At 40.8% G+C, this 144,179-nt stretch overlaps 1 protein-coding gene across 1 annotated transcript; it reads right to left on the bottom strand.

Moving 5' to 3' along the window:
* Nucleotides 1-44,306: 44,306 nt before the first annotated feature.
* On the bottom strand, nt 44,307-133,854 carry CHD7 (chromodomain helicase DNA binding protein 7). Its single transcript, XM_053943334.1, has 37 exons — nt 131,970-133,854; nt 101,756-102,177; nt 92,489-92,627; nt 89,074-89,211; nt 87,929-87,994; nt 83,019-83,074; nt 81,536-81,650; nt 80,095-80,178; nt 79,037-79,174; nt 78,819-78,940; nt 78,139-78,382; nt 73,215-73,391; nt 71,732-71,875; nt 69,233-69,488; nt 64,501-64,711; nt 63,836-64,031; nt 63,439-63,606; nt 62,621-62,800; nt 62,304-62,414; nt 62,003-62,208; nt 60,897-61,096; nt 60,145-60,304; nt 56,980-57,069; nt 56,297-56,400; nt 54,791-54,920; nt 54,440-54,512; nt 54,167-54,221; nt 53,218-53,446; nt 52,841-53,049; nt 52,023-52,700; nt 51,465-51,625; nt 49,579-49,806; nt 48,909-49,352; nt 48,120-48,341; nt 47,591-47,731; nt 47,008-47,112; nt 44,307-46,217 (listed from the first exon to the last, which is right to left on the bottom strand). Exons 1-37 carry the CDS (start codon nt 133,653-133,655, stop codon nt 45,270-45,272), a joined length of 9,036 nt encoding a protein of 3,011 aa, XP_053799309.1. The 5' UTR covers nt 133,656-133,854; the 3' UTR covers nt 44,307-45,269.
* Nucleotides 133,855-144,179: the final 10,325 nt, after the last annotated feature.

The raw sequence follows: 144,179 nt of genomic DNA, 5'->3' as shown, positions 1-144,179 counted from the left end.
ATAGAGTAAATATCTGCATGGGTAGCCTGAAGGGTTAACCTTACCAATGCACAAATACTGACTGGCTCTCCTCCTGTTACAGTGTAAATGCTGATTGGAAGGAAGAGATCATTCTAGGTCGGTATGTCCTTTACATTGTAAATAGCTTGACAGGGGCTAATAAACTCCTCCGCCTATGGCACCAATAATTTATTATATATTCCTGGGCATCACATGCAATTTTTTAATTTATACATGTATAATTGGTTGGTTTGATTTTAAAGAGGTGAAGCAGGACAATCTGGGTCAAGAAACATACTTAAGCCAGAGGATGCCAAAGGCTCCAGTCTCCCAGTCTTAACCTGTGGTGGAGAATAACATCCTGGTTGCTGCTCCCTGCACTGCTACCAGGACTTTACATGGCAGCTGGGCATCAGCTGGGTCAGTACAGCTGACTTCTTACAGGGATCCAAAGGGTGCATGTGTGGCTACCCACTCATGCTGCAAAGCAATCCCAGCTGATTTGAGCAATTCTTCGTGAATTGATATGATTGTGAAACTAACAGATTTCAAGTTTCTTTCCAGACTGGTCACTGCTCTGCAGCCTGCTGCCGAGGGAGCCATGCCCCAGAGCAGCCTGCTTGCTCCTGCCTCCACTGCACTGCATTTCACACCGATGAGGTAATTGCACTGTAGATGAGGTAACCCTGCGAGTTGCCCAGCAGCTAGGAGAGGTTACCATATGATTCCTCATGTAAACACGCAGCACGGTCCCCCCGGACGAGAGCTGACAGCTGCGCTCTACCGATGCCGAGCTGGTGGCCAGCAGCGGCCCCGGGGAGCCCCCAGCCTGCGGGGCCTTCGCGCCTCAGCGAAAGCTGCCAGGCGCCGGCCACGCGTGTGCCACACACTCATCACAAACACGCCGGGCAACACTCGGCTTCCAACCATCTGACAGGGGACCCTGCTCCTCTGGCACTCCTGCAGCCAGGTTCACCATTCAGATGACGGCTCTTTGTCTTCCCACACCAGGGTTTCAGAACGCGTGTGCCTTCTCACACCCAGGTGAGGAGGTGCATCTCTTCGGAACAACTTCCTGCTGCGGCTGCAGGCGTTAGATCTGGGGGAAATCCCTCAGGCAAGGGCAAGGATACTGCAGGGCACCAGCATGGGGACCTGCCCTGGCAATCCCCAATGGTTTGGTGTGCAAGCACTGCCATTTTGTGCGAGTTCACTTTGCACAGGTGATGTTCCTAGAAAGTCCCCTAATTTGCAAACAGCATGAAAAATTACTTTTGTGGTTAGGCAGTGTCAATGGCTGCAACCCTCTTCCACCTACAAGTGTACTATCAGAGGATCTGTAGGCCTCTGCTCACCCTGCTGGCAAAAAGCTAAAGCCGAAGCCCCCAAACCTAACATCTTGTCATGAGAGTCTGCAATCATTGCCATTTACAGTTCTTTACTAGCCAAGGAACCCTACTAGCTCTTCTGTGTTATGTATTCCCAGTGCTTTTTCCTACCTGGGTGGTAGGCAAAGCAGACCTGTGTGATGAATGTGTGAGGAGAAGGAGAAATTCACAAGGAAAAGAGACCAGGACACAAGCTTGTCAACTCCCTAAGCTCAGAGTTCATCTGCACCATGCTCAGTGCCAGGAGTTTCCAAAGCCTCCTTGTGACTGACAGGGCAGCTGGGATCCAATCATACCACACCTCCCAGTAACTACCTGTGTCTCCATGGTCTCTACTTAACCACAAAAACTGTGTTTGAGAAGTTTGTTTTAACAAACTTCCTCTCAGCAGTGGCAGTCACTGATCTGGAAATCTGTTCTGGGCAGATCTCAATCCAAACTGCATGTGACAACTGACCCAGAAAAACCCTGAGGACTAACATGTCATTAGATGCAAGAAAGCAGCTAGGATGAACATCTCCTGTTCCATTCCCTGGTTACAAACCTCAGGTCCCCTGGTCTGTCCAGTCTGGAGGAGGTCTAACCAAGCACTCCTGGTAAGTAAAACATGTCTGTACCAAGCACCCAAAGGAAGATGTTTCCTTCCACCCTGGGGGTATGAAGATCAAGGAGCTCCTGACAAGAGTGAAGGGCTTTCCATCACCCTCTGGTGAGTTTACTTTGCCAGAAATGGGAACTACTATGTGCAAACCCTGGAGGAAGTTATGTCTCTCTTTCCCCTACCTCCCAGAGCAGATGCTTACACAAGGAACAGGTCAAAATGAATTACTGTTATAACTGGAATATATGAAGGGACATAAATCCATTACTTCTGGAGCTGAGCTCACCTCACTTTGCAAGGGCTGAGGTCAGGAATCTTCCCTCTACTCTGAGCTCACAAGATGCCAGAGGGACAGACAGATCTCCTAAAGACCACCTGAAAGGGATTCAAAGTGGGGCCATCATATTCCCATCCCCCCCCAGCCTGGAGAGCCAGCAGGCACTGCACCAGCAGAAGTGCATCACAGCCCCAAGGAACTGTGCAGTGGGACATGTGTTGGACTCCAGACACCACAGCTAGATTTTTAAAAGATGTGGCTAACTTTATAAGCTCTAGCAGTTGCTGTCATGCATAATGAGATACAGTTAATAATTTCTTTGCCTCATGCTGTAGCTGGATCATCTGCTACGGATGACTTTCCCCTTCTATAGGGAAAAGCAAAATGCATCAGGTTTGATATGTCCCTCTCTCAGACTGAGTGCCAGTCACTGTTCAGTGACAGAACACCAAGCCTGGCAGAGTCAGAACTTCCCTCTGCTTCAAAGGCACCCGTGAACAGCAGATGGCAGGGACCTAGGGCATGCCTGCCATGGCAGACCCCAGCTCCTTCTCTGCATGCCACCCACACCTTTCAGATGTGCATTGGTTTAAAAGGCAACACATAGCCACCTCAAGGTAGCCTGAGGGGCTTGAGCTCTCCCAGAGCAGTGTGTGAGCAGCTCAGGTGGGATTCACTTCTCTGACCCCTGCTTGCAGTGTGAATTTTACCTTCCAAGCTTGTCATTCCCCCTCACAGTTTGGGAGACAAGCAGACATCCTGTGGGCACAGCCATCTCAGAAATGGTTACAGCCCAGGATGAACCACCCTTCAAAGGTGCCATAAAGGGACTCTATGGTCATTAGCTTATCCCTAGAGAAGCCATGTGTTTGGTCAGACCAGATCTACCCTTTGAACCTGCTTGGCAGCCAGGCTGGCACCGCCAGCACTGCCCATGTGGAACAGATCCTCAGCCCCAGGGCACAGATCCCAAACCTTTGCTGCTCTGCTCTGGGACACAACTTCCCCTCTGAAGGCCTGAATACAGGTGCTGTAAGGCAGGCAGGGCATTAATTATGGCAGAAACTGATGGAGAACCAGCAGGAAGAGAGTTAAGAGAGCCAGGGCTTGTTGCTATCCAGGAACCCAGGCTACCTCACCTCCCAGGATAACCATCAGCCAGACCTTTCTCAAGCCTTTTTTGGCAGGCTTCGTTGTCAGAAAACCACCTGTTACTTGGGAGAGATTCAAATGCATAATGAATTAAAAAAGCATATTGTGTGTTACTATCTAGCCCCCAGACAGATGTGTTATTTAAGTGTGGGTATGATCTGTGCTGTTAATTTTAAACAACATATGATCAAAGATCATGTCTGGCTTTGTGCTTTGCTTCCTTTCAGGTTCTGGCTTGTGTGTCCATGCCAGACAGTTGTGGTTTCTGTCATATGGCAGGAAGAGCTTATTTTACATGCTGCCTAAATTTATATTTTATTGCACATTAAAGCAGCCCATTGGAATTAAGTTATTGCACTGTTTATAATGGTAAGCGAATCATGGCTTCGGAAAAGAGAGTACCACACAAAGGGATTTTTTAGACACACCTATTCTCTACACTCAGGACTTTCGGCCATTTTAAAGACAACAGCAGAGTGAAGAGCAAGACCAAAATATATAAACCACATCACCACTCCTATGGGAAGGCTGGAAACTGTTGGAAATGGCAGTACTGCCAACCAATCAGTCCAGAAGCACCAGTCAGGCCCTTGGCAGACAGGGAGACATGCTTAACAGATCATGAGATTTTTTAAAAAAATAATACAGTTGAGGTTCTTTTATTTCCTTCTCAGCCTGAGCCTTCAGGCTTTGCTGCCCAGCTAGAATAGCTCGACATCTGCCCTGGTTGAGTAGCTAAGTAAATAAACTGACCAAAATAAGGAAGAGCCCTGTGTGATTGTTCAGCTCCACCTCAGAGGCAATGCATGTTTGAAGATGTCAAGTAAAGCAACAGGAGCTCTGGCACACTCAGAGTGGTAGAGGGGTAAATTTCTTGGTGGTTGCCTAACTACACTGCTTTCCAAAAAAACCGACACAATTTAGGGTAGATGTAAAGCACAGCAAAAAAAGTCATTCTTGCTGATCAAGAATCACTGTGCAGGATAGGGGTTTCATCACCAGCATTTGAGGATACAGAGATAATATCAGTTCAGACTTTCTGGATAAATATATGAAGCGAGATTCATCATAAGAGAACTGAAAGTGAGAGTACTGGTTTAACATCAGTAAACAGTGAGCCAGACCCAGCCCTCATCTGCACCAAGGTAAATGCAATGCTGCTGCCACTGCAAGCACAGGGGCAGTGAGCAGACGCTGCCAGTTGCCCACCTCAGAAATGTGTTTGGGTTCCAGCCCTTCTTTCACTTACAGAAGGCAAACAAAGCTTCTGCCAGGCTGCAGACAGCTGCTAGGCTTTGACCACCCTGCTGGGGAAGCAATAATCCTCTGACACACAAGTTACTCAGGTTCATTACAGGAATCAGTCATCTCATCTGCCCAGGTGTGCTGGGAGTACTGCTCTGACTAAAGGCTAGGGGCATTCTACCCCTGCTCCACCTGGGCCAGGGATTTTGGCCCAGATTTCCTTCCCAGCCTTTTCATCGGCTAAGAAACTGTGCTTTCTTTGTTGCAGGGTTTCAGCTCTGCCCATTTCAGGTGCAGAGGAGGCCTCACAGTCCCCAAACACCAATGTGCTCCCAATCCCACACAGATGCATGAATAGGGCTAGCCACTGGCTGCCACTATCCCTGTGAGAGGCAGGCCAGCCCTCAATCTCAGCTGTCACAGCAATAAATAAAAGACAGGAACTCTCCCCTTACAAGGCTGTATTAAGGGTGGCTCCAGCCAGTCAGCCTTCAGCTGAAGTGCTACTGCTCTCCAGCCACTTTCCACCCATCCTCCTTGCTGGGGAAAAAACATCGCCCTAAAACCTCTCCATGGAGGAGACCCAGAGAGGAGCTATCTGTGATACATCTCATCTGTAAAAGCTGACCCCACCTCTGGGAGCCAGGCTGAAATGCTGTGTGAAGGCACAGAGGTGAAGCAGTGAGCATGGGTTAAAGGGATTGCACTGTGCTGCTTTAACATAGAATAATCCTGCTCTGGGGCTGCTACTGTTTGAAGACCTGAAAACACCCTCATCCACAGCACTGAATAGGAGAGTATAAGGGGTAACAAGGGATTGTTTGAACAGGAGGGTGTAAGGGGTAAGAAGGGATTGTTTGAGAGATGATACCAGAGCTGAGGAGAGGATTTTAAAGAGCACAAACTCATTTCATATGGCTGAGTGCTGGCGACACTAGGAGAAATTCAATGGATTATGTTGCACCAGAGGTCAGAATATAATTGTCCCTTCTGGCCTTTAAAACCTGTGAATGTATAGAGGAACCTTGAAATGACCAGATTCCCCAGGAATTTGATTCCTGGGGTTTATTTATTTATTTTCTTACCAGCTGCCAGACACAGCATGCTCCTAGACAAATAAGGAGGTGGTACCTATGGGGTGAGCATATCAGTAGTGCTAATCTCTTGTGGGGTTTCCTTGTTGAATAACTATCTGCCTCAGATGAGACAAGGTTAAGGGATATAAGACAGTTTCATCTTAAAATACTAAGAACCACACTGCTATTTCAGAAGTAACTAGATGTTAGGGAGATCTAAATAACTTGGAGCACAAATATTCTCCTAGATTTTCTTTAAACAGAACTTTCCCAGCCCCCATATTAAATAGCTCTCTGTTGTCCTTGCAAAGGGCCAAAGATCTAAAGACAGCTCCACTAATTGCTGCTTCCCTTTGTCCCTAAGCTCTAGAGATTCCCAACTTCTATATTATTACTTCATTTTAATTGTGCAAGAAGCTTTTCACTGAATTAATTAGAATAAAATAATACTAATACAAGAATAAACAGTTATTAGTATCTAGGTAGCACCATTTTTAGAGCATGTACTTTGTGAAAGACTATTAGTCAACCCTTCTGTGTGCACATGCTCATGCTGGGCAGCCTCATTCTGCAAATCAGGGACACACCCTGTGACCTACACTCACACCAAGGAGCTGTACTTCTCCTGAGACATGCACTAAAGAAAGGACAGAAAAGTAAGTAAATGGGGGTTGTTCCAGCTCTGAAACAGGAAGAGAAAACCAAGAAAGTTTAAGGTGATTTACAGCCACTGTTGCCTTCTCCACAACCCTGGAGGTACAGGACCCAATCTACTCTATAACTGATATCCACATGGGGAAGCAACTTGGAAACAGCTGACCCTCTGATATTACACAAAGACATTCAGCAGACCAATTTACCAGTGTCATTCATTTGCACCTTTCAACTTAATGATACCTTACAGGGAAGAAAAATTCAAATTAAAAATTGAAGCTATTAATATATCTTTGAAAATGGTAACGGAACAAGATTAAGACCAATAGGAGGCCACTAATCTTGGCATACTTCTGATTTTGTACCCTTTAAATAACTGTAATACCTTGTTCAAATTCCAACATAAATAGGATTTTTCTATGAGGGTATTAGTGCTCCTGCTGCATCAGAAGCCATATTATATTTTACAAGTCCTAGAGCTGAGAATCCTCACTCCCAAAATAGACCTCCTCACCAGATGATATTAACACAACTGACAAAATAACGTTACATTGAAAAATACATCTGTAGAAAGTGAAATAGAAAAGCAGAAGTTTTCTCCTACAACTTTTTGAAGGGTTCAAGAGGCTTGCAAGGTAAGTAGAATGCATTTTACAACCTTCTAGCACAGATACTGTATATTGCAAGGTAACCATATCCTCTTCCTTCTGTACTTCTGCCTTCCTGGTGATTACCGACAGGCAGACTCACATATACATAGCAAGCATCAGTCAAGAACAGGCAGCAGGAGGGAACTGCTCCCAACCACCTAACTGCATCTTTAAATTTGTCTTCTCCCTGCCCTCCATTATATCTGTCTGCCTGTCTTTGTGAATGCCTGTTTCCCTGGAAGGGAGGAGGGGACCCAAACAAACCCTGAAGAAATCCTAGATTTCCTTGGTAGGGGGAAAAAAATCTATTCTCTGGAGATCAAACCTTCAGTGAATCATTTTTCCACTGCTCTGACATGTCAAATACTCCAGTGATTCACCAGTCATGGAACTCTGATTCACCTGTAATAAACAGGGCTGATTGCTTCCCAGAAGCACTGGGGTTTGCATCATTCTCTAAAGGCTCCACTTCCTCCACGCAGCTTCTCACCTCCCTGCCACACACCAAAGCCACAGCAGCAGCCAGGGCAGTGACAGGGAGCAAGAAATCCAGACTACTGGTTTTAGATCAAGGGGACAGGAGGGAAGACAGTCTTGAATAAATGAATGGCACGAGGAAAAATTAGGAGGGCCCATGGATCTTCCCTTGTTCCTGTTTAAGCGTGAAAATGGGAAGGATAGAAAAGAAGGGACAGGAGGAATTTGGTATTTATTTGTGCCTCTCATTGGGTTCATCTCCCTGCCAGCACAGGACAGAGTTTCTCCAAGAGGGAGTGCCAGAAATAGAACTGACATTACATGTAATGAGCTTTTTGGTGGCATATTCATTAAGCTTGTAGAAAGGGTAAAGAAATGCAGGAAGCTAAGTCTTGGAAAGGCTCCAACTGGACCCTTTTGACTCATTAAAGGAGGGAGTAAAATGAACCATGCCCCAGGGCAATCGTAAAAGGATAAGTAGGAAAGCAGGAAAGGGTCAATTCATTAAGGACTGTGGGACCCCAGCGGTCCCTGGCTGGGCAGTGTGGGGATAGGGCCATGGGATGGCTGGGGCATGATGGAGCCCAGCACCAGGGATGTCCACTTGCCCTTGGCATACTGGAGGAGCCACTGGAGTGCTTTGTTCTGACTGAGTCCCAAAAGACAGCAGTGTGGGGATCTCAGACAGCCCTTGCTCCCCACAATTGCCATGAGTTCCCCATCCACCACCATCAACAGCTTTCCTGCCTCCATCTCTGGCTTGGACTGGCCTTCCTGCCTGCCAAAGGGAGGGGGAAGGGGGGAAAAGTCATGCAGACCCTCCCGAGCCTTGCAGGGGCAGGGGGAGGGAGGAGGAGGCAAACTCAATTGAGCAGCTTCACGGGGGGCCCCAGATTTTCTCAAACCAGTCACGCCAGCTGCAGCCCAGCCATGATGAGAAAGGAGAGGAGACAGTGCGGCAACGACTCCTACGACCCCGAGGGAGGAGGAGGAGGAGGAGGAGGAGGCGGCCCAGGCTGCTAAACTGACACCAGGCAAAAGTTGGCCACATTTTCCCCCAGCCACGGAGGAATAGCGCAGGCAAGTCAGATGTGACCGTGCTACAGGAGCCAGGAGAAAATAAAAACAAGTGACAGCTGACTCTTGAGGACTTTTGTAGGGGGTGAAGGGGGGAGAGAGGGCGAGGAGGGAGGGAGAGACCTACAAATACTGGGGGAAGGGCAGAGCGCAGCCCAGGAGCCTTCTGCAGCAGCAGATGGAGAGGGAAGCTACCGCTGATTCCTGCAGAGTCAGGGAAGGAGAGAGACAGCATTGCACCGAGGTGATCACATGAATAGGGAATGAAGGCGCAGAACAAAGAAGGGGTTTTGGGGAGAAGGAGCAGGAATTCTTCGTAGGACCCCCAGAGCTGGGGCGTCCCAGTGCGGTGCCCTGGGGTGCTGCGGTGGGGGCAGACCTGCAGGGGAGCTTGGGCACGGCCAGCTGAGGCGGCTGGAGGACAGTCAGTGCGAGCGGAGGAGCGATAGAGGAGACATTTGTGCAGTTACTGCGGGCTGAAGCTCACTAATACCCGACAGAAGAGCTAATTCCCAGATCAGGACGCAAGCACATGGTGGAAAGTCTAAATTCCCTTGCTCTGGGCTCCTCTAACCTGCTGTGGGATGAAGCCGGGAAGGCTGTGAATAAGTGCTGCCTGTCTTTCTGCTGGTCCTGAGGTCCCCGATGTGCCGGCAATGATTGTTATGACAGTCATTCTGGATGTGATTGGCACCTCCTGGTTAGATCAAGGTCACTGTTAGAACACATCTTTTCATTAAAATGGCTGAGAGCCTATCAATGACCACAGGCCATGGCTAATTAAGGGAGGACCCAACGCCCCCACAGGAGTTAGTAATCAGGGCTGATGCTGAGCCACCCACCCGAAGGGAGCCGGCAGAACGATCCTGCCCCCAGCACCCTTGCGTGCAGAGAGGACATACCCACTCCCGGCATGCCGGGCCACCCACCATCCTCACTGCTGCCACACCTGAGCAACAGCATCACCTCCTGTCACACAGCTCACATGAGCATCCTGGGCATCTGCAGATGGCCCTTGTGTCCAGCTAGGTTACGGATCCTTGAAAGGGGAAGGATGGGCAACAACAGACTCCTTACAGTGCAATCAAGTGCACATTCAGGGGACAAAGACCCAAAAGCAAGCTTTAGATTTGAAGAAAATCCTTTTACAAACAATGTCTAATTATCACCACAGTGTAAAAAAAAAAAAAAATCTACTTCTTGAAATTTGAGGGAAAACATTTTATTCCAAAGGCAAAGGTTGCTGCGTCTTTCAGTTCTGTGTCACAGCACTTCCGTCCAGATTCTTTCCTAGGGCTCTCTTATTTATTTTCCCACTACTGAACGATAGTGGAACAGTTCCTCATCATGGGAAAATGGGCCTCTGGGCTGCCTCCAGACTGCCACGAATAACATCTATTTACTTTTACTATCAAGACAAGCCATACTGCCTTGTGTTCTCTTGCTGCCAAATTCCTCCCAGTTCAACACCATTTGTACCTTACAGACAGGTTGTGCTAATCTCAAGAGAGCTGTGTGAGCCTCTTGCAATGCAGTTCCACACAAGTCTGTTTGATGATGAGCTTTCCCCTATTTTGGCAAAATATTTCCCCTTTGTGAACAGCTCAGAATGAAAAGACATTTTGGAATTATTGCCATGTCCAGGTGTGCCTTCCTTGTTTTGTGTCTGTGGAGGCCCTGCCCAACTTCCATCTAGAGATGAAAGAGAATTAATTGTTGGAATTTGGCAATAGGACAAGGGGGAATGGCATTAAAGTGACAGAGGGCAGGTTTAGATTAGATAATTAGGAAAAAAATTCTTCACTGTAAAGGTGGTGAAACACTGGACCAGGGTGTCCAGAGAAGTTGTGGATGCCCCATCCCTGGAAGCGTTCAAGGTCAGGTTGGATGGGGACTTGAGAAACCTGGTCTAGTGGAAGGCTCTTGTCAGGGGCATTGAAACTGGGTGATCTTTAAAGTCCTTTCCAACCCAAACTATTCTATGATTCTGTATGAAGCCTATTCTCTGTGATTCTGTGGCGTCACACATTTCTGGCCCACTGAATATGGGAAAGAATTTTTACTTCCTAAACATCATCTGATATACCTTCAACAGGTTGCTGGTGGAGAAGGAGAGGGAAGCTCAATCCCCTTCCCCTGCCCCAAATAAACAAATGCTTTTTCAGCCTTCCCTTCAGTTTCTCCCAGCCACTGTGGTTTACAGCTTCCATATCAGGCCCTGCGCCTGAAGATAGTTTTGTAGAATATCCAGTCCAGTTGGGGTCTGGCCTCATTGCTTCACACACGGTTAATAACGATAATAGTGATGTTTAATTTTGACTGTGATTGTGGGTGAATGGCAAAAGACACAGCAGGGACTTACTCCCTTGCTTGGGAGATATGCTTTCCAATACAGCTTATTAAAAGTGTGTTTTAAAGAATCTTTTTTTAATTGCTTTGAAAAGAAGGTAAGCCATGTGTAATTCATTTGGAATCTCACTCTGATCTGTAACCGCCTAATCCAGGCCAGGACTTCAAGAAACCCATTACAGTGACACTAGGCACCTACTGTGAGAGCCAGTCTGGGAGCTAGACAGCTAGGAAAAACTAGAGCTTTGGTCTGTGTCTAGCAGCCTAAATAAAAAGTTTCCTTTCCATGCTTTGCACTCATCACAAAAGAGCACTAGCTATCTCTTTTATACAGTAAATATGCGCTGCCACAGAAATATATCACTTTAAAGTCACGCTGGTAAAAGCTCATGCATAGGATGTTAAAAATGAGGTATTGTAATTATGTTATCTCAGATGAATTTCTCCTTTTTAATAACACATGGTATTCATGCAGAAATGTCAATCCCAAGCATACAAAGAGTATTTGTTGCTTTCTCCTGTCCCTTGTTAAAGCATCATAGAGTTGGCTTTAGAAAAATAGAGTTGGTTTTAGAAAAAATTATTTTGGTATAAATGTATATGTTCATGTATATAAGTGTGTGTATAGAATTGTGATTGTTTATTTACTTTTCATTGTCCATTTGTACTTTGATGATGTTTTATGTTCTTTTCAGAAAGGCATCAATGCTAAAACTGAGATTTTTTCTGTTATTCACGAGACTCCAGAGGCTTGGGCTTAAGTAAAGTACCAAATGTTGTGAGTTCATGATGAGGTACAACCTTAGTAATATTTTACAAGATAAATTATATATACTAAGCCAGCAAAGCAAGAAATACTTTGAAAACACAACTCACCTGAAATGCCTCTGTGTTACCATTACTAGGAATCGAACAGCTGCATCTTCTGACTTCAGTATTAACAGTGCTTTTCTAATAGTTTACTATGCACTTGATCTTTGTGATGCTGTTTAAAAAAGAAAGAAAGAGAGAAAATTGAGCACTGAAGTTCAGCAGTCTCAGAGGGGAATACAGTGGGGAGTAGCAAATTTTGAGCAGTGCTAATTCCCATGCTGCTAATTGGACAGAGGCCATTTCCTGCACGCTAAAGTCAAACAGGACAGGAGCATATGGGCTTTCAGAGAGAGAGCTGGGTCTTTGCAATGGAAAAGAAAACACACACTAAAAAACCACCCTAGAAGCCCCACAGAATATTGGTGATTGCAGAGAAATTACAGACAAATTACAAAGTTAAAAGCTGTATGCACAGATGCTGCTCCTATTGCTTCTGGGAGAACTGTGCCTTTGAAGAGATGGTACTTGTTCCTTGGGGATATGCCATTTTCAGTGCCCAGTATTCTCTCTTGGCCCTACTGTTAAAGGGAATAGGGTTTGATTTGTTTTCTTTATTAATTTTTAATTATTTTTCACTTTATCTGCATTTCTTATAGGTTTCAATGGCAAGATGAGATCTTCATTGGTAAGCTTTCCTGAGAGAAGCCAGTGTAGTTCTCATGGACTGGAGGGTTGCAAGCTCTGTAATGTTGGAGAGGGGACAGACCTGCCCTACAAGGCTGAAAGTCTTAGACTTCATGTCAGTCAGCCACAGTTTTTTATTCAGCTGGGTCATATTCAGCTAAGCAAAACATTTCTTATCAATCAAAACCGTATCGGGACAAGTATCAAACATTACCTGCTCTTCTTTAAACATGTTAAATCCAAGCACAAAATACTTGAAAAAATATTTTAGGACAGGCATAAGGAGATAACACTTCAGGGATGTGACAGAGCTGGGTTCCTAGGAGTGAGAGGTATGCTCTAGCAGAAAATGCTGACTGGCTCACTTCCCTGCATCATCCTGCAAAGAAACTGGTGTAGGGCAGGGTGAGAAACAGGGCACTAACTAAACATTGTTCCAATCCATTGTGGCAAGGATGGTGATGGTCCAAAAGAGTTGATTTTCTTCTATTAGCTGCTAATCAAAGATGCCCCTTTTACTTCGTTTGACAGTTTATTCTGCCTACAGCAGTCTCTCCTACACAACACCCTGCCAAATACAGATGCACAGAAGGTGCTGTGCAGGGACTGAGCATGGAAAATATCAGCTGCCAGAGTGGGGGGTTTAAAAAGTCAACGGCCACGGAACAGAGGGACACAATGGCTCTCATGATGGAGCCAGTCACAACGGGCAGCAGAAGCAGCAGCATCCCTATTAGAGGAGTGAACCTGCTGCATCTCCATCCAGCTTCTGCCTGCAGCCGCAGCTGCCGGCTGACCGCCTGGTTTAGCTGCTGCTGGGACTCCCTCAGTGGCTGTCACACCTGCTCTGCCCTCCCTTGGAAAGCTGCCAGAGGAGAGAGCAGACAAAGGACGAGCAGCACAGCTGGAGCTGCTGGAAGCTGCACGCTACCCGGGTTGGTTTAGCGCTCGCTCAACACCCCTCTTCCGTAGGAAGCCTCTTTCCTGCCGCTGAGTTCGGCTCTTCAAGCTCCCTCGTGCTTATCCCTTGCCGTCGTTTTTAAGGCATTACTGCAGAATTCCTTTGTGTTTTTCAGTATTATTATCGCTGTTTCTCACTGGTTTAGCCGCTGCAGACGATACATCTTCATTGCTGGCTGTGTCCACGAGGCACATTTAGGTGGCCTGTCTTGGTGCCCGCACTTGTTTCAATGGCCCAGGACAGCAGGGCCCTGCTGGAGCACATGGGCACCAGAGCAGCAGAGAAGGGGTTAATAAAGGGTTTAATACCAAGAGGCCACACAGCAAAGCCCAAGTTAGGGCCAGCTGCACCCCTCCCCCCGGCCTCCATGCTGCTGCAGGAGCCCTGGCAGGGATGCAGCACTCAAGTGCTTCTTTCCCCACTTCCCTCCTGCCCCACTTGTGTGATGTAAAGCAATCCTTTTGTTTCCTCTTTAAGACATTAGCCTCAGGGGCCATTACAGGGAAAAAAAGGTATCTGGAGCTCTTTTATCTGAAGGAATCCATTAGGAGCGGGGGTCTTTTCCTTCCTGCATGCCCAGGGAGCAACTCCTGCCTTTGCACTGTTCCAGGGACATCTCGTTACTTCATGGTCACCTCCTCCCTGCCCCATGGCCATCTCCTCCCTGTTCCAGGGACATCACATCACTGCTCCAAGGACATCTCCTCACTGCACCATGGCCTCCTCCTTGCAGTTTATGGCCAGCTGTTCATCCCAATCCAAAAATGGGTCAAACAGTGTCACTGTGCAGAAAGGATGAGTCTGCTGTTCAGAGCCCCCTGAAAGGAGAGGCTGAAAGGAGGAGGAGGACGTGTTTTTAAATACACCCCAGTGTAACAGATTGGCTTTCTCTTTGCTGACATTTTGGGTGACTGAGGGGTATTTAGTGCTCTGGCACATCTTTGTGGCTATAGAAAGCAGAAACTCATTCTTGCTCTGTTTATTCTTGCACTGAAAGCAGCAGCCCTGTGCACTTGCAAGATTCCAGGACCTGAGGCTTTAAATAAAACCCCTGCTATTATGATACTCTTAATAAACTTGAAACCACTGAAATAATAATAAAGAAATGGGGGGAAAAAAAAGAAAAAAAAAGACAGGGAAACTAATTAGGTAGTGGTGGGAGGAGTTCTTTTTGAGCATACCCTTTGCACTTCCCCAAATCAGGAATCACAGAACAAACATTTGTGCTGTGCATGCCACCAGGACCCACAAGGACCTACCTTAGGCTAATATAAATTGCCTGAGTTCTGGGAAGGCATTAGCAACAGATAGGAGCCTGCTCCAACCTCACCGGAGACTAAGCAGCCGTGGTCAGCCCAGAGCCAAAGCAAGCCTGCCAGCCCAACTGGGTGTATTTACCCAGGCTTGGTGCTAACTGCTAACACCATTATGTGGCTTTACTGCAGATAGGAGTTGGCTTGCACGGCAGTGATTCAGAAGACAAGCAGGGCGAGGACACCAAAATAATCCTAGCTAAATACAGTGTTCAGCACAAAAGATGCAGATTAGGGTAGAAAAGGTGCCAGCGTGCTTTGCTCCTGTTTAAGTTGTGAGATATTGGATGCATTTGAAAGGCCTTACTCAGCACCTGCCTGTATCCATGGAAGGGGAAGCACCTCTGGAAGCCTTCCCCATAGGCACAATCATGATGGGCACCACCAAATAGTTAAAAATAGAGGGAACGAATGAGAGCAGCTGCCAAACCCATGGTGGGAGCATGCGTGTGAGCAGAAATACATGAGAGCCCTCAGCCAGAGCTGGTGGGAGCAGGAGCGTTACCATGTCTCCTTGTCAAAGTCATCAGGGAGAGAAATGCCAGTGGGCTGACAGCAGGAGATCACCTCCCTGGGCTCTGCCCTGTCCTGCCCTGCCTTATGGTGGCTTTAGGAGGGAGGTGGAGGGTGAGGGAAGGAAGGAAGTACAGCAATTTTATTGCTTTAGAAAATGTGGGGTCGTGGGGAAAGCCATAGGGGGGGATTCACACTTTGCTCTTCAAAAATCAATGGTTGTACATTCCTTGAACCAAAATATTTCAAGTTCACCCAACAGGCCCAGAGAATAAAAAATAAATGTAGGAGGACTCCTGCCAGCGAGCACCCATGGGAAGGCCAGTGTCTCTGCTGCTGCCCATTCTGACAGGTCTCCCTCTGCTGTATCGTAAACGTCCTCCCCACTCGCCATATGTCACACATACCCTCCCTGGACTCACCAACACAATTATGCTGAGCCTCAGCACAGCCAGGGGACAACATCACTTTCCCATCAGTTCAGTGCTGTTGTTGGTGGCTGGGGAGATGAATGACCCTCAGTGAGTTCTGTCACAGCCAGCAGAGAGTGGGAACAGGGTTGAGTCCAGTTACTCGAGGCAAGACAAGTGGAAACACAAAGGTAGCAGGAACAGCACTGGTATGAAAAATATTTCAACATGTATGATATTGTAGAAGTGACCTCTTTTGCTATGATGATCCTACTTCAGCACAGGCTAGTGCCACAAAACAAGTGAAGATGTGTGTTGTCTGCTCGTAGGGACAGCACATGAGCACTGACCTAAGCAGGCATGACCACTGAGGCACCAGAATCCACAGCTCAGGTCTGGTGTCCCGTTGTGCAAATTCATCAGCAAAGTGTCTACACCAATCTAAGCAAGTGTACACTGGGAGAGGGTCCTACAGCAGGTGTGTATTTTGTATTAGGGTTTTGTGCCAAGGAATAAGATGCAGGAAGAGGGAGGTGGGTGCCTCACACACACCCCAGCTGTAACAGCAGCCGCACTTCCTGGTGGGAAGCGAGCACCAGCGAGCATGCAGGCCTCAGGACAGGCCCTGAGCACATCCAGTGATACCTGCGAAGATTTGTTAAAATCAGCCTGATTTCCAAGCCTGGGCATACCCCTGCAGATTTCTTTCAAGGAAGGAAAGTGACTAGCAAGCCCATAGCTGCCCATTAACGTGATATCCTGGTTGCACATTTCTCAGGGCTGGGCTGTCAGCCCCTCAGCACTTCAGGGTGCCATGGCTAAGCATGACTCCACCAGGCCATGAAGTGGGTGTCTTCTGTCTGCTGGCATGGCAGAACCTCACTGATCAGCCACAGAGCTACATCAGGTGCTGGAGGTAGTGTAGGTGTCTTGCTCATCCCAGGCTGATGTTCTCAGCAAGGCTGGTGAGCAGAGGTTTATTGCCTCCAGTCAGGGAGGATGGCTGCTCAGGCCTGCCCGGTATTGTGCTCAGCCATGTAAGTATGTGCTCCTCGAACCATGCAAGTCAGGCTGATAAGAGCCAGGGAGAACTGCAAGGGATTTTGAAGAGAGTTAATACAAATAAAACAGGTAATCTTTAGGAGAATTGCAAAAAAGGCTTGTCTTTCTCTACCTGGAGAGTTATTGCTGACACCAAGAAACTATCCTAGCAAAGAGCTCCTATAAGACATTAGAGGAATGTGATGGAAACACCACTATTTGAGATGTGATTGACTGGACAAAACATTGAAAATATGACGGCTTCAAAGCTGCCAGAAAAATACATCAGAGCTGATCTCATCTATGACAAGTGTATTATGTACTTATGGATGGATCTATACAATACCCCACATCTGACCCGGGGTCACAGGCATAAAACAGTGGGAGTCATTATAAACACACTTATAATTATTTGAGAAATTCTTCTCTTCCTTCCATTCATTAAAGAATACTATTTTGTTTCTCTTTCCACTACTTTACTCACAAAGAATTTGAACCTCAACAGATTAGAGTTTGCAGAACTTTGTGGGATTTGGAAAAGACTTTAAAATTCAAGCCACTTACTGGAGGAATCTGCTATGCCAAGATGTGGAGAAAATGTACTCCTTATCTTTGGGAATCGCTTCTATATCTCATTGGTGTGCAAACAATAAACAACACTAAGGACGATGTTTCTGACAGTCCTTGCAGCCTCATGAGCAGGATTTATGCTGGGTGCCTGTTACACATTGCTGTCACAGTCCTGTTGCTTCATGTGCAATTATACTCAATCTTGGGAAGGTGCACCTGGCATTTTTGCCAAACACTGCTCTGTGCAGAGGCCATATGAAGATGATGGTATGTGAAGGGATAGAGAACTTTTTTCAGCTGCTTCCTGCCCCAGTTACAAGCATTTCCTTGGGGCAGAGACCAGACATACTGGGAAAAAGGGTTCAGGCAGTCCAGTTAGCCTAGCTGATGGGCTTGCACATCTTGGCAAGTAGAAAATAACTAATACACAGAATTTGTTTAACCCAGCATGTTTTAACCTGTTTGGGTGTCAGCTCTGGAGTCTGGCCTTGGGTGCTCCCAACCCTCACAAGAACATCGTGCTCTTTCTGCAGTGGTGCCCTCAGCTGCAAGTGCCCAGGGCTGTGCAGTGACCTGCGAGAGACAGGTGGGCTTTCCTCAGCCCTTCCTCAGCCACTTCACCCTTGCACTCACAGAGGCAGGAAAGTTGCTGCCAGTCAAATCTCCAGGCACTGCAGCAGCTGGGGCTGGACTGCCTTGACCTAGAGTTTGTGTCATTCATTTCTCCTGCACTGGGGAATGGATCTCTGGGGCCTTCGACATCTGCTGCCTCTTGCCCAGGCTGCAATACTGATTATTGGAGCTGGCACGGGTTCAAGAAGGGGCTACAATATTTTATTGTGCCAGTGCTGGTTTTCTGAAACCTACCCCAGAGGCTAGGAGGATGGAGGGATAGGGAAGAGATAGGTAGACATGGTTTTCTGTAACTCTGTAGCATGGGGGGGGGCTCCCATTCCCAAGGGTGTTGCAGCCAAAGTGCCAGTCTCCAATGGGAAGGGCATTTTGCTTGCACTTGGAAAGTGGCTGTGTGAGGGGAACACACCACTATGAAAGGGGGAGAAGATATTTTTCTTGGCTTGGCTGGGGAGGGCTGGAGGCAGGATTGGGAAGAAATCCTCCTGACAGGCAGAAAAATAGACAAGGGAGGGAGATAGGAAAACCAGGAAAGTTCTAACAGGAAGGCAACATCAACAGGCAAGCAGCATAACAGAGGTCACCTGTTGGAAAAGCTCCAGGAAAATTCCCACTTATTCAGGGAGTCAAGAATGTGTTGAGTCAAAGTCTATTAGGAAATTAATCTAGTGGGCTGAGTGGGAGGTGCTTGCCTCCATCTTACCCTCAAAAATACTTTGGATAGCGTCTCACAGCTACTGCCCTGAAAGGCCAAGAAACCCATTGCAAATTGCTGTATGATCCCCAGGACAGCACTGCCCTCAGCCAGGAGTGATTTGTCAGCAGGCAGACAGGGAACGGTGGTGACAGGAACCACGGACTCCTCCCTAATTCAAGAGGGAAGATTTTTCCCAGCAGGAGGTTGACAAACCCAGCAAACAACCCAACAGCACACCACTGAGGCTGTGTCAGTCCACAGTCTCCCATCCCACACTCACACATCTTGGGGACAGAGCCCTCATCTTTTGTGGGTGTTGTCTCAGTCCTGACCAGGTAAAACCTGAGGGACACATGAGATGGACCCATAAAGTCCATTGCTGGGATGAAAGTGGCTTCATCCATGAGACAGAGAACGAGGGCTGGGGCTATAACAGCTCATCCCATGAACACCACTGCAAACACCACACCAGAGGATTAAAGTCTCCATTAGATGGTTTCCCAGGGCTTTACAGATCAGCTATAAAACTGTGTACTGGGACAAAAGTTGGCAGCATGGGAACAAAGCTGTGGCATCATTTTTCCTCTGCAGATTTGCCTCAGCTATTTCTTAGCCTGCACCCTGCTCAAGAACTGAGCTGGAGTGATGACATTTGAGCATTGTATGGCCAAAAAAACCTACATGTGCAAGGAGAAGTAGGGAAGCATCCAGTGCAGGATCGGCATTACTGAGCTGTCTTGTGCCTCTGGGATTGCTCCATGCAGAAAGAAGGCAATAAATAACAGTGACTGATGGCAGTAGCAGCATGCCCTGTGCAGAGGGCTCTGTGGAGGATACCAGCGGGATCTGCAGGCACAGGGTCCTGAAGGCAGGAGGGTGGCTTGAGGTGCCCAGGTGGTGCCCAGCCCCACACTTTGTGGGCAGGCACTACTGCCTCTCACAGAAGCAAATTAATGCTTCCTCTCCCTCCCTCCCTCCCTCCCTCCCTCCTTCTCTGCTTCCCACCCGCTCCTCACACCACCCCAGTGGCCACCGGGGAGGGAGCCCGGGGGGCGCCCGGTGGCTCAGGGACACAGGTGCCTGTCACCTGCTCCCGGCGCCAGCTGCGGTAGAGGAGGATGGGGCCAGCAGCCTGGTCTCCCTCATGCCCTTTTCCTGCCTGACAGGGGGAGAGTCTGAAGCCTGCAAGAGGGGAAGTCAGTTTCTAAAAATCACAACCATTTGCAAGGCGTATCAGGTGGAGTATTTGAAATTGCTTGAAATGTTTTTTTGTTTTTTTTTTTTTTTTAATGGGGAGGGGAGGGGTGGGGAGGGGAGGGGAGGGGAGGGGAGGGGAGGGGAAGCAGAGCTGCTGTGTTCCAGCTAGGAAGCAACAGCACAGCAGCCCCAGGTTCAGCAAACTGCACTGGCAGGAGATGAACCAACCTGCAAAGGCCACATGGTGACATCACCACAGCAGTTTGCACCCCCTGACATCCCCTGGGCTGCAGGGTCCCCACCGCCCCCAAAGCTGTGTCATGTCCGATAGTGCCCCGGCACAGGGGCAAGCGGTAATCCATGGTGGGCTTGGAAACAAACACCTCACTGGCACTTCCTCAGCCTCCTGCTTCTCCTTGTCAAACTTCAGCTTCTTTCCCTTGAAATTGAGTTAAGGGAGGCCTGGGCTTTTCCTTTTGCACAGATGAGGTGGGGGGGTGCTGCGGGGGAGGGGTTGCTATAATTGGATCACTCACTGTGTGACTAATCACAGTGCCGGTAACCACAGTGACTGTGGTTTTAACCTTACTTGGTCATTCCCAAGCCACCGGATGACCCAGCCATCTGCAGCAGGGCAGGCAGCCGTGGCGTGGGGCTGGGGCACGCACCCCACACCCTCACTGCCAGCCTGTGCGTGGGTGGGGTGGGTGTGGTGGGACATCGGCACCAGGCCTTTCTCCATCTCTGTGCTGGTGGCCCTCTGGACAGGTGTGGGTAGGTTGGGAGTGTGGCCACAGAGCAGACAGGACTGGGAGCTTGTGGTGGGTATGGGCTTCAGCCAAAAAATCCAGCTCCAGATGTGAAATTGGAGTGTTCCCCAGAGGAGGGGCTCAGGCTTGGCACAGGGACAAACCCATAGCTCTGCACCTCTGTGTCTGGATGTGACTGGTGACATCAGTCCTTGCTGCAGAGGTGGCATCTGACTGTCCTCAACTTGCCCTGGTGCATCTATTTCTGGCAAGGGAGAAACAGCTAGATTATGGATGGTAGATCAGATTAAGTTTGATTCTTATTCATTTGAGTAAGAACAATCCTTAAAAGCCATTATTAATCTCTTTACCTTTAATTACCCAGCCAATTGCTAGGCATCCTGGCAGTCTTGCTTTTACCAGGCGACCTGGTGAACCTGAATACGGATAGGGGCAGCACTGCGTGGGCTGCCACTGTTTGTTGGGAAGCAGAGCTACAGCGAGGTGTGTCAGGGCACTCACCTTTCTCTGTAACAAATACAGGGCAGTGAGGTGAGGCCAGAGCACACCCCCCTGCCCCGTGCAAACACAGCCGCATGGGAGAGCCGGGTGGCTGCTGCCACCGCCGCTCCTTTTGAGCCCCGTGTTCAGTTTCTCCAAAGGAGGACGGAAGGAAGCAACAAATGGGAAGGAAACGGGCCTGCTTGTGAAATCCAAAACCGGATCGGTAAGAAAAACATCATAAATTATGGATCCTCTGGAGCCGCCGGCAGCCTGTCACTGTGCATGATCTGTCTCCATTGTACTTTTCTGTGTGGGTGAAACTGTTGTAAACTAACACAGGGCGAGCTTTTTCTGCCGAGGATCGCTGCCCACTGCTGGAAGAGCCCTCTGCCTTCCAGCACAAACAGGCCATTGCAAACCAAATGTTTCGTGTAACCGATAGCGGCCCCAGCGGATAGGCAAGCCCTTGAAGAGGGTGAAGGGGAATGAGGCTTTCAGCTGATCCTGCTCACTGGAGCTTAGCACCGGTGGATGCGCCAGCTGCAAGGACGGGGATGAACAGCCTGGGCCAGCACAAGGCTGCCCATTGTTCCCCAATAGCTGCTGGAAAAGACAACCGGATAAGGGGAGACGAGTGGCAGCACTGCAGTGCAGGACACCCATGCTGGGGAGCCAAGGGACTCTGTCCCGACCCCCAGCCCCGGCTCCCAGGGGCAGTGTGGGGGGCACATGGGGAGCATCCAGGTCCTCCCAGAGCAGCAGGGGTTATGGGTTGTGGGGAGGGGGATTTTCAGCCCCCCAGCTGCATCAGCCTGTCTCAGATACCAGATGCAAGCGGGCAGGGGGAGGAGGGGAACGGGAGCAGAGAACGAACTCAAGGTCAAATAGCGAGGGGAGGGGAAGGAAGAGGAGGTGGCGGGGAGGGGAGGAAGGGTGTCCCCCACACGGGTGGAGAATCGCTCTTTATCCACCCTCCTTCCCCCTTTCCACACACCAACCACAGAGGCAGCCTCTCATCAGGATATTTATGAACACACGCACAAATGGGAGGCTGAGGAGAGGCAAAAAAAAAAAAAAAAAAAAAAAACACCAACAACCACCCAACCCTATTTTGCTCATTCTCTTTCTTCAAAGAGCAGATGTGCTGTGGCCTGCAAACTGAGAAGGACACTCCCTTGCTGTTAGCTAATTTAGGCTGACATGTTAGGGTTTTGTGGTTCGAAACAAGAAGTTTAGTAATCAGCCACTAACATTAACCAACACCTCTCACACAACCACCCGCACTGGGCTCAAGCATCCTTATATGTAATGGGGAGAAAAAAAAAAAAAAAAATTTCCCATTGCATAAGACAGTGCCGTGGTACTGCCGGCAAGTCCCTGGCCACAGGAGCTGATCCAGCAGCCCGCTCTCACAGAAGCCCAAAGATTAGCAGTGGCAAGGAAAAGGCTCTCATATTGCCCTGGTGCTCGCCAAATGTGTGCCACCCCCATGGATTCAAAGAAATAAGTCTTTCTAGCAGGTTTATATAATTTTAAGGAGTCTTCTCTCTCCTTTTAAGCCACTTTCCTGCTTGTTTTCTCTATTTCTGGCCATGGTTCAGCAGCTCATCAGAAGGTGGGCTAGTCCCTCATTGAAGATTCAAATGCACTTCTCTGCCAAATTGACCTGCTGTTATTCCTCCTTTCAGCTACTGTAACCAACACCACACAAACAATGAATTATGAGATTAGAGTTACAGAAAAATGGCCTCATTCTGCAGATGTTGTGTCTGGAACCGGCTGCTGCGACTCATGTTTGTTGTGTCATCTTCTTCACTTCCCTCCCCTCCTCCTCCTCCTCACAGTCCCACCTTCACCAGGTGATGGTGGGAGCCAGGGTCCCTGTTATGCAAAGGGTTAATTAACATCTTCCAACTCTGATACACCCCCCCTAAAAAAGAAGGAAAAAGTGGAAATGAGTGAGAGAGAAAAATATCATCAATAAGAGAATAGCTGTTGTACAGGCAGACAAGCAGATAATTGAACTGGAATTTAAAAAGCCATAGCAGAATTATTTTAAGACATATTGGAGTTTCACATTGAAGTTGCATGGAGGGGACAGCACAATGCAGGGAGGATGGAGAGGGCACACAGGGTTCCTTTGTTGTGTGGGTGTGTTTTGGGAAAGGTGGGGGTGTGCATGTGTATGTGTGTGAGTGCACACATGTATGTATGGGGGTGTCACACACGTGTGGGGGGGTGTCACACATGTGTGGTGGAGCTGGCACGCTGCCGTCGGTGGCTCGGCATCGCAGCACCTGTGGACTGAAAGCCCCACGCCACGGCAGCATCAGAATACAGCCCTGCAGCCTCCAAGTACATTTGCTACCTGAGGAGCTTCAGGGTGCTCTGGTTGGTTTTTTGGGATTTTTTTTTTCCCCACAGCAGATCCAAATTTTCAGGTTAAAAAGTGGTGCTTTTAAAGGACATTTGGGGAAAAGAAAATATAACAAAATAAAACAAACACCTTAAACTCCCAATGCTGCTGAGAGTTTTGCTGTTGACTACAGCTGGGAAAGGAATTTGCCCAGGAAGCCAGTGACTGATGTGGATTGAGCCTGGCAGATACACTTCATCATTCTTCTTTTTCCCACTATGCAAGGATTACACAGCTCAATAATTATATCTTATGTGCAATTTTTAATGCACATTAGGGAGTGATGAATGGAATAAAAGCTTCCTGCATGCCGAAGGACCCAAGTTATGCTCTTGGTTAGTGGTGGGACGGCTTTGTTTCAAAGTCAGTTGGAGCTATTTGCCAGTTTCATCATATTTTAGGGGAATACCTTTGACAAATAAAACAAAAATTCACCAGCATTTAATTTGGAGTTTTCAAATGAAAGTATCTACAATTTTCAAAATGAAAAAAATTCAATTCTGTGTTTTAAAATTCTGTTTCACTTTGGAAATTATTTATGTTTAAGGACTTTACAAGGCAAAACAAAATGAAATTATCTTCTTTGGAGTAAAATTAATCTTTACCTATTTCCTGTGTTGCTGAGCATTTTTTCCCAGTTCAATGAAACCTTTTTGTGTTGTTGTTTTTGTTAAATTTATGTAAGACAGAGCGATGGGTGCCCCAGCCCACCTGGCTGGCTCCCTCAAAGGAGAAGGAGAAGGAGGTATCACTGCAAGGGAAAGTAATTGTCCACATGGTGACAATAACTGTGAGTTCATCAGGATGCAGCCTGGTATCCCTATGAAATCACAGATCAGGCACCACGGAAGTGGGATGAGTGCAGTGAGGCCAGGAGAGGGAGGAGGGCCACCAAACTTCTCCCTTCTTCGCTGATCACTACCCAGTCTGGGTATCCCAGCCTGCATGGAACATCCCCTCTGCCTCTCCAGAAAGAGCCTGGAGGTCATCTTGCAACAGGAAGCTGGGAGTTTCTGCATTAAAGAGCAGATGGCTCCTTGCCCCAAAGTGGGGCAGTCCCCATGTCCTCCAGAGAAGACACAAGTGTGTCTCTGAATTGCCTCGGGTTGCATCCATCCTTCCACTGCCCCCCACGGGCACCGTCTCTGGCACGCTGTGGTGCTGCCGTGTGCCTTTTTAGTAACTGGGACTGCTGTGACACTCCAGAGGATGAGAAAGCACAAGACAGGGACAGGAAAGCGGCTGCAAGAAGAAGCCCCATGGAGATGCTGCATCTGCTCCATCTCTTTCTTTTCCGCTGGTATTTTAATCTCTCAGCTAAAACAAACAGCAAGTTGCAGGGTTTGGCTTGATCTTTTGTGTTTTCTGCAGATTTCTCAGCCTATCATCACATCCTGTTGTGCTCCAGGCAATGTGTACTTCTGGGCTTTGTTTGACACCAGGCTGCACAGGCTGGAGCTATAGGTAGGCTCTGGTATATTAAAAATAGGTAGTGTTCCTTGAGGAGAAACACTGTTTTCTGAGAAGCTGCAGTGCTGTTAGGCAGCAGGTTCAAGATCCTCTTCTGCCTGTGTCTCTGATTTCAACTTCTCAACAGCATCAGTTCTCTTTGCACTCAATGCTTTTGCCCATTGTTTTTATTTCCATTTTTTTAAGGCAAACTCATATTGACGTTCTCATCCCAGTCCTGTGCTGGTAAGACAGGTTATAAGCATCAGCCTCCCTATTAGCAAATTCAACTAATAATATGACAAAGCAACATTTGATAAACACCAGTTATTAAGACCCAACAATGACAGAAAAGGACATTAGATTCCAGCAGCCTGAGGTCCTTATCCCCTCTTTAGTTCCTTTGTCTGTATTCACAGCAAGTGTTTTCTCCTGTGCCATTGAGAGGTTTTGTATCCTCCAGTCCATTTGCCCTGGACATTTCAGTAGAGCTTAAGCTTATGTGTTTCAGTGGGGTTTGAAATGATGCTGAGAGGCAGCCCAGGAGAAAAAGATGGGGAGGAAAAAAAGTAGAAAGGTGCTCAGAAGCTGAATATGTTCACAGTTGTATGGTAGCTGCTCACCAGCCCATTAATCTGGTATTGCCATGTCTATACAGAAAGAATTACTTCCGTTTTCTTGGAATTTGGATTGTTCCACAGAGATTTATGAGGTTGTGCTATGGCTGAACAAAATCTATTTGGTTTCATTTGAAATATTCAGGTCAAATGGTTACATTTGGTTAAACCCCTCTGTAAGAATGAAAAAGGAGGCTGGATTTCTGGTTGCATTCCTGCTTTTTTCCCCTCCTCCACCCCTTCAAACAACAAGTCGCTCATGAGGAAAGCTCAAGCAAGAAAACCTAGAATTAATTTGAGAAAGTTACAGGGAACGATAAAAAGGTCTAGTAATGGAAATTGCATTAACTTGAGTGCTCAAATCCACTGTTAATCGCAATCCCCATGCTAAGAAGCCGCCATTTGGTGCTACGATCCTCTCAGCAATACCCACTAATAGGTCAAAGGGGTCATTCCCAGCAAGGGGGCTGCTGTGGTCACAAGTGTTTTGGCTGGATGGTGCCAGGATTGCATTGCCATCACCTTGACTCCATCTGCTTTGTGCTGTAGACATTTTCCTTCATTCAGGTAATAGATGAGCATTCAGGCACCTGGCATCATCCATTGCTTGATTTTAAGCTTTTTTTTTTTTTTTTAATCTGCATTTGAGTTACAGCTCTAACCTTTGCAGCAGCATCTTTTTTAACCCCTTTCAAAATCACCCCATGGCTCACACATGGCATCTCTGCTATTTGGTATTCTGTCTCTTGGTTGCTACCCATATGCATTTTAATCTCTCACTGCTCATATTGTCCTTATATAGATGCCATACCAAACTCCTCCCCATCAACTACAGCAGTGAACACCTGTTCTCACATCATTAACTTTATGTGCTTAAATTCTTCAAGAATATCACTCCTGTCCTGTAGCACTACTGCATGTTGAACCCTGATGGATAATCTGTAAAATCTGCAAAATAGCTTCAAGGATGTAATACAGAGGATTCTCCATCCAGATTCACCTGCTGGTTCCCAAACATGCCATTTTAATTTGTAATATATATGCTTGTCTGTTTGGGAATAAGTTTATAAAGCATCTAGGGTAAAAAAAAAATTAAAAAAAAATCCCAGTTTATCCATCCATTATTCTTCCAGCTCAACTGGTGGTAAATCAACAGCCTTAATAAAGTGCTGAATTTTCCAAATGAACAAAAACTACTTCAGGACTCCTGGAGGACAGCACAAAAGTCTTTCCAAATCTCCATACAGCCAGCATCAACTTCATCACCTTCAAGGCTCCCAATTTTTTTTTTTTTTTACTTGGGTGGCAATTTGCACAGGAGCACCTTGATGTGCAGCCTGGTGCTTGCTTGTCCCTCATCTGACATATCTGCTTCCTGTCAGCAGCAGTATCACAGATCCTGGGGCCAGTCCCTTCCCTCCCTCCCTCCCTCCTCTTTCCTGAGCCTTCCCCAGGAGGTGCCGAGTGGGCTCTCTCCACGTGACGGGAGCAGCTGCACTCCTGCTCAGCCCCCCTCGCTCCCCCTGTGTTGCAGCTGCAGCCCATCCTGCCTACAAAGGACGAGGAGCTAACTTTTTGTGGCATATGCTGTTACAGTCGGCTTTGCTGCATCTTTTGTCTGGATTTGTTGTCTTCAAAATAGCTGAAGCCTCTTTGCTTTCTCAGCATTCACTGAGCCTGAGCATTCAGCCAGCACACATATTAGAATTTTGTCTTTGTAAGCACTCATGGCTGCTGTGAATGTGGCCAGGAGTTGTTAGATCTGGGACATCCTGGCACCCTCTTCCCTTCTCTCACATCATAAACTGGTGCTTCCTTCTCACAGAACTGACCTCAGTCAGCCACCTGCTTGACTATCAGGCCATCCCATCCCATCCCATCCCATCCCATCCCATCCCATCCCATCCCATCCCATCCCATCCCATCCCATCATCACCAGGGGCTTACACCTTCACTTTTGTTGTGCTGGGGTCCCCGTTGAGCCCTCCAGACCTATGTGATGATTAGTGAACTGAGACGCTTCCCTTCCCAGCATCTCCCTGAGCTTTGCCTTTGCAGTGCTGCAAAGACTCCACGGTCAGCAAGAGCAAACCTTTTTCCTCTCCTTCTGTCTGCAGTGTTCCCTGAAAGGTTTAGGAAGACTTGCTCAAGAATTATTTAGGAATGACAGATGTGCCTTCTTCACAGCCTGATGTGCAGGGAGGTTTGCCCATGATGTAAAGGTCACTTTTACAAAGAGGAGTGGTGCTGGCAGCCCTCTGGCATGTTCAACAACGTGTGTGCCTCCCAGGGTTTTGGACATGTGGGTGTCGGGGCGCTCACCAGGAGCCCTGAAAGCAGCACGCCACCAGCACACAGGGGGTTTTGGAAAGCTTCCACAACCACAAAACTCACTGTGACTTCTGGTGAGGGTATCCGCAAATGTGATCCCAAATTCTCTATGATCTCAAGTATTTTTTAGAGTACATAAAAAAATATTGTCCTTTTCTAAACTTCCACAGTATTCCAAAATGCAACTCTTGCTTTTCTCAGATCTGTCTTTAAAGCCAGAGGGAGTGGGAAGGCTTCCTTACACCCACAGACAAATGTGGCTCATGTGTAGGAAAAGAGAGACTTTACAAAATAACACCAAAACACCTCATGTGGTGTTGTCACATATGAGAATACAAACACAGCTTTGGTGCAAAACTGTTTTATGCCAGGGAGTCTGGAAGTAGCTGGTGTAGATAAATGAGTTTCAGAGGCGGTTAAGTATGTGCATATTAGGTGAGAAGTCTTATGCTCAGGAGAACCTTACAGTGCTGCATTACACACATTGGCAGCTGCAAAAATCACGAATGTGCATTTAAAAACAGGAATTGGAGGAAGCAATGTTTTTTTTCCTTCATGCATGGAGAAAATGAAACATTTTTCACTCAAACTTTTTCTGATGCCTCGTTTATTCTGCATACTCTGTGCATAATACCAGTCTTATTAACCTCTGCCTCCTGCACTCACCCATCAAGTACAATAAAATGGCTCCTCTGATGTCCTTGGTCTGCAGGGAGTTTCCAGAAATGGCATCTGTGCTGACATTGAAATAATCTGCAGTCTGAGGCAAATATGCAAGTTATTGACGAGGCTGCCTGGCAGTGGCGGTCAGCTCTGTGAACTGTTCTGTTCTTGTTTACTTAAAATCCTTTTCCTTCCTCTCTTTATTTGAGAACACAGTATAGCATGCCACAATGCTATCTCATAGCAGTCCCCCACACAGAAGGGCTGGCCAGGGACCGTGGCCCGATATTCACAGTGTCACAGAGGATTCATTGCTCTCTGCTCCTCCACCAGAAGCTGTGGGCTTTCAGTGCCTCTGAAAATCCGGTTTCTGCTCTTGGTCTCCTGGCATCAGTCCCACAGCAGGGTCACAGTGAGAGCAGATTATACCCACCACATGACAGGAGTCAATTCCTACTGACTCCAGGTAGCCGGCGCTGCCACCGTTTCAATCAGTGTGCTGGTAATTAAAAATTGGTCAAGATCCAGCCATTTCCACCTGATCCATTGGGCAAAAGCGTCTGGATGAGATGGACGAAGGGATCCCGAGGCACAGATGGCTTTTCACAGGTCCCGCACAGCCTCCGCAGGGAGCTGGAGCCCTGTGGAGGCTGTGCACAGCTCAGCCCATCTCTTCCAGCAGCCTGCAGGGCAGGAATGAACCCAAAAAAATGCACACTGGGGACTGCACCACATTGAGGGACTGCATGGACTAGAGCAGAGCAGGACACAAGGAGGAATGTAGGCAGCAGCAAAAAGTCATGGGGCTGAATTTGGCCATCCTTCAGTTGATACAGACCACAGGAAGAACAGCTGTATCTCATAGTAACTCCTTGCACTTTTCAGTACAACAATAAACATGTATTTATACAAAGACATCAGCATGAGACTTTTCTCTGATAGCACTTATAGTCTGCTATGGCTGAGAAATACAGAGCATAAAGTTAAACCCCCATAAATAGCAAGCCATAGTATCTGGCCTCTCAGCACACCCCTGACTGCTCCCCAGTTATCCCTTACAGAAAGAGGTACAAAGCCAAAACAGGGAGCCACTGTTGCCCAGACCCTCTACAGCCACTTCCAGCCTGTCAAAAACTACAGCTCAGTCACAGCATCTTGAGATAAACCTGGTGCTCCAGCTTTGAGCCTTTGATCTTCAGCTGGTTTGCAAAGGGAGAAAGAAGAAAAAGGTTAATCACAAACAGCTGATGGAGAAGTTGCTGGTCAGAGAGAAAAATGGCAGATTCCCCTATAACCACACACCTCCCAGAACAGAAGCTTTCACCAGAAAGCAGTTGCCTCCCCATTGCAGGAAATGGCTGCATTACAGGTATTTCCAGAAAGACAAGCAGATTAAACTAGTTTTCCATTTAACTTGAGCATTGGCTCTTTAGGGATACCAAGGAAGGATATTCCTTGGTAGGAGATCACAGCTGTAGTGGGTGTTTATAACACGTGCTGTGTGATTTTTCCAGCTAAACTGCAATTTCAGTTTCAACCCTGAGGGTTACACCCAGAGAAGTTAAAGGGGATGCTGAAAGGTCTCTAAGTACCAAATGTCTGTGTGTTTCCCCTGGATCTCATCCCTTTTTTGCATAGGCTCATACACCTCTGGGTAGACGCAGCAGCCTGGCCCTCACTGCTCCTTCCATTAGCTCTTGGCTCAGCCAGCCTGGCCAAACCTGTGCTGGGTGGCATGCCAGTGCTGTCTTCTTTACCATGAAACCTTTCACCAGTGCCTGTGCCAGGGCTTCTTCTCCATTATATCCTTTTGGGGAAATGGTGACAATTGGAGTTTAGTGGCCTTACAAGAAAAGTGAGGGTCACCCTTGTTCCCAACATTGGTTCCCAACAGCTGCCAGCATCAGCTGGTCCACTCATGGAAGGAGAGGGGGGAAAAGCTCTGCTCACTCCGGTGCTCACTAAAAATCCTGTAATGAGGAGAAAACCTGGACTTTGCTCCAGGCTCAGGCCTCTCCCGGTTCCATCTCAGTTTGCCGCTGAGATAGGCAGCACTGGGCGAAACAAAGAGGGAGCAAGAGCAGCTGCGGGAAGATTTCCAGAGAATAAATATTTCTATTATTTCCCAGCCTGACTGGAAGCATTCATGGGCTGTGAGGAGATGGTTACTCCCTCCACTGCCTCACTTATCTCAGCCGCTCTAGGTGGTGGTTGCAGCAAATGGCACGCTTGCGAGATAACAGCGGCTTTAAAGGGCTGCTGCCTCGCAGGGAAAGGGAGATGCTGACTCAGCTGCTGGAAAAATCAAGCAAAACATGGAAAAGGCACAAAAGTTTGTTCACAGCCAGAAGAGGAGAAAATAAGGGAGGGATTCTGAGAATAGGAAGACGCTGAATTCAGGGTGCATCCGCTGGCGAGGGGAGGGGGGAGTGCGGGCCAGCCAACAATGGAGCAAAACAAAACAACACAAAGGCAGGAAATGCAGAAGTTCAGGTTCACACCAAAGTTCAGGTTCACACAGTGTAGCTGGGGCAGCTGCCCCACACACGGCAGAAGTACAGCAGCTCCTGTGGCCACTGCACCCCACAACTGAGCTGTGCCCACCTGGGGTTTTGGGGGGTCTGTCCCCACACACTTTGGTGATGTTGGTTTTGTTTTTGTTTTAATGTAACACCTAGTAAGAGGGCTGTGGAGCTAAGCTGGTGCTGTGAATAGCACAGCATACAAAGTACCTACACAAAAATGGTTTTATAGTACACTGGAGAAGCAGACTATTTTATTCAAAGACAAAAATGATTAAAACATCAAAACAGTGGATGTCCCCTGTGACTTCTGCTTTCTGAAGATTTGTTAACTCACTAGACAAGATTTGCAGTCCAGCTACTTTAGCTCTGATGAAATAACCAGACTAGTGTATAAGGTGAAATCTACAATATTGTGCATATTCAATGCTCATATTTCTATAAGCATTTAGGGAGGTAACATTAAGTTCCAAAGCAGGGCCATATTGGCAGTTAATTTTCACTCACTCCTAATTCTGTGTGGGGCTTTTCTATAATGTTCATAGTAAATAATATTTACTGAGGCCTCTTAACCAGAAAGTCTTCACGGTTTTATTTCCATTGCAGAAACCAGCATCTCTGGACACTGAGCAAGGCAGCAGAGAAATGGCTGCTGGCGTAAGGGACAAAAACACATGAAGCTCAACTTGGTTAGCAGGTGTAGTTAGAACCAAAGATAAAATTGTTGATGTAGGCTTCCAAACAAAACATATATGGGAACTAAACTCATCTGCATGGCTAGGGGCTGAGCTTCGAACAACTACTCTTGGCCCTTGAACACAGTGACAGTGGTTCCCAGGGCCACGCTTTGTGAAAGCTCTCCAGCCAGCAGAGAGGAAAGGACGCTGGATGCCCTCAGCCCACCGGGAACCACTCTTGTAGAGTGGCATCACCCTTGCTGCCAGAGAAGTGGGTTACAGCTCCCAGAGACTGAGCAGGGGAGGGCTGGTTTCCATCCCAGGGCTTCTCGCTGTCCTTTTGGAGATGCCGTTGCCAGTTTTTGGGGCCGCATGCAGCTTGCAGCTGAGCCCCCCCCACCCAGCTCTGCTGCTGCCAGAGCAGCTGAGCTCATTAGCATGCAAAGGAAACGAATCTGCAGCTCCCGCTCTGCTTTGGGCTCAAACCAGGGAACCAAAGAGCCACGCAGGAGACACACAGGTCCCTGTGCAACTCAGACCGCCGTAGAAAAGCAGGAAGCTGTAACCATTTCTCATGGGGAGGCACCATTTGCCGAAGAGACCCTGCAAGAGAGAGAGATGCTTTGCTCCCATTTGGCGTCAGCACTGCCACTGGAAGGGGGGGCGGGGGGGGGTAGAGCCCTGTGGAGGGGACCCTCTCACTGGAGCCAAGCAGCCAAAGTCCTCTGGGCAGCCGGGGGTCTTATCCAGTGTCTGTAAATCTCCACATAAATTTATGGCACTTTATAGAAAAGTTTAAAAAAAAGGAAGAGGCTTCTGTTCTGTAAGAAAAGGAAGTGGTGGGGAAAGGAGTAGAGACAGGCTTAATTTGTGCAGTAGCCTGGAAAGAGTCCATAGGGAGTTTAAAAAGCAATTGTATTTTGGATCCTGAAATTAAGCAGCAAGCCACTCGCTGTTTGGCTGAGGGTGAAGTGGTCAAATGTCATGACATGTGAGGGAAAACAGCAGCTTTCCACCCCCTGTGGGAGTGCTGGAGTGAGGGGTTTGGATCGGAGGGAGGGTTACTGCACCAGAGGAATAATATAAAAAAAAAAAAAAAAAACAACAACAACAACAACAACAAAAAAGAGGACAGGAAGGCACGGACGGAAATTTCAGCAGAAGGCCCAAGCCTACCACAGCAGCAACACACTCAGAGGCTGTAATGTGGCTGGAGAAAGGAAGAGGATGCATGGGGCAGAGGGGGAAGGGTGAAGGGGAAGGAGGGCTGGGGATTATAAACCACTGTCAGCTTAATTTCATTCCCCAGGAAAATAAACTATTTGTAGGCACATAGATGAGAAGATGAGATTCAGCCAAGACAGGTTTGTTAAGAACATATTGCATCAAATCAAATTAATTTCCTTGTGTGGTAAAGTAATAGGCTTTGTGGATATACTTGAGGTTAGCAAGGCTTTTGACAGAGTCTTCCAAACATCCTCCTAAGCAAATTGGGGAAGCACGCTCTAACTCAAACTCCTGCAACATAAAGGAAAGTCAAATTGGAAACTGTATGAAAGGATTTAGTTTATAGTTAAAAGCAGATCGAGGTCTCTCCCAGGACCTGGTAAAAACAGCGTTCAGCAAGGAACAGAGATCACGCCTTCATGGGAATGCTTAAAATATTTTGAACAGCAATGTTCATTTCATGTTTGAAAAAGGTTTTCATTCAAAATGTAGTGGAGAGGCATCCATGCAATCTGATGAGAAGCAGAACAACACTGGAATCAGGCAGAAATAAGACATGGAGGGTGACCAGCCAGGGGACCACTGAGAGGACATTCTGGGAAACAGGATCACAAGGTGATCAAACAAGGATCACAAGATGATCCCAAAATGACAGGACATCATGGCAAAAGAGGAGAGCTGGTTAACAGGAGGTGTGAATGGGAAGAGCTGAAGCCCCAGATGAAGCAACCTGGCTACATGAACAGTCCTCGCCCAAACAGGGGGCAGTGCCAGGACAGGCCAGAAGACTGACTAAGGGAGAAGTCTGGAAGGGACAACCTGTAGAGAGAGATTGGGCCAACCATGGATCATTCTGAAGACAAAAGACTGAGGGGAAACACAGCTGATTTCCAAACTAGAAAATGCTGTTGCCAAGGAAAAGCAATTGTTTGGTTCTCCATGTTCACAGAGAGCAAGAGCAACACAAATAGCAAAAACTACAGCAAGGAAAATAAGGTAAAATGCAAGGGAAGCACAGCATGGTTTGTGGGATCTCTGTCTCTCAAGATCTTTAAGAATAGGTTAAGTGAATATGAACAGAAGAGCATGAAGGGTGGTTGGCCCTTTTTTAGGACATTGGGTTGGTTAAACCTCCAAAGGCCCCTGCCAGGCCAATGAGAGGCCAACACACTTTGACATAGTAGTGAAACAAAAGGGTTGAGCACAAGCCCTTCAATAAGAACTCCAGGTATGCAGTCTAATAGCTCAATAGGATGGTTTAGGTTATTTTGTTTAAGACCTGGATGCGGTAAGACAAGAATCCATAGTCAGGATTAATTTTACTTCTACCTTCAATATGGCTGAATTTTCACCCTGGGTTTCCAGCTCCCTCTGCCATCTTCTGCAACTTTCAGTGAAATGTTTATATCACCCATTTTTATTGGCTTTTTCTCTACTTCCTGGTCAGTTGCTCTGTGAAATGCCTAAGAGAGCCTGGCCCTTTTAAAGTCACACACAAACACATAAGGGCTCAAACAGCTTTTCCTGCACCCATAGGCACCACTGCCAACACTCAGGTCAGCATATCCTATTATCTTCATGTTTTGCTTTGCTGACATATATAAATGCCATTGCTTAGTTAAAGAAAATTTTATTGGGCTAAGAAAGCATGATATGGTGATGTTCATTACTGATATAACTTCTCCTTTCATTCATCATAGCCATAATTAATTTTCTAGTATGGATATAGGCTGAGATTTAAAGCCATCCTTGTGAAATGAATTAGCCCCTTTTCTCATCTTATTTGGAGTTCCCTATTGTGAATATACTCCAAGTGTAATAGAGAAGCAATTTATGAGAATGAAATCTCATCTGTGTCCTATTCCTTGCCCTCTCTCTGGTGATTTTATTATGCCGGGGTGCCTCTTGCCATTTGTTTAGAGGCCAGGCTGCATTTGTTATTATAAGTTCAACAGGTTGTTTCGCATAGATTAATGCACAGCAGGCAGCAGAGACAGACCTTGGATGTGTGACTTCAAACAGTCAAAGCATGCAGTTGGGGTCTGTGGGTGAGGGGTGTTGCTGCATGTAACATTCAGCACCAAGAAAATCCTTAGTGAAGGCCCACAGTGGTCCAAGACTCAAATCCCATTAAGCCACAAGTCAGTCCTGGAGGAAGAGGTGGACATGGCAACTTGTGGGCATGAAGCTTGACCTGACCCTGGCACCATCACACCTCCTGTCATGCCCAGTCAGGTGCGTTCACACAGCTGAAAATGCAAAGATGGGATGGATCAACTGTTTTCATCCAAAGTCTGCTATTAGTGCATCTGGTAAGATTTAAAGACATCTCTCTGAAATGAATTAGTCCCATTCCTCATCTTATTTGGAGATCCCTGTTGTGAATATAATCACAGCAGTGTGTGGAGAAAGCTGCCGACTTCCCAGGGATGAGCAGTCAGCTTCAGGGGAGCTCAGGAAAGCTGAATGGAAGCAAAGGTTTTTGCAAAGCAGTGCACTGCAGTGGCAATTCTCCGAGGCCCTGCTCAGGGACTCTGGTGTCTGCAAGCAGCTGCAGCTCCCCAGGCCTCAGCAGAAGAGCTCGTACCTTTGGCTTGTGTCAGAAAGTTCCAGATCCCTTGGTAAACCACGGGGTAGCTATTCAGCAACTTTTAAAAGGCCTGTGGCATCAAATGGTGACTTCAAGCCTTTAAACAACAAAAACCATCTTGCATAGAAGAGCAGATCCTGGCAATCACAGTTAAAAGGGCTCTCTTGCAGGACATGTGGATGTAGCTGGATCCAGGGAGGAAACAACCATGGCCACCAGCAATGCCCCTGCCAGTGGCTGGAATTGCTGCACAGGGTCATGTTTTGTGACTGCCATGCTGAATTGAAAATAAAAATTAGCCTTGGTAACTTTTCACACATTTTTTACCTTTGGGAAGTGGCTGCATTTGATTTTCCAGAAAACTGGCATACAGCTAATTAAAACTGCACATATCATCCTAACATCACATCCTCACTACTAAACTTCTAACCTGACATAAATACATTGCATACTATAACCTGTTTCTCCTGATTATTAACCTTGAACATGGCAACCTATAAATCATCAGTGAAACAGCTGGTGCTCAGCATTGCCCCAAAGGTGTATGATTACGATCATTTTATATATATCTTGCTATGCAGACATGAAAAATTCATTGAAGAGCTTGGTATTGTAAGACTTATTGTAATGAATTTTCTTTAAAACATAGATCATACTTAAAATAGGTGTCTGCTCATTATAATGTAGCCATTTATATCTTCTTGAATTACTTGTATGGACCTTGGCTGATTTCTAAAATTTAAATGTAATTCCTAAACAAATTCAGAGTGGTCAGTTTGCCTGTACTTCAGGATGACATTTTCATTTTTAGTTTTATGCCTTTATTTCTATGAGGGTAAGGACTCACACCCGCAAAAATATTGAGAGGATTACAGATTTTTTTTCCCTGCAATACTTGGTGTTACATCCATCACTGCTGGGATTTCAGCAGCTGCCATTGGCATTTTAGCTGTGGGGATGGTAGCGGTAGATTCACCTGAGGTTTGGTGCCAGCAAGCACACGAATCATACAATTGTAAATCAGTAATAGAACCAAAGGGAATAAACATAACATAAAACAGGATATAAAGCCAGAACCTGAAAATAAATTTTTAAAAGCCACAAAGTCTGATGACCAGGAACTCGAGGAACATGGGGAGGTAGTCCAGAGGTAGCAGGTCATCTGGTGACATTTTGGGTTTTGGGATGGCATCCTCAACTTTTCCATCCTCCCAACAGCCTTGTGCATAAACACAGCCTGTGTCAGCTAAAAATGCGCTCAGTGATTTAAAGCTACCCCGCACCCATCTAGTGAGCACTGAGAAAGAAGCCTGTGCCACATGTTCCCATCCTACACACATTTTACAGAGAGGCTCTAACTGTTTGTGTCGAAACTTGAGTGGTTGTTGGCAGGTGACAGGAATCATGAGAGAGGCCCTGCATTTTGCTACTGATTCATACCATCAGTTTATCATCTTGCTGAAGAAACCATTCTTTTCCATGAGGTTATGAGAGGATTTTATCCCTATGGCTCCCCTTCTTCCTGCAGCTGCTAAGCCAGAAACTCTGCATAGGATAGGATGGTGCAAGAGCCGCTTTGTGCAAGCCCTTCCCAGGTATTTTGCTCAAGATAACAGTGTCAGTTGAGGGAGGCTCTCCCTGCCCTTGCTGTAGCCTCCATTAACAAAGTTCACCAATACTTGCAGAGCTCCAACAAGGACCCCTGTACTACATCAGCCACAGACCCCTTCAGTTTTCACCTTGCACCCCAGGGACATCACTGCTGCCTTAAACCTGGAAGAGAAACTACAGTATTCTCACAGAAATCTCTATATTTCTCCTTCAACTCCTGCTTCTGATTTTGCCTGTGACAGTTGTTGTTCGCTGCAAGCGGCAGACACAAAGACATTTGCGTGCAACTTTATTGCACATTGGTCATCAAAGAGATCTGTGCAGATTTAATTTGCTTTTGCCTGCTCACAACATATTCTCCCTCCCTTACCTCTCAGAAAGAGTGAAGACAAGCATAAAAACCAGCTCCACAATTGCCTGCAGATTACTTTTGTAGCGCAAACAGTAACAGCTCAACAAGAAAACCTGATACTAGTGCATGTGAATGTTACTTGGGTCACCAGAGGCATAAGGCCTAAGAAGATACCTAAAAAGCCACCTCTCCATGAGGAATAAGTGAAGCACATGGCAGAGAAGCATAATTTGTTCCAATTTTGTTAAGATTCTCTTGGCATTAGAACTCAAAACTGCTTTAGGAAGACTTCATTAAATGGTGTGCAAGGAAGCCCACTCATCCTTTAACTTGTATTTAATGAAATCCACTGATAGAAACAGTTTTGCAAATCCCAGTCCAAATCCAGGTTAAAAGCAGCCACCTCTGAAATGGTTGTGGTGAAATGCTGCACACATTGGAGTGCTGTTACTGAACGGCATGATCCCTACTAGCCATCAACAGCAGAGAAGCTGATCCAAAATCATTAGAGACTGTTACATAGGAAGGGTGCCAAGAAGAGCTGACAACATGAGGTATTTAGCAGCACGTACTGAAAACAGGCTGCAAGATATTTTGGAGCTTGCCTCTCATGGTTTCTAGAAAATTGCTGTTTTCCTTTGGATTAAATATAAGTATACAGTACGCAAGAAATTATGGCAGTTTTTCACACGGCAAGGGAAACTAATAGAGCAATGAAAAGCTTGCTCAATTCAAACAACTGAGTGTTAAAGCCAGCAGATACCTTTTTCTTTTCCTGAATGAATCCTTTTCAGTGCAGTTGTATAGAGCCAGTGACAGCTGCTCCTTGGTAGAAACTGGTACTTGGAAAGCTAGACTTTAGGACTTTTTAAAACTACCAGTTTCTGCTAGAAGACCAGTGGACACTGGTCTAAACATCATCTAACCACTTCTTGCTATCTGATAGAAAGGGGACAAGGATGGAAAATCCAGGAATATTATCTTCTCTCTGTCCCCGATGTATCCACAAGCTCCCTTACTGAGGCAGCTGTAAGCAAAGACAAGGAAGCACTAAGGGAGGGCTTTGCAGCACACCTGGATGACCAGGGAGAAAGAGAAGCTATTACCTTAGAGTATACTAAAGCTTTAGCAATCTACCATCTTAATTTCAGATCTACCCTACCAGCAGAGTAATGTGTGCAGCAGAAGCCTTTTAAGGTGAAGCTGTAATCATGCAAATCTTGCCTCTTAAAACCAGTGCCCGAACTTGAAACTTCACTAACTGTATTAGTCAGATGAAGCAGCTGCACCGTCATATCCAGGGATGACCAAAGGAATATTAAAGAAACATGAACTACCACCATCCTGAAGAAGTCAGTGTACTGATTTATGTTCCCATTTCTGTGATGTACTATGCAGTCAGAACAAAAAGCGGCCCCAAGGTCAAGTGTTAGCAAGTTGTGCAGCGAAAGCAATAGCCATGGCCCTGCCTCGACAGTGGGAACTCAACGGGACAATGAGAAGCAAGACCCACAGCTTGGCACAGAGTTTTCCATGGAAGTGGGAGACAGAGGAGAGAAGGTGGCAGATTTGGCACCTCACAGCAGGGTAGTAGGTTTGCCATCGTACCGTGGCAGCCATTGATTGAGGGGGGCCATACTAGGATAGCCCAAGATGTAATGAAGATTGTCATGTTCAAGGATGAGCTGGAGTTCTACCCAGGCAGTCCTAATCAGGGTGGTTTGAGTGCTGCATGGTTGTTGCTAACATTAGCCTCACAACATCTCTGTGAAGAAGGCAAGTGTCATTCTCCATTCGAAAGATTGGAAACCGCAATTAAAGCAACCGCCTCAGGGAAGCAGACAGAATTAGAAATTGAATCTGGAGTCCTGGTCTGCTGATTCGCCCACGGGTTCACCTTTCAAACTTGGGAGCGGGCAAGGTAAAACAGTCAGAAGGCACCTTTTACCTTCAGCCCGAGAGACCCTCCCTCAGACGCCAGCGATAACTCCAGCCTAATCAAACAGGCACAAAAGAGCAAACGCTGCTTGCAAAACAAAGCGCATACCCCACTGGTCACTAGAGTGCTACAAGCTGGAATCAATGCGATGATTGTGACAGCTGAGAACAAATTCAGCTATGTTTGACAACTTCCAGAAAATATTGGCAGAGGACAGGGAGTCTGCACTGCCCAGCAGCACCTTTGTGAATTGATTAGCCATATAGCAGATGGCAAGCCTGCTGCAGACTGAGACAGCAGAAGATGGCCAGTCTGGTTGAGAAGAACTTGAAGACGACTGGGAAGAAAAAGCATGTCCTTACAGTGACAGCCCAAAATGATATTTCAGAAATGTCACATGCATGGCAGATGAGGAACAGGACTGATTTTTAACATTTTCTTCAGCTACTTATTACCAGCACCTGTCTGGCTCATAAAGCAAAATTATATAGCTTAGTTTAAACCCTTCAGTTTCACATCTTTCCTTCACAAAAAAATCCTTATTACTAAAAAAATATTTTTTTTTCTTATAAAATATTCTTCTAAACAGGACTCAAGTAAGTCCTCCCAGAATCAACTGATATGTTTGAGAAATTGTCTATGCTTTCTCTGAAAGCAGGCATGCCTTGAAAATTTCATTTTAGGAAAATATATTCTGGACAAAGAGCAAAGACTTTGCTGTCCTCCTCCTGCCACATATTTTTGGGAGGGGTTTGGCACATGTTTTGGGAAAATTCATATTTTTTAACGGTTTTAGGAAATGCCTTAGGCTATTCAGAGTCTGCACAGCTGCTCATCAGTAGCCAGCCATGGCTGAAAGAGCAGAAACTATGGTTCAGAAAAATATGCTATCTTTGTCTGGTGCAGAACAATGCTGCTGCAGTGAAATACAATGGCCGTCTCTTATTTTCTACTAGCCCTTAGAAGGGTGGGGGGGGGGGAAGAGATGAGAAAAAAAAAAGGGAATGATCACGGAGTTTCCTTGCAGGGCCTCTGAGAGGAGGGAGGGAACATCAGCTCTGCACTCACAGATATGCAAATCTTTCCCCAGGCCCAACAATAGCAGAAACCCTGTGGGAGGAGGAGACCATGGCACTGCTGCTCCCAACTCCTTTGCCTGCAAAGCCCACAGGTTCCCGGCACTTCCCGAGAACTGGAAGGCCAATGCATCATCCAAGAAGAGGAGAGCTGTAAAAGCTGTGCTATCAGAGTTGAGTGCTCTTTGCCCATGGAGTCGTGCACCATCACTGGACACTTTAAGGCTTACAGTTTGCCTGTCATTCAGTTCATGGGTGCAACAGCCCAGCAGATTGATGAATCCATGGTTAATGTCTCCATATTGCCCCTTAGGTTAATAAGGAACACATATAAAAAGCTGGAACTAAAAGAAGAAAAGACTTTCTGCAGCAAGATCCCACTTAACAGTATTTGCATCAGCATACTCCAAGCAAACTTTCTAAATGGAGGGATGGGGTTTTTGTTTCTAATGTAACTACAATTACCAGGATTTAATGAAGTCTCTGACTTCCAGCTATAAGAAATATCTAAATTTCTTAAGCAAAGACTAAGGGAAGACAAGTAACAGATTGGAAACTACCTGCACTAAGCTAGTGCAACAGAAATAGCTCAAATGATTAAATTTTGATGGTTTTACCGGTGCTGATAGCAATCCATAGGACCTGGAAAAACAAAAACATCCAGTGACATGGATTTATCCCTTTCTAGAAAATACGTATTTTCCACTATAGTTCCTTATACTAGAAAGTGTTTGCTCTTTTGCATCAAATCTGTTATCTAAAACTGCATGCAGACTGAGCTGGGACATTTACCCTGCATTCCATGAGAGGTCTTCGTAAGTCCCATTGAAGCTTGATCCTAACAACTGTCAATCATATAATTGAATTTCCTTCACACATTCTCCTCAGAACAGCTGACTCAAACTACTGATTAGACTAGATGCCTAAAATATCACCTGTCTATGCAAGAAGCCATCTCCAAGTCTCTCCAAGGCATCACTTGAAGCCAAAGGGGTACAACAGGTTGTTTGCACAGCACGGAAGCAAAAGCTGTAGCCAGCACTCTTTCCCACAGAGGAGACAGAAACGTTCATGGGTTAGCACCTTTCAGGTGCCCAGAAAACAGCAGGTCTGAGGGCCCTCACATATCCAGACGCTTCCTGACCCCAGCCCTGATGTTAAGGATTCAGAGGTAGCAGAAACGTGAGGTGCAGTAGCAACAGACGTCTTAAATGTCCCAAGCAGTTTTGTTCACAAAAGTCAATGGGAAGCTTAATACAGAAAATACAATTGAATACCCCTCCCTCCCCTCAATCTTAAGCCCTTCTCAAATGAGGAAGTGCTCAATGGCAAAGGTCCTCAATAGAAGTGTGCAATTCCAAAAAGCAATACACTTTGATATTTGACATCAATACAAAACAAGACTGAAAAAAACTGGGACTAGTTTAGGAATTTGTCCACTATTTCATCAGCAACAGTTTTCAAGAGTCACACTTGAACTGGTTCTCCTTTACAGTTCCCTAATTAAAAATTGCCTCTGTAGTAGCCTGAGCAGATTTGTTGCTGTTCGGTTCTTTCCCTTGGCAGGGTTGCACACCACGCACAGAGAACAGGCTGTCTTAGCATGCAGACTACTGCTGTACTTTGACACAGGTACTTTCTTTTTGAAAGCAACACAGAAAGTAATTTATATTCCTTGATAACCCCATTAACATTTCCATGGCCATTAGGAGGTCCAGCAAAAAATGGTTGGTTGCAAACGAAAGGCTTCTCATTGTGAGAGACAGAAAGGGTGCTCCAAATGTGAATCAAGTGCAGAATAGTTTCTGATCTATGCATCTTACTCACGTAAGCTTTTATTCATTTAGACACACTTTTAAAACTCCGTAAGAATCTTTGCAATAATTAACATGTAAAAACTCTGTCAAATCAAAGAAAAACCTTCATATTTTCATGTAATACATTTCTCGGACATTAGATGGCAATCCCCCCACTTCATTTTTCATACCAGTGGCCCATATCCCTTCCAAAAATCAAATGTCACCACCTTTCCAACAAGTGAAGGGTCTGTTTGGCTTATAGAAAGCAAGGCTGTGTGGGAAACACAGAGCATGGAGGCTCTCCCATTCCCATGGCATTTGTTTTGTTGCAACAGTTCTCCGGTTTTTGTTTTTGGTTTTTTTTGTTTTGTTTTTTTTTTTTTGGGGGTAGGAAAGGCAGATGAGCAATGCCATCATCGAAGATGCTTATACTAGGAGTAAGACTCACTCATTTGTCACTTGGACACCCTACATCATGAGTTGGATGTTTCCATGTCAAAAACCTATAGGCAAAAATAGAAGTTACCACAACTTCCCCACTTTGATAGAGAAGAAAGGGACTAAGTATGGCATTTAACAATATAATTTCTAGTCTTGCCAATTAAAAAGCGTTCTCCCAAGGGATATCATTAGTCTCTGTAAACCTCTTCTGGAAATTATAAAATTGAGCTGAAAAAAACCCCACTATGTGGTACCATGTGTGGAATACACACACAATTGGAAGCACCTACAAACTCTTACAGTGAGAATTTTATAGGTAAAAGAAAATAAGACAAGGCATTTAATAACAACTTAAAAAACAGCTCAAATGAATTCAACAGAGTATGTAACACACCTGCCCAAGTCAATGTGCCTTTGCTTTCAGCCTCTCACTTTTTGCCGTGGTCTACATGTGATGTTTTAGAAAGAGGCAGGAATAACACACCTCATCAACCATTCAGTGATGTCCATGTGGGGGGAATCCTTCCTGACCTTCATTAACTCCCTATGATCTATTTAAATGGCAATACAAGACATCCTGACATCTATTCATTTCAACAGTGTGTGCCTGTGATTCATTCACACAAAAATCACTTCCTAAGCCTTCATTTCTCATCTACTTTCATCGTCCATGAAATATTCTTTTCAAGCCAAGTTCACCCTTTTTATACATCCCCCTCGGGACCAAATTTCAGCCTTACAATACTTGCCTGTTTGAGCTCTCGTGCAAATTCACAGTGTACATGAGAGTGAGGTTTGCAGCTCTCCAGCATTCCAAAAGCACAGTTAATATTAGTCCTAAAGACAGGGGTCCACCCACAGCTGGCTACTGAAATAGCTAATTTTTCATGTACTCCACTGAAAATCTAACCTTTTATCCTCACTCTGGAGCTTGTTGTGTATCTGTGTGTCAAGGTGACAACACCATGAAAACAGAAGTTCTCAAATGGTACATTATCTCAAATATCAAAAGGTCACAAAAGGGTACAAATCGGTAGCTCTCCAGAAGAGACACTGGTTTTTATAAAAAGTGGGTCAGTTTTAGTTTCATGTAGCTTGTTTGACACAGTGGTTTCTGGCATCACAAGCTCTGGTCTACAGGATACCACAGAGCCTTTGTATCCCTTGCTGTCACTACAGCATTGTGTTTTTCTACCCATTAACCAAGGATAAATGACCTAGATATTGTGCCTATTAAAGCCTCATTTTTCTTTTGCCCTTTTGTTCTTTAGTGTACCACATTATCACATGCTGAACACATTTAAAGTATTCTCAGTCTCTCATGCCCCTTTGAAGGAGTAAGTAGGGATTTTAGCGTGCATTTCTGTAGAGTTAGAGTAGAAAATATGAAGGCAATTCAAGGTTTCTCTTCCTGCCTAGTCCCCTGAAGACGATCAGTTCAGCATTTACAGCCACTAATCTATAAAGAATATAGCAGGAAAATGCTATAAAAAAGCCACAAATACAAATACAGAAAGTGAACACCAGTTTGGTTGTCCCTAAACACTACATTCTATAATTACATCTCTGCATATCATGGGTCACTTTTATTAAAAGCATCATTACTACAGTTGGCAGCAATTTACATCTTATCTTACATGATAGCAGTTTCCAAAGAAAAAAAAATAAAAAGACATCACAACAAAGAAAAACAATACATTTACAAAGTCATGTCTGTAAACTTCAAGGCTAGTTTAGAGTTGAGGTAATGCTGTTTAGCTTTGTGGCTAAAGTAACAAAGTCCTTTAATTTAAAAAAGGTACCTGATTTTTTTCTTTTTGTTTATACCAGTGCATTACAAGATCACGAGACGATTAAACTGTAGCTTTATCCTGTAAGAACCTTCTCCGCGGGTTAATTTCCAAAAGGTACTCTTCACATTCAACAGCTGCCTTATTATTGCTGCGTCTCAAGACAGAGACATTCACACTATCATGAAGATTGTCAGAGAGAGAGTGTGTGTGTGGGTGTGTGCGCGCATGTGAGCGGGTGAACTCCCATACAGTCAAAATGAAGCGCGAGTACGATATGTATGGTAAATTTCATCTTGACCTTCACAGCAAAAAAAATTTAAAAAAAAGGAAAAAAAAGAAAAAAGAAAAAAAATTAAATATATAACTTCATCCTTCCTTTAAGCAGCACTTCCTTCTATTAGTGCCACTTGATTACAAATTGCTGCTTAATTCATAATACCAATGGTACCAAAAGAAAAAAAAAGCAGAGCATTATGTCAATTTCCTTAAAAAGACATGATCACCTCTCAAATTTCATCTCTCCTAGGGATAATAAATAATGCACTGCACAATACTTAATGACCAAGATACCTTTTGACACATCTGTATAACATGACTTGAACTTTTTTTTTTTTTTTGCTACACTATGTTACAGAACAGCTTATAAAAACTAAGTATGGACATTAACTGTGAGTGTAAACAGTAGGACTACCACTTGTCAAAAGTTTAAAACACTTTAACTGTAACTGGTACTGGTTATTCATCATTTTCATTGTTTTCTATTTCTTCCCCCCCATCAAGTGAGTCTAATTCTTCACCCTGTGCTATTTCATCTTCTAAAACGGAGGAATCTGCAGTTTTATCAAGGCTCTCCTCTGCATCACTGCCTTCGAGATTTTCTTCATCTTTAAAGGCAGCTCCTTCAGTTTTGTCAGTAGCCTTCTCTTCATTGGAGCCCACTGCATTCTGAAGTCCTGCTAGTGCTGGGAAACCGGGCAGAGTCAATCCTCCCAGTCCTGGAGGTAGAAACATAGATGGATAGAAGAGGCCAGGAGCCATGGTAGACAGCAGGAAAGGATTGAAGGCCAGAGGGTTTGTGGGCAATCCAGTGTTGGTGGTGGTGGTAGTGGTGGCGGTAGTCGCCGCAGTAGCAGCACTGACAGATCCATTTGCAGAGTCAGTAGCAGAAACAGTGTCTGTGCTTTTCTCAGAGTCTTTGTTCTCCTCTTCATTCTCATTTTTCTTCTCTTCAGCTTTTGAAGCGCCATCCTCAGTCTCTCCTTGCCCAGAAGCAGTAGTGGCATTTCCAGTAGTAGCCGTGATCGGGTTATTCAACAATCCGCTTAGTCCAAACATATTGGGCAGTCCTGCCATCCCTGGCAACATCAGAGGCAACATGGCAGCTGGATTTTTAGCGTCCCCCCCAGCAGCAGCAGCTGTTGCTAGCCCTGGTGGAAAGCCCATGAGGCCTGCGAGCTGGAGAGACTGCAGGTTTTGTAGGTTCTGGAGGCTTGTGAGGTCCATTCCAGCAAACAGACTGTTCATTAGTAGTGGGTTGATTCCCGAAGTTGATGCTACAGCAGCAGCTGCTGCAGCTGCTTTGGCAATTTCACTTTTTGGCCTTCTTCCTCTTCTGCTTGCTCCTTCCTCCCTCACAACAGGTCCAGTGAGAAGACGGTCAAACATGGACTCTGGAACAAAACCCTAAAAAGGGAAGGTGAAAAAACAAGCTTTATCCTCAATTGACTTTTTTAGCTTTCTGCAGTTAACTGATGAGGATAGAAGAAACAGAAAGGATTTCAGCATACTCCAAAAGTGGTTTGTTTTTTCACCTGGCAAATGGTGACTAGCTTAGGACCATAGCAAATGGCAGTAGAACAAGTAAAGAAAGCTGAAGAAATCAAGATCACAGTTTTTTTTTTTTATATTTAAACACAACAGTCAAATAATACATGCTGAAAACTCTCTAACTTCATTAAAAAACCCACCCTGATATGTTGCAGTTACAAGTTTCTATCATCATAATTTGCACTGTATTTCAGAATAGTAATATTCTATTAAATTGAGTTCTTGCAGAATTTTACCCATTATTTTCAAACAAGTGTAAAATAAAAGGCAGAAAACCTATTCCTTTGATGCTGCCTGTTACTGAGACAATAAAGTGTATTTCTATTATGAATATGACAAATATTTTCTTAGTAGTTCCTAATGTACAAACACCTGTGCTTTTTAAGGATTGTTACTTACAAGAAAAAAAAAAAGCAAAACAAATGCTAAGGCTGCCTTAACTGTAGCTGATTTTTCGAGTGTATTTCAATCCCATTCTGCAGCAGCCCTCTATCACCACTCCCCCCTGAGCTGGGTAGCTCCTACACAGACACCACGATTTTCTCAAACCCAGCTATGAGATAAAGACTTAATAATCAATTTACACAGCCTTCAACTTTTCTGTGCAATAACCTGCAGTGACGCATGGAAAAAGAGTTTCACTTACAGACTGTTTAACAATATCAGTCCAATCTGGAGCAACAGCAAACTCAGGATTTTCTTCCAGCCATCTTGGCAAGTCCTTCATTGGAGGGGCCATAGCTCCACCCATCTAATGCAAAAGACAAGGTTATGACTTTAACAAAAACCCACCAACAAAACCAAACAACCGATTATATGGACATTTTCTATCTTTCTTTCTATTTCATCTGTAAAGGATGGCAGCAAAGACTTTCAGTTTACTGTGGAAAACTACACAGAAACCAGCTAGTGATAACTCAATTAACAAAATAATGTTTAAAAAAAACAGTAAAGTGCTGCAGCCTAGGCAGGTCTGGTAATAAATTTTGAATCTAAGAACAAAATGTGCTACATAGGTTCAAAAAGTGAGGGTTATTCACTCAGGTGATTAATATGAACATATGAGAAGAGCAAAGAAGGAATTAAAGGAACCAAGGGGCACAGTCCAGTAAGAAAAACTGCTGGTGCTAAATTATTAAACTTTTAAAGAGAAAGCTTGGAGTAGAAAACATGCTTTCCACATGCAAAGACATTATTAAAGACCTTGACTGAAGTAACTTAATTTTTACCTTCTTTCCATTTCGTTTATTTACAACAGGTACCCTTTCTTCTCCTGTCAAGGTGTTTATATCCAGTTTATTAGGGTTTCGACATCTGTGTCGTTTTTGTTTCGGCTTCTGAAATGGGGAAAACAGCACATCTGCACTCTTCTAGAAAGAAGAGAAATTTATTGCTTTTGATTTCACTTCTTCACAAAAATCACCAAGCACAGTACCCCTTCTCACAACAATTTTAAGAAGGGATCCATTACTTTACTCTCAGATTACATGCAATGAATTTTTTTTTGTATCTGATGAACTTGATAAACATGGTTCTAACACGTTGTTACTTACAAGTGTTAAGAAAGGAAAAGCAAATCAAACACCCCAGTGCCACTTGGGTGTGGATAAAATAGGAATGGTGGATAAAGAGTAAACTTCTGTTGAAAAGCAAGGTACAAAATCATATGACTATGACTATGTGAGGGAATTCAGTCTGACGTCTGTAAAACTAACTTTTGTATTAATACAATAGAACACTTTTAGAATCAACACTTACTGGTACATAACTTGGCATATCTACAGTGTAAGTAGGATGCAACTTAAGCCATTCAACTAGATCCTTGTTTTTTGGGGCATCCTCTCCCACCAGCCTGGTCCCATCCTCTAGATTGATTACAGGGATGCGAGTGTCTGGGTCTAATTGACCAGGAGACGGAATATTCCTTGCTGGTAGGGCTTCCATATCTTCTTCAAAAGCTTTGGTCACTTCTGCATCCTCCTGAAAATAATCACATCTGTATTAGTCTTCCCTTCACAGGAACACCTGGAGAGATTATTTCAGGGACTGGCAGAAGTGAAACGTTCAAGATTTTGCACACACAAGAGCTAATGGGATTAAATACTCAATACTACATAAAGTAGTATCATTGCATCAGGGAATTTTGAAAATTTCACATCCTTGAACAATAAAGAGCACAAAGGCAAAGCAGGTTTTTTTTGCATTTCCAGTACATGACCTCCAAGATTCTTCAAGACCCTCCCTTTTCAACACATGAAGAAAGACATACTTAAGCCTCAAAATGTATATTGTTAGAAATAAATTTTGTAAAAAAAAAAAAAAAAGTAATTTTGAAAGTAAAGGCTACCTAAAACTCAGAGTAAAATCTTGATGTGCACATTTTGTTTGGTTCGAAAAGAATTAACAGCTCTAAACACAGAAAAACTTGGTTGGGCAAAAACTGTATGTTTCTATTAGGCAGAATATAATAAGACTTAAAACACATTCAGGAAGTACCACAGACAGAAGAGCAAATATGAGACAAAAGGAAAAAGGTTGTGGTCTTACTACAGTCAACGATGTCCGTTTGTTGCTCATAAATAACAGATCAAGCCCTTCTACATTTTTCCTCCTTCCTCTCCTCCTCTTCATGGGTGGTTCTCCATCTATTAAAGAGCCATTTAGTAGATGCCTTGTGGGTGTGCGTGAAAGACCTGCTTGCAGCAGCTCCATTTGAGTTTTAAAGGCATCAGACACAGGTGTGGAGACATTAGGCAAGATAAACTTTGAAGTAACAGATGAAAAATTTGAGGTAGAACTTGTTGCCTCTCGTGAGGCCTTTGATAAATCTACAACCTTTTCTTGTCCATTTTCTGAGACCACCTGAGACTCACGTAACTGGGCAACCATTTCCATAAGATTTCTCCTCTTGGCAGCTCTCTCAGCCTCAATTTCAATCTTTCTTCGTCTCCTCCTCCTCTGACGTGGAACTGATAAATTGAGTGCATCTTCCTAATAAAAAATGAGCATTTCCAAACATTAGCAAAGCTCTGTTTGCTATGCTGAGTTTAAAATAAAACTCCAAACATATAACTCTGAAAACAAAGCCTCCATTTTATTCAAAGAAACACTTTGATATTTTTCCTACTTTATTCATGCTGGTTTATTTTCTAATTCGCAAGAGAAGCTCATGCAGGATAAAATGTTTTATGTAAAAAAGAGAATGCTGTAGCCTTGCCTTTGATAACTGAGGAGAAGCAGTGAGATCTTCGCTGCCACTGATGCTGGCTTGACCAACCATGGAGAGCTCTGCAAAGCTCCTTTTCTGTAGAGGGCTGTCCACAGCTGTTGGAGTGTACCCAGGTATGAGCCCCTGGAAATCAAACATCTGGCGCCTATTTACTGGCCACTTCCCTTTCAGCACTGCTTCACAGATGTTGTCTAATCGGTTGATCATTACTCGGTCCTGCATAAAGGAAAAGTATGTAATGAACCCTCAGTGTAAACGTCACCTTTTAAACTCAAATGAGTCTTATGACACAGTCCAGTTTCCAGAGCTTAAGGAAGACATTCAGAAACAACTATTCTTGCATATTAGGAATAAACCGATCACCTTGCAAGAAGCTAGCACAATTTTGTAGAATAAAACTCTAATAGGTTTTAAAAGCTGCATTTATATTGTGAGGGGAAGGAGAAAAGACAGACCAAGTTTTCTGTATGACAATGCACTAATTGAAAAATTTAATAAAAACTCACTGTTGTTTTACAAAACTTCAGTAGTTAGCAACATCAACAGTTAGGAAGGGAAAATTAACACATCTGCAATCAGTATCTTAAAGCTGCAGTTCTCAAGATCCAAGAGGCTGGATCTGCAATTCTGTCCTAGGAAGTGGATCCTCATTAGCGTCACTATTAATAAAGTTCAACATTATGAAATGGGCACCAACCTAGGGACATCTAATGAATGTCAATTTTCATTCCACGCCCATTATCACTTCAAATTTCACTGAAGCGTGTACACTAAAAATCTCTAATTATGTTTATTAGTCTACTTATGCTGAACCTATACAGATGAAGGATTTTCTGTTCTACTTTCGTACTATGACTGGAATAAGATTTTAGCCCATGTTTCCAAAATACTTGCTGAAAGCAGAGAAGATGAGAATTATTTGATTTTTTTCCATTTCAGTATTCAAGCACATTCTAGACTAGCCTGTCTGAAGTAGTAGAAACTTTGGGACTCTAAGAAATACTGCTGGTTAGGGAATATGAGCATCAGTTAGCTTCCCGAAAAGCAAAACAGTGCAAAAGCCACTAGCAAACCTCAGCAGCTGCAACACACTGCTTGCTTTCCCCAGAAATAAGCCTATTAAGAGCAAGGTCCTCTTGCCCTGCTACCCCCTTCCCCCTCCCTGCCCCAACCAGATGGCTCTGTTATGGTGATTAGTAAGCTTAAGACTATTACTACTTTATTTTTCTCTCTCCCTTTACTGCAAAGCAGAGTACTAAATTAAGTATGGATTTATTACAAGGTTACAGTTTTGTATTTTTAAAAACATTTTATATTAGATAATGTTCTGCACTGTTACCAAAATAAGATACACCTTTATTTTATCTAAAACTACTGCTTATGTTTGCAGGATACCTTAGTACAATTACATCTCTCAATATTACATAATGGCTTAGATCATGTAGGTCACCAAAACTCTTCCCTACAATCTTCTCACCCCAAAATAAAAAGGTGATCTTTCAAAGTCTCTGCTCTCAATTCTGCAGATTGCTCTGCAGGAAAAATTCCTAATTCAAAACTGTACAGTGGTGCAAGAGGTGGGACTCTGCTGACAAAAAGTTATGGATCCTATGAAGAGTTCATGTCTGCCAGCAGTCCATTGTTTTACTAAATGACACTATTTTACAAAAAAAAAAAAAAAAAAAAAAAAAAGAACAATTTATTTCATTTCCAAAGAAAAAAGCGCCATCCGACAAATCATTCACAAAAAAAGGTCTCTCGCCTTCACCTGCCAGAAGCACAGTACCACACAAAGCTCACTGTTACTTTTCAAGCATATTTCCCATATTTTACTTAAATTAAAAGAGACACATGTCTTTCTACCCCTAACCAACCTTAGGCCAGAATGAGAAGGCAAATGTTCTCTCATGAAGCAGCTGAACCACAGAAGGATCCCCGTCTTCCATGTAGAATCCATCACGTGTTTCATCCCTTGCGGTACTCATAGAGGCATTGCTTTCTTCATCAAAATTCTTACCCTGAGAAACTGCTCCTGCTGAATAACAATCATGACCAGGCATTAACATCCAGTGTCTACCCAGCTAGATAGGCTAAGGCAACCAGGCTTGACACAACATCTCTAACTCGGGCTTTTGTTCAGTAATTACTACAGCAGAGCCCCAGCCTTCCACATTTGGCACAGAGACCATGCTTATTGACTCAGCGAGCTTTCCCAGGAATCATCCCTTGTGGGGGAATATCCCCTTGATGCTGGATGGTTCTTATGAAAGCTTATTTAGCCACCTGATATGTGGAAGGGCAGAGGAACTGCTACGTGTAGCTCATCCCATACTCCACAATGGCACCCCATGTGCCACTTACCAGCTGGCATGAGTTACAAGAGCTGTGGGGCTTATGCTAAGCCCACAGAACTGATCTGACCAATGTATTACCTTCAGGCTGGGAGGATTCTTCTGATTTATCATCATCTTCCAGTTTCTCCTCTTCATCTTCTTCTGAACCTTTCTCAGAAATAGATTTCGGATCTACATCTGTATTCATCTCTATGTCTTTCAATTCACATTTAACAGAGCCAGGCCCAGCCTCAGCATCACAGTCTGGCTTAGTGTCCTTATCTGTAGTATCTGTCTCCTCTTTGATTTCAGACTTTTCTTTGGCTGCTGGATTTTCAGACCCTTCAACTTTAGCCTCTGTTTGTTCTGTAGTCTTTTCTTCTTGTACTGGTGTGGATGGGACAATTGGGGGTGTTTGACTGCAGCCAGCGCCCAGAGGGTTTACAGAAGAGACAATATTTGCATTACCTGTCCCTCTGTTTTGAGCAAAGGTTTTGTGAGCCTCAAGAAAAGAGAGTTCAGGATCATTCAGAATGTGATAATCTGTCCTACTGACTCCATGTTTAGCAGCACCAATCAGTAAGTCTTTATCATGTTTACCACATTCCCACCACTCTGGCAGGTCCAGACTTGGCTGGCAAAGCTTTAGTCTCTCCCCCAGCTGTGGGTGATGGAGAACCTGTTCCCGGATCTTGCGCAGCAGCTCGATGCGATATAAAGTTCTAGAAGCGCGCTCCTCTGTGATCGGCTCAATCAGCATGGAAAGATCAGGAGGTTCTGCAAGGACACCAAGTTGTACTGTTTAACATGGATTGAATGCACACCCTTTTTAAAATCTTTACACCTGGGCATGAAGTTTCAACAGTCCCACGGTCTCACAATATTAATGTTGATTTCCAGAGTCAGTTAAAACTTACCATCATCTGGTTTGACTGGCATTCGGCACACTCGTCTACACATATTCACAAAGCCATTAAAATACTTCTCCAAGCTTTCATCTGACTTTTTGTCAAGCCTGGCAAATGCTCTGAATTGATTCCACTCAAACTGATGTTTTACAGGGTCAAAAATAACTCCAAAAGTAGACACCACACGATAAAAATCAGCTTCTTCTCTTCTTGTCCATCTAGTCAAGGAAGAAGCAAGAGAAGTGAGGCCACTGGATAGAAAAGATTCCAAACATGTTTAGAAGCCCCAAAACCCCCTTAGTTTATTCTTTCAAAACAAAAGAGGTGTATGGGTGATACACAAGCTCAAATAAGATTTAAAGAAAGATTATCACTGGGAAACTCACTTTTGTCGTTTCTCAGTTATTATAGCTTCCCTTTCTGCCTCCAGTGCCCTCACTTCTTCTCGAGGCCGACGTCTCCTGCGGTCAGTCTTCATTAGTGCCTCTTGCCTCATTTGTTGCCTTTTATAGCTGCGCTGATAGGCAGTAATGAGGCGACGCAGACGGGTAGTCAGGGTTGAAGTGTTGGGCCAGTAGAGTTGCCCTAACTCAGCATTGCTTTCACTGTGCTTGCCTAGAGAACAGAGAAGTATTTGCACTACAAAACCAACACCAAACATTTCAACATTTCTATGGCTATAACTGGGCTCCCGTTTTATCAGATATGAACATGTGCCCCTAATACTGGTGCATAATGAATTAGAAACAGGATAACTATGGGTAAGAGATAAAACATAGAATCAAACCATCCAACTCCTAAGAACTCAGACATGCTTGTGAAGCATTTAGAGATAACCATCAAGCACAATGATTCGATGTTATGAATGCGAACATATTATGAACACCGTAAGTATTTAAATTAATGCAATGCATCTTTAAATACATTACTAAGAAGATCATTCTGCCTCTGAGGAAACACCTATGCTTATCATTTCCCACTTTATTATTCTCACTTAAACTTGGCAATTTTCCTCCATACTGAGGAAACAACGTATTTGTAACTTCCAAGATTATATCGGGAAAACCATCAACGGCTGCATTATGAAACATCCGGTCTTTATCATCACGGTTTCTACTACGTAATTAGAAATCCAGAGAACCATAATGTGGATTATTCAAAGACAGTATGTAATTGTTTTGAAAAATGTGAAGCATGAAGAGATTTGGCAGCAAAAAGCTTTCTGTGGTATTGTCCCAAAACATCTCCTATCCCCTCATGTGGTAATATAAACAGTTCACCTTTCACTAAACGATCCCTTTTTGCCTTTTTAATTTTTTTTTGCTCTAGACTTACTTGGGTGTAATTCTATGGACTCCTCTTTGTCTTCTGGAGGTGAGTTTGCAAATTCCTTGGGGAGAAGACAGAAGTTATTTTAGTTTTCAGTTTTGACCATATGTCATAATTTGAGAAGAAAAATATGTTATCTCTCCAACATAGCAGCAAACAATCTTTGTAAGGAGTGTTTATCCAGTAGCTCTCAAACTTAAAAAACACGCATTAAAATAAATATGGAGAATCAGCTATTATTGTACATATTTGTAATTACAGAAAATTGGGAGCTCTTACATCAATTTCATCCTTGAAGGGAGTTCTGGTTGGCTTATATTCTGGATCTTCATCCTCTCTGTCAAATTCACCCCTATGAAATATTTTAAAAATATTTTCAAGAAAAATACTGTTTTTGAGAGTGGGCTGATTTTCTGGACAAAAGCAAAAAAGCTACAAAAGCTATCAGTATGGTGTACCAAGTTACACATTTGTATTTCATGCTCAACTGTGTAAACAAATCTATGTACTTTGTACATCATATGATCACTTCATATCCTCAGGCAACATGTAAGTATAATATGACATATGAACCCATGCCAACATATACAATGCTGATAAAGTTTATTAATTTTTTCATGTCCTCCTTACCCATCACCGCCATCTGCTAACATGTCTGTCCCTCTCTGTTCAGCAGCTATGGCCTTTGCATCAGGCATGCCAACCCGTTCCAGAAAGCACAGTGCTGCATCAGCTCTCATAGAATTGTACTTCTCATAACCTGTGTGCAGAGTGGGAGACAAATGCTTTTTTAAAAGCTATGACCAGCTGTGAATAGAACAGATCTAGGCAGTAGAAGTACAAATTTCTGGATTCATTAATTTATTATTAAATAAAACAAAGGAGCTATTGCCATGCTAGAAACAATTAATATAAAAAAATCGTTCATGTTGGTAAATTCCAACAGCACAGAAACATTTTCCCATCAATAACACTAATACACATAAAATAATGAAGAAAGCATCAAATGTCATGTTGCTATAAAGTAAAGTAAAAATCTTTCACAAGTGAAAAACTTCTTTAAGTTTCCTTTATGACTTTCACAGTGGTTCTTGACATTCAATACTCGCCAGTGGAAACACGCAGACGCAAACAGGAGTGCACAGACACAAACACACACACACGGTATTTTCAATAGCTCCAGCTCTGCTGGAACCCTCAATGTAGGCTGCAAAAATGCTGCATACATGGGTTATACGTAAGGCCAACGAACCTGTCTTATTAGGTTTAGGATGATGCATGTCAGTAAGATGACACTGTTCCCTCTATGGTTTTCAAACTGCTGTTTGCTTTTTTACTGCCCAAGTTGACTAGATGGAAAATGGCAGATCCCAACAGTGCACTGCAGGAAAATGATTTTTAGACTAGACTTGCCTCAGCTGAGCCCACAACACAGAGCTGCTGTACATAGGCAGAACAGCACAATTCAATTAGGATTTGTACTACAACACACTGCTCCTAACTGCTGTAGAGCCTCAAGCCAAACTGTAATCATGAAAGGTTTTATAAGCCATCATTCTCCCCTTTAGTCAGGCTGGGCTGCTGAGAATACCTCTGCGACCTCCAGAGAATTGGGATTATAATCAGGAATCGCTCACTGTATATATCATGCCAGCTCTGCATCCCCAGCCTTTCAAAGTTAACAAGGCTGCATCCCACTCAAGGGAGCCGGGAGTTCTCAACACTGACATTTGTGAAATATTGCTTGGAACAAAGCCCAGGAGGCACTTGTACAGATTAATAGCAGAGGTTAAGCCCACCGTCCACTTTGACACTGGTTGGCAGAGTTAGCAAGTGAAGCAGTGCTGGAAGCAAAGTTTATGGAGATCTATCTTACTATTTGGCTATTATTTAAACAAATATGGCTTTGTTTTATTTACAGCCAAGAAAGTAATGTTTTCTTCTCAAATGTTCTGCAAACATTTAAAAACAGCATCTGATATTTACAGCTCATATTAGGTTTTTAATGCAGGCAAGAAAAAAGGGAGATACAAGCCAACAGTTCTTTGGAACAATACTTGTTAATATTATGACTGAACAGTCCTACACACTGAAAGCTTTACAACTGAGTTTTGTTGAGAGTGAGACACCACTTACCGTGTTTAAATACTCCAATTAAAAGGGATTTATCTGCCTCCTTATCCCACCAGTCTGCAGGAACTTCAGCATGGAATGGCTCAGGTATCCATACATCTACTTCACTGTGAAAACAGCATTATACAAATTCTCAAAGGTATTACTCAAAGATTAGAAAAAAAGAAAGCAAAAAAACAAATCTTAAAAAAAACCCCAGTGGTTTATGCTGTTCTGTAAATATAAATTTTGAGCTGGAAAACCACCGCAAAACTCAATATCGAAATTGAAATACCCTTAAAAATAATTAGGATGGCTAAATAAACGAACAACAAAAAATAATTAATCACCCAAAAAAACAACACAAACATTGCCCCCCCCCCCCCCGGCCAACATTAGGCTATTTTGAAAGTCAAATGGTTATCTAAATATGATTCATTTAAGGTCTTAGTATTTCTTTAATTTTTTAAATTGAGATAGAATAATCCCTCAATATTAGCAGAGCTGCAAATCCACTTCTGTCATTTCCCACAGCGCTTCCTCCCCCAAGAAAATTACCAACTGCACTTCATAAAACAATAAGGTTCTTGAGAATAGACATATAAGAGATACAGTGTGACCACCTTTAAGCGCTGCATTATTATAGTATGTGTACTTTACAAAAGCCAGAGTCATAAAGCAAAAAATAAACCTGCACTTGCACTAACCTTGAGTCAGCACCCTCTAAGATCTTGTCTGCTTGGTCCCCTATAACTTCTTGTCGTAGATAGTAGAGCATGCGGACACGCAGCAGGACCCTGGAGAGGAAGGCAGAGGGGGGAAAAAGTTCTTAACTTCAGGACTGTTTGCCAACAGTGGCTTTTGGCAGCTGCTGCTGTTCATCCATCATCCTGCCAAGGCTGATTAGCCATGCTGTATGGTAGGCTTGAAGCGTGACAGATGGTGGCACATAATCACCTCTGTGTGGTGCTTTCTGCTGGCTTCCAACAGGCCTGCCTGGCAACTGCTTACACTGCACAGAGAGGGACCCAGCTCAGCCCAGCCCCGGCGCATTTCATTTAGTTCTACCTAGTGCAGCTTGTGAAGTTTAGACACGTACTCTACCACTGCCTCTGAAGTATTGAAGCAAGTTTGTAAACAACTGAGCAGATGGCTTTCAGTAACTGTTCTGCTTCATTATCTCATAAAATTTCCTCAGCTGCTGCCTTAATACCATTTTTGGAAGCACATCAGAAGTTGTAGGAATAAACGAGATATAAAATCTGGTTTTACTACCTTACAATAAACCCTCAATATGGAATGTCAGGTTTTTCAGATTATACAACTTTTTGCTTCTGAGAATGGGGGGGAAAAATAATCCCCCATTTCCCTTGGGAGATATTAACTATTTTTATTCTTTATAGTTCAAACTGCTATTAAATTTTACCTACGTACAACCTAACTGTTACAAGGAAGTGAAAAATCTTTGTTGCCGAGTTTATTTTTCCCCATTTCTGCAATACTGCAGTCTTTTTTTGGAAGCACAGTCAGGTGTTGTGGTCACACTCAAAGCTGGCAGGAGAGAGAATGGCAGACTGGCTTTTCAAGGAGACTAGAAAAGAGGTCATTTCTGCAGAAAAAGTATCTACCTGAAAATAATCCTGCTCTCCTATGTTTACCCAATTCAGGGCACCCCCTGCTGCCTAGTTCATGAAGCAAGACCAGTACCAGCTAAGATGCAGATTACTCAGCCTGCCCTCTCACTGTACCCAAATTCATCACAGCAACTGTTGAATTGCTGCTGCTGCTGAACAGCAAGGATGACCAGGGAAGCAGTAATCTGATCACCCACTTGCATGAAAAATTTAGACCACCACCAGTTTTGAGAGGTCCTTGTTAGAGATCAGATGCAACTAGAGCAATACCCAGTTTCACACTGTTATTCAATCAAACCTCAGAAGAGCAGGGATGTGAATGAAGGTCATGTCTGCAATTCAAAACATGTCAGACATGCTTCTTTCTGTATGCACAGTAACTGGGACCAGTAAGATGTCCCTGCTCCCTGTGTGGCTATGTAAATAAGCTGTTGAAGGTCTCTATCATCTTAGTATTAAGCAATAACAGCTGTTACATCAAGCCAAAGAGGAAAAGCACGAAATAAAACCCAAGATAAACCAAAAACCAGAGGCTCTTTGCACCTTCCAGGAGTCCTATGCATTAAATCAGCATACACAATACTCAAGGAAAGGACACCAATTCTTAAAAAGCCAACTTCAACTGGTACCTTTTGAAGGAAATTACTCAGATTATTAACTGGCTCCACCTCTGTTTGATTTTACCTGTGCTAAAAACATGTGGCTTCTACAATTCATTTAGTCCTGGTGAATCTGGGAAGTGAAGGAAAAAAGATAGCAACTGAAAACTTCCTTGCATATTTACCAGTCTTCCCAGTCCTTGTAATTGTTCTATTGTATTATTAAAGAAGTAGTATTTAAAAAATTAATTTAAGTCAGATCTGCAAACTGATATAGGAAGCAATGAAGACACGTTACCTGAGAGATTAAAATAACGTTACAGGAAAGAATTTTATTACTTTAAGAGCAAGTGAAATGTAATAACAGACCTGAGTAACAGTTCAGAAAAATCAGAAAGTAGTTTATTTGGAAGTGCACTCACTAATGTAATTCTATGAGTATCTGTTGTCATCAGCTAAGAATTAAGCTTGGTTAGCATCTGGAGATGAGCTAATAAACTCCTTATATGCCCTTCCTCCTTCACATCACACCCCCTATTGACAGCCCACAGGTACTTTTCAAATCAATAATATCTTTACACTAAACAGCATTAATGAGACACAATACATATTCAAACCACAAAAGTAAGGATGACCTTTCAGTAACACTGCACTACAACTGCATGATATATATACAATGAAGAGTAGAAATTTAAAAACAAAACCAAACATCCCAAAACACCAAAAGCAATCAACCACGTCCCCAGCTCTAAACCAAGGTATTTTTGGGACAAGGTTCAGTGTCTATATGGAGAATATAGTAAGTGAAACTGAGATGGCATCAAGGAAAGCTGACACAAAAATAAGATATTATAAAACAAAAGCCAGAAAATATGTAAGGAAGGCTCTTAAGAGATATTCATGAAACAATAAAACATTATATAAACTTACCTTTATCCCCAAAAGCTTTTGGTTTAGTAACATGTTTAGAATTTCAAAAATCAAATCAGGACAAATCAATTCAGGTAAAAGAGTTTGGGGAGAAATTTCATCTCAAAGGAGAAAGAATAACTATTCTGTATATTTATTACATACTATATTATTGCCTATTTATATAGATAATTTATATATACATAAATATTCTCTGAGGAGAACAAGAAAGGAAGGGAGAGAAAGAATGAGGAGAAAAAATACACCCACATATAGGTGAACTACTACATGAAACTCCCAAAACTAAGAACTGGATATATGAGTTTAACATCTATGGAACAGAACTTTAAATACCAGCCTGAGGGACTCCACAAGAAACAAACAGCTTCTGTTTAAAGATAACCAATTGTCAAGTGAAGTAGATTTAGTGTGGGGATATAGTCTTTACTTTCTATGGTAAAAAAATAACCTTATTTGATTCCATTCTTATTTAATAAGTAGAGAATAATTTTCTTCAGAACTGTGCTGATCTGCCACAAAGAGCTTACAGAAGTATCCAGATATCTGTTAAAATTATTATCCCCAAATTAAAAAGTAATAATGGCCTTTACATCCTATTAAATGGCCCTGTGTTCTATCAAATATATCCAAACAAAGTTGTGGACTTTTCAAAAGCATGTAGTTAAAAAAAAATCCCAAACCTCTAACTGAAACATTTATTAGTACTTACTTATTACAGTGATGTTTAAGATGTTTCCTATAGCTGTCTTCTTGAAATAATACATCTGGATTACAGGTTGTGAGCCAATCAGCATCTTGCAGCATTGGCTGTGAACTCTGGGCTTTTACTTTCTTCCCTTTCCTCCCTCTGGGCACTGGTGCAGACAGACCTAGAAAACCCCCCAAATATTTCTTACACAATCTGAATAGAAAAACTCTCACCCCCAACAACATTACAAACATATGTTTAAAGCTAAGTATTCAATACTTTGTGGGCAAAACAACCACCAAAAACTGAACAGCAACATGACTCAGTACAGAAAATTGCAAGTAACAAAATCAACCAAAACTTTCATGCAAATTTAGGTGTGAAGATTTCAAAAATTCAGAGTGCTAGCCAGAAAATGGTGTTATATAAATATTTCTTGTAAAAACTCTCATGAATCTAAATGGCCGTAAGGAAACAAGCTTTCTGATTAATGGCAATTGAAAAGAGATTAAATCCAGCAGTAGGTGCCAGCAAAAAATAATGCTGGAATACTTGTTTAAAACCGATTTAAAGGAAAGAGCACTGCATTCTACGAAGTGTCTGAGGGAGACTTCCCCTTTAAGTACAGACCAAGTCAAAGCCCACCTTACTCATAAAATCTGACAAGATCCTACGACATGTCAGAATGGCTATAGTTTAAACCAAATACATAGCACGACTGAAGCAATTCTTTCCTATTTACTAGCATCATTATTTGATTGTGGTAGACATACCGGAATGATTAACCAAAGCTCGAGTTTGCCCATCTGCAGTTGGAGTGATCAGATCCCAGATGAAACTTTTGATATTTTCATCCCCTTTGTAATGATTAAGACAATACACCAGGATAGTCCGGCAGATGGTTTCCACATCTTGCTCTGTTAGCTGACGTTTATAGCGCCCATGTGAGAGGATGTCAGTCCACCGACCCCAGCTATAAGGAAAATATGTTCAATACAACAGCCAGGGTACTGGTATTTTAATTTGTGACTTTCAATTTAACTCCTGGTATCAAGCAACTTGGGACCTCCTGTGTTAGCACTAATGTATTTTGCATTTGCAGGTTATGTCAGGGAATCCAACTTCCAGCACCAAAGAATTAAGAATGTTTATTTTACAGAACAGGCAATAAGTTCACTGCTCGTAAAGCTGCAATTGAACTACACTCAAATTAATAAAGTACATATGTTTAACTCTAAAGGTCCCAGTAAGCTACAAATAGGAAACTCAGCCAATTCCTACAATCATGGGATTTGAGGCACCATTCCTATTTTGAACCAGAAACCTGTTACTAGCAACTGCTGTACACTGATTTATAAAAAAAAGACAGTCATTCTGAAGGCCAGCATGTTAGTAGTCAAATATAGCTACCTGCTAGCAAAGAGATAAAATTCAAATTAGCACACTTAATGGGAAAAATACGAAGTATCTGAATTTAAGTGGTGACAAAGTCTGGACTGACTGTTGATTTCAAAACCACTTTGTTCTTTACAAATACAGTATTACTCTCTTCAACACTTAGAAAAGAGAGGTTGAAACTCATTAACTCAAGAATTCTTTACACTGAGAAACCAGAAACAACTATTCTGTCAACACAAAACCACTTATCTTACCAGTGAGCTCATTGCCATCTGTGACACACTCAGATACTTTAAACTAAGTAACACATATAAGTGCAATTTATATATATAGCAACCAAAACCAAATCTGACTGGCATATATAAGCATTATACAGTATGATAGTATGTGAATATGTCCAAGAGAAGAATGAGTAATTACTATATATAATTTATTATCAGATCTTTAGTCACAATTAGTATATTTTATTTGCATATCTTACCCATAAACCAACAAGTTCTTCTCCACCCTGAAACATTCACTTCTTGCATAACCTTGTGATTTGTCCTGAGGCCTGCGGGGCTTTGTGCTAGGCTTTTCTTCAGAATCGCTCTCCAGGTCTGAAAACTCCATCAGTTCATCCTCTTTGACTGCACTGTACAGTCTGGTTTGCTTCCTTACTCTTGGTGTATCAATAACTAAGTTGTTCTAAAACGATAGGCAAAACATATAAATTTAGGGGTAGGGGGGACGGGGGACGAAATCTTTAATTTAATTGTACTAGAAAGAGTCATAAAGCTTACCCTTCCATTAAGAGCATCAATATCCAGCTCAGCTTTCTTTGCCCACTTCTGCCAGAAATTAGGGTCATCCAAAGAAATATCTGTCCTGTTCCCAGATGCCACAAAACTAGCCTAGTAGAAGTAAAAACACGTGTATTGGTTTCTTAACTGCATGCTATGAAGAATACCTGTTTTTCACTAGCAAATACAATACTTAGGAAGAGGTAGTGTCAAGAAAGAAAAAAGTACACTAAAAAAAATAAGTTGACACAGAAGGCATTTTAATATACATCCATCTATTCTGGTCACATTTCATTAATTTTCCTCTGAATGCATACCTTTGCAAATGTTGAGCCTTTTCCTTCAGATTCAATAGTAATTGTGTGTGTTCGCCTTAAGAGAATCTGATCAATATCCTCTTCACAAAACTTAGAACCTTCATCTTCCTCATCCATCAGAGCACCATATGCCCCCTTTCGAAGAAGATCTTCTATTTCTTTTTTAGACAGCTGTTGCACCTGTAACACATAAGAGGGGCTACAGTTTTGGGGTTTTTTGACACCAGCCAATGTGTTCATCCGTCCCCTTATTTGGCATTTGAAGAACTGAAACTCTATGAGAAAGTGGTGGTGATCAATTAAGCATTCATGCTGAAATCACCCTTTAAAGAAGAATACAAACAACAAAATTCTCAGGGTGAAGTTATGTGAGTGGCTTAAATGACTTAATAATTCATTGTCACCGAATCCCTTTAGCTTTGATGGCTGCTAAACTCTCCTGGGAGCAGATTTAACTTACTAACCTGACAAAAAAGCTAAAGCAAAAATAAGTCCCAAAGCAAAAAGACTACACCAGCAAAAGCCAACTAGAAGAACTCCATAAAGTGCCAGGATCAACATAATGTAAAGGGTGGAATAATGAGAATGGATCAGGATTGAAGGAACATGACTCCACTTGCCCTCTTTTGGCAATAAGTGAGCCAACAGATAGGCTGAGCCAGTTCACGTAGCCAGTGCCCTTATTTATCCCGACTAAACTACCAGCCACACTCCATCTCAAAAAACCACTGTTCTCCAGCTAAAACACAAACAGGCAAGCACAGTGTAACATGTTCATAGCATTTGTTGATAATGCACCGTAAGAAACTAATCCTTACCCCATTTGTAGCATTTTCTCTTCCACTCATAGATTGTAGCACAGCCTTATCAAGGCCCAGCTTCAAGCTAGCTTTGTCAAACATTTCCCTTTCATAAGAATTCCTTGTTATCAACCTGTAAATTTTCACTGATTTGCTCTGCCCTATTCTGTGACATCGTGCTTGAGCCTGAAGAAACAAAGGCAGATATTCAGTTACAGCTTACAAATGGAAGAAAAAAGAATTTGAAATAACCAATACAGAGAACCTACTTTAAAAGTTTTTTTTCCCCAATATAAATAATATTGTTTATGCTTTCAAGAGAGCAACAACAGATAATTTCTCTTGTAGGTGAAGAAGATTTCACAGTAAAAAGGAAAAGGAAAATTTTCAATAAAATCATCTCTTGTAATATTACCTGGAGGTCATTTTGGGGATTCCAGTCTGAATCAAAAATGATGCAGGTATCAGCAGCAGTAAGATTAATGCCCAAACCTCCTGCCCTTGTGCACAGCAGGAAAACAAACCTATCAGAATCAGGTCTTGAAAACCTGTCAATAGCTGCCTGCCGCAAGTTGCCTCTCACACGACCATCAATTCGTTCATATGGGTACCTGAAAAATAGATGCATTATAGGGATTGCTTTACTGCAATGGCACTGCTTCTTTAAAAGAATATGCAATTAAAAACAACAAAGACAAATATGCTTCTATGGGGTTAGAAGAACTACAACAAAGAGACGAACTTAATCAGAAAAGACATAATAATTTGTCTCTTTGGTAAAGAAAGACTTTCACTCCAAGGAATTCAATAAAAAATTAGGCCTAAACTAAAAAACTCTAGAGCCACCAAAACACTTAACTGAGAGGTTTAAAGCTCTCCATAGGAGGTCATTTTGTAGTCACTCAAAAGAAAGGGCTCAGTAGTTGCAACCTCCAGGTTTGCTCTTTCCCTTAGTGAGATCACTATAGAAAACACTGGTTTAATTTCTTCCCTTTCTATATGGATTACTCACAGGTTAAATGCAGTGGTCACTGAGGAAGGCACAGTTTATTTATAATTGTATTATATTGTTGCTCTCACCGTCTTTGAATGAGGTAGTCTTCCAGTATGTCCAAGCAGCGCACCATCTGGGAAAAGATAAGCACCCTGTGGCCACCAGCCTTCAGTTTTGGCAGCAGCTTGTCAATCAGTACGAGCTTGCCAGCAGCCTGGATCATTGCCTGGAGCTGAAAATCTGGAGAGTCGGCATTGTGTGTTTCTTTAAACTCTTCCAAAATTTTCTCTTCAGCACCTGCAAAGATTGGACAGCAATACATGAACACTGCAAAAGGTTTTATTAATAAACAATGAGCTCGCCTTCAATACCCTATAGAAACTGCAGGAATGTTTTAAGCACTATGTGAACAAACATTTATAAAAAAAATTAAACATTTATAAAAAATATTAAGCTTAAATTTGAAGCAAACATATACACAAATACAGCATAAATAAAAAATAGCTCTGAGAATTCATTCTTTTTTTTCCTCTTTTGAGCAAAACTAAACTCTTTCCTAAATAAATTCATAGAACTATTGACACACACAATTCAATGAAAAAAAAATGAAAAAAGGTGAAAAAAAATTAAATCTATTTCAACTGATAAAATGGATTTTTTTCCTTTTAAAAATGTAACATGAAAGAAAACAATGTCTTATTTCTACAGGAAAATACAAGGGACACAAATCACATTTAATAGCTGCCTCTAAAATCAGTCTTAAACATCCACATGACCTGAACCTGCTCCTTTCATTATTAATTTAAAAATAAAAAAACAAACAAAAAATGGGGGGAGAAGCAGCTATGAAATTATTATTTTACCTTCTATTTTAGTTTTTTCTCACCGAATGTATTTTTTTTGGTTCAGTTTGATGAAGCTATTCAACGTATTTCTTTCCAGCATTAGCCAAAAGTTCTCTCTTGCCACTTGCTTTGCCTATGAATGATATGTGCAACTATTTCCTTGTTCTGCTTACTATTGGAAGACTACAGACCAAATTCAAGCTTTGTCTTCAAACTCTCCTATGCTTTTATTCAGTTTTTATGTCACTTCTACAAAGTGGGCAATTCCAAGAACTATCAGATTGCCAATCTTGGTATGTAAAATGTTAGGAATCTTTGTTCTAAGCTTATTTCACCTCCAAAGAAAGGATTGCTCCTTTTTTGAGCCATCTTTTTCCCCCCCTCTGCTTTTTTTTCAACAAAATGTAGTTTATAAAATATTTCTAGTTTGTCTAATATTCAGCTTCAATACTGCTTTTGAATAGCACAAGGCAAGATGGAAGGGTTGGGGGAGGGGGAAGAACTGCTTACTGCCAGGCTTCTGCTGAGCATCCCTCTTTCAAATCCCAGCTCTAAGGAGATGCCTGTAAACAAACACGGAAGCGCAGCCTCCCTGTGCGATGGCTGGTTCAGCGCCTGCTGCAACGCGGATCTGAAGCAGATCCCAGCTGGGGCAGGCTGCCTGACAGCTCCGTGCTGCTCCATGTGCTCGCACTATTCGCTTTTACAGAACCCCACGGACTCAAGATGTGACCGCATTTCACGATAGTTTTATGTCCCTGGATTTTCCTGATCTGGACTCCCTGAATCATCCTAATGGTTTGCACATAAGGAAAGTAAGCCCAAATGAAATGAGTGTAAGCACACACTCAAAGTTCCCTTCAATCATATCACCACCCATCTTTGTACAACAGGCAGAATTTTGGGCACTAAATCTCCAATTCTGTACTGAACTTTGGCAATTCCAGGATACAGCTGTCAAGCAGTTCCTATACAGTAATTTCAGTCATCTTTCCAGGTTACAGCAATTATTTCTGACTCAACTGCGATATCCAGATTTAAGTTTCACTACTCTGAAGCAACCCAAAATGCAAGAACAGCATCTGCAAAAGCAAACCACACCACAACAAACCCACAATCTGGTCTATTGAATGGTGAATTTACAGTATCAGAGCTTGATCTCAGCAAGGCCCAAATCCACTACAGATAACTCCAAAAATCTGTTCTTTCAATATCTCTGTCCTAGCTAAATCATGCAGAAGACCATCCTTTTTTTTTTTCTTTTTTTTTTAAATTTATTTTTTTTAATTCCTACTTCAATTGCAATTACATCATGTCCATTGAGCAGTCTGTTACCCAAAAGTTTCTTGATGCAGTACTTGCAGGTCTGTAAAATTACTTCCTATTCTAGCTGGTATTTAGCAGGGGATGAAAGGAAGGTATTTGAATACGTGGTTGGTCAATCAGGGAAACCTCCACTTCTACTCTTCATTAGGAGAGGCTTCCAGGGCTCAAGAGGGCACAACAGAGTAAGGAGCCTTTTTGGTGTTCAACACCAAGATGTGTAAGTATAGAGGCATTCCCCACTGCTGGTTCTTGGAGATAGAGAGAGGAACGATGTATAAATACTTGAGAATGGTTGCTATGGATAAAACAAGGAGTCCAGCCCTAAGGAAAATGACAGACAGTGCTTTACCCAAGTTGGCTGGAGAATACCCAACATGCTGTAACTACCTCTAGAAGCCTACTCCCAGTCTCAGCAGAACACATCTGTCAATCAAGAAAGAAACAAAAACCCCACTTTACATTAAAGTCCTACCATAATACTTCCATCATATAGCCTTAACTGAAGTTATATATATAGAAGACTTGCTTGCAACTCTTACACAAAACAAAACACATTCAAATGTTCAAATACAAATGCTTGCTTACAAACCCCACAAAGTGGGAAGAAAATGAGGATTCAGAGACACTTTTATAAAAGCAGTTAAGCTTAAAAAACAGAACTTGTTACTGCAAGAAATCATTCATCAGGAGAATGCTATGCAACCATAAGTACTTGCACTGCAAAACTCTGAGCAGAAATAAAATAAACTTGTGCCATTACACTAACTACAAAGTTGTTAAATATCAATCAATAAAATAAAACCTTGGGCTCAGATGACTACAGCATGTAGGAGTATCTTCTGTCCTAGAACTACAAAGGATGTATTTATTTAGTTCCAGCTCCCCACTAACACATCAGGATTTCTTTTTCCCCTCAAATCTGAAGGCTCAACCCACCTGCCATGTTGCTGAGTGACAGCAAGCAAGTCCAAAGGTTCCAAACATCACAAAAATGTTTGATAAAGGCAAATGCATTCAAGAGACAAACCCACCTCCCTTTATTAAGATTAAGATACAGTAATAAAAAAATATTTGAGGTTTTATAAATTAACACCTGAACTTTATCAGTCTCTTAATTATATTAAATGATACAAGACTTCTGAGGAAAAAAAAAAATCACTGCTGTAGGCAGCACTGCAATCACTGCTCATAAACTCTATTTGACAAAATAAAGTAGCAGCAAAATATTCTTTTTTTTTCTTTCAACAAACATGAAATAAGGAAAAATAATAGCAAGGTTAAAAACTAGCTGAAAGCCAAGAAGCATCAATTCAGACACCCATAACCTGAACATCCTAAACTATTCTGATAAACTCATTTATACAAGGGATTAACTTAAGCAAAAAAATAATGTAAAAAACCTCAACAAACCCTGCACCAGAACCACAAAGCTACTTTACTGTATGCCATATGAGTTCAGAAACTGAACAGCCACCATCATGGACAACTTGAAGTACCTTGGAGTAAGCCTATATTATGTCTTTGGAATGATTACCTGTGCATGAAATGTAATTAGATGTAATTTCATGAATCAGTTTAAGCATTTTCTCCCCCATTTAAATAAAAAAATGTCAAGGAAAAAAACTTAAATACTGCAATATGGAAGTCATACAATAAAAAATCTGAAAACACATATGGCTCTGGAACAAAACAGTCTTTCATCATGGATCCCATAACCAGCATAAACCAATCATAAATCATATCTAGTAAGAAACAGGAGTTGGGAAACAAGAAACTAGTAGAATGCAACCCTGTATGGAGGCTTGTGTTGCACCCTCAAAGAGAAGAACTGACTAGCACATACAAGTTTAGCATACTTCAGAAAGAGCTGGCTGCTTCATCACAGGGTTGGTCACTGGAAAAGCCTCCCCAAGGAAGTGGCCATGACACCACAAGCAGAGTTCAAGGACCATCTGGTCCTTAAGTGATATGATTTAGTTTTAGGTAGTCCTGTGAGGAGCAGAGAGTTGGACTCAATAATCCCTGTGGCTCCCTTTCAACTTAAGATATTTTATGATTCCATACTACTTGCCAAAGATAATCCTGAACTAAAACCAATACCAGAAAAAAAATCACTGAAGACTAATGTGACATTCACCCTAATCCTTCTCTTATTTGTCAAATTAAGAAAAGTAACTGACAACAGGTGGTCATAAAAGCAGGCTTGATCACGATTTCTTACTCAGCAACTTTATTCAGAAATTTTAAGTTACTCCCTTATGATGTTCAACAGCAAGAAAATAAGTAACAGCTAACTATAAGTGAAGAAAAAATTACCATATTCATGCCAGCATCCAACAAACTGCATGATAACTGAAGTCCTGTTTGCCACAAATAACAGAAAGGAAAACTTTATAATACCAACATTAACTCAGTCAGGGCTAAGTCTGTCAGGGAGCCTTGGGAAAAAAGCAGTACAGAAAAAAGCAGCTGCAACAGCAGCACTGTCTTGGCTAGCAGCTATCCATACCTACGAGAATCTAAAATGTTATCTCACTTTTCTACTTAAAATAAATGAATAAATGAAAAGACACACTAAAATAGAATTTATACTTAATGAATATTTTTATAGCCATTTTTCAAATTAAGAGAAAAGTAGGCAGCCTACCATTAATAAGGTATGGATGATTGCAGCATTTTCTTAGTTCCATCATAGTGTTTAAAAGATTAGGTACATTTGCCTGACCTCCACCCTTGGAAAGAAATGCGAAATTCTTTTCAAGAATAGCACGATAGTATTTCTTCTGAATATTTGTCAGCTCAACTTCAATGATGGTTTCCTCTTTGGGGGCCAGGTTCTTTTCCACATCCTCCTTGAGACGTCTCAGCATCATCGGCTTCAAAATAGCTTGCAGTTTTTGCACCTGGAAAACAGATGTTTAACAAAATAGCTGAATTAAAACTGCTAGAGATCAAATATTCATTTGTCAATTTCCTTAACTCTAAAAACCTTGTTTTCTACCTCAAATAGAGAGGTATAGATGCCAAGTAGAGAAAAAAATCTTTCCTCAGTGACGCAGCAGCAAGTTCTCCTTGTTAACTCAGTGACATACAGATTTCTAAAGTCTATTTTTGGTGTGTAAACCTTCTGTTTATGATGTCTGTTATTAAACAGACTTCACTCAGAACTATCCTTCTAGACATGGACAGTAATGCACACAAATCATGCAGAGCTAACCCTTCATTAAATTAGCAAATCTGACACTTTTAAGATAACTTTGCAGTTCACTTCTAATTACTAATCCATATGTAATGCTATTTTCCCACTTTAAGTATCTGCTTCTAATGATTTTCTTGTTTCCCTAGTTTTGACATCCACTGAAGTAGAAAACTATCTAGGACTGGTCTAAAAATTAAAACACTGTATTTCTGTTGCCATTTATGACATTGATAATTTTTAGAGTTCTCAGGTTTTGTGGCATATTCATTAAGACACATCCTAAAGGGTGGGAGGGGCAAAGAAGAAAATGTCAGTTTTCCTAAAAAAAAAAAAAAAAAAAAAAAAAAAAAAAAGGCTAAGTTTGTTTTTGTTAAGTCCTTTACACAAAAAGCTGTAATGTATTTCATATTAAAAAGAAAAACCCAAAACACCTGGCATTTAGGTTATTTTAGGCCATGTTTCAAAGTACAAACCATCTCATTGCTGAAGAGCTAATAATTCACCCTGAAATTGGCCATCATCTCCTGATGCAGAGCTGCACGGCAGAAATATGAACAAAATACACTTTCTCCTGAATTTACATAATTCCCTTAGTAATAAAGCAACTTCAGAACAAAAAAGGTAATTAGCACAGAGAGATGAACAATTGAGAAAATATATAGAATACAACTGCAAGGAATGGAGAGAAAACCCCAAGCCATTAACATATAACCTGTCCCACCACTTGAAAGACAAACCCAATTCCAAAACATCTTAGTGTCAACAGATAAAGAAGTTCTCCTGAACTTGTTGAACCAAGCAATCCAGGCTCTAATTCTGATCATAGCCAATGGCATTATTTTAGTAATAGCTCCATGTATGGCTTCAAAAGCTTCCAGTCATTTTCAGCTGGTCATACAAAAGCTATGTTGAGAGTTAGGATATATTAGCTCCAGTTCAAACACTTCATTAACAGGACTACGTGCCTTCTGCATCAGAGCTGGCTCACTTTCAGTCAGGTCAGTGTCCATTCTGACTGACATGTAATAGCATGCACAACCTATGGAAACATATCATATTTTGCCAGGAGGCCAGGGGCTAGAGGAAGAGATATTTTCTAATTCAGACTGTGATGTATGAAAGAGTTGCTCTCAAAAAAAGTCAACAAATTCAAGCAGTCTAAAGTTGAAAGATATCAAAACTTGAATTTTCAGACAAAGCCAACAAAGTTACATACAAAAATACATGCAGTTATTACCACAGGAAGCAAAGGGCCAAATTAAGATGCCATGCTTTAGTTAACTCCTAATATTAAGGTGGTTTGGCCTTTTAAAACATTTTAACACTTACAAAGAAACATTTTACATTTGAGATATAAAACATGTTGCACATGTCTTCCATTTTGAATTGATTTATGCATTTCTTCTTTTGGACAGCTCGAGAAATCTATTTCTGAGTTAAAAAAAAAAAAACCTTCCTCCATTTGGTTACCTCTTGCTAAACTGGGTTTCTAGTATGTTCCTGTTTGCACTTAAGTCACTGAGAAAACTCTCAGATGTTAATTCCACAGACAGGGAGAGTCCCTTCACTCTGATGCTTAAGGAAGAATGTCAACTGACAAGTTAATTCTCATAGAAGAGACAAGCCACCCCACTTCTATTTTAAAACACTCCATTTTAATAAAGGGAATTTTTTCCTGTTTCTGTAAGATCAATGGACAAAGGACTAAAAAAAAAAAAAACCCAAAAAAACCAGAACTGTGAAAAGGCAGAATTACTTTTGGCCAAAATCAAAAAACCCTCATCTAAATGAAAATAAGCAAAGAAAAGAAAAAGGGACAAATCCACCATGGCATTCTAGGAAGCAAATAGGTATTATTTTAAAAAGCAAATAACGAAGTTCAGATACAATAAAATGGATAAATTCACAATACCTAAATAGAAAAGTAAGCGTGCAAGATAACTTTACCTGCTCTTCAGTTTTAAGATCCCCAAATTCTTGCATGAATGTGGTTTCTGATGGAAAGCGACCTGGTTCCAAGAAGTGAAGCAAGCTAAACAGCTCTTCTACTGTATTTTGCAAAGGGGTTCCAGTAAGCAGCACTTTATGCTCCTGAAAGGTTAAGAAACAGTTGCCTAGGAATCCATCATTTTAATTTCCAATGGAAAAATACATAAAATTCTTTCCCCTTGTCACCATATGTCTGTCTCACCTTTGCTTCCTCTCCCCTCCCCCAGCTACTCACATAAAACTCTTCTCAGGACATTTCTAACTGGTACTCTGGTGTTCCTCCAGTGATAGCCCAGAAAAACACTTTACTTTTTAAGCAGCTTCAAAAGTCCTCCAACATACAAGAACAGATTTTACCAGTCCACAGTGTTCCATCCCTTTCACAAGTACAGCGAACTTTAGATGGCAAAGTAACAGTTGAACCTAACCCATAATTTCCAGTATTTTTTTTTTTAAATTTATTTATTTTAATTGACCTCAGTGCACTGATCTCCTCAGGCCTTGAGATCAACACAGGACCGAACAGGAAACCTGAAGCAGAGTTCTACCTTCCTACTACATGCTAAAGAGCACAAGAGTAGCAGAGACAAAAGTAGCATATTGCTTTAGAGAAGGAGCCCAAACAGGTCCAGCAACTAGCCCAGAGCCAAACATAAATTTAGCAGTGTAACAAGAACTAGTGTGAAAAGTCCCATATCTCTATCTCTGGTCTGTAAGACTTTAAGCTCTGCTTTCCTCTAACAGCAACCACAATAAGAAAAACAAAAGATACACAGCATTTTTACAAACTGAATTACAGATATTAGCTCAGCATTACTGCATTGTTCTCACATTTTAAAAGAATATTCTGCCCAAAATGAAGTAATTATTGTGTCTTTTAAATGGTAAATATCTTCACATTATCTAATTTTTCTCTATGAGTTTAATACACCCATTTTGTACGCATAAAATAATACATACTTATGTAAGCATCAGAAACCAACTCACTTGCCCTTCCTTAGTAAATATGAAAGAACATCCTTATGACCATACAACAAATTAACATTAGAGCTAATATTAATGCAGAGCATTTTAACTGTCATGGCCAAATTGGGCCACCTGACCACATTACACTTTTAAATAAATGTCTATGTGAAGAAGTGTCTATGGATTAAGTCACATGAAGGGAGAGAAAGGAAAGAATAAATTTATGTCTAAGGAGAATCCACATAATTCTACATCTAAATCAATGAAAAAACCTTATTAAATATCAGCACTCCAAAACTGAAGGTATGCATATTCTTCCAGGTATTTTATACTTTCTCATCTGCATTCTCTTATTCTTCTTAACACTTGATGATTTACTTGAGAAAAAACCCTTTTATTTTACTTTTTTATTAAACCGTAAATCAGAAGTAATAAAACTACAGAAGACTCAAAGATAAGAGATGTTCACACTGACCAGATCCATCATCTTGAGTCCTTCCAAAAGCTTACAGTTCCTGTTTTTCAGCCTGTGGGCCTCATCAATGACCACGCAACGCCATGGAATGTTACGCAGCTCTGGGCAGTCAGTCAAGATCATTTCAAACGTTGTGATAATGGCATGGAACTTGTAGGACCCCTTTATCACACGACCCTAAAAAGAACAGCAAATGTTAAAGTAAACTCCCTGGCAAAGAAAGGAAGCAATTTGTTTCACCTTCAAATTTTATTTTTTAAAAATACAAAACAGTACAATGTACAAGACATTTAAAGCAAATTAAGTCATTGTTCCTGACTAAATGGGGAAATACAATTCAGTAAGTTGGCTACTGGCTTCATGATAGCTGTTTTTAATCCCGTAAATAGGCCACAGAATCGCTGCACATTGATTACCAAGAAGTTATACAAGTATTTCAGTTGTAATTCACATGGATTATACTAATGCCTTGAGGCATTAATGTATTGCTGCAATATTGAAATAAGGTTTTCAGACTTCATCAAGAGAATTCTCTTTTTACTTCTGAATTGAAGTACATGAAGGTCCTCCTGAACAATCCAAATACAGCAAAAGTGCATTAAAGTTTCCTTTTTATAACTATTTGAATATTGTGCTGACTGTTAGAATTTTTTTCCCCCAGCACTCAGGATTCAAAACACCTACACTTCATAGAATGAGTTGGGTTGGAAAGGACCTTGAAGACCATCTAGTTCCAACACCCCTGCCATGAGCCTTCCACTAGACCAGGCTGCTCAAAGCTCTGTTCCATCTGGCTCAAGAATATATGCTCAAGAATATATACATATATTGCCCAAGAACATTTCCAGGGATGGGGAATCTACAACAGCTGTTCACTCTATTGAACAGCTTTGGAAGAAGCAAATATCTGAGCTTTTAAATGGAGAATGTGCATCTCTGCATACAACTTCATAATATTTTTGTAAGTCTGCATTAAGCAAAGTTCAACAGGACAATTAACTTGATGTCTGATACCATATTCACTGGTTCATTAGTTCAGTCTTATTTTCAGCACTGATATAAAGACTGTTTAAAAAAAAAAAAAAACCTGAATAAACTTTATTCGGGAGCATGAAATGAGCATCTTTCTGACATTATGCTATGCTTCTTCCCAATGGTGTTCAAAGAAAAATGTGATTTGGTACCTCCAGTGTCACTAGGTCTGTGAAGAAAAACTGTCTCTGTAAGGATAAGCATTACACAAGTTCAAAGCTATTCCACATTTTCCAAGGACTCTGTCATGGGTTGTATACTGAATACATTTCAAAAGAAACACATATTTTACAGTAAGGTGACCATTTCTTCCTTTAGACCTGTGCAAGACTGAATCCTTTTATAAGTGACCTGCATATAATCCTCTCCAAACCATGAGGATCAGAACTGGCTACCTACTCAATGAAATGATTGAAAACCTGATATCCTGAACTCAGCATTAAATCTGCCTACTCAAATCAAGAACATTTCAGAGAGACTAATGACCTGCTCAACAATGCTTTCTCATGGCATAGTCCAGAAATATTTATCTTGTTAGGGGCAAAAAAAGCTGTTACTTAACAAACAGCAGATGAAGACACACTAAGTGGGCAGCTTTGAAAGCCAGCAAACTGAAATGCTCTATCCTTTTCATGAGCCAAGTAAATTTCCATCACAAATCAAGCCAGCTCTTTTCCAAGACTCTTTCATCAGCTGTATTTGGCACATATAGTTTTTGTAATCTTAAAGCAGAACTTCTTCTCAGAGGTGGGACAATACAGAAAAAAGCAAATGGTTTGTTTGATATTCCAGCCAGCGAAGGGCCCCTAGGAACATCTTTCAGTTATATTGCTCATGAACACCAGAACAGGCTTCTCTATGTGGACCTCACAGCAGAATGTCTCTGATAACACCATGTCCTTACTGTTGAAGTCACACCACTGCAGAAACTTTGTTATTGATTACTCTTTAGCATTTCACAACAACTTGACTCTGGTAAATGGGGCTGACTCTGAAAAAATCACACTACTGCAGATGGGGTAGGTGCTTCTTATGCATGTTCTCTGTTGTTATTGGTCTTCAAAAGCCACTCCCACTTTCTCAATGTTCAATTGTCTTTTTGAGAAACAGCTCAGATTGAGAAGCTTCTTTTCATATTAAGACCTAAAAAGCCAGAGATGCCTGATGTCTGGATTGATGTGTCTGGCAAGAGAACTAGAAATGATGCTGCTAAATCATGTCTTTTTTCACTCACTTTTTGTCTTCCATCATATTCCCAGTGATGATACTTTGGAGAATACCAGAGTGAGCACTACATGGGGACTCTTTTTTTCAGAATATGAAGAGATTTTTTCCCTGTAATTTGGTTTCTACCACGTGTTTCACAGCTGACACTCTTACAAAGAATGGAAAACAGAAGGTGATTTTGTGATACATCTAAGCTAGCTGCCATCAAAAGGATGAGTTCTCTTCATTTCTCCTTTATCCCTAAATGCAGTAATTGTCTGATTCAACTTTTAAGACAGTTCAGGGAGCAAAAACAGCAGAAAATAATTCATTTTTCTGTGCCATGAGTGCTTTGTCATTACTCTCTATGGGGTAAAATGACTGCCACGCTCACGGCAAGAATTGAGTTAAGAATATGGCAATGGGGGAACAAAATTTTCTGCTGCATCTTGCTGTAGGTCCTTTTAGTTACCTTTAAATCAATGAAACAACATTGCCAAAATAACTAAGAATCTGCACAGTAAGTGGGATTTTTCAGATGACATTCCTTCAGGCTTCATGCTAAGTAACTGCTAAGGGGAAGAACATGCTGAGAACAAGCACCACTCAAATAGCAAACAAATACGATTTTTAACACAAGAAATAATTCAGCAGAGACAGTATTTGTATGAACCCAAATTTTTAAATTATATAAGATATCAATCTCAGCTAAGAAATTATTTAAAAATCGGAAAAACTGATTTCAATCCCACTTCATTTGTGTATTATACATCTAGGTAAGAAAATGTGAGCATTATCATAAAGAATATTAGAGATTAATAGAATGGCCTGGATTGGGACCTTAAAGATCATCTAGTTCCAGCACTCCTGCTGTGGACTGGGACATACACAACTTCTCTAGGCCACTAGCCCTCAATGAAACAACTGTTACTCAAATAAATCTTCAATAAACACAGATATGATTTTCATTTAAAAGTTTCTTTGATAAATTGCTGAGAAAACAGTTGTTTTCTACACAGCTGTAACTTCTCACTAATATAAATTACTATGTGTTTCTCTACTATATTTAAATAAATACTATATTTAAATATAGTATACTAAATTTATATAGTAAATATAGTATACTATATTTATATATAATATATACTATATTTAAATATACTATATTTAAATATGTAGTTCTTTTTGTTTGCCCTAATGGCATGTCAAGTTGTGCCAGAGTCATAAGCTTCAAAACAGTTTTTAATCAGTTTTTTACCTGTAAAAGCATACTTTATATCTTGCAATCTCTCTCATAGTTTTGCTCTAAGACTCCAGTTTTTCAATGCACTTTGAGGACATGAAGTGAGAACTAAGCAGAACTGGACCACTCATCACATCACTGACAAAGAAGAGAATGTTTTTCTCATCTTTATATTAAAGATTTGTTTCCTCCCATGCACTTCCACTACACTAGCCCTTTTAACCACTGTGTCAAAGTGGTTTAACTGGTCATGTGCCATGACAAAAAAAAATCTGCTTTTGTCTTATAGCCTTCCCAGAGCTGAGCTCTCCCTATGGTAAGAATCATCTTCATTCCTTGTCCACAGACAGCCCTGTATTTAGCTAGTCTAAGTATTGCTAGCTTGGATCCAATTTATTAAGTAATACAGCTTACTCTGTATCCATCAGTTGTCTTAATCATTTACCACTCTCCACATTTTTGTGTCATTTGAAAACTTCCTCAGTAATGACTTTATGTTTTCTTTCAGGTCATTGGTAAGTTATATAGCTTGTGGACATGAACCAATCCCTGAAGAACTATGCTGGAAATGCAAATCCCTTCTCATTAACAATTACATCAAGAAATATCAGCTAGCCAGTTTTAAATCCACTTAATGTGTGCCATATTGATTTTATATCCTTCTAGTTTATTAATCAAAATGTCCAGTGGTGTAAAATGAAATGCTTTAAAGAAAATCTAAATTTATGAATTCACCACTATCACTTTTTAAAGCTCAGTTGAAAATAGTACTCCACAGGTTGAACTTCTACCCTTTTTTCTCTCTTATGCAAGGCAGATTTTATTGTTCTGCAATAACATTCAATTATCATACATAAAATGTATGCACATTTTCTTTTCCCCCAATTCTGTTTACTCTGAGAAAAGCCGTGCATTTAGGAGTAGGGATCTGCTGCTCTTCTTAGTTTCTGTTTTCCAAATAATTTTGTGTTTCTACCCCTATTTCTGCTTTCCTTCACTCACAACTACTCAACCTAAGCACAGTAACACACATTCAAAATAAATCTGACTTACAAAATTTGATAAAGAGACATTGACAAGTCTAATTTCTACAAGCAGGTCTTTCCTGGAATGGTAGGCAAAGATTGATTTTTAAGCTTAGTTCCACTTAAAGGAGTTTCTCCATTAAGAATCTCTTCTGCCAGCTCCCCTCAAAAATGCAAATTAACAAAAACCTTGAACAAAAGAATGAAACTCTAAACAAAAGTTGCACCATTTCATGGTGCGCCTTTATTCCCAGAAAGATACTGGCCATTATTAAAAATCATTCTTAATATATGTATCTGTATTTCTAACTGAAACCTAACATACCAGCACTGACAAACCAATTGATACTTAAAATAATAAACAACTGTAAAGCATATACAAAAAAAGAGAAAAAGAAAAGTCACGAAGAGCTTTTACCTGTGCATCTTTGAAATACATTTCATACAACTGAATGGTCCGCCGACTCGCTTGACTCCCATGATACACAACCACATTCAACTCTGTCCAGGTGCGGAACTCCCTTTCCCAGTTGGGAATTGTGGACAATGGTGCAATAACCAAGAAAGGACCATGGATTCCTTTCAAATATATCTCATAGAGAAACGTAATGGACTGGATAGTCTTTCCCAACCCCATTTCATCTGCTAAAATGCAGTTTCGTCTGAAAACAAGAATAAAAACAGGCTGAATGATTTATTCCCAACTTGAAACATAGACAATCAGTAAGGCAACAACCTGAATAAACCAGGTATTTCTAGAATGAAAAGGCATCATAACATTTCGCATTTTAAATAAATGTTATGATTTGTGATGCAGTCAGCATGGATATATCCCTTCTATGTACTTCTCAAGTTCACAAGGGGAAGGAGGGAGCAGCAGGGGCATGCATGAACCCAAAGCACTTGCCACAAGAATCTATCTAAAATATTCATGTTCCACCCCAAATTAGTTTGTATATAACTCCTGCAGCAAAAAATGAGCCATGTAAATGATTCTAAAATCTCACTTTAGCAGGTTACTTTAAAAGGCTGCTATTTTAAATAAGCCATAAAAGCTTTTCCAAAGCAGGATTCAGCAGTAAGCTATGTTTTACGTACGTGTTGTACCAATTGAAAAGAAGCCAGTTTACTCCCTCCAACTGGTATTCCCTGAGTTTGTTATTGTTTTTATACTCCCTGGAACTCTCCGATTTCTTCCAGTCATCGGCAGGAGGTCGCTCCTGTTTCAAATACAGCAAATCCCATTAGTGGTTTCTAAAAGACCACATTGCTTTACTATTTTCAAATAAAATCCTCTATATAGAGCCAATTCTTACCACACGCTCCATTTCTGGCTCCCTAGACATCAGTTTCTCAAATTCTTCGATCTTGGCTTGGTCGATGTCTTGCTTGAGCTCCCAAGTGCTGTCTTCGTAAGGAAGCGAACACCACTTCACCAGATAATGCGTTACAGGCTTTGTTAAGACAAAAATTACATTATATCACAATAAAGAAAGAATAAAAGTGTACCCTTTCTTACAGGAGATCTGTAGGCTAGATGAAATTCAAAAAGCTTGATCAGACCTGATCGTCTGACTCAGCCAGAAGAATAAGCAAAAAGCAGGCTGACACCTTGACAACCTAACCAAGTAAGACAAGAACCTGGAGAATGCAGGCTTACCACCAAAACAAGCATAACACATTTGAAATCACTAAGGTTAGACAAATTTAGAAGCAAAACAACATTCACATTTCAACCCTTATAATTCTATGCTTTCCTACATATTTAAAAATCAACTGTTTTATCAGCATCATCAGGAACTTCACAACAGACAAGTCAACCATCACCATTCACTGACAGAGCAACATGGAAACAGTGACACTGCCAGTGAAGCTTTCTATTCTCCTAGGACCAAAAAGGAATCTCCTGGAAAACAAAATCATCTTTTTTGCATAAAAATGAAGAAACAGCGAGTTCAGGACTACTTCTGTAACAGGTAGTCTAAACAATGTCTAAACCATTATGACATTTAGCTAAGACTCTTCCTTGCCATTTTCATTTAAATTCTGCATTACATGCATGAACATCATATTTCTACAATATTAAATATCACTTCTTTGTTGTTGTTGCTTTTTGGTTGGTTGTTTTGTTTGCTTTTTTAAATATAGGTAACTTAAAAAAAGTTTGGAATTCTCATTTAACCCCCTTTATTTAAGGGAAACTGCTACATTAGCCAATGTTTTCTCAAACATGTTCCTATTTTTTACACACATAACACCGTGGTAGTTTCTGTAAATGCTTAATATATTCTAATTAATATATTTCTAAACAATAAATTCTAAACACAATGTCTATATGACTAGAGTTTTTGAAGAGCATTGAAGTTTTTTTTACCTCTCCGTTATCATCTGTGCTACGTGAAAAATCCATTATTCGATCAACTTCCACATAATCTGGATTAAAAAGCTCATCATCAATCTGTTCAAGGAGAGAGGCAAAAATATAAAAGATATCTCTATTAGCCCTTCCTGAGAGGAAAAATGATTATATATTTCACCAGGCAATAATATTTTGGGTCACGGTGACACAGAATTTATATTTGGCAAACTTCAACATGTTAATTGAAATGCAACAATTCAGCAAGATCATTCCCCGTGAGGGAATCAGACTTCTCAGACTTTGTTAACTGGGCCTCTTAATTACTGTGTGAAACCTTTTACTGTGAGAGAATGTTTAAGAATATTTTAAATGAAGTGTGAAATTACAATTCACTAATGAGCAATCGAAAAGGCTTATGGCATGCAATGCATTTAGCATTCTTGAAAACTACAGCTTGCAATAAAGAAATTAGAGCCTTGTACACTAAGTGCCTTTGGATTATTTTAACTACGGGAATTGTCTAACACTTTCCAAGCAAGATTTAAAGATTATTATTTCAAAAACAGAGAAAACACCATGCATGCATACAGAGTTTCTCCAAAAGTCACAATTTGTCAGGTTCATTCTTATGCCTTAAACAACTTCCAGGATTCTCTTCCATACTAAAGCATTGCATTTCATTTTATAGCTTTAAGGTACACTCTAACAGAAGAGAGAGCCAAAATGACTAAAGACTGTATGTTTTAAAAGCTTTTTCTGAAACAATTACAAATTCCAAGTATTTACAGTAACTTGTGATCCACTTGGAAACAGATTAAGAAGAGAAAATGGAAACAATTCCAGGTATCTTCACTTAGAACAGATGAAAGTTTTCAATTTGCAACAGGTTTTTATTTCAATATGAAATAAATATAAATAAATAAACACAGTAGTTCATGAACACAATTTTTTTTTTCTTAAATGACAGCATTTTTCTAAAAGGTAATCTTTCAGAGACACAAATCAGCAGATCTGGTCTTTTACTGACAGGACCCCTGCCACATTACTGCTTATAGCTCTAAGTAAAATTAAATTGATGATAAAAAGCTTTGAATCCCTAGTGAGCGGCAGTCCATAACATAGAAAAAAGGCATGCATTTCTTCTGGCATAATCAGCTCCTGAGCAAAAAGAAACGGTAGTGATTCAGTCAGGCTTACAAGGCTAATAACTAGCCCCTCACTTCAAGGAAAATGACTAACCAAAAAAACAGGAAAAAGTATACAGTCAGGATAGATCACTTGACTTTCATAAACTTGTAAGACTCACATCCAGAACCCTTTGTGCTTTATACTAGAATAAGTGCTACTGATATATCACACAGTTATTCAAAATGTTCTGCTTCCATACAGAACAAGAATTCCTAAGAATATTCCTTAAACACCCAAAAGAAACAAACAAACAAAAAAAAAATCATACTTCAGAAAGGAATTTATTCTGGCCCTGTTTTGCCTTAAACCGCTTAATCTTCTGCTGAATTCTCTTGTCTTTGTCCAGCTCTTCCACAGATGCCCACTGACAGTGAAGGTAAGAACTAGAAGATGAAAAAGAAAAATCTTACTCAAAACTCTGCATCCATTGCACTCCTGATGTATTCCACTAGTATAATTAAATCTTTCCAGCACAGCGTGGTGCTATGCTTGGAAAACCTGACACTATCTTTTTTACCATACAGGTTATTGACCAATCATCTTTACTCAAAGTAATTACACTTACTAATAGAGAAACTTGTCAGGAAATAGAAACAACTCCAAATCAAAATTTGAAAACATACCCTCTATACTTAGTTTGGCACAGAACTAGGATGATTTTTATTGGACATACTTAAAACGTAATTACTATACAAGACACTTATGGTAAAGTCACTATATTTAAGCATTATATTCTAGCGAAGAGTAGGATTTTCATAAGTTAATCAAAAGATGCAAATATTTTAAGTACTACCATCTTATATAATTTTTTGTGAGAACAGTATTCTAACTCAAAATTACTAGTGAATCTTTTAAGACTGACAGAGAGAAAACCCCCTTGTAAATGCAGTTCCACAGTAACAACATAGAAGAAGGAACAGTATCTCTGCCAAAGTGACTTGTCCCACTCCATAAATTTAGTCTGTTAAAACCTAAGACAGCACAGTTAACACAAAAATTATGTCTTTGTAATAGAACTAAACAAAGCATAATTAAGCAATTAAACATTATACAACAAACAATATAGTGCAAAGGATACCAAAATGACAGCATATTTAAAGTGAAGTCAACTATGTGCAGTTAGCTACCAAAAGCACCCTTAAAGCAGATTTCTGTCTCTCAGGCAGAAAATTTGGTAAAAATACACAAGGTGTGCTATTTTCCTACAAGAAAAGTGAGCTTATCCAGCTATGAAGTGTTTTATTTTAAATACTGATTGCATTGCAGCTTCAGAGTCCAGAAGTGAAACAACATGCTGCTCTCACCATGATTACATTCCTCTCATGGAGGGGTAAAGATCTGCTGGAATATTGAAAGCCATCTCATTTTTTTTGTTATCTTAGACATTTTGTTCAACATAAATCTTGTTTTTGATACAACATCAAGGGTTATTTTTGAGTAGTTTGCACACACTCTACAGTTGCAGTTAGACCTACACAGCACAGGTGTGTGCTCATGAGCCTGCATGCGTAATGAGTCTTAAAGTATGTAATAGCAGAGCAATTTTACCTATGGATTTAATTTTGGAGAGAACACAAATTAACACAACACTGTCAAGCCCTGTACCGCCAGTGTAAGGTATTCCCTTGTTTATTTGTCACTGGTTTGGATTAAACATCAGATATGTTTAAAGTTTGATAATAATTTCTATCAGTTACAAAACCAGTTTTGAAAGCTATTTGGATAGCAATCAAAGCTGTAACTTTACTTACAAGTTTTTGTACTTGACATAGAATTCCTCTACTTCTACTTCCTCTCCGTTCTCCGTCTAAAAGAAAAGAAATGTTGAAACGTGAATTAAATCTCTGAACAGCCCAACTTAGTAAGCAATTTAAAAACTTTCTGAGATATGGACTATCGTCCCTACACAGAGACACGAGTGGAGGTGTAGGAAAAGGTTTGTGGGGGAGGACATGGGTGAGGAGTTTCCTCCAGCTGCTTACCCAAGTACATACTGCACTGCTTACTACAACTTCCAAGACATGAATCATTTGAACTCCTCCCTAACCACATGCAGCTTCATTCACAACCTCACCCCAAATCTGGCTTTCTGCCAAACCCACAGTGTTAAGTAGAAGCCAAGTGTACCATTTTCTCAGGCAGCAGCCAATTAGCAACTGCACTCCTGAATGCCATATGTATTATTTTTGGCTGGCTCATGGCAACTTTACATTGTGGGTTTTGTAATGTTTTAAAAAAGAGTTTTAAAGGGGGTTTATTCCTCCATATAGTTAATAACTCCAAACAAGAAGCCATATAAAACTAAACCTTATACCTCTGCTAGAATTGTAGTGCATCAGTGTTCATGGCTTTAGTTTTACTCAATGGTGCAATTAAATTCACTCAGGCAAGATGTCTCACATACAGAGCAGCCAAATTAAATTAACACCCAAAAACTACATTTAAAGCAAGGTTAAAGTTGTGACATAAACCAGCAAAACCAAGGGCATTCAGTGCTAAGAGCTGAGCTACCCTTAACTTATCCCTGGTGCCAAAGTATTGCATAACATATGGCATGTAATACTTTGTTGAATTACTCCTTAACCCAGCCATAGGACAAACTAAGGACAGTGCACCAGGCACACACTTAGAATTCAGTTTATGTCACAACATTAACTCTTTGTTTTTCCTAATGAACTTTAGGAAAACTTTAAACAGAGCAGCATTTTCTGGTTCATACATTTCATCATCTGTAATAAATACTGTATATGCAGCATTAAACAGGTAAAACTGTTGACTGCTGTATAAATCAACAATTTTTGTATTTTTATATATATATTTAAAATATATACACACACACAAGAGGGACTACTCTAAAACTTGAATTGCCATCTTTAGTTGCTGGCTAGATTTTACCTCCACAGCAGTGCAATTAAAGAACAGTTGCAGCTGCATTAAACTCTGTTCTAGCACAGTGAAGTTCATGCATTCCCAGTCCCTGATTCACACAGTATTCCTTTACTTCCCAAGTAGCAAGGAAGTTTCAGTTTAGCATTTACATCATTCCAGTACTGTCTGTTTGTATTCCTTCCTAGAGAGAGAAACAATACTAGTTTCTACCTATTTTTCCCTAAAGAAATGGAAGAAGATTACTGATGCTACCTCTTGATCTTGAATCTTCCATGAAAGATAAGCTCTCCAAATCATCCTTTAAACCCTAACACAGTGGAGAAATTCCCTGACACTTACAAAGACACTGTCAAAGGGAGGAATCTGGAGACCATAAAGATTCTCTGTAAACAAAAGATTCTGAAGAGTCTTTCTCAAGATGATATTAATATTTAGAGATCAAAACTGTGTTGAGAAAAGAAGCTGGAGATCACATTATCTGAACCTATTCACTGCCCTGAGGCAAAATTAGTCTTTAAGAAGTCAATCCTAATTTTAAGACATTAACTTATTTTATTATCTAAAATGTATTACAGCCAAGTGTCTTTGATTACTATTAAACCAGAATCCTTTGAGATCCATCAGTATTACAATGACATCATTAAACACTTTTACATAGAGGTTTCATATTAACCAGCTTCACTCCCCTCAGCAGCATTTCAGTCAAACATATTTTCTGTCAGCTGCCAACTTAATAACAATAATTTACAATGCACATCTCGATAAATTCTGTAACTCTCATAAGTAAAACACAATTTTGTATTGTCTAATAGGTAATTGGTCTATGTTATTAGATGTTCTACAAGAGTGCATCAAAGATTCACCTAAGCAAAAAGTACTTCAGAAAAAATATTTTAAAAATCTTAGCCTGGTATTCAGCACTTATGTCCTCCTCCAAAATTTTAATCAAATTAAAACTGTCAGCACTCAAGCAGAGGTTAACAATACATCACTTTAGCTTATGCCTCTGATGTCACTGTGCACTCCTCACTACCTGTACACTTACATTAGCCATGTAAAAAAGTGAGATAGAACATTTATGTAAAATTCTCCCCAAATTGATTACACAGATATCCTAAAATAACTAACAGCAGACTTGGGCAATGCAGGACACTTCAAATTATCACTTCCAGGTGTGGCCAGGATCTGATTCACAGTCTCTGCAGATAATTGAAGAAATAAATGACCCCTTCATTCAAGCAAATACTTAAAAGCACATAATCTTGCATGCCATTGCCACAGAGGTGATACAGTAACACTACTAATGCAGAAGTTAGTTGTATAAGGCATTCAGGTGTAGAAACAAAAGCTTGGGGAAAAAAAAACCAAAAAAAAAAACAACCAACCGAAAAAACCTAAGAAAAAAAACAAACCATGAAAAAAACCCAAACCACCACAACTATCAACTACCAGAAAAATAGCAGACAGAACACATTAATAACAGATGCAAAGCACCACAAAAAACCCAACCACCTCAATTGATACAGAGTACAAAATCGTAAAATCCATTTGAGGAAGAGATGCAGGTATTGTACACATTTCAATTAGTTCTAATTCTCACATGTACTAGTAGGCAAAAATAGACATTCACATGTTTAACATGCAGGTACAGGGTTCTACAAACTCCCTGTCTTTCCAAAATATGTGCTATTTCTGCTGGATAGCATAATCAGTTCTAGCTCTTCCTTTTCAAAGTTAAGAAGTAGGAACTCAAAGGAGACTGAATGAAAAATTTCAACATCCAAACTCATCAAGTTTGGAAAGAGAGTGATACATGTACTTCATGCTTTCTGCAAGAAGAAAGAGTATTCAAGGGAATTCAACATTCCACATTAGGAACAACTGTGACAAACATCATCTTTTTTACTTCTAACAGGAACTCAGTTCTACCTTTTACTCTACATTTCAAAAATGGCTGCAAATACAGTGCTGCATCCTATCTGGTAACTCCAGAGCTAGACTAAGGCTATTTCTCAGAAAACCAGCACGATTTTATAAGAATAATGCTCCAAAAGCATACTCATTACCTAATGTCCTTTCCTTGAATGCAACATCTTCGTTACAACCTAATGCACTGAAAGGTTTCCTAGTGAAGCCTCTCCTCGTGTTTATTTTATGCACTGGTCCTGATCACAGCAATTTTACTTTGATTAGTAATCTAACAACCAGGGTTTTGATGACGTTAGTAAGAGTGTAAAAGACCTTTAATAAAAGCACAGTTGGATACTTCAGATGTTAAATATTAACATCCTGAAATCCATTTTTTTTTTGAAATTTGGAGAAGAGGGGTTGGGGAGAAGAGCAGGGAAAGAAGAGACACCCCTCAAACCTGCAAATACAATCCATAAAAAACATTAAAGAAAAAGCTCAAAATAGAGCTTGCCTCCAGCAGAGCTTGCAATCAAAGACATGTAGGCAGCAGACCAACTACTTCCCACAAAGTGCAGCAAAATACACACTCCCCATGAGTAATCACACCTTTGTTTGCTGGGGAGAGGAAGAAGGGGAGAATAATTGGTGAAAAACAGCTTCCCCTGTAAAGACATTTATGAAAGGACCACATCCTCCTCTCCTGCCTAGCAGACCATCAGGACAAGTAAATACTCACTTTATATTGCCTCAAGTTTATCTGAAAAATAAGCCTATGATTTGAAACACAAAATAGAGCTCTAGACTTAAAAAAAAAACCAAAAAAAACAACAAAAAACAAACAGAAAAAGCACTCCAAAAAGCCTTAGAAGCTTATGCTGTAAGATGCATAAACAGGTCATATTGAATCACAGGAACTCATGACATTAAATGAATGTAGGTTTACAAAATTGTTAATGATGTTAGGACAGTAGTAATAAAATCAAATACATACATCCCACTCTGCCCAAGAAAACCAAACAAAAACCCAAAACCAAACACCAAACCACCACAACACTGAAAAAAAAATCCATTAATAAAGGCAAATTTCCTTTCTCCAATTTGAAAATTAACACCGAGGCAAAGATGAATTGCTGGTTAACAAAGATCAACATGATGCTGTATCGGCCTAAGTCAGACAGTTTTCTGTCCAACTGCAGTACAAGTCAGAGAATCAGCTCCACAAAAGAGTCTATAAATGTAACCATGCCCTTTTTGGAATAAGTTGTTCTCTATTTCCTTCTCAGAGTTCTAACACTTTGGAAGTGCAAAGGACAATCAAGTTGAGAAGCAGATTAGAAAAATCTGTAAGCAAAATAAGAACTTAACTAGGAGCCAAGGCAGAATTATAATGGAACCACACTGAACTTGAGTGTTTCTTTTACCATCTTAGCATAGTGACAAGGAAGATATTCATCACCTGTGTATGCATCATACTTGGTCATATGTAAATTTGTTTCAGCTGCTAAGCACAACTGCCATCAAAAGATGCAAAAATTATGGGCAAGGGTTTTGGAGTTCTCTCATTCCTCAAACTCCTATGAAGAGCACCACAGATTTCATCCAGGCATGTATATTTGCAAAAATCAAATTTTTCATCCAAAAAAAACCCAAGAAACAAGTAAAAGATTAAACAATCTGTTTTGTGTATGTCTATTGAAAAACATGTTGCATACCATGTGAATACACTTTCAGGGAACCTCCTCTATTCAACAGAACAGTTTTTTAATTGGGAATATCCAAGGCATTTTAAGAACTCAGTAAGGGCTTCAGCAGAAATATGCTTAGCCTATTTAAAATATGAGGGGAAGGGTATTTGTTTTACCTTTTTCTTGACTAAACGGCTACTCATGATTTTCTCCACAATAGGACCTTCAGCATCAGCAGATTCCTACATCATAAATAGCATACAAGAGTTATGGGAGTGCATCTTTGTTAAAGACTTCCTTTATTAGAAAAACTTTAAAATAATTTTTTGTAACAGAAGCTTAATACCAAGAGGGCATTCTCCTCCTAGCATGAGAACTTTGAGGATTCAAAAAGATTTAATACCATAATAAAGGATTGAAGGATACTTGTTTGAGCCCATTTTTAAGACCTAGTGCAACTCCAGCTCTCTCAGTTAAGAAGGCTGATGTGCACAGATAAATAGATATAACAACACGAGCAGTTCCCCTGTGCTAAAATAATACATGCTTTCAGCACCATACAGTCTAAATGGCAGATGATGTTCAGAAGCTCTAGCTGGCTGTGCAGGTGTCCACACAATCACTCTCAAAACGGCCTGCAATTCTCTATTACATTAATTCACTATTACAACGGGAGGCAAAGCATCCCAATTCTCCTTCTGATAAGACACAATTAACAATGGAGATCACATACAATATTTCACAAGGCTTAACAAATTGCCAAATGAAATACTAAAGAACATGGATATATTTCCAATAGGTCATCAGTTAAATGAAGTAGTTCTTTGAAAAAGCACTACAAAACAATGAGATTGTTACAACAGTCATTCCTACAGTATTACCCCTCATCTTATTCAAACTATTTTATCCATCATTTACATTGCACAGAAAATAAAGTGTACCCTGCTGGGTACTACAAGGCAGTAATTTCATAAAGGAGTTCTTATGGTGCCTAGCAGCAGGGGACAAGCTTGAGTGGTTTATTAAAGTCACAGAAGCCAGACCACTGAATTCACAGAAGTACATTCTAGATTTCTAGCAGTACAGTTTAGGTTTCCTTTGGCTAGGGACCACTAATTTCAAAGAACTCAGCTTGAACTTTCAAGCTGTATATCATCAGCTTGCAAACAAAGCCATGAGTTGATATATTCTTTAAGAATGTAAAAATTAATGCCTTCTGGCACATTCTAGTCTATGTACAAATATCATTCAGGGAAAGGGCCCATATTTGATCTCTGAATGCTGCAGTTATGGCCACCTTTCCAGTCTGTTCATATCTGACCTGTTGCTCTGACTGAGAAGTATTTGAAGGAGAGTCTCTTCCAGCAGCATCAGCATCATCAGCCTCCTCATCTGAAATCTTGAACTCCAGGTCTTCGGTGTAACGCTTCCTCTTCACCTGCCTGCTGGAGCGTCGTTTCTGAACAGAAAGCATTCATATTTTTTCATGAGAAACAAAGCTGATAAGAAGCAGAATAACTGAGAAAACTCCTCTGTGTGTCTCAAATACGTTAGTGTGCAGTAAATGCTGTAATTTCTACAACACCCTGGTAGAAAGAATGGACTCAGGACACTACTATTCTGAATTCCTGCCTGTTAGCCGTTCTTAAATTCTGTAAGCAAAAACCAACAAAAACCTAAAATGAAACAAAAATCAACCACAAATAAAAATCAACTTCATGCTTGTTCCAAGTTGGAAAGTGGGGGGAGGGGCATTTTTTTACTTTTTTTAACAGTATTAAACAACATTAAAAAATTAGGAAGCCTATCTCAGAAAGCAATTGAAACCCAAGAAGCTGCACCTCTCCATTCACATCTGTAACAAACTTTGACAGATGGCCAATGCAGGAGCCAAACCCCACCTTTCCACAGCATGGCCCACTGTGTTGCTAAGCAGTGACAACACACTTTCTTCCTCTTCCCATCCACCCAGTTGTACTGGGATTATCTTGTAGGGGAAACACAATGAAATACGATTTCCTCACTTCACTGACCCAGCACTGTTCAGAAAGGCATCCTGCAGCACAGCATGGGAAAAGACCCCCAAACTAATAGAGGAGAATGGAAAACTTGAACCACCACAAATTGAAAACATGATTTCTGTGCTCCCATACCCTCACCACCAAGATGAGATAAAGCTTCACCAGTACTGCACAAAATAACCAGGAAAATACAGAATTTGCAACCTGATGTCCGGTACTGGGTATTGTTTTTACAACAATAAAATTCAACTTCCCAGATAGTCTGCATCAGTTTATGTATTTGAAAAGCTGTAAGCATATGTTGCTGAAGAAAACTGTCAACTGAGCTTCAAGTATCTTAATGTATACATTAAAATTATGTTGACTATCAAGTGTTAAAAAAACCTCTACCGTAATGACTTGAAACACTACTTATTTATATATTTTACATTACTTATTTATACATCTTTCTCAGCCACTGCACATCTTCACTGATACATGCAAATACTTATGTAGCTTGTTTAACAGACTTAAACAAGCTGAGTGTCTCAATATACATAGACAAAGTCAAATACTTTTAGATAGCTAATAATACTTTTTAAAGCATAAAAAGTGCACTTTACAAAATTAGAAATTATTTATTTAACTGAAAATTAAATTTTTGAGCAAAGGTTAAGCTTACATTACCCTTTTAAACAATGATGATGTGACATCTACCTTTAACGCAGTAACTTATGGGGGTTTCCACAAAACAATATTTTTATACTTCAAAATAGTAACACTTGACAAATTTGCATCTTGATTTACATAATCACTGATGGGAAAATACCAATTTTCTTCTGACTCTGTAGGTAAGTCTTACCATTATTTTTGGTGCCAAAAATCTCTTCTTCCATTTCCCTAACAGAAAGAATATCTAAAACATAATGGTAGCCTTTATTTTAAATGTTTTTGACTTGATGAACTTCCTGTTTCCTCTTACATTCATATGCGGTTTTGCAATATTTATGCGCTGTTGACAGAAACTGCACAATATATTTACCTGCATCTGATTATCTTTAACTCATTAACTGATCTACAGGTAGGAAGGTGAGTAATAGGTTTGATAATGGAATATAAAAAACTTGCATAACACACAAGTATTTCTCCTCTTTAAAGAAAACAATGTATCACTCTACATTACTACATAATATCTCTACAGAAGACTCAGGATTTTACCCTAAGAATGCAACTGTGTCTTAGACAACTGAGCAACATCAATCTCAGTTGAGAAATGCATAACAAGTTTATTAATAGTAGCTGTCCCAGCAAATATGGTTGGAACCCTTTCCTAAATTCATGCAAAGAAGTGCATTATAGCATGCACAGTACAAGAAAGTACTAAAAAAACAGTTTCCTGAAATACTTTTTTACATTTAATTAAAAAGTGATGCAAGTGCCCTAGCACTTCTATTTCCAAAAATAAAATTAAAAATCAAACATAATGTTTAGCACCCAATTGTGTTTGACAAAAAGAAAGTTTTCGTTCCACTAACAAGCAAACCATGAAGAAATGTTGAATTGTATATGGAATACAATCACCTACAAATTAACCCAAAAAGCCCTGAAATTTCTTCATATTTTGCCAGTATCATTAATCAGGCTGGCAGAGATTTGCAATGCAGAACAGAAAACTTAATTCTTCAAACATTTTAACATCTGCATGGTTTAACTCAACTTCTCTAATTCAGAAAACACAGTCTGAAGAAGTCAGGAAGAACACACTCTTCTACTGCTTCTTTTGTTTTTAACTAGATCATTTACATTTCATTATTTACTATATTCTTCTTGAAAATAGTGGGAGGAAGGGCATAAACCATGTTTTTGTAGGACAACTGTTTGCCAAAGTCTTCACCAGGCTGCTTTGACCATTCCCAGTTGGTCTGAACATCTCTCATAACCAGAAGCATCCCCTCCACAACCTGACGTGCAATGGACAAATGCAGTGGATTTCATGTACACTGGTATGACTACATAGGAATCTCATACTTTCCCCACCACAATTTGCCCCTACCTCTTCATGAGGGTATTCTTATTTTTACTGCCTGCTCGAAACACTGCCAGCAGAAGCAAGCCAGGAGCTGACCACTTCTTAACATGTCAAATGACAGAGCACACAAAACTTGTCATATATATTTCCAGATTTGCTTTATGTGAAACAAAGTTTGGACAGAAGGTGATAGGTATTCAGTGGTCAAGAGAAATTAATCAGTGTGAGCCCATGACTAGTAGTCCTGCAAAAGAAGCCCTTCATCCACTAAAGCAGTGTAGCTACAAGCGCCTGACATGCACGTTTCCAACACTCTGCTCTGTCATGTCTCATTCTTGATTTCAGAAGGTTTGCAAAGCCAATGCAAGAATGAACATCAAGCTTATAAGCAAGACCTTGTAATAGTGCATTAAGTCTACAGAACAGAACATTCAGCATCATAACTGCAAGAGTAATCAAAGAGAATGTGTGAAAACTCAGCAGCACTGTACACATATCTGCAAGAAATAAGACTATAAAGCAAAAATATGATGAAAAATACTTGGTTTTGTAAACTATTCACCACGGTGATTTTCATTTCTCACCTTCTTTGTAAACAACACAGAAATTATCCAAATACCTGTATCTCTATAACAAAGACCATGAAAACTATTGCTTTATGCTTCCAAGTTGGCAAAGTCTACAATGAACTCCAACAATAGCATTACCTGAACCCCTGGATCATCTTCATCTTCAGGATGAGGTGATGGTGGTGGAGTTTTTTCCAGATCTGAGTTTTCAGAACCTTCCTTTCCCTTGTTAACCTTTTTCTTCGCAGCACTGGCTTCTGAATCTTGCTTCTTGCTACTGAAACAGAGGTATTCGTATTAAGTTTTTGTAGAAAAATATAAGCAAGAGGTGTTTAAAAAACAGTTGATCTGTGAGATGTTTGTTTTGAGTGACTTCATTTTCAACTGTCTTTCTGAAGTATTTAAAAGTAACTGCAAAATCAGTGATGCATGGGCCATCACTACACATGCCTTAACAACAGACACCTTGCTTCTTTCCTTCAAGACCTTAGACAGCGACACTCGATGTGTACTCAACAAGAAACTAAAAATGAGATGGGAAAGGAAGAGCTGCTCTCTTCAGAACCTGCACTTTTTGAAAGCAGTGTTTGGACAATCTGACACATGAGAAGAGAAACAGGATTACGCATGTGCTTGTCTTTTATTAACCGTGCAGCCCAGGTAAGCAGAACTAGAGCAAGTATTACCAAACCAAAGGACTGAATTCATCTTCTTCTACAATCCCTGCTATTTCCAAGCAGGAAGTGCTCTTGAGTGTCAGTGCTGAGGGCACCCATACAGCTTCAATGCGTGCAACTCCAGCTTGTACAGGGGGAAAAAACACCACACTAGCATCTCAGCATCTACACAATACTAAAAAGCTATATCCACTGACGATGTTTTGAGGGTTGTTCCTTCCCTTCCTCCCCCATGAAAATGTTCATCACCTGAAGAGCTGGGATTACATGTCTCCAGTTGCACTCAGAGGCTTGGAAATGAGTAAAGACGTATGTATCAAAATACACTTAAATACACCTTTAAACACAGCTTTAAATACACCATCACCAAATCACAAACTGAGATGATCTGCAGCATGGCAGGGGTGAAATTTTTAAATGGCAACAAAAATCGATGGTAGAAGTTAGTATTTTAAAGCACATCTAGCCTTTAAGTCTGAGGCAGGTTTTCACTAGTTTTTTTGTGGTCAGCTCCCAGCAGAGCAGAGCCGTGTGCTGGTACCTGACACATGGCAAGCACACGTCACCAAGCACTATATCAGATACTTTTATATGGCTTCTACATTCTCATCACTTTATTTTCATACCTGGGAAACTGCCCAGGCTTTGTTTTTTCTTCATGACCCTCACATTTGTAATTTCTCATTTAAACATCAGCTTTAAGTTTGTTCACTATGATCAGCATATTAGCCCACCAACAGTGTATTTTGGAGCTGTAATTTAAAATTTTCCAATACAGTCACATGTCTCTTCAGGACTGCGATAACTCAGCTACAGCGTTTTCTCCTTGCAGCCTATGTGTAAACTAGCACTGATTTCCAAGTTTAAAAAATAATTTTAAAAAATTTACACATGAAAAGACTATGAGTTTTGAACACAGATTTGTATTATTGCAAAATTGTCTCTACTCAGACCTACTGAGGCCATATCTGGAGTACTGTGTCCAGTTCTGGACTCCTCAGTGAAACAAAGACGAGGAGCTAGTGAACATGATACAGAAGAGGGGCACAGTGATGATTAGGGGTCTTCGGGGTCTGGAGCATCTCTCCTAAGAGGAGAGACTGTGGGAGCTGGGCCTATTTAAAGAGAAGACTGAGACTAGATGATCTACAGAGGTCGCTTCCATTCCTAACAATTGTGTGATTCATTAATGCATATAAGTATCTCAATAGTAGGTACCAAGAAGATGGTGCCAGACTCTCTTCAGTGGTGCACAGTGACAGGACAAGGAGCAATGGCCAGAAACAAAACCAGAAGTTTCACCTCAGCATGAGGAAGAACTTCCTTACATTGAGGGGGGCAGAGCACTGGAACAGGCTGCCCAGGGAGGTTGTGAAGTCTCCCTCTCTGGAGACATTCAAAATCCACCTGGACACCTTCCTGTGTCACCTGCTCTAGGTCACCCTGACTTGGCAGGGGGCCTGGATGAGATGATGTCCAGAGGTGCCTTCTAACCTTAACAATTCTGTGATCCTGTGAAATTAATAGGACTCGACACAGCTAAAAAAAAAAAAAAAAAAAAAAAGAAAAAAAAAAAAAAAACACCTACCTTAAACTGTGACAATAAAAAAAAAAAAAATTAAATGAAAGGAGATGTGGGGGGAAGAGTTCGACACGGCGCAAAGAGCGCGGGCACAGCGGGGGCAGAGCTTGGCACGGCGGGAGGAGCGCGGCCAGAGGCCGAGCCCCGAGAGGCGGCGGGGCCGGGCAGCGCGCGTCCCTCCCTCCCTCCGTCGCTCGGTGCCCGGCGGGCTCCCCTCCCTCCCCGCCGGCGCTTGTTTCCGCTCTGGCTGCCACCAATGGCACAAAAAGCCGCAGCTGAAGCGGGGCCCCCTTCGCCTTTTCATCCGCACGCCGAGAGCGCTGGCGTCGCCCCGGCAACCCGCGGCCACGTGACCAGCACCTGCTCCGCTGGCCGGCGGCCACCGAGCGCTGCCATCTGCTTCCCTCAATCAGCGCCCGCCCGCTCCCGGCACCTGCGCGGCCGCGGCACGGGAACCCCCGCCGCACACACACCGGCTTTCATCAAATCACCGCCGAACCGCTTCCAAAAACACCGACTAAAAACTGAACACCAAACAGCGACAAAGCAAAACAAACACAAAGCACCGCTTTACGCGTTTCTCGAACTTGTTTAAATGGAAGGTGAAGATCGCCGCCAGGTGAAGCGCGCTGACAGCCCGGCGCTTTTCCCCCCTGACCCCCGTAAATCGGAGCGGGGTGCGCAATTAAAGCTCAGCCGTCGTGCCGTGCCCCCGGTGCACGGCCGCCTGTGAATAACAGGCTTAAAGCCGGGAAGAATAGTGTGGGCTAGGCGGGATAAAACACCAGCCTGCTGAAAGGCCGGGCAGCGCTAACGAGGGCCCGCCGACCCACCGACCGCGCTGCGCTCCCGGCCGGCCGGGCGCAGACAAAGAGCCCGGCGCTGCGGGCAGGTCCGCCCCGACACGGGTTCCGGTCTGGCCTCCGAGAGACCTTTCTCTCTCCGAGCCACGACTGCTTCATGACCTATATCTACCCCGAGCCGTGCGCCTCGCTGTACGCAGGCACTCGCGGCAACGGAGACGCGGTCGAAGCGATTCGGACAAAGTTTCAAATCACTTCCCTTTCCAGACCAGTTATAAACACACACGTGAAAGAGATACCAGCTTGCGGAGAACAAAGCCCGTGTGCAGCTCCATCGGGAATTTTAAGTTCTAAACTCAGCAACAGAACTGCTCTTTTTAAATGCACAGCTACAACTTCTTTGAAGGAAAGGGAAAAAAAAAAAAAAAAAAAGTGAAGTAGAAACAGAACAGCACCACCCCTCTGAACGCAGGGACACACTGCTTCCCAGTGCATCACACACACAGGAGCTTCATCTGGCCAGTGAGAGCATCAGCTTCCTTGCATTGCCAGCAACTGTTCTTCATCTTCCCATGGAGCCAGTGTGATTTGTTCCTAACAATTGAATGTACCCACTGTTGACTCAGCCTTTGCACTTTCCAGCAGATCACACTCAGGCCATCCAGCAACAGCATTACCCTGGAACAGAATTACCTGTCCACACGAAGAACAGACAAGTACTTAGAGATTGTTCTCAGAGACTCTGCCATTAGGATTCCCTGTCAGTGCTCAACACTGGGTGCACATGATTAGTACTTTCCAAGTCCGGCAACAAGGAAGGTAGACTCTAACATACATATTTACACAACTATCTCTCATATTTGTTTTTACACATGCATGAATGCAAAATTTAGCCAAGGCCCACTAGTGACAAGGTAAGTGTTCAGTCCCAAAACAAGAACTATAAACCTAGGACAAACTGGAGCAGTATTTGCCACACACAAAACTTTTAAGTATTTAGAAACTGCCAGTTAAACTCATCCATCAATTCAAGTGATATAAATACAGACATTTCAGATTAGATGTTTTACAATCTTGCTGTCCAACATCACTTTCTGGTTTCATCCTCTTACCCCCAAGGACTGCACACCATACTGACCCAAAAGGGATCAGTATGAAGACAACCTGCAGAAGGTCAAACAATCAAAAAACATGAAGAAAAAGAGGTTGAATAGGAAAACAGTACGTAGGACACCTAAAAAGAGAGCTTGATTTACAATTTGAGAACTATATCCAAACTCTGACAAGGTGTTTTGTGTCAGCTCAGCAGCCCCCAAGAGAACTAGATGAAGCTCCAGAAACTTACAGGGGCAAACCATCCGACTCAAAAATGATCCCAAAATCATGACATGCTTTGCAGAATTAAGAGGGGGATTAGCTCGTATGTTTACCCTGTGTAACTACTTCACCTGATCTGCGTAACTGATAGATCTATTTATTAGTATAACTTCTGACAACTATCATGACTTGGATTATGTTTTTTTTCTATAATTCTATGATCTAAAGGAAGTCAGATGCATTATAATTTTTATTTTACCATTTGGGAACCTTGTCCTGTAACAGATTCACGATTGGAACATAGCTTAGACAAACTTTACACATTCACTGTGGAGCATAAAAAACATTGAAAAACAACCCCACCTTCTCAAAAGGTCAGAGATGTGAGACTTACACTTTACTGCCTTACCCAAGGAAACCAACTATTTTTTTTAAAGCTCCTAGTATAATCAAAACTTCTATTAAAATCAGTTTTTACATATCACAAAAGTAGGAAAAACAAGAGACAACAAGGTTTTTACCAGCCTGAAAAGTCAGCCAAATTACTAAAAAGCTTTGATAATAGTGAAGCCTACAAGGCCTGCCCTGCAGCACAGGCAAAGGTAAATATCAGGCAGCTGGGCTGGTTCAAAAGGGAGATGAGGACAGGTGTGAACAGGAACAGCCTCAACGGACACATGCATGGAAATCTCGCATTATTTCCTGTTCTCTCCCAAAGGCAGCCCCTTCCTGCCTTGCTCAGGATGATCTGACCTTGGGAGTGGAAACTACCACCACTGCCTCGGGACCTCTCTTCCTGTCCTACAGCTCCCCAGGGTGCTGTGTCCTGCTGTCTGCACCGCTCCCCCACGCAGCAGCCTCTTCCCACTTCCGTGGCCAGGAGCCATCCCCTTTCCGATACAACAAACAGCCAAACCGTGCGCCAAAAAAGCTCTTCTCCACCTCCCTCTAAAAACTTTAATTACGCTCATGTTTAGCGCTCCCCTTGTAAGCAACAACACACTTGCTCTACACTGTGTCCCAGGCTGCTGCTCAGTGTGTAGGGAAAATGAAGCTTTCCCTGCCACAAGGAAGGGAGGAAGCAGATATGAGCAGCCCTGCAAAGCACAGCACACTGCCTTGAGGAGATGGGACAAGGCAAGAGCTCCTGCAAATAGCTGCCATTTGGCCCTTGCAAATAGCTACTGCTCCTGCCACCATAATCAGTGGCCAGTCTCTAGGGTTTCATAGGAAGCAGCAGGAGAGATACCAGCTGTGCTGCAGTGTGATCTTCTCAAACAGGTGGTCCTCATCTCCTCCAGGGACAGGCACAGGAGGAACAGACATCTGAGCCATGACTTTGCAATTCAGTAGGATTACTTGCCTTCCCTGTCCCTCTACTTTTGGAAAAATCTGCCTGCTTTGCATGTGCCTGAAGCTGGCTTCATAAAGTTTAGAGCGCACATAATACTCAGTACCCACCAAATTTAATGAAAACCCTTCACTCGTGAGCCTAGGTTAACCTACATTTTGCTTTCAAACTTGACTAGTTTGGTCCACAAGAAATTTGTTTTGCCAGTATTATGTTTTTTAGCCACCACTGTATTTGTCTTTCAGTATTGGTTGGATAGGGCTAATATCTATTAAAAGTGTAACAGTACGCTATTAATGTGTGATTTTTCTTTCACTATGCAGTGTAACATACTAGCAGCCCATTTGGGCATTTTCTTTCTTTTTGAGATCCCATTACACAATTCAAACCACCATTAAATGAATCAGGTTCTTCTATTTTCCAATCTGACTTATCCCTCACATGAAGGTGCATTTCAGTGAGGCAGGCTGCTCATTTTGTCACAACTTGCACCAAAGATAACAGAGATGTGAAGGACAGAGTTTCTGGGGTTTTGTTTTTATTTCTTACATAAAAGGATTATACTTTTAGTTGAAATTGGAACTAAAATAACAGAGTTATGAGCTATATTAAATTACAAAATGGTTAAGATAATTAAATATCACATTTTTTCATCCACGTGTATGCTCTAATACAGCCTGTGTCAAACTTAACTATTAAGGACTTGTTATGCTTGATGCAAAAAATATTGCTCTTCAATAAATACCTAACTTTATTAACCTTAATTTTATATGATTGCAAACTCTTCTATTGAAGCTGATCATCTTACTCAGGAATGAGGACCATTAGTTACACACAGCATTTTTAGATTTCTAAACCACACTATTCCTTTCAATGCTTAGAAGAAAAATACTGAGCAATATAAGCAGTAGCAATAAAGACATGCCAGACACTAACTTTAAAAAAATATTTTACTTCTACATAATCATCTATAATCTGTATTAACATACATTAATCTCACTCATCTAAGCTACTGTACTATCTCCTTTCCAGAGTTAGTGCTGCTGAAATAAATACTGTGACTTATATGATTTGGACTGTTGATTTATTTAAAAAACTTGATTCAGTGATTTCTAACTAGATAGGTTCCCCAGTCTTTGATGTTGCCAAAGTTTCTTTCACTGATTTAAAATTCTTTGGCAGCATAGGATCCCCACACAGTCTCTGGGTTCTTCAAAGAAGCTTAATATTGAAGCTGACAAGACCACAAAATGAGAACAACCTTGTTTTCAGGACAGCATTTGGTAACAAGAGACATAAGCCCATTTTGGCAAAAACAGGACTTTCTCCACAGCCCGGAGCAAGCATAAGGAACACCGAATGCTCTTGCTGTTGCTTCAAACATGTTTCTCTCAAAGGTAAAACAACAGAGCTTAGAACTTAGTAGAATACAGTAAATCACCTAGCCGGACAAGAGTCATTGCATGGGAAAGCAGATAAAGACTCTCCTATAAACACAATTAAGTAAGCAGTGTTTAGTTCCTTCAGAGGGAACTGCTCCTTTAATCTGCATGGCATGTCCCAAGATTTGAGAAGATGCGCATAGAGGTATTAGGATTGAGTGGACAGGAACAGACCAGCTCTGATGTCCAGACCATCAGCCATGGGCGTTTTTGAGGCAGACTCCTTCATGGCTTATCAAACAAGACTTCAATGTTGTCAATTGTGAAGTCCTGCAGTAAACAGTTTTTTACTTTTGGCAGCAAAAATCTGGAAAATGCTCAGTAACATTTACGATGTCGCCTGGTCAGCCTTTAAACCTGTGAGTCTAGGGAACGGGAGTACCTGTCTTTAGAGGAAAGTCTGAGGAAGCTTTGCCTGTTTAGCCTGGAGATGACTGGGAAGTAATCTTACCAATATGTACAAGTATCTTAAGGATGGGTGTGGAAACAGTGGGGCCAGACACTGCTCAGAGGTGCCCACTGACAGGACATGGGAGTACATGGGGTACAAACTGAAACACAGAAGTTCCATCTGTCTAAAAAGCAAAACTTTACCTTGAGGGTGACAGAGCACTGGAACAGGACACCCACGGGGGCTGTGGAGTCTCCTTCCCTGGAGATACTAAAAACCTGCCTGGATGGACCCCATGCAACCTGCTATAGGTAAGCCTGCTTTAGCAAGGGCGTTGAACTACATGATCTTTAGGGGCCCCTTGCAACCCCAACCATTTTGTGATTCTATGAAAAGGCTATTTTAGCTGATACAGTACTTTCATTTCAAAAAGACATATTGGATGATATATAACTTAAGAGATTTTGTAAGCTGTGAATTGCCGCTGTGTATGTAAACCCAATCCTTAGGACAGTCTGGTACACAGCCAAAGTAAATGCTGCAATAGGGACAGGCTGATCAACAGTAATTTACTGATCAGTTAATATAACCTGTGCACAAAAACACTTGATTTTACAAGCTAGTGTTTATAAATTCTTCAAGAAACATCATCTCTGCTAGTACAGAAACTTTTCTGTCTTGCTAAAGCATCAAATAACATCTTACTGCCCATCCTCATTTAGCTATAGAGCTGTATCAAACCTCACCAATGAATAGTTAGTCTTGTAGAATATATGCCAAGCTGATTCATTAAGTGCAATTTTTAAACCCTAATACAAATGGATTTTGCAAACTGATTTGGATTAACCAAGTCTGGCTGTGCTTCCATCTGGAAGTTATATTTTATAACTCTAGCCACATCTTGAAAAACAGATTCAGATGTTTGGAACAAATTCAGAACAGTTGTAAAAAATTCTAGGTACAAATGAAAAAAAAATATTGAGCTTTAATGTCTTTGTGGTCTCAGTTTTCTTCCAAGTAGGCATTTATAACCACAGTGTTTAGGGACTTGAGGGACAAGGAAAGAATCTGTGTTATTACCTATGACATATTTACTCAAGTGTAATGACAGTTTATTCTTTCTCGTACTACTCTGTAACGTTTTAAGCCTATCCTGATAAAGGTACACGATGCTGAATGGCAAGTTAAGAAATCCAGTTAAGAAACATGGTTGAACCATCTGGTCTAGCCACAAAGATTTTCTGCTAGGAAAATTGTTTTTATGTGAAACAGGAAAATGAGTATCATCCCTACAGTGAGGACACGTCAATATCCATATAAAAATGCCTTTATAACAGCAGAGCTTAGAGCCCATGAGTTGTGTTAGTATAAAACAGTGTCTGTAAGGGTTGCACAGCATACAACACTGTGAAGTACGTAACTTCTTTATTTAGGGAAAAAACATCATCAAACCACTTTACTCTCAGCCTTCATCTCTGAAACCCTACATTAATGTCGAAGCAGTTTAACTTCTTAACACAAAAACCACACACAAAAACAAATGAGTATTAGAGGAGAAAGAGTTACTTTTGAAATCTAACACATCCAGAAACTTTTCTGCCTTGAAAGGAAAAACTAACCTTCTGCCTTTCCAGCTTGCTTAAAATAACTGTGAAGCCATAAACAGGAAAGTCAAACAAGAGAAATGTGCCCAAGCTTCTCAAAAACATGATGTTGTAGATGGTATAAGGCAAACGACAAAACAAGATTTCCTCTCCACCCACGCCATTTAGCACAGATGCTCAAGAAATCCCACAAACACACTGTTTTTCTCTTATTGCATATACAAGTTTCCTGACTTACCTAGCCTTTTTGCTGGTCTTGGGTTTTGGCGTGGTATTTTTTGCTTTCTTTTCCTTTGGCTCTTTAGGGGTCTTAGGGACTTTGGGGGTCTTGGGTTCCTTCTTTTCCTTGGGTTCTTTAGGATCCTTCGGTTCTTTTTTTGTCTTGGGCTTTTTCTTTTTCTTCTTGTCTTCTTGGGAGCAATCCACTGAGTTTCTGCTTAGATTCTGGCTGTCAAGTCCCCCAGGAAAGTCTTCCTTACCAAAACCTTTACTGGGACCTTCTGCAGCAATGTGATTGTTTTTCTTTTTCTTTTTCTTTTGCTGTGGCTGCGGCTCAATTGATGGCAGATAATCATCGCTTTTCACTAGCTGGGTATTCGGTCCACTAACCTGAGTCATATCCGGCACTGGTTTCTCTAAAAAGGGTTCCGATGGAGAATGCTGAGAGAGATAAATAGAAATAAAAATTTGAGATCTGAAACTTTGATTTATAAAACTTTGCTCTTTTGGAGCATGAGGTAACAGAGGGAGAAAATATTAAGCACAAGATTAACCTACTAACAAGAATCAGTATATCTGAAACACTGAGAAGTAATACAGTAAAGAACAAAGCTTTTTGCAGTCAGAACAGTAGCAAAATGACCAGAGATTCTTGTTATATCAAGGGTAAAATTATTCTAAAGCTTGTGTAAAGTGGAAATATAGAAAATATTTAGTCTTCAACATGTCAATGCAAAATAAAATCAATTGTTGTTTCACACATGACAAAATAGTTGTTAGTAGAATGATTAACTTATTAAAAATTATTAAGCTGCACTGGAATTTTGTCCTTTGGGGAGAAAATTGTTAACGTTTGTTTCTAGACATTTGAAGGAGAATAAACGTGTATTCACAGGCTATATTGATAAAAAATTAATTAAGGCAATTTACATTGGCTCATCTGTGACAGGAGATATTTTGATCAGCAAGTGAAGGATTAAGCCACTTGAAAATGTAATACAAGGTTACGTTTTACGTCCAAGATTCACTGCTTCCAGCTTGTACTCAAAACAGATTTGTTCCTGCTCCAGACTGGGCAGAGAACTACAGTAAGTGCTTATGAACCTGCATAAACATCCTATGTCAAAGTCTCTGTAGTGCATCAGGTTTACACCAAACTTACAAACTACAGGAAAACCTATGCATAATTACACAAATGTTAAATACCTAGACTAAAATATATTGGATATATCGACAACTATTTTCACTTCAACAGTTCTATTCTACACAAAGATCTATGAGTCTGCAGTCAAAAGATATCTAAGCTCTACCATGACTCTGCAGCATATCAAAGCTCTGGCCTGCTTCTGTCTGCCTGCCCATGGTTGTAAATGCAGGACAACAGTGCTTTCTAGAAGAAACGTAATAGCATGACACTGTACTGATGCCTTTCTCACACCTACATATATGGTCAGATCATTTTACCCACCCTCTTTCTCTCTCTGTTTCTCCTCCTTTTCTGTTCCCTATAAATTAAATCAGGATGACTCTAGGTGGATTAATCATGGTATAAAAGGACAGCTATTTGAGATATTTGATTTGTTGAACTGTGGAGAAGAAAAGTTAATAACAAATAATAATTTTACTTCTACGAAAAGCAGTGTCAATGTAACTGTAATGTTCTTTGCATTTCCTTTTCTCCACTTTTTGTTCCAATGACACTTGCTTAAAAGTGGCAAGCATGCAAATGAATGGCTACAAAACCAATCCTGAGCATAAGGAGAACTGATGGGCATATACCGATAATCTACTTCAGCCACCTAGATCTTAATACAATTTTCTGAATGTAAACAAACTGAACCAGTGCAGTCCTAACTGCTTCTGCCATTTCTTCACAGTAACATAGACCCACTGTGCACCGAACACACTCTCATACTCAGAAGCAAAAGGAGCAAGGTTGTCAGGAAGGTAAGACAAGAATGCTGTCTGAGAGAGGTCTGAATGGTACATGCTACACACTACAGTTCTTCATGGAAGAGACAGAACAAGAGGGAAGGCATGAGTGACAGACTGATGGTCTTCATCTCTTAGATTAACCAAGGACTTCCAAGGGTGACTTGTGCTTGCTTCTGTCCTCCACATGTTTATTAAGATCCTTTTTAGAGCAACAGGATCTAAGTTGCAGCTCTAATGAAAACCCCATGCACTCATTGCATTAGCACTGCATCAGTCAGCCCCACTTCAAGACCACCTCATGCTAGGCATCGTGAAGTATGAATCAACACGTGTTCTAGAAATCTGTAGTCACCACTGGCACATACAGCTCTGTGCTGGCAAGTTCACAAAAACTGGGTATCTGTATAGAAAACACTATCCCACAGCGTCAGTAGTAACAATGAGTTCTGCAGTCCAATTACACATTACATAAAATGGAGATCTTTTAAAATGTTCTGATTGGTTGTGAATTTGGTTGAAAGAATTAAGTGTCTCAGATTTGTTATATGACACAGAATAAAACTTCTTCTCTGTATCTTGGACTGTTATGTGCTTGTACTAACCATTATTTTTAGGCAGGAAAATACAGGAACATTACTGAGATCATCTATAAGTACTTCTTATCCCTGAGTTTTCAGAGCAGCACTTTTAACCTGTATTTTTGCAAGACAGTCAATACACTTCTGCATTATCTGCTATTTTGTATCTCATGCAGCCTACATTTTGCAGAAAGTCCAAGTTTCACCAATTTTTTCACTGAGCCATCTCCTCCCATACTCAACCCTGTTTTGAAATACTGCTCACCTGCTATATATGACACATAAGAACTTCAGGGTTTTCTTTCCATTATTTGTAGATTTTGTATTGAGCAAGTACCTTGAATTTGGCACTACTTTATTAGTTTGCCATATTAAGAGAGACTTTTACAATTACCTAGAAGCTTATGTATAAGGCACAACTTTCTAGGACAGGTCAGAATCAGTAGTTTTATTTTTCTTCCTCTTACGCATGTGAAACTGCCAAACCAACAAATATAACAAACCACAAGAAATCCAGTAATGGCATGTATATTTAATTTTACAAAATTTTCAACATTGCAACTTCATTAGTGGTGTGACCATCACTGAAATCAATATTATATTTTATAAATGCTTCAGTATTCAAAAAAAAAAATGAATCCTTGCTGCCTTAGTAAGACTTGTGGGTTGTTTTTGTTTGTTTAAGTCTGAACAATAACTTTCAGCAGAGTCATAAGCAAATCTGAAAGCAAAGCTTTCCAATCTCCACAACAGTAGTGTCAGACCTTCATGACTTGACATTTGCAGTTTTAATATAAGGTCTGGCCAGAAGGCAAGGCCCTGAGAATGGCAGCGATTGCTGCCACACTGTAGCACCTTGTGAAATTTCAGATTCTTACTTTTCAGAAACCTTATCCACAAGAGTCATTCTCAGGCTCTAAAACAACTAAAGACTATACACTGGACTAAAACATTATGCCTGAAACAATACTTAAAAAACCCAAACTTACTGCCTTTTATTTAAAGGATCAAGTTGTGTGCATTACCAAGTATAATAATACTATGGTTTTGGTTCATATAATTCAGAATCTCTGGAACATTGCAGTTACAAAAAGACATTTCTGCCCTAATTAGTCTTTGTAGGCTGTATTTACTATTACTTGAAAATATATTACTTTTGCCACGTGCCACTCCCCTTGCAGTTTGGCACGTTTTGTAATACACTTATACATGATTTTTTAAATTATAGCACTCTTTCAAAGAAAGAGCAGTGAATACTTTTCTTTTTCTAGGAAGTCTGTGGCTGTACGTCTGCAATATGCTAAAACTGTTTATCCCTAACTGACAACCCCACATTGCTCCCTAGTGTGAAGCTGTGTAGAAGCAGCACAAATCTACTGAGAAGAGACTGGAAGCAGCTTGAAAGATGCATTTTCTTACCCCAAACCAGTTGTTTGCTCTTTCTTAAGTAGGGAGAAAAGGAAGAACAACAGGCTTTCACTATAAATATTAGATTAAGCCTACCACAGGGAATTATTTCAAATAGTTCTACTTCTTTAAATCTAGAAAGGATTAGCTGTAGTTACAGGGTCACAATTTCTAGTGAAAGAACCCATTTTCCATTTATAGCATTTTTAAAAATATGTATATTACAAATTTTTATCAAAAGATTGAAAAAAATATCTGGATATTTCACAGAAATTGTTTATCCTGCTGCTTTTAGTAGTAACAAAGCCATAATTTAGTATGTTTGTACAGAATTTAATCTTCCATGGGAAAGAAACCAGTGGAGATTAAACACAAATAGCTATTCATCCTATTTGATATTGCAGCAGAATTATTTTTGGTATTATTTGAAATAAGGTGAAAAAGGTGCTCAAAAATATTGGTGTGTTTACTAGACCCACATCTCTTTAAATCTTTTAGAGAAAAGCTGTTTTTGTAAACATTTAACAAAGAACAGATGGCCTGTTTTAATCATGTGAAAAAACCTGGAGCTCACATTAATACTCCTACCAGCGACTACTGGGGCTAGTCACCTCCCTAACCAGCAGCATGGCACAGTCTTCAGTAATTCCATTTAATTTTACAATGGACATTTTCTCATCAGTTCCCACTGCTTGACAGTTAATCAATGCTATTAACCTGCAATATCACAATGCAGGACACTCCTAAAGATTGCAGCTTATTAGAGAAAAACAGAGATTCTTCAAGAACTCCAAAGTGTTAAAACAATTTGTGGCACAACAGGCTATACAGCATTGTCAGCAAGAGCAACAACACCCAAGGAAATAAAAAAAATGAAAATACTATTAGAGAAATAGAATTGTTGGATTCTAGACTGCAAAATTTCTGGAACTCAAATCTATTTTTGAGCTTCCAAACAGGTATCACCAAGACTTGAAAAATTAAAGCAATTTGCCTGTGTTTCACAGCTGCTTACTTATACAGAGTGTAAGCTCATTCTCCCCAGCCCAAAGCACAGAGAGCTGCCTCAAACCAGGCCTGTTACGTGAAGCAGCAAGATGGACAAGACGTAGGATTAATCCAGTAAGGGTGAGTGGCAGGGAGGGAGGTTAAAGAGGAGAGTTTTTCTGTTGCTTGAACAAGGACTGAACCACAATCAACTGTAGTGTCACTTCCCTAACAGAGCAGCAACTGGAGCCAATATTGAGCTTTACAAAGTATGAAGCAAGAGCAGCAAAGTATGTGATGTGACTCAGCTCACTTTGTGAAATTTAAACATCAGCACCAAACAACAAACAATTGAAAAAAACCCCAACTTTTTACCAGAACTACACTTTCATTTCCCTTGTCAGTATTATTTCCAGATTCCATGGTCTTTTCCACATTTAAATAAAGATCTACAACAACAACACTTCATTTAAATTTTCTTGAATGTTGGTTTACTAAGTCATCTAACAGTACAGCAAGTGCTCAGTCAGTCCCCACCGACTTCAAAATACAAACCATTTTGGTATGATCTCCATACAATGGATAATTTCACTTTGGATAAATCATTGCAGAATATTCTCAACTGCAAGCCTGTTCAATTATCACCTTCACTCTGGAGAAGTTAAAATAGCAACCTGTGCAAATTCCTTGAAAACTGAACACACACTACAGCATGCTTCTGCAGCTCTACCTAGTGCCAGAGATCATTCATTTTGAATTTGTATCCTTCCCGATGGGACAGCCCAAAAGGTGTTAAAAGCCATCACACAACCAAATTGCTCCATGATTCTTCCTTTCAAAGGTTAATGACAGGATTTATCCTCCCTCTGCATTATTTAGAAAGAACTACTCATCTTGACTAATTTGGGAAGTTTCTGAGTCATGTCTCTATACATTGCTTTGTCCCTGCAATTCTCAACTCGTCTTATGAATACTTTCAGCATTAGGCCTGTCTTAGTGCCCCCTCAGTGTGAAACGTGTCACCCTTTCTAGACCTCCATAAATACTTTCCTGACATTGTCCATATGCAGAGCTCACATATCAGTAAAAACCTTAGAGTAAACAGGAATCAACACCACCACCTAAACTCTGGCCAAATGCCAGTACCCATATTCAGCAAAAGCTGTACAGTAATTTTTTTTATACTAGTTGAAGTTCAGAAACATCCTCAAGACTACATTCACACCTATAATTGTTTCAAAAATATGTTTTACTGATCAGTTTCTTCTCCTTTATTGTGAATGATGATACCTTCCCTTTTCTTTGAAACTAGTACCTTGAAGATGTGTATGTTTCTTTTACTGTACTATATGAAAATACTTAAAATATTTTGGGGAACATGATTCAGTTTAGAAATAACTGGTATCTCAGTAATTCAGAAACCCTCCTAAGAAAATTGTAGTTCCAAAGTGACAACTGGGATTTATAAACCACCAAACGATGTCAGTGATCTCTGCAATAAAGGGAAGGACATCACACCACATGAGAATGAAAGTAGGCTTAAAAGGAATCTAAATTTCTTGACATACCTGTTCAGAACACAGATGAAAGTGTATAGAAAATAGAAGTTCTAGTAATACCTTTCTGGCAAGACAAAACTACTGTGCATGAAAAACGTTAATGTTTTAGTGAAGTGCTGCTGCAATACCATTTTGTTTCTTAATCAAGTCTTATGAGAAAACAGAATAATCTAAGACTATTCCAAGTCATCCCACTCTATTACTGCTCCTTGAAACCTGCTTGTAATTGTACTGTTTTTAACAAATTATTACTTGCTGATCCAAAGTTTTTTGAAAAATTCTGCATCAAAAAAAAAATATCATTCTGATGCCAACACTATCCTAACAGTGGAGTGGAACTGATTAAAACCAATCTTAGTGCCATTTCTACCACTGTAAAACTGCTACAATTTCTGATTTGGTGGAGCTGAAAATATCACCCAATAACAGTATTTAGAGGAATAAAAACATGCTATGTAAAAGAGTTTCTTAATTGAGTCTCAGCACAGCAATAGAATTATTTATTTACTGGTTGTGTACTCTGTGAAGAAACACAGATTACAAAAGATGAATTATACTAATGTGGCCATCCAAAAAGCAAACATCCCATTATATTTTTAAGCAATTATATGTAGTGTTTTGTGTTCAAAGAAAAAGTGAGATATATTACTAAGCTATGGAATATTAGCCAATGCAATGAGTGCTGACAATTTGTTCACAGCTCAAGAAACAACAAACTTGTCCCATAAGAGATGTCCTAGGTTGCTGTCCATTGATCAGAATTGATCAGAATCAGTGTTGACCAGGCAATCTCAGACCCACTCCTACAGTAATGAAGCACGCGTGCTCCAAATTGGCTCTTCGTGTAAGACATTGCAACAGCTTCCACAAGGATTGTATGTAACCACAAGGTGTGATGTGATGGTCAACAAGACAAATGTTTTATTAATACTTTTTTTGCTAGAGATTACTTTGCAATATAGACTGACTTAGCAGTATAAGGTTACCCCTAATGCAAGCAGGGCAGGTCCCAAGTATTACACAACAGCAGCCTGACTCTCTACTCTCCATCATCACTACATAGACTGGTTGAGGACTCATGATTTTGGCAAGTTTTTACTAGCTCTAGCTGCAGAGACACATAACAAAGGGTGGGACAATTAGGTGCTGAATTCTACTGGTAAAAGCTTATTGCTCATGTTGACAGCTTGTCCACCTCAAGTCTGTCCTCCGTGCCTGGCCATAGGAAAAGGAAACTTCATTTTGCGCGTGCTCCACTATCAAGCAGAAGATGTGCCAGAACATGCCAACATGTTTTACCACACAAGTTGTTGACAGTCAGACTCGAGGATCTTAAAGGTCTTTTCCAACCTTAATTGTTCTTTGATTCTGCCATGTAACATTTGCATTTTAAAATGTGTGTATTCTCTCTGTGAAGTTATTCCCAGGCACAGCTATCAAGATACCTAGTGCTTACTAGAGAATATCCAGGAGATTTACCAACAATCTTTTCCAACCCCTCTAAGACAAGGCTGCCCATCACCAGGCAAGATAGGGAAGTCACACAGAATGTGTCAGGATGAGTCTCCAGAAAATCTAGTACAATATTTCAACTTCTCCAGTAAAGGGGTAATATAGGGGAAGAAACATCTGCACATACTCAACCAAAACAGTAATAATTAAACTGCTATTATTAAATAAATTAGCATTCTTAAAACCACTCTAACATTTTAGCCTACATACAGGCTGAATTGTTGCTCTTGTGCTTGCCTCCATGTTCCCCACAGCCCCTTTTTTTCACTGTGAAAGCAAAGCAGCTCCTCCAAAACAGTCAAATGCAAATACCCTCCTTCTCTTGGGCACAGCCATGATTTGACATCCAAGGTCCTGGGGGAAGAGACAAAACTGTACTGCCCTGTACATGCAGCCTCCTCTCTGCACCAGCAGAATTCTCCCTATTCACCTAATGAACATCAAATGCATGGAGATCCATCCTCTCTGAAGGGTAAACTGTTCCTACATCACACTGTATTGCTATAACCATAGTTCATGATGCTGTGGTCCCAACTATGATTTCCACTAAACACCCTGTTCCCTACCCAGAAAAAGAAAATGTAACAAACCAGTCCTGGCTGACTTGGTATATTAAGCACTTAGGGCCTGCCCACAGTAATAAAAGCAATAAATGCCCTCTAAACTTTGCTTTTTCTACAGAAGACTAAAGTTGCTTAGAGAACCATTTTCAGAGGGACCTTAAACAGATCATATCTACTCATATCAATAATCTTTCTGTTATCAAATTTAAATCACAGTGACATGCAGCACACAGCACCAGGTTTATGAGAAAATCAAAGACAAGCATACGTGGCACAAGCGCTGGTTCTTCTGACCACAGGCAACTGAAAAAGTTCCATCTGTGCTTTCACTGCTGCAAGTAATAGTAGCAGTAATAGCACTGCACACCACAACAGCAAGAGTGTTTCTATTCTGGTATTTTTTTTTCCCCACCCCTTCTAACACCCAAGAGTTACAGGAAAACTTATTTAACAGGCTATAAATGTAAAAAAAAATAAGGTGATGGCTAATAAGATACTATATTGCATGTTTACTTGATAAATACATACTATTAAAAATTTAAAATACAAGGTGTATGTGTTAAGTCAGAAGCAATACTTCTTTTTTGATTTGCCAAACCTCTAATAAAGTATTCTTTATCTGAATTCAGAATAAGTGCACTTCATCTTCTTGTTATTTATAATAAAGAAGTTTACTTTAGTCTAAGGAAAGAACAACTATAGAGAGACGGGCAGTATGATTGGGGTGGGTTTTTTCATTAGATTAAGCTGAAGATCTGCAACCCAGGAAACATTTTAAGTGCTCTGCAGCACTTAAGGATCAAGTAAATACAAATGAGAGAAATGTCCACCTGTCTGATCAACATCCTGTGAGCTCCAGTTTATTATTTGTAAGGACAATACTAATGCTTTTAAACAATGAATCACTGAATCATAGCATATCCTGGGTTGGAAGAGACCCACAAGGATCACCAAAGTCCAACTCCTGGCACTGCACAGGACACCCCAAGAGTCACATCATGTCCCTGAAAACATCCAAATGCTTCTCCGTCAGGCTGAGGGCTGTGACCACTCCTCCAGGGAGCCTGTTCCAGTGCCCAACCACCACTGAGGAAAAATCTTTTTCCTAATATCCAAACCAAACCTCCCCTGAAAAAACTTCATATCATTCCCTCAGGTTCTCCTATTGGCCACCAGGGAGAAAAGGATTAGTGAGTGCCCCTCCCTACACTTCCCTTCATGAGGAAGTTATAGACTGCAAAAGGACCAAACTGCAACAGACTGCAAGGAAATCCACTGGGAGCAGATGGGCACCATGTGGCTACAACTGCATATTGCCCCAGTCTAATTACTTGGCACCACTACATGCCTCTGTACTTTAGAACAACATGCCTGCGCCAGAAAGTCCTCAAACTCAGCCTTCAGGGTGACCTCGTACCTGCTTGTGTATGCACACCTGAGTGGCCTTTCTTCTGGGCTTGCCTTCCAGTCTTGGGAAGCTTTAGAAAGACACCAGTCACAGCCAGTCCTTTCAGCCTTCCTGATGTAATTCACACTCTGTTTTGCCATTCTTATCTGCCCCAGGGCAACCTCTCACCCCACTTTTGAGGGCACTCTAAGGCAAGGGTCTCCAAGAGGACTAGCCCATCTCTGAGAAAGCCATCCCAGAGACAGCCTAGGGGTCACAGCTGCCCAGTAAGTCCTCAGTCATAGACATGACAGAGTTGCTCTTCAGCAACTGAAGAGCACACCACCAAACATTCATAAACAGTAAGATGCAGCAACCACCAGTAAAACGGTTTCATTTTTAGGCCGTTACATTTATTAGCATATTATGTTTGTTCCAATACAGTAGGAATAGATATAACTTCTCTATCACTTTCCTAACCCTTCCTTATATACCTAGGAAAACAAAAGCCAAGCATTTTTCTTTTAAGAGTTCCCTACCATCAGCTTCTTGTTAAACATCCATGTTTAAGAAGCCTGCATATATAAAAAATATACCAGTCACAATTTAATGACAAACATGCATCAGATGACAAGGCTGGTGAAAAGAGGATGCAATTCATAGAGAGTCTTTACTGAGAACTTTATCACTTCCTCTATCTGCCCGCCCCAAGAAATAACAAGTTTTCCCCAAAGGTATAAATATATGATGTTCAAGGAAAGGGCAATGGCCTTAAATGTTAAAGATTTCAACAGATGTGAAAAGGACTAGAACTCCTGAGTTTTTACTCCAGTCCAGATTTGCATTAGTCCATTGAAGTCCCAAGATACTTCCACAATACCATCTCCAAGTATTTTTATTAAATCACAGAGTACTCTGAATTTTCCGTGGTTTGCAATACGATATTTTTATAATTTCACCAAGATATGTTGCAGTTAAGAATGTACCAGATGAAGAAAAATTAGCTGAAAGCATTAGAAGAAACATTACCAGCACAGATAGTATACTTTGGTTTCAGTTTGGAGCTGACAAACATTCACTTCAATGATATTTTATCTGGATGACTGGAAGAGACAACAAGTTGTACTCAAGTCTTTTCTGCTACATATTTAAAAAAGCACAGAATTCTGTGATCACATGGACTTCTAATACTGTAAAATACTAAGGTACCACCAAAGAAAGAAAGTTAAACCACTCTAAACCTATTATTATTTAATGATTCTAATCTTTACATTTGCTAACTTCCTCTGATTAAAAGAGCCTCATTTCAGAATTTTCTCCCAAAAGACCATATTTGATAAATGTTTTCTGACACCACAAGATTACATCCACAGTATCTCAATCAAGCTGTCTCTACTTTTTATGTCTACTCCAAATCTCAAATTTTAATTGCTACTGTTTCAATCTCATAGTAACGGTGAGCACACTTAGTACTAGGAGATTCATAATCTAAAACTATAACTTTATGTTTTGACAGTCTAAATGCCATTTCCTTAATCACAAAGAAATACCACATCATGAGGAAAAAAAGAAACTCCAAAATCCCACTGCCACCATCACTTTTACTTCTATTAGATGTCCCAAATAAGTTGGATTTACTTTTCTAACCCATTTTTATCCAATATTAAACTATTCCTCTCCAGCAGAGATTCAAAACCTTTCTTCAGGCACTGACCAATAAGTCAGCCTGCAAGTAAAACAGCAAATATGCAATGTTGTCTTGAAAAGATTAATACTTAAAGTTCATTGTAACCCTAAGAAAACACTCTGTAAATTATAAACATATTTTTATTCTTTTACATTACAGTCTAAGTTATTTAAATATTTCAGATACTAGAAAACAAAGAATAATTGTTGTTACTAAATGAATTTTATGTCCTACTGCTTAACTTTCTACAGTAATGTCTCTAACCTACAGTGTGACTCTTCCCTAGTTATTCTACAACTGCTGTCTCATGCAGTTCACAGGATGGATGAGACTTCTAGATTAAATCAGATCTAAATGATTATGACATTATCCTGAAGAAAAGACTCATGTTACCTTGGGAAAGACTATGACAAGTGATGAAAGCAGTGAACGTCAGGAAAGATAAGTTACTTCTTCCTACCAGCCTCAACTCATTGTGATACTTTTTTTTTGTCCTAGATGGGCTTTTGTTTTGTTGGGTTTTGTTTTTCCCTTTTCTTTTAAATTACATACTCATTTCTTACTAAGGGGTTTCCAGCAAAGGACTTGCCATGGACCTTCTTGAAAACTGCTCAATGGTGACTGCAAGAAAGCACCTACATGGATAACTACTGGCTTCAGCTTCAGGGCAATACAGCCCAGCATAACACACACAAAGTAGTCCAAATCCCATTACTATCACTCTTGCCTCAGGCAATTCCCTCTCCCTCTGTACTGGTTTACTCATATGTAAAATGGAGAATACACACTATAGGAGACTTAAGATGATGAATGAATTAGTGGTTGGTGAAGTTTTGATGCCGTGTGAAGGCTGACCTAGAACAGAGACCGGACAGTTAAAGAATAAAACAGGTATTCATTAGAAAGCTTTAATGGATACACCTTGGGCAGTGCAAGAGCCCAGCCAGGGCCACACCCATGATGAACCCAAAATGGTCACAAAATGTCCAACAGGTCACAGGGTCTCTCACTTTTATAAGTTCTGGTCATTAGCATATTGGAGTTAATTGTCTAATTATAGCTTTAGATTATGAAATCCCATCCTTGTTTTTTTCTCTTCAGTCCATGTTGTTTATGCTCTTGGGCCTGAAATTTGGATCAGTTGTCCTTGGTCCCAAGCTAGAGAAGGAATTGTTTTGTCTACCTACTCTGTGAAGAGAGCCTACTATCCCCTGATCTGAAGCACAGATCTACACACTAAAGCAGTACAGAATCTGGAAAATATGAAAACTTAAACCTGAGGCATCAATTTAGCTATTTTTACAAAGATATGCAGAGAGGCACTGTTTGTCAGAAGAGTCTGCCTGGTTCAAGGGACTCAGTGATATTCATTATCAGGTTTACTGAATAATATAGAGTCAACAAATTATCAGGCCATACCTCAAACAATAAAACCAAAGTAATTAAAAAGCTACTTCTGTCACAAAAGGTTACATACACAGATTACATCCTATTTTATTGGCATCAGGAACATGCAGTGTCAGTCCTACCTCAGATCTTTTTTAACTAAAGCTTTGCAGCTTGCCATCATTCCCCAAGCACAATCAGATAACTTTTGTGTTAAGTAACATAGTTTAACATTTTCTGTCACTTACTTCTTTCTTGATACTTACTTTCAAAAAGTATATATAAATGTTACAACCAAACCTTCTTGCCAACTAGAGACACAAGGCAGACTCCTCATATGGTAACAAACAATTACAGTTTTCCAATGGTCTCATCACACCCCTCTTTCAGAGCCACTAATGCTTCACCAACCTAAATACTGAAACGTTTTAAGTGTCCCATATTAAATATGTGGGAAAACCACAAAAGAAGATTTAAAAGCAGCTATTGCTCCTCATATATATGCATTTACTAATATATACATATGTACTCAAACATTTAACTTTCAGTGTTTAAATTGTTTCTAATGATGTCTTACTCCCTTCCCAAACTCCAGCTGTTTCAATGCTCACTTTCCAATATTGTACAAAAAAAATCAGCACAATCAAAAACCTGCCAAACCAACCCCAAAACCAGCCTGCAAAAGGGGAAAAAAAAATCAACTACATCAAGCCAGTTGTCCCCTGGTTATATGCTCAATTAACTTCTCCCACCCTGTCATGTAGAAGATACTCAGTCTTCAAGTTAAATAGCTTCTATGTAGATAAAACATAATGCAAAAGACAAGTTTTCCCTTTTCCCTCTCCTGTGTCTAAATAGAAAAGGAAAATAACCTGGAAAGTAATTATTTGTGCAATGGCTCTCTTACATTTTGTTTTCAATACACTCCTAAATAGCTAAGCAGTAATTCTAAAAAAGTCTGATTAACCAGTCTTTAAACACCTATGGCTGATCAAGTCACAGAAATCAGAGAGCAAAAGGTACAATATATCTTCAGCAGTGATGCATTTTATACCAATGACACCGATATATTATGGGAGACATACTACTAAAGATTTAATGGTGCCAATTAAAGAAGGCAAGAGTTTGCATGGCTCAATGGCTGAGTCATAGACCTTTTCCCCATAATAGGTTCCATTATAGTCCTGAGCTCAAGCTGTGGGAAGAGGATTACAAATGAGTAAGAGGAATTAGTATTTTTAAATGTTATTGCCAAGGAAGGTGTCCTTTAAGCATTACACAGCTGAATGTCTCTCCTAGCAGTAGAGCACCTTATGCTTACTCACCATCCTAGTTCTAAGTGAGATCCTCAGAACTGTGGACACCTCACGTCAAAACACTAACACAGAAATTAAGCCCATCAGTGTAGAGCCCTCTGAAGTTTAATCAGTATTTCATAAACATTTCCAAACTTGAAATATTTCAGTACTTGTAATTTTTGTGCCATTCTATTACCCCTGATTTTTAAAAATTCATATATACTTACATAAAAAAATCTAAGACTGTGTAGCTAAAGACCAAAATTGTTTGTACTTCAACCACAGGATTGTCTGTAAACAACTGGTGTGATGTACAATGAGGAAAAGAAAATTAAAACATTCAACTGCCTCTCAAGATTGCTTCCAGTAAACCTAGGGAAGTATTTGTGCCAGAGTACAACACTGCACAAAATTCTAATCCACATCAACAACAATTACACCTCAGGTACAACTGCAGATTATCCTGAAGGAGAAGTCCAAAGGGAATTTAACTTACATTACATAGATTGCTATTTATCAAAACACTAACAGATCCTAATACAGTAAACAAGAATAATTAAGATGGGTAAAATTGACACCAGAGCAAATTCAGTATGAAACTGGCATCTCATAAATTTAGGACAGTCAGATTCCTGTTCCAACATTCAAACTGATCTGATTTGGATAAGAATTTCAAAAAACAGAAATACTGGAATCAAAAGCCAAGTGCTCTTTGACCTTGATGAGGTTTAGAAAAGCAGTTCATAAGATGGCAGATGTGACAGCTGGAAGCTCAACTCAATGGCCCAGACAACCTTTACAAATGACTGGGAACAGTAAAAATCAAGAGCAAAATCTTGTTTACATTAAAAAATAAATGCATTTTAACAAATCCAATTTGGAATATGACAAACATCAAACATACTAGTGAAGAAAACTAGAATATTTAACTAGAAAAGAGTTAAATATGGTTAGAAAAAACATTTATGTTTAATTTTCTAGGGGAAGAAAGCATCTATTAAACAGACTAATAGGGCTGGTAAAACAAGTTCCTGGTCACAGAAATTTTATCTTCAAACCTGAGAAAAGGGGTTGGCTACCCAAAAAGCTTTTATAACTACACTGGCCAAAATAGTCAGAAAAAACCCCGTAGTATTACCTGTTTTATAAGCTTTACATCACACATATCCTTAAGTCACCACAGCTATGAATGTGATTACTGAGATAACCCCAAAAAAACTCTGTGATTTCAAATGTATGTTTTTGTAAATTTTTTTCTTTGACAAGTAATAGTCTTTGTATCATGACTATCATATAAAATGCAACAATGCTGTTGTTAGAAAGGGCTGCTTATTAAATAATGATGCCACAGTACCAGTGTTCTTTTGCAATGACTTTTCTATTCCCTGGTTTGGACAATTTTCCCCAAACTATGCAGAAGTCATTTTTATTTTCAAGTTCTCCAGACAACAGAGACTTGAGAAAAGCAGAAATACGCAATCTATTAAATTATTGGTCATCCATAATTTGCTCATTTATGCAGTTACATCATTTCAGTATTAGTGATATACTTGTAAGGAGTGGGTTAGTGCAGGAGGGAGCCAGTATCCAGTTGCTGGGCCTGTGTCTTAACCTGCCAACCAGAATTTTGCAACTAAAAAGACTCCTGAGAGAATTTCACCTCTTTCTATGCTGTGTTGGAAAACTTGTTCTTCCTGAAGAGCTTCCTACACACATCTCTAATACAAGAGATCAGAATCAATGAGGATAAATGAAGGTAGAACAAATTCTTCCCTCAAAAACTAAGAGGAACCTTTTCCATAGAAATTACCCCATAGCTCCCAGCCCAGAAATCCACACCCTGCTTTGAGGGTTCTCCAGATTAGTTAATCAATAATCCAGAACCCCTTCTTCTATCTCCACCCATTGGGGCAACTGAATGTTTTATAGAACTGTTTTGTTTTAGGCTAAGTTTGATACAAACTGATGTAGAGACACTTAAAAGAGACAGAAAGGAGCAAGAGCTTTTATCTTTTACACTTAGTAGTAAGTCTTACACAGTTGATAACTGAAAAAGCAAGACAACTGAAAAGCAAGATCATATTTCAACTACTTACAATCCAAGTTTTCTTGGATATTTATTTTCTCCCCCACAATGTTTTCTTTGCTTCATTTATGAATACAAGCAGCTAAACTCACAGAACATTTCTCACTTAAAAGGAAAAGACATTGATCAAGATTTAAGTGATTCTGTGTTTTTAACTTGCAAGAAATAAACTAGTGGTTTTCTAGCATTGAAGCAAGGTAGGCATTTTCACATGCACTGCTAGTATGCTTTTTATGTAGCAGTCCCCACAGTTCTGCATGAGAATTAGATTATCTAATTAGACATAGTCAGTAAAAACCCTTTAAATGGAGGAAGTCACATACTGAAGCTGTAGAGGTTATATTCTAGATCTATTAGAAGACAAAGTAACACAGAAGACACCCAAAGGCTTTTTTGAGGACTTGTAAATCCACAGAAGTCAAGCTGACATTCGAGAAAGTGTGCAGGAGCTGACAAACAAGCAGTGCTAACTCAAGGTAGGGCTTCTGAGGCAGGCACGCCTCAGAGCAGAGCTCCTGGCAGATGTGGAGGAGCTTGCCCAGGATGGTGGAGGTGGAAGACAGAGGAGGTTTGTGGTCACCTCCATAACCCCAGGCGTGTTAGCATCTGCATAGCTCCACCCTTTGAAATGGAAACAGTGATGTGTTTGTGTGACCCACCAACAAATTCCCACTGATTCAAGTTACACAAAGGTCATCTGATGGAAGAAGTTAACAGATATGGAGGGTACATATCACAGACTACAGTCATCTTTCTCTAGGTGGCTTACTAATACTGACCTGTCAAACTCTGGTAACTTTGGTTTCATGCTGACACTTCCCACTATCTTACAACCCGCCAGAAAAGGCTCAGCTATGTCCAGATCCCTTCAAAGCAAAAGGCAAATATAACACATAACAAATATAACACTGCTCTTTTCATGGCCTTTCCATAAAAGGTGGCACTATACTTTCAGGTGAGGTGTGGATACACCATCAGGAGCCAACAAAGAATGCCCTCCTAGAGAGATAATAAAATAGCTTGAGTTAGAAAAGACTTTAAAGGCAACCTAGTCCAATCCCCCTGCAATAAGCAGGGACATCTTCAATTCAGTCAGGTTGCCTATTCAACCTGACATTGAACATTTCCAGGGATAGGGCATCTACCACTGCTCTGGGGAACCTGTTACATTGCTTTATTACCCTTACTATTAAAAAAAAAGTCTTTCTTATATCTAATCTAGACCAGTCCTCTTTCAGTTTAAAATTACCCCTTGTCCTATCACAACAAGACCTGCTAAAAGGTCTGTAGCCATCTTTCTTATAAGCCCCTCCTTACGTACTGAAGGACTGCATTAACATCTCTACAGAGCCTTCTCTTCTCCGGGCTGAACAACCACAACTCTCTCAGCTTTTCCTCATAGGAGAGGAATTCCAGACCTCCAATGATCTTTGTGCTCTTCTCTGAATTCACTCCAAGAGATCTATGTCTCCCCTGTGCTACAGACCCTGGAGCTGGATGCTGCACTCCAGCTGGGGTCTCACAAGAGCAGAGCAGAACAACAGAATCACCTCCCTTGACCTGCTGGCCTCACTGCTTTTGGGGTAGCCCAGGATACAATTGGCTTTCTGTGGTGCCAGCACATTTTGCCAGGTCACATGCAGTCTTTCATCCACCAGCACCTTCTAGTCCTTCTCAGCAGGGCTGCTCTCAATCCCTTTAACACCCAGTCTGTAATTGACACCCTGATGGAAGTGTAACAGCTTGCACTTGGACTTGCTGAACCTCATGAGGTTCACACAGACCCACTCCTCCGGCTTGTCCAGCTCTCTCTGGATGGCATCCTAGACCTCAGGTACGTCAACCTCCGCACCCAGCCTGGTGTCATCTACAAACTTGGTAAGGATGCACTTGATCTCCCTGTCAAAGTCACTGATGAAGACATTGAGCAGTACTGGTCACAGTTCTGGGACAGGTGGTCCCTGCAGTTCGCTTTACACTGAGATGCAACCACTGTCATTTCAGACACCAGTCTGAGCAGATCCCATCAGGAGTGAGATTTATGTTACACCATAGAATTCTGTTCTGTCAAATTTCCCTCTTCTCTTTTTTTTTTTTTTTTTTTTCTGTTGTCACGATCTGCAAGCTTCTAGTAGTGGACATGTATTTCTCCTAATAAACTTCCCACATGCAAATTGCTGCTTATCATATAACCCTGCTCTGCTTAATCAACTTTCCCAGGCCACATAAAAGTAGTCTGCAAGGAACTTCAGAGGTATAACAGACCATGGTTTGGAAATACCAACTTAAATAAATGTTAACAGATACACATGTGATACAGAACCAGAAGTAATCAGCAGTAATCAACTCTATTTTTCTTTTGGGGTGGGAAGACAGCAGTTCTCCACATGGCCTTTTCATCACACTATTTTACTAACTTCAATATGACAAACTGGGCTTGAAATCACAGACTTGCTAAAAATCCATTGATGTTGTATTTGCTGCTAAGATCCACTTATGTTAAAGAGCCCAAGATACTTCTCAAACTCTATAGTCACAGCAACAAATGAAAATAGCCTTTGACTATGTTAGCTATGGCATGTCAAATGTAGGCCTTTCCCAACTTCTCTAGTAACTGAACTGATAATTAAATCAGAATGTGTCATTAGAACTGGAAGGGAGGAGGGGAACACGGAAAACAAAGTGAAAAAAAAAAAAACAAACCTACAAACAAAACTCCCCAAAACCCACACACAAAATCAAAACAAAAACAAGAAAAAAAAAACCTCACAAAAAATCCCACACTTCGTTTTCTGTGGACAACCTACTTCATTTAGCCACACCAACTGAGGTAACTCTTAATTTAGATTCTCCAACTAGTATGATTAACATTCTTCTATGAAACACCTTATCTTTAGTGCAAATATCTTTAGTATTCTTGCTCCAGACATTCTTTACACAACCTATAGTAAAATATAAAAATCCCTATAGGCAGATCTTAAATCAGAAATGCCTACAGCAATACCAGGTCTAGATTTGGGGTTATATAGTAATGTTATATCACAGCTGCAGAGCTGTGTCTAAAGCAACACTTTTAACTTACCCCTGGCTGCCACAACAGTTTCTGAGTTACATTTTTGGGTGCTGCTGTACAGAGCAGCAGGGAACTGCAGTAACTAACCACTGCTGCAGAGCACCTCAAACACACCCAACAGGACCACTGACAATACTGACACCAACCAACCAACCTGTGTCAGTCAGCGAAAATTCCCCCAATCCCAGTCTAATACCCTAGGTATTATTTGATTTTCAACAAGTTTTCCTGAAGTATTTCAAAGGAGGCCCACATAGAGAAACACAACCAAGCAGACTTCCAGTATTGCAGGCATGTGTCCCAATGTCCATCTCTGACAATGCTTGCCCCAGTAGACATCAGCAAGATCCCATTAGCAAACAGATACAAATAACAACTGCAATGCCCAAAGTTTTAGCCCGGTTTTGATGACTCTGTATTACACAGTTGTACAAGTAAACTGTGATGTCAACTTTTTAAGGTAAGGTGTTGCTTTAAATTCAAACACACACTGTGTATTATAAGCCTCCCACTATATTTAGGAACAATTGGCTGGTACAGAAAGATTTCTTCCAAAAATAAAATTAAGGACTTCATATCATCCAGTGCTCACATGTAAGGAAAATTACAGTATTATCACACTTATCAGCATCTTGCAGGGCCAAAAAAGATATGAAGTACCAGAATGCAAGTGGATGGAGGGCCATCTGGAGAGAAAGGAGATGTAAAAGCAGAGTGGAAAAAACAAGAGTTCAAACTGACTACTAGACATTAGAAAGTTTGTTATGAAGCTTGTTATGAGTCCTCTCTTCTCTTCCAGGAAAATTACATCCAAAAATCTGTGGAACTATTAACTTCTCAGTCACTCTGGTCATGTTATTTTGTTTGTGGGAGTTACAGAGACATAACAGAATACAACTTAACTAACACAATTAATATGGACTATTTTTTTCTGATTCAACCAATTAAATTATTCAGTCTGTTGTAAGAAAAGTCTGCTGTAAGTGGGTATACATTCCTATTAGGAACTCATGTATAACATGAAAATTTCCTCTATGACTAAAATAACAAGAGATTACATTTAAGAAAATATAGACAAATTTCTATTTTAATATAAATATTAAAAATGGAAGTTGAAGCCTAAATAAATGTTTGGCACTTCCTACAATGTTATACCAATATATCAGTGGTACATTTGGGTTTGCATAACTGAAGAATAAGTGTTGCATTCATGAAGACAAATACTTGCAATTTTCCAAAATTAAAAGGTTAATACTATGCCATAGAAACCTGCCAAGATTCAGAAATCATGACTTTAGAAACTTAAGATTGTGGACTTTCAGTATTTAAAGTATTCAGAATTTATAAAAAAAAGCAGAAGAGCAACTTTTTAGAGAGGCAAATAGGGACAGGGCAAAGAGGCATAGTTTTAACTAAAAGAGAGGATTTAGATGTTAAGAAGAAATTCCTTCCTCAAGACAGTACAGAAGCACTGAACAGGTTGCACAGAGAACTTGTGAATGCCCATAGAAACATTCAAGGCCAGGTTGGATGGGGACCTGAGGAACCTGATCCAGTGGGAGGCATCCACCCAGGGTCAACCCACTACAGCATCCCTGCTTGTGGTCAGAACTAGATCCTCTTTAAGGTCACTTCCAATGCAAGTCATTCTATCAGCCTGTGATTTCTTAACATTTAATTTCTACAGCAGCAACCCATGCAATATGAACCCTTCCCAGAAGTTCTTAATATTTGTGCTTGCTCACCCTAACAAGAGCTGCTGTCTCCTAAGCTTGGCTAACAGAGTAAAATCACTGTGTGGAGTACAGGAAAGAGCTGCATCCCAATCCTCGATACTGAGGAACAACAAAAGCAAAGGAACAAAGATTCCTCCCAGTCCAAGAGTGAAAAATCAGAGAAATCCACTTTTTTCTTCCATATCTTGTATAACCGCACTACTCACATTAACCTCCAGAACCACCAAATTCCTACACAAAAAGTGGGATTTTCTGCTTTTAACTGTTAAGACTGGTCATCTCAGTCTTCTTGAGCTGCACTCTACAGCACGAGTAATACTGGAAGGAGTGACAAAGAGCAAAGAGGTGGCACATTTTAGAGTAACAGACACATGAGTAGGAATTTAAATTGGGGGTTTTATGAATTTTGGTTTTGAATAAATTATAAAATTTAAGGCCATCATCTCTGTGTTCCTCTTCATACACAGAGGCAACACTATTGTTGGCTACACCAATCTTGCCAGGAACAGAGAAAATTCTAACTAAGTACGTAATCTATAAAGTACAGTAAAATGAAAAATACTTATTTATAAACTCTGGAAAGAGCAAACATACACTTAGATCACTTAGTCATCCTGTCTCTCAGTTCTGTTTCCTCAAAGATGATTAAAAAAAATTAATCTGAGTTTTATTTCTAATTTGCTATGCTTTTAAACAATTCTCTATGCTGAGGAAAAAAAAAAAAAAAGAAAATCCCATTCAGTACTCAAAGAAGACAATTCACTGACACTGGACGCATGCTCAGTATGACACACACCAAATGAAATTGTGCCAAGTTCTTTGGTAAAGAGGGGATATTCTTTCACCTCTTCAGTAACAAAACAGTTGCAAATGCTTTAGTTGGAAAACAGCCCCACGTTTCCAAAAAAGAAAACACTCCTGAAATCAAATCAGTCATTAATATTTGTGTGGATTAAGAGAGAAGTTGGGAGATGCTGCAACGTGGCCTGTTTGTCACTAATTCAATAAAGACAAAGCCTTCCAAGACTTCTAATGGAAGTTTTAATTTATCAAAATTTGAGGAAGGACTCAAGGGCTAGTTACTGAGGGTAGGTACTATTATAAAAACACAAGCTGTATAAAGGTATTAAAGGGCTTGAAAGCTCACTGCCAGAGGAAGAGGCAATCTCCATTCTACCTCAGCAAGCATTCCCACTCCTACACGACCAACTTGGGTGATTTTGTGGTCACACAATGGAGAGCTGCCAGGAACATAACCTGGCCAGATAAGCTGTTCACCAAATGATCAGGCAGGTTGATGCAAGGAAGCAGAAAAGGTTCTGTATCCCAGACCACAGCCACCTTCATCTGTACGTTTTGTGGGATTTTTTTCTAACGCAGATTAGATATTGGGAGTTACTGAGTTCACACAGCTTTGCTGGACCTGTCAGTGGGCGACTTGCCCACAGCAGGGGGACACAAAGGTACACCCTAAAGCAGTGTGAAGAGCAGTAACAGGCACCACTGTACCAAATGGCAGCCTCTGACAAGGGCTCAAGAGGCAGGTGACTCAAGCAGAGAGAGGTGGAGTGACTCCCTAAACTTCTCTGTCCCCATTTTAACACAGGTGTTGGCCATTTCCTCTCTGCTCCTACTGTTCAGCACTGCTCTGTCAGATCAGCTCAGCATTTCCCTGCCCTTTCCCTGATCACTGCTTTCTGCCCACACTTCCTACTCTGCTCCTACCAGCTCCCAAGAAGTAGCTTCATTGTCTTTAAACCACACTGGCAAACTTGAGAATATTTAAAAAGAATAGATGTACAAGCAGATGCTTTAACCACTCGAGCGTGTCAAACCTTGCTCTTGAGTTACCACAATTTACAACTCTTTTGAGAAGTCTATAAATGTTTACAGATATCATCTCTAAAAATAAAAAAAACTAAACAAGTGTTTTGTTTGGTTTTTTGCCCCCAAATCCAGACTACATTATCACCAGTAAAATACATGTATCATCATACAGTTAAAAGAACTGAAATCTGAAAATTCAAAAGTGAAAAGCACTGGCTTACTGAACTTAGAGAGAAAACTTCTACAGACAAAAGATACAAATTACACTTCCAAGTGATGGTGTCCCATCATAGTGTGAACTGACACTCCACAGTGTCAATTTACTCCACAGAAGAAGAAAAGAACACTTATGCAAGTTAGTGACACTTGCATTCAAGATACAAGCAAGGACAGGATAGCTTAAACTAAAGGGATGCCTCAAATTCCATGAGAAAGAGCAGGACAGAATTCCAGGAGAAGGATCCATACCAAAAGGTAGGAAGCTATTTCTTCATCTGCAACTTGTTCCTTTTTAAGACTGACACTGTATTTAATGAAATAAAAAAAAATAATTTAAAAAATCAAGCATTTTCCTTTCATTTGCCCTGATTTTCCATCCTTGTGCCTGTAGGTCAATGATGACACAGACATGAGGGCTTTTATTAGATTACCAGCTTTCAATCATGAAAAAAAGCTACTCTGAAACAACAGAGTTAAATTTGTTCAAATAAATATAAAGCAGGACAACATCTTCAACCATGGGAAAGTAAGACAGCTATCAAGTCCCACTGGAAGTGACCATCAGCAACAGATAACACAATACTGAAGTACTAAACAAGCAGCATAAATTTAAAAACTTTTCTAGTTGAGTGATTCCTCAGAAAATGCTAATGACTTCAGGAAACAATACATTCAGGTCACCAACATCTCACAGAAACTTTCAAAATACCCACGCTGAAGAACAAGTTGGGTAACTTAAACCTACAACTCACTATGCTGATGCGGGCTTGTGTTTTTATGTTAATGCTACAAACTGGCTTTACCCAAAACTTCAGAGCAGATAATTCAATGGCACAAATTATTTTCATCATAGTCAAATCATGGTACCTGAAGGAAGAAGTATTCTTGAAGTAGCTTGTGCCTCCTCAACAGCAAAAAAAGACAAAAAAGTTCATAGCAAAACAACCTCAAAACTACAATTCTTTGGCCTAAAGGCCTATTCACTGAAAAATCACTGCAAGCACTTTATTTACAAAAGCACACATAGCTTTTTCAAGGGTGAGGAAGAAATAAGCCTTTGAATATGTTAATATTAACTGTTAGACTGGAATGCAACTGAGGAGTTTTAGAACAGTATTTCATAATATTATATCCTTTGAGAGACCTGCATGGAAACTCACTCACAGATGGATCAAGTTATCAGTGCAACAGAAAATTCTACTCCACAGGGGTGAAATAACTTCAACACTTCTGACCAAAGGTAGATTTTACGGTCTGTTTTTCTTTTAGTTGGAAAATTTTAGTTAATTACACTGCTTACATTGCTCAAATACAAGACTTCTTCAGAGCCCCAACAAAATACAGCAGAAGCCTGTAAACTTTTAAGAAAAAAATACTGCTATCAACCTTTACTTTAATATGAATACTATGGATTTTCTTCCCTTCTTCTCTCACATTACTATCCACAACCTCTCATTTTGCCTACATTTTCTCCATATATATTATATAAATACACACATACACTCATGCTTATCTACACATAAAAATAATATACAATTGTAGCTAATTAAAGTTCAGTATTATTGGGTTCTTAATTTCATTTAGTCTGGCAGCTTCAAAAATCTTGCCAACATACACTGTTTTGCTGGTCTGTGAATACTTGAAAAAGGAAACTAGAATTTCTAGGGGCAGGCAGCCATGAGACTTCGCTGAACGTGCAGCATACACAGTACCCCAAAAGACCAGCTAGCAGTCGTGTGAAATAGCCTCTGCATCAAAACAAAAAGTACCCAATGTGTTTCTAGGGGTTTTTTAAAATAAATTGGATTTGTTCTACTTATCGACAGGGAAATAGTTCAAAAGTTAAACACTTGAGGGATTAAAAAGCCAGCAGTTCTCTCTGGAGATGTGGGAAATTGCTTCTGAATATTGTTTATGGGAATAATCCTAACTATTCAAGGTGGCATCATTTGCTACTATGTAAACTTAAAGGAAACACTGAAAGATAATTCATGTGAAGACAGTAAGGAGTCAATTTCTTCTTACTACTCTTAGGCATTAAAACAAACACCCAGGAGATAATCAACTTCATTTTAATGTGCCAGCAGAAACTGATTTAACCTTTACTTTTTGCCAGGTTACAACATTGCATCAAACCAATACAGCTGATTATAGTTTTCGTTAACATCCCTTTCCATTCAGGTATATCCAAGCATAAATTAAACCAAGGCAGCAACACAGAGTTTGACATTGCAGGAAAGGCCTGTGAAAGGGATGACCGAGCTGGTGACTCAGCAGGACTTTCCCTGCCTCCTCCCCTGCAAGGGAGGGCAGGAAATTTCAAAAGAATGTGTTCATACCAAACACAGCTATGAGTTATGATTTAAAGCAAAGTCACATGCCTATAGATAATAAGGCCAGCAGAATAAACCTGGCAGTGAACTGGTAACACACACAAAATTAGTTCCTTCTCCACCAGAACGGCAACCCAGAATCCTTCAACACTGTTTGTGCCCATTGTTGAGCTCTCCCATTTAGTCGGGCATGGAGGCTATACCATACCTGTTTGTCACTTAAATACTCTTGTGTTTGACTATAAATAATGCAGATTGCATTTGTGGAACATGATTAATGAACATGACTCGAAACTTCAGCCCACACAGTAGCTGTGGGTAAATAAGTTGTGTGTAACAACACACCCAGGACAGCCTATTCTTGGCAAAGAAAACTCCTACACTTCCTCTATCACCAATAAAATGCTCTGAAAATAACAATATGTAAGAACAACTGCATAGCATTAGGCCTCCAAAGGCCTATCTAACCTGATATCACCTCTGATAAAGTGTGTGGAAGAGGACAAGAACCAGACATGCATACAGGAGATGCAACCCAGTAACAAATTCTCAGTCACTTATGTATGGCACAGATCTGCTGAGCCAAATGTGGTGCTTTTACGTTTATCAAACCATGATGCATTTTTCTGTGAAACATCTCAGAGATCAGCATCTTAATGTGCAGTTCTGAACTCACCACTTGACAACTTGCTGGATACCTAAAAAGAATTCAAGGAGACAAAAACAGGTGACAAACAACCCTTACTTCACATTCATCCTCTTCATGTACCTGTATCGCCAACAATTCAGAGGATTTCACCACCTCTCTCCTTCCTTCCCCCACTAAAACACCCCCCAGCCCCCTCCCCACCATGCTTTTTCAAGTACTGCTGTATTTTCTGAGGCCTGAGGAAGGGACACAGAACTTCACAGCAGCATACCATACTTGCCTCACCAGCATACCATACATACAGGTAATAATCTTTGTTTTGTTCTCTACTACTTTCATTACAATTCCTACTGACTTATTTCTTTAACTGTTATAGCTCATTTTCAGACAGCCATCTGACACCAAGACCTGCTCCTAAGAAGATGTTTTTGCCTGCCATTTCACTGCTCAAGCACCATAAAATAATTTAGGTTGGAAATGACCTTTAAGATCATCAAGTCCGACTGTAAACCCAGCACTGTCAGGTCCACCAATAAAGCATGTCCACATGTCCCTAGGCACCACATCTATACATCTTTTAAATACCTTCACAGATGGCAACTTTATACCTTGCCTGTTTCAATGCTTGATAACCCTTCCTGTGATTAAAATTTTCCTAATATCCAATCTAAACCTCCCCTGGCCATGTCTTGACTCACACAACTTAATAGATAAGCAGTTGACTTTCCTATTATATTTCTGATCATTTTATTTCATTCTTAATAGGTTCTTCATCACATCTGCATTTGGTACTCTGCTTTGGGTATATCAACAGCAGCAGCAAATTTTGCCATCTGACTTTTCACTCTTCTCCAGATCATTTATGAGCATATTGGAGAACACAAGCTCACAAACCCAACACAGTTGCCTTGCTGTGAAGACAAGCCACTCCTGATCCCTGATTTGCCCCTTGGTAGATTGCTCTGCCACAGCAGAACCAGCCTTTTCACCCCATGGCCATCAGGCTCTTCCAAAAACCTTTGGTGAAACATGTTTCAAAGGAGTGCCTGACAAACCAAGCACACAGACTGAACATCCCAACACTGCAGTGGTTCTTATGGATCTATCAAACTCCACTGAAGCCAGCAACTCACTGCTAACATGGTCCTAATAACCATGTCTAGTTTTCAGCTATTAATCAAAACCAGATGAATTGCCAATCACCAGCTTCATCTCAAAGCCAAAATAATTTGCAGTTTTCCACACAGAAAAAGAAATAACAAGCCTTGGAATCAACACAGAACTTAAAAGTAAAAAACTTTACTTTCCTTCCAACATATCTAACAGCAAAACAGTAATTTGGTTAACCACAAGTATTACAGCCTTCCCATGATAAGGCTAGCTTCAAATCACTGAAAAATAATTATTAAGATCACTTCTGTTGATTTTAAAGTACATAGTGATTTCCATTTTCACTGACTATATTAATTTTGTTGATTCATTTTATACAAATAAAAACAAACCAATCATTTAAATAACTGCACTTCAGTGAACACTTTTCTGCCTACTGACATGAAAGGAAAATCAAGACACAGGAGAGCTACCAACTCTGTATTCAGGTTTAAGAGCAGGGGTTTAGCACATCTGCATTTTTTTCCCCAGGGGGTGGGGAGGGGTTAAGTTTTCGTTGATTTGAACAATACTCATTTCATCCAAACAGTTTTCAAGGGGGAAACGCCTGCCTGTTAAGAGTTTCATTACTACAGTCAAGGCTCAAACTAATTACTTAATGGGAAGGTACTTAAACACTACCTTTTACCAGATAAAAACTTAACAGAAATAAGCGAATAGAGAAGTTACTTGGCTTGCTACAACTGTCTGAATTACTGATTTTAATCAAATAACTGGAGTTATCATGTGGTTTTCCTCTAATTATTTAGTTTCAGCACTTACCTTTCCTCAAGCTATTCATCTGCAGTTCAGCTCTCTGTAATAGGTTGCTCAGCTTATTTAAGGGTTGAGCTGTCTGTGTTTAACCTCTTCACCGATTAAAGTGAAAAAGATGCCCCCCAAGAACATTTAACAAGCTTGTACATTTTTCAAGTCAACTTTCTTCTCCCAAACCACCTTTTAATGCCAAAAATAGGCTTACTGCATGGTCAGATGAAAACGAGGAATTAATGCTGGTGAAGAACACCACTGCTTTTAGGGTACAGTCCACCTCAAGTATTTCCTCCCACATTCCCACCATAACGGGTTATGAAAGATCCTAGTGACACTGGTTTTTGTTCCTTTGCTGTCTTAAAAGTCTTATGTTATTTCTACAATTTTCTTTCAAGTTTTTTTTACTAGATGCTTCAACTCTCATCTTCAGAGTAAAAAACATGTCTTATACTTCTTTTTCTCATTCCTACCCTGTCTGATGTATCCCTGTACTGATTTCTCTGTGCTGTCATTACCTCCTTCCCAAATACTCGCTCATTCTTTTCATTTTTTCCCTATAGTCTTGAGCTCCCTCCTTTTCATCCTGCTTACCCACACAGTTGGTAACAGGAGGCATTGGCAAGAGCTGCTGTCTCAGACAGGAACACAAAACTCCACGTGCATGCAAGTACTGTAATTTAAGTTCTCCAAGCAAAGTCTGTGTGTGGAAATGCAGAGAGAGGAAGGGCCAACACAGGCATCTAAAATTTCAAACCAACTTTGAGGTAGGCAGGGAAGAGAAAGATGGTCTTGAAGATATACTTTGACTCTTCAAGAGAGCCTCCTCCTCCCTCAAGAGAAAGACTGCACTTTTCCCCTTGCCCAGCTTAGTCCCCCCCCTCCTCCTCTCTTCCACAGGGAATGTGGAAGCCTGTCCCAGCTGCTGAGCTGCTCCATCTACCACTCCTTGTCAGCTGCCTCTCCGCAGAGCATACATCTGACTCCCAGAGCCAGTTCACGCTGTGCGGAGCAGCAAACAGGAGCAGCCGGCAGGCAGCAGTGGAGGGGACGGCTGAGCAGCTGCTTTGCGCACTGGCCCAGGACACTGCCCAGGACAGCTGTTTTTATGATTTATTAAGCGTATTGTAGCGTCGTGTCATTACGACTGCATTCCAACAATTGTCTCCAAATATTTATGGGCAGAGCTAGTTGGCATTAATTACTGACTGATCAGAAAAAAACCAAAAAATTAGTAAATCTTTGATATCTTGACCACTAATTCATGTGGTATCAAAACCTCCTAAATTCTGATTGACCGAGTCAAACAACAGCAAATGTGAAGATTCCAAAAAGTACTTTTTCAGCTGAAGCTTAACATACTAGCACGTAGTCAAACCTGTTAAGCTACAGAGGATCAAGATATTTTACCATTTTTAGTTTCTAATTGAAAAATGACATGGAAGCAATACATGGCCATAGAAACCTGGCAGATCAAAACCTCAGTAAAATAAAACTTGCATTCTATTTAACATTTCACTTGAGCCTCAGAAGATTTAATTTCAGACTGATTCACATTGTATAAACTGTTTCCCTATCACTTCACAGCTTCATTACTTAGTGCTAAAGAAGTTCACGCCAGAAATTTTTTTCACGTGTAACAATTTAAGCTTTAATTTAAAACCACAGAACATTCTCTTAGGATTTAAAAAAAAGATCTTGGTTTGGCCAAAACAAACACATTATTACACACACTTCTTCTTCCAAGTTGAAAATACAAAAATTGAATAATTAAATGACAATTCTCACATGTGTTTTCCATCTTCTCCCCAAAGAAACCAACAAGAAAAAAAAAATAGTATGTATTCTGCTTGTCCTGTTGTTCTATCACATTTTGATCTATCCATAATGTTATCCTATAAAAATTACTGTAAGAATGTTAGAAAGATACCTGAACCTCATTTTACCTTCAGTCTCTGTACACTAAAAAGCCACATAACCAATGACAAACAAGAGAGTTGAACAGGGGCAACAGTTTTTAACAGTTCATGTGTATCCTGAAAGGCATTTACAGTCACTTAAAACATTTTCTACTAATTGGAAGTAGCTTACCTGAAGGACAGGCACTTTTTGTGGTGTGTTTTGTGGTGACTGGTGAAGCTGTGCCCAAGGCTGATGATGAGGATGTGGGGGTGGTGAAGACTGGTGATGTATCCCTGGATGAGGCTGCATGGGAGGACAGGTTGGCATTTGCTGTTGAAAAGACTGCTGTTGACTAGGAAGCTGCTGGCCAGATATTAGTCGCTCTTGTATTGCTTGGGGATCTGCAAGGCCAACACCTGGACAACCATTTGGTCTCATGTGCCCACCCATCTCCCGTGGTGTTGAAGACATACCCATAAATGGACGATTCTGTTGCATGTTTCTGGGGCCCATATTCCTTTGTCCAATTCCCATGGCACCAGGGGGCTGGTGTGACGGCTGAGGATGGGGTATATTTGGGTAACTGCCAACTTCCATTGGTATTCCAGCACTACCAGGTCTAACCTGTGGAGGAGGTGTACCTGCTGGATTACTCATTGCTTTCATAGGTGACATGGGAGGTGGAGAGGCATAAGTTCCCTGAGGCTGTGAAGGGTGCATAGTTTGTGTGTTCATTTGGTTAAGTGAGCCACTAGGGTGGATGGGCTGCTGGTGCATTAGTCCTTGACCACTGTTTGATGGAAATCCGACAGCATTTGGGTATCTTGGTACAGATTGATTCATTGGAGTGTTATTTGTAAGGCCTAAATTCTGATTCATCCCTGTATTATTAACTAATCCCTGATTAAGGTTACTGTAAGGATATCGAGAATACTGCCCTGAGTTGTTTATAGTAGGTGAGGGTACCGTCTGGCTCCGAGAACTAAAATTAAGTGTTTGCGGCCTAACAGCACCCTGCTGGGGAGGATTAGGGGAGAATCTGGGACTGTGGGCTACTGATTCCCCATGGAGAGCAGTAGGGGGATGGTGGTGAAATTGCTGGACTGAGTGTCGCAAAGAAGGTGCCATACTGGGATTCTGCTGGGGCACATGAGACAAGTGGCCAGGTCCTGAGGTGGCAATGAAAGGGTTTCCCTGATTGAGGCCTTCTTGGCCTTGAGAAAACTGGTTCATCCTCTGCTGCTGCGGCTGACCGTGCTGCTGCATTGAAAAATCACCACGAGCCATGTAGTTTCCCATCTGCTGCATGTGCTGAGGATGGCCCTGCCCAGGGGGTCCGGAGGGTGCCTGTGGCGGTTGTGTCGGTTGCGGCTGCTGCTGCTGCTGTTGCTGCTGGTATGGTGCTCTTATCTGGTCTGGCACTTGAACTGCCCGTGGTCCCCACATGGAGCCACTGTCTACGAAGGGTTGGCCATGTCTTTCGTTCTGCATGCCGGGATAGACTCCCATCTGACCACCAGCACCACTGCTGTGAGGAACCTGAGGAACTGGAGGGTTGTGATACTGCGAATGAGGAGATGCTATACCATTCCCAGGGGCATTGCTTATCATCCTGTTCGGCTGATCCATCAGGTGCATTTTCTGCTGTTCGTATTGATTATAGTGATCAAAATGGGTCAACTTGGCTTGGTTTTGATTTGCAGGAGGATGATGAAGAGATGACTGTAAAGCGGGAAATCCTTGATCCATGGGCATTTGCTGACCCATAGGATTCACTGTATTTTCAGGATATCCACATTCTCCAAGACCTTCCAACCCTTCACTGAAAATATTCCCATCTTCTCCAAACAGACTCATCATTCCTGGATCTGCCATCTTTTTTCAGCACGCAGCTCCTTGGAGCTACAACCAGAATGTTAGTCTGTGCTTCACCTCGGTGAGGTGTTTTGTCCTCAAAGCCTTTAATCCTCAACTAATCTCCTTCATGTCATTCCATATTTCCTTAATTCTTTTGGACCACGCAGTGTCAGGCAAAGTCTGGTTACTGCTCCTAGAAAAATCAGGGGAAGGGGGAGAAAGAGAAGAAGATATTAAAATAAATAGCATCAGGCAACATAAAGAAAACGTACTTGACTGTTTTTAAATGCTAGCTACTTTCAGTCCCCTGAAATACATCTTAAAAATCTATTTCACATTACGAAGGATTCATTAGCTTTATCCAAAGCTTTATTATGATAGAGAGTTAGGAAGCAAGCAAAACACTAGTCTTAACTTTAAATTAATCCATTCACTACACTTCCTAGTGCTCCTTTCTTGGGTGGAACAGAACAAAAGAACACAACACGCAGCAGCAGCAGCTGCCACAGCAGGTAGGCAGATGTATGAATATAGCTGAGCAGCCCATCTGCTGAACTAAAGCCCTGAAAATGCTCTAGTTACCAACAGCATGTCCTTAACCTTATTCCCCTGAGCTGCGTAATCAGATGAGCAAGCAGAAGCACCAGGTCCTAGGATGAACTAAAGTTAGTTATACACAAAACATTTTTCAAATGCATACAGAGATGACCCACTAAACACAGACCAAACTCCAAGACTTAGCCTTTAGGAAGGGTTTTTTGTTTTAACACACAGTTTATCCTAATTTAATGAATCTGTACACTGAAAGACACAATGCTTTTTCCCCTTTCAGCAAAACTATATGTTCAATTTGTGTAAGAAAATAAAATCTAAAAGCTTCATCATATGATAGGGTGGATTTCTCAATCCTTATCCTAATTTCCTTTATGATGGTAACACAGAATAGTATCAATGCAGTTCATTACTCATCTTCAGGTTATCAAGCTGCTACTGCAACTACAGCACTTTGGAAGACCACACTGAAGTTCTGATGTCTCCAGAACTTGAATACTCACTCAAGAGAATTAGTAACGGCAAAAGGACTTAACAAAAAGCTAACTTAACAAGGTACACATTTGGACTTGTGGAAGAAAAAGCAAAAAGCAACAACACAGTAACAGAAGAGATTCAGAAAAAAATCTCATTCAGGTTTTCCACAGGGAAGATTGACCTATTCTGAAATGTGTCCCATATCCTTTTCCCACAAGAACTCCAAAGATTTGTTTGGATGCATTTTTATGGACAAAGGTAGTTTAATGCTGTCTTTTTCTTCTAAAAAAATCAAAATTTTAAACACTGTGTCTGACATGCAAAATAAAATTTAAGACAATAGTCAAGGGAGCCCATACACTTAGCAAGTAAAACTATTTTTGTATCTTGGTTGTAATTCAGTGGCGACTCTGCTTGCAGATACCAACTGCCCTTAACCAGCAACCAAAGTAAAGAAGATTTACAAGTTTATGCTTTCACATCTTGCATTCTTTTGTGGTAGAGAGATGCTTTCAGTCACTTTGGACACAAAATGCCAGGCCAGACTGTTTGACTGTTTGGTTTGTCCCAGACAAGTTTTAGGGAGAAAATATCAGCACATTTATTACCCTTCTTGTAGCCACTGTCAAGAGGACCTTCTACAGCATGAAGCAGAGGGCAAGAGGAAAGGCACAAGCATTTATCACTCCTCTTAAAATAGCATTTGAATGTCACCTTTAAAACCACACACTTAAATCTCTTTAGTGCTCGGCTGGGATATTAACACTTCCTAAATCACTTGGAGGTAAACTCCTATGAGCCATCTTCATATCTCTAATATCTATTTGGTTTTATTTCATTTCAATTATTAGGCAGAAGCGTGCAATCAGCTAAAATATTACAGATAATATTTACCACCTCATTCAATTTATTAGAGCACACCATAAGGAAGTTTCAATAAGGTGAGAAAGAACCCCTTTCACCAAAAAGAAGCTTTTGCTATTAGACTGCTCCAGAGCAGACCACAGTCATGGTGAAGATCCCTGACTGCTCAAGGACGTCTGGCACTGTGACTACTGATGCTCATTGCCATCAGGAGCTGTTAAAGCTGGACTTCAGTGTGCACTGAGAGTCTCCAACAGAACAGTCTCTTTGCCTGGAAATGCTAAAAAGCAGAGCACACAGATACTGTTACCTTCCAACCACTGATGTAATCTGGGCAATATCAAACTGGAGCCAAGTAGATCTCACCCATCCACTAGAAACAGCCACACAATTATGAACATGTAAGAATTTCCACTCATTTTATTATAAAAATCATGCCTGTTAACCATATTTTAAGACAAGCAGGCTCTACTCTCCTGAAGCACTAATGAAACTTTATAACAAGCTAATAGAGCATCTCCAGAAAAAAGGTTACAAGCATCAAGCAAGTATTTGAATCTGCTTTGTTTACTGTTTTTCAGCTGACAAGCGTCCAATAAAATTCAGGCCAGTCAGCCACTGGGAACAGTCAACATCAGCTCACAGTAGCTTGGCTCTGCTACTATACCCAGAGAACCAAATTAAAATAGGGTAAGGGGTTTGTTTTACTAAAAACACATTGTTTTTGTTCAGCTCACACCATCCTAATTTGCAGGTTTGGGCTAAGTACTGTCCCTCACAACACAGGAGATGTGCTGGGGAACCTAGCACTCACCTGGCTTCCTGAGCACACACTCTTTCAAAAGAAAAGTAACCTTTAAGTTTATTATGCAGTTTGTAAACAAACAAATCCATCATCTAAATTAAGAGCAAAAATGCTGTTTGCCATTACATGATTTTAGATCTGCTTTTTTATCTGAGGTATGAATCAACATCATGTTTGAGCTCTGGATGCTAAAGTTACTACATCTGAAACACAGAGTAAGGCCACGGTAAAGAAGTCTCGAATTTTTGGGGTATTTTTTCAGATTTAAGTCCAGCTTCAGATTTAATGACCACAGCCCTTAACAGTCAGTTGTGCTCTCACCAAACTTTATTCTACTTTCCCCAATAAAAGTCACACCTCTGATGTGATATATGACTAACAGCAGCTGTTGAAGCATGAAAGACAGTAGCAGCTACAGCCTGATCAAAATAAATTAACCCATGTTTTGATAAGGAAATAGTCAATACTGGAATTACCTACTAACCTCTCAACCTTCTAACAGGGTAGATGTCTAGGTAGTTAATCAAGTCACAAGAGTCACAGCCTTATTTTAAGTTGCAACTATGTCTGCTTTCAAAACAAAAGAAAGCCAACACACAAATGAAAGCAGAACTTGCATCAAGCAATAATTCTAGTTAAAATACTCATTCAGCATCACTGTTCACTTCATCATAAAGGCAGACATACTAACAGCAAGACTAACTGTGATAAACTCAGCTTACAGTAATTTTTTTTTAATAGTTTAAAATAAGGGATGGCACATCTTCTCTACATTCGTGCAACTTAAAATCAACATACATAGAAGCAGTGACTGTTGGGTACAAAGTGAAGAGTATCTGAACCCTTAGAAAGGTGGATAGCTGAAACAAAGTATAAATGTATGAAAGACAGTGAATTTTTTTTATTACTGTCTTAAACTATACAGATTCTGCTATAAAATTCTATCACTTTTCTGTTCCTGAACATGAAAGATGGCTCCAAGAAGACTGACCTAAAAAGTCAATGAATATATTTCGTTAAGGCTGCCTAGACAGCATGTTTCTGTTCAAAGCAGTGGTGCGAGCCCAACCACCAGGACACAGTCAATTGCTTAACAACCCTGTTGTCTGAACAGACAAAGCTTACATTTACTCCAGTTTGCAACATTCCAGTCTTAAACAGCTAAATCTCAAATTTAAGTAGTAGTTAACCATTATCCAGCTTAATATTCCAAAGCTGCATGCACTCAGTTGTCTTCAGCAGCTTCCCACTTTTATAAGTTGAAGTAAACTGCCTGCTGCATACACATAACTTATCTAGGGCTGCAGACACTAAAAACCTGAACTTCATTAGTTTTGCTCCCAAAGCAGCAGATCCAGGCAGTCAAGACCAGGAAGCAGCAAGGGCAGCACACAGATGCCCATGCCCTCCACACCATCCTCACATTCAGCTGTTCAAAAGAACCTTTTGTAAATCAACAGGTTCCTTCAGCTATCAGCTATCAACCCTTCTATAGAAGAAAGTCAGCAGCATTTGGCCATGCAGCAAATAAACTGAATAAACAGAAGGTGAGAAGGCAACTAATACTAACTGCTCCAAGCTCAAAATGACTTGTGTCATGCAGAGTTATATTTTTACAGCTATTAGTTGATACCTCTGACAAAATTCTGAAGTACTTGACAGACACAAACAAACCAGCTACTCACATAATGGAAGTATGCCCTTACATACAATGCAATAAACACCACAAATACTGTGCTATTTTGAAGAACTAGGCTAAAAAGACCTCTCGTGCTAAAAACAACACCATGCCAAAGGTCATTTTGAGACCGGAGCCTCAAATGTAGGATTAAACATTAGGCTACTAAATCTGCATTTAAACATTGCACATTTAAACTGCTTTTCAAAACTGCTAAGCTCCTGCTGGCTGTTAGGGGTAGTAATTTAAGCATTTGCCGCATGGAAGGATATGACATAGATGACAGCAATGAAAGTGACATTCTTATTTTACTCACAAAGTTGAAGGAAAACATTCACCAAAAACTTCATAAACACATAAACTTCATAAACACATGTAACACCATGACAACATAGAAAAAGTCACGACAAGACATTCAAATTGAGCAAGATGGCTGGTGAGGCTTCTACATTTCACCTCATTCACCGACTGAGCACACAGCACTGCTGATGCCAGGACAGTTATGCAAGTGCCTGACCATGTCTGTGGGAAGCATGCCTCATCTCCTACGTGCTTAATGCTTAGTTTTCATTGCTGTCACAGATGCCATGCATGGTGTGTTCCTCCTGCATATAGATTAGCCAAAATATAAGACCAGACCTGTAAAGTGATTGCAACATCATTTCTGACTGCAGCTTCCAAAGAAACTATGTTTCCTGAATGCCTGAAGACCATTTTTTTTCTTTTTTTTTAATTCACTTAGAATGCTTTCCTACTATGCACTTCACACAGCACAGCTGTGTTAAAAATTAAGTTCGTACAGTTCAGACATCAAAGGATGGCAGGAATCTTGCTCCCCCTTGTCCCAGGAAAGGAAGACAGGACTTGCAAAGATGAAAAGAATGACCTGATGCACTTCAGGAGTATTCTGACTTAGTGGGAAGCATCAGCAAATATGACTTAAGCATTTCTTAAAAGTTTGGTTTCACCTTTATCTTAGTAGAATTCTGTTAATTCTTCACAGAAATACATCCTTACAAGAATTTGCAGTAGCAACTTAAAGACTGTCAATGTCTCTTGTTAAATTAAGAAAAGGGGGGGAGGGAGGGGGAAGAGAAAACCTTAGGTGCCTTTCCTCAAAGGTCACAGGTTTTGCCAGCGTGCAATCAGCTAAAATGCCATGAATGATATTCAGTAACATTTTTTTGCCAAGAAATCCATGGAATCCTACATTTCTCATAAAATCGTTCCACAAAAGCCAGATTGGATTTTACTTCCTTTATGTATGATGTACGTTGGCAAAAACAGGCTTTCACCGAGGCAACTGAGGGCACTACAGCCTTCGAATATTTGGCAGCTTGCTGCTGTCAAGCAGCTGATGCAGGAATGACCAGCCCAGAGTTCAGCCTGTGCCACACATTTGGAAACAATATCCTACGTCATTCAAGTTCACAGGAGCTCTGATATGAGACCACAAAAGTGTCACTTAGGAAGACTCTGATGCAAACCCACTGAGCCTCAGTGTTACATCACACAAAGGCATTCGCCACACCAGTTGGGCTGCAAACTCTTTGCCCTAACATGGGAGCACTGCTAATTTTAAGTCAGCACCTATAATATTACAGAAGAAGCCTCAGCATGTCTTTTCTTTCCTGATGATAAGAAAAAGAGGAAAGTTTAGAGCCATTTGTTAGAGCATGTACTTGGAGACCTTTAATGAGGTAATCAGAGGAATAAAAAAAATTTAAAAAACCTAACAAAAAATAAGAAAGGCATTTTTTTACATTTAAGTACATTACAAACATGAGGCGAGAGAAGAGGGAACAAGCCTAATCTAGAAATACTTCAATTTTGGTGTTACGTAACCAGGAATTTTAAGAGGCCTTTTTCATTGCATGACCACCCTCTCTCCCAATGTAAGTTTAAAACATAGATGTGAGGTGGTTCATCTAAAAATAGTCCCAGATAAGTAAGAGAAACAATTGCAGTCACAAAAGCATTTCAGGAATACTCTTCAAACCATTTGACAGAGGTGTTAACCTCACAAATAACTTCATAAAGGGGAGCTGTAGCATGCTTAACATGACCCCTTAATGAGCTTTGACTATGACAAGGCAGCAGTGTAGCCAATATTAAAAAAAAAACAAAAATACGGAGAATTGTACAGCCTGCACAGCTGCCTTGTTTCGGTGGGCTGGGGACGTGCAGCTGAGCGCTCACCGCTCCGCGGCTGTGCGATGGCCAGGCGAACACAAAGCGCTAGCAGGGCCAGCGGGGCGCTGGTGTCAGGGAGAAGACCTATATTGTCGCCATCAGTCACCCAGAAATCTCCCCGCAATTACATTCCCCTCTCAAGCTGACACTAAACCGGCCCGGGTGTTCAAGAGGTGGGGCCAGCGGCGACCCCGCTGGGGCGCTGAAAAAACACCCCGTGCAAGCGATGGCTCCGGGCTTTTTGTGCACCTACTGCAGTTGTCACTGATTAACCAACTGATCTGGCAATTTCCTACATTCTTTTGCATTTAAAAAGGATCTGAGAAGCCCGAGAGTCATCCCCTTGCATATTCCCGGGGGAGTGGGAGGCTGCGCCCCGTCCTGCTGGGCCAGGGCGCGGAGGGGCCCCGCCACCCTGCTGCCCTCCTCCCCCAGCCCGAGCCTGCAGCTGAAAATAATTTATCTGCTTGCTCCGCCGTGCTCCCGGCATATGCGATTGGGAGGGAAACGTATCCATCATGGATAAACTTGAGCACAAAGACAGGCGGAGTGTCACAGGATACAAAAGGGCAGAGGTCGCCGCGGCGAGCGGGAGGGTTTGCGCAGGGCAGGGCAGGGCAGGGCGGCATGGCCGCCGCACGGCAGCGCCGGGCCGGGCCTGCCCGGCCGGGCACGGCCCCCGAAGTAAACAAAGCCCGAGCCACCAAAACCGGAAAAAAAAACCCGCTGAAAACAACGAAATAACCGGACGGGTGACGAAGCTCTAAGTAACACGGGGCCTTTCCCGGCTCCTTTCACCAAAAGCAGCTCATGGTGTTTACACCCAGAAAGTTGGGAACTGTAAAAATTCATGAGGTGGAGACTCAAATGTTTCCCAGAGTTTCTGAACATGTGATTTTCACCGAAATGTATTTTTTTAATCACAGTCAGGTTTTAAGACTTAATCGTATCCCAAAAGGCTAATTCTAGGCATAGAATTATGAGCGCTTTAAAGTAAAGTAGCCAGACCCTATATTTTACTTTACCTGTTACAAGGGCAATACAATCATGTTTCATTCATAGTTTATGAAGTCTGAAAAACCACTTGATGAAATTACAGTCTACTGATACCACACATGGTATATTTGTCCACGTATATTCTATAATCATTTCAATTTATGACTTGTACTTAAGAGTCATTTTCCTGTACATGTGTTCTTCATAAATACTGGTAGATCGCAGTCTGCGCTCGTACGGGAACCACATATCCACACTCATTTCTGTGAAGATAAATACACCCTGTGCACCCAAAGTGAAAAGCCAGTTTTCACATGACTAAGGAGAACACATTTCAGGACTCAGAAACAAAATGGTAGCTCCCCCTTACACTCTTTACATGTGGCAAGATGAACCATCCTACATCTGAACTTAAGCTCTCACTCAGCTTCCAGTACTGATGATTCTTTTTGCCTCATACACTTAAGCATACCATCTTGACCCTTTCAGCAAAGAAAAAAATTATTATGTACTACACCAAGAAAAGATTACAAATAGTCTCTTTTAGAAAAAGATAGCATTTCATCATGTATTTAAAATGTAAATGGCTTGGGTTTGAAGGGACCTTAGAGACCATCTCAAGACCCAAACACTGGATTTTACAAATTTAAAATTTTCTATTTTTTTACAGATTTTAAACTTAGTTACAAAAAAGACCTGTAGCATCAAACGAACTGTGTATTTTATCATATGCTATAAACTATTTAAAAGAAATGTTACATTATTTCACTAACTTAAAATTGGCCACAAAGAAGAAGGGTTGGGGACGGAGGGTGTGAAGACCGACTGCGGGACAGAATACAGAACATGGAGTAAATAGATTTCAGAAACCTTCAGTTTAGTCCTTGAACCATCAGGTAGATCCAGTAATGTCCCAGGGAATACAGGGGACATCTGAGATACAGGACAGATATCCAAATGATCTTCTACAACTACTACAGTTAATTGGACTACTTAAATTTGAGAGATTTGTTTGTTTTAACAAAATTAACATATGCACCTTGAACATTCTATTATTTTTTGAAGAAGGATATGTCAGAAAAGGGGGTTCATTCTTGGTCAGTGCCATGGAAGCAGGCTCTTGCACATACAAATTAAGTCTGATTTTTTTTGGGGGGGGGGTGTTTTGGTTTTTGTGTGTGTTTTTTGTGGGTTTTTTTGTTGCCTTTTTTTTTTTTTAACATAACACCTGGCTCACGGTGATCATCAGTACTTACTCAAACCACAACATAAACAGCTATACCAAGCTGTTCTCCCCAGTGGATAGTGCCAAAGGGAAAAGTGTATGGAGCTCTCAACAGCTTCTAGTGTATAAGACTAAAACACTTAAGAGTAAGCTCAAGTTCACTCAAACAGGGAAAAGGGGTGCCTAGATAGTATAAACAATAGTGCCAGAAATTTAAAAATTGCACTGGGGACTGTCAGATGAGTGCAACCCTTGTCAGTCCTCATGTGCAGCGTGGCCCTTCTGTCCAAGGAGGACAGAACTCCATGTTTTTCCTCTATAAAAGCAGGTTCAAAGGGAAGACAACCAAATTTTCTTGTGGAAAACTTTAATGGGACATCAGTTTTTTCTTCACACAGAAGAAAACCAACTGGGGTGTTTTCAAGCATCTTGCTTAATCAATTTGCTGTTCTAAAATTACTCCAGGATAAGTTCAAATTAACAAAAAGAGCCTTCCAGGGGAAATTTTGTCATGTAAAATTCTAGAACTATGCAATCTCACTCCCTTCTCATAATGATTTTGAAGAACTTGGAAGTAACTGTCTTTTGATGTGCAATCCGCTGACCCAGAGCCATTCAAACTACTGCAACCAACAGGAGCAGCTGACATTCATCAACCACATTTTTTTACACCCAACAGGAAAGTTCTTGAGCTACCTTCAATTCCCCACAAGCTCTGCAGAGATAAATGATGAACATACAAGATTAGTACTGCATTCACAGATCAGATGTGAAAGATAATTTTTACTTATCTAGAACTGAACTTGGAAACCTTCTCTCAAAAAGCAGGGATAAACTTAATTTTCTAATAGAAAGCAGTATCTTCACTGTTCCTAATGATTCACAGTCTATTTAAATTATCTGTTAAGCTTATCAATTTTACTGCAGCATCTGCAGAGAATTAAAACTTTCCACATACTTTTCAGTTAAAATACACTTTAAAAAAGCCCCCAAAACCCAAACAAACAAACCCAAACCAAAACTTTCTACATTGCCTTCTCCTCAACAAGCCCAAAAATTCATTTCTACTAACAAAAACTGTGAGGTTAAAATTTAGGGTAGAGGGTCAGTGGGGTTTTGTGTTATTTTGTGTGGGGTTTTTTTTGTTGTGGTTGCCTTTGTTGCGATTTTTGAAGCAGGAAAAGCAAGAAAATTAAAGGAGTGGGCAGGCTACCTAAAAGATTAGAGTATTATTTTACAAGCATATTATTTTACAAGAAATAGGAAGGCTTATTTTGATGATTTTGGAAGAGTCTGATTGCAAACTTTGCTTGACTAGCAATTTCTTTCGTGTTTGTAAATACCTGGAAAAGGAAAAGTATGACCAAGAAAATGGCTCATTAAAAAAACCCAAGCAAACCCATTTAATTAGCAAGGATCCCAGAACAAGAGAACTGAGAACTCTTAAGTACTATATGAACCATACACCAGTACTATATGCTACCAGACAGATTTGTGTAAACAGCCACATTTAGAGCTATTTCACCTACTATTTAGAGTCCAGTTCTCAAAACAAGATTTACAATGACTAGTGAAATATCTATGCAACAGTGCAATGAAGAAACACTACTAGGAAAATCTTTTTCCTATCAAGAGTCAAAAACCTGCTAGTTAAAGGTGAATAAACTCCAACAGCTAAAAGTGTATTCCTTTGCTTATCAACTATGTAGTGAGGACAATTAGAACAGGTACAAAGTACTCTGAATTTCCAGT

Source organism: Vidua chalybeata, chromosome 1 (genome assembly GCF_026979565.1).
Source record: "Vidua chalybeata isolate OUT-0048 chromosome 1, bVidCha1 merged haplotype, whole genome shotgun sequence".
Taxonomy (NCBI): domain Eukaryota; kingdom Metazoa; phylum Chordata; class Aves; order Passeriformes; family Viduidae; genus Vidua; species Vidua chalybeata.
This window is presented reverse-complemented; position numbering and strand designations above follow the sequence as displayed.

Bases quoted from the DNA above. Each gene is read 5' to 3' on its own strand.
- CHD7 (XM_053943334.1), bottom strand. From the start codon at position 133,655: ATGGCAGATCCAGGAATGATGAGTCTGTTTGGAGAAGATGGGAATATT. The intron at 54,222-54,439 runs GTAAGAGCTCCC...CTTCTCCCCAAG, and splicing joins CCTTCAAGGATGAAATTGAT to GAATTTGCAAACTCACCTCC. The intron at 47,732-48,119 runs GTAAGTGTTGAT...TCTTCTTTCTAG, and splicing joins ATATGCCAAGTTATGTACCA to AAGAGTGCAGATGTGCTGTT.